The sequence below is a fragment of the Pinus tabuliformis genome, chromosome 5_2, assembly GCF_031772625.1.
Source record: "Pinus tabuliformis cultivar Carrire ecotype Pingquan chromosome 5_2, CPIR1, whole genome shotgun sequence".
Lineage (NCBI taxonomy): Eukaryota > Viridiplantae > Streptophyta > Pinopsida > Pinales > Pinaceae > Pinus > Pinus tabuliformis.
Window position 1 is genome coordinate 177,333,580 of NC_142306.1, and position 144,179 is coordinate 177,477,758.

Below are 144,179 nucleotides of genomic sequence, written 5' to 3' on the forward strand. Positions count from 1 at the left end.
GGGAGCGGGAGGGGAGGAAATTGATGGTCATCTACAAGCTTCAAAGATAAATCAAGTGAGAATGAGCCATAACCTGAACCTGCTTTCTGAGCCTACAGCGAGAGACAGACATATCCAGATTCAGAGTTGTAGCCAAATCTAGAGAAGCCCATCAGCATACCTTTGGTTGGTGGCCTTCCTTAAACCACTGCAAGTTGAGACCTCGCTTTTCAGGTTGAGGTTCTCCCTTTTTCTACAGGTTGACACCTCCATTTTTCCAGGTTGAAAGTATCCATTTTCATAGCATTAGGGACACTTCCTCTAGCATAAGACTAACAACTTCTTGCCATATTTGGAATTGTTCTGGGAACTGCACTAAGCATTCCAAGTTGAGACCCCAATGGTCTCCCTTTTCAGAATAATAAGAAGCACTTCTTCTAGCAAAAGACTTTAGCTTCTTGCCAGATTTGGAAGAGTTCCAAGAACTACACAAAGTGTTCCAGTGTTAGTGGTCATCCTTAAACCACCGTCGATTGAAATATCGAGTTCTCCCACCTTATGACATCAGCTCAAAGAGCACATTCAAACAATTGCTGTCATGCATTGTTGTATTTTTTGTATTAGAGCTCTCTTCTTGGACTCGTAGATACCTCTTCGGATTAAGGGGGAATGTTGGACACCTAATCGCTAAGGGTTATGGTGTGGAAGTTGAAGAATCACTAGAGTTCAAGAGACCTTGGAATATGAAACCAATGGTCATAAGGATCGTATAAATGTATATCATTGTGAATAGTAATGCATTCAAGGCGTATCTTAGTCTAGTGTTTGTTATTTGTGTGTATTTAACAATGGTGTATCTAAGCAATAACTTACATGAGAAGTTAATCATGGTTATTGTGTTGTTGATGATGCGCTCTCGATTCACGTAAAGACCATGGTAAGATGGATCACCCAAGGGATTGCTAACCAATGAAGGGGGTGCTTGAGACTGGAAGGCGAGTATGAAGAGAAGAGGAGAAAAGAAACAATTTAATTGAATTTTTGATGTGTTGGAACACATTAATCCACCCTAGAGGTGTTGGCATGAGACCCGACGAACTGCTTGATGCAGTGAAGGGGTGTACCACTTGGGTGTAAGCAGGCGGGTATTGAGTATGTACCCAGTTATGGGCAAGTAGATGCCCCATGAAGATAACCCATATACTCTTACATATAAGTATTGGTTTAATTAGCATATCTTATGGTTCTGTGTTTTGAATGCAAGAATTACAAATTGAAATTTTTAAGAATAGAAGACTTGTGAATTGACTATCGATTTTATGGGCATGCTTAGAAAATCATCATTAGTTGTTACAATTCAGGATTTGATTTTTGTAAGTATATCGTTGATAATGTTATTTGGTGCTCCAAGGTGAAAGGTAAGGACCTTGGAAATGAATGTAGTCGTGTAATGACACAAGGTTGATATTGGAAAAGCAACATGCTTAGCTACAAAACAGGCTCATGTGCAGGATTATGAAAAGATATGACAACTTAATAACATAAGTTGTATGCAGAAACAACAACTAGCAAGGCTATAGTGGATTGAACGCAGAAATTTTATGTAGAGTTTGTAGACAGACTTTGTTGCAGTGATAAAGGTGGTATAACCAGGTATAGGTTGTATAACAGATTTTCTACAAGGATTAACAGGTTATACCAGATTAGTCACAGGTAGGTGACAATTGTATTAAAGAGTATAACATATTTCCACAGGTAGGTCATAGTATTATAGCAGGTATGACAGGTTCCTTACAAAATTATGACAAAGTTGTCATAGGTTCATAATAGGTTATACCAGGTAATCACATGTTTACAACAGATTCATGATAAGTATATGACAGGTTACCATACTTAGGTTTGTCATCGGTGGGTGGCCCAAGTTATAATGGGTTATGAGAGGTTATACCAGGTAATCACATGTTTATAACAGATTCATGATAAGTATATGACAGGTTACCATACTTAGGTTTGTCATCGGTGGGTGGCCCAAGTTATAATGGGTTATGAGAGGTCATACCTGACCTATTACAAGTTGTCACAAGATTGTGATAAGTTATGACAACTTTGTAACAGATTTAAACCAGGGATACAAGATGGTAACAGGTTGTATTGGATTTGGTCATAGGTAGGTGACAAATTCCTTACAGGTTGTGGCAGATTTGTCATAGGTAGGTGACAAGAACATTACAGGATACAATAGGTGGATTGGCCACCGGTTTTATAGTAGGTTTTAGAACAGGTTGAGTGATCAGTTTATCACAGGGTGACAAGAAGTTGTAGCAAGTCTACAACAGGCCTATGATAGGATTATGACAGAAATGTAACAAATTTTCAACAAGTCTTGTATACAGGTTGTGATAAGTCTTCTAACAGCTCTAAACATTTATACAACATATATTCATATGGCCATACTAGGTGGTATGGAAGGACTAATGACAAGCTATGACAGGAAACATTTATACAACATATATTCATATGGCCATACTAGGTGGTATGGAAGGACTAATGACAAGCTATGACAGGTCATAGCATGTGTAGATAACAAGGGTAACAGGCGTTATAACATATTATAACAACTTGTAACAAGTTTCACAGAGTTTTTCCAGGATGGTCTATTATATAAATTCAGACGAAGCAGCGTGAATCAAGGAAACTAGAAATGTGAAGAAATATGTTTGCATACAGGGATTGTATGTAGGAATTGTATGCAGGAATTGTGCTTATGGTGGAGGCACTGGACAAGCAACTATGGATTTTGCATTACATGAAATTTGACTTTTTGTATCTTGTCTTTATATGCAGTTTTTGTATCTTGTCTTTATATGCAGTTGATTGTTGATTGTTGTTGCTCTTTTTGAAATAAATAAAATGTATATATGTATAAAATTAATTGTTGTAGATATTAATGCAAGTTGTTTGTTGTCCTCTAAGTGTGATGATGATGGTGTTGAGATTGCACGCTCGCCAGTGGTATGAGGACCTCCAGATCCTGTTGATGTGCATAAGGCCCTGGAAGCGTGAGGAATGCCCTAGGATGAAGCCATGGACTTGTAGTTATGGATAGTGAGCTCAAGTCACGTTGCAGGGGCAGATTCAGATTATGGACATTTGATGCACTTTGGACAATGCATAAAATAAGGGAATGAGGGGGGAGATGTAATACCCATGCATGTTTACAATGTTGTAAATATATGTACATTGATATGTAGGTTTGTGAGTCGAGTTATATGATGTGGTCTGCATGCCCATATAAGGATGTTAAATATATTTTGGGGCTAGCGTGCCCGGATATATATAAGCCTGTAAAGGTTACGAGGCTAGAGATCCCGAATTTGTAATTAATTTAATTAAATATATTTTATTAATAAAATAGGTTAGCTGCAGAGCCCACTCCACAAAAAAGAGTGTGGGGGTGCAACTCCAGAGACAAAGGCAACAATTGAGCATTTTGGTGAAAAGTACACCCCAGTGCCCATGTGGCTTAAGAGGGTGCCATGTGACGAAGTTAAGACATGCACATAATGTAGTTTGATACTAGGGATTATTCAGTTTTTTAATTACTAAGTCCTGGTGACTGTCTAGTCAAGGGAGTCCAAAGTGTTGAACTCTGGAACTGGCTAAGGTGCAATTATTTAGTTAACTATATCGAATGGATGCATCCTAATTTTTGTGAGCCCTGGTGACTCTGAGAGCTTGGTGGCCATGGAGTTCTGGTGTGAACTCAATTCAGTTTTAGTCGATGAGTCCTAGTCTGGACTCAAGTACTGACTGTGGGATTATTTGGTTTTGTCTCAAGGCACTTGGACACCAATGAGCAATAGAGCTCCTAGAGCTATAAGCTAAGACCATTTTGGCCAACTGTAAGACACCCTGTAAGGTGGGTACCGCCGAGGGACTCGGGCTATGCCACTTTTTGTCAATCAGGGGAAAACCTCTGTATAGAGACTATAGTCACTGAGGTTGGTGCCTTCGACAAGATTTTATTGTTCGGTTACAATTGTTTCCTGGAGTTGTAGTCCCAACGCGCGGTGACTTGTGGTTGAGATTGTGACCCACACAGCGTATGGCTATCTATAACGTGGAGAGCCCGCAGCCAGTCAGACAATTTATGTAACAAGCATTCCATCAACAATGATATTTTATGTGTATATTTTTATGTAATTATATGTGCCGCTGGTAAAACCCAAAATGGGTATTTCCATGCGTTGTTTATATGAGCTATTTGGTTGTAGACACTAGCCAAGATTTTTAGCTTACAAATATTCCATTGTACATTAATGTTATTCTGTTATGCTTAGATATTGATAATTATCAACAATTCCATTGTGTATTTTAATTGTATGTTGTTTAAAAATTGCATGTTGTTAATGGATTCGATGCTAACGCTAATACCACCCATATGACAGCGTTATAGTAGTAATTCCATCAGAGTTTCAAGTGGGTTATGGTTGTGAGCTAGGGTTAAATAATGATAACTATGAATTTTGGGCTTCCGTGGAAAGATTGGTGAAATTGTTGATGAATTTTGGTCTAGGGTACGTAGTGTTCCCTGGCCCCACTTCCGAAGAGAGTTAGAGTTGCTCAGGGAACAACACATGCTACTGACACTGACAAAGAATAGAGTGGTGATGAAAACTGGCATGACCAAACTAATAAATTCAAATGATTTTTCTCCTAAAAATTTTCAAGAGGTTCATCAATAAAAAGCATAGGTTTAATGGGAAAAAGGTTTATATCTCTTCAATCACGCATGTGAAATTGGTAAATAGGTCCCCCACTGAAACTTTTCAGTCCACATAGGACTCAAACAAGGTTGCCCATTATGTCCTCACCTCTCTATCATTATGGCACTCTTTATTTCAATCCACAGAAAACTAAGAAAGATGCCCATTTTGTCCTCACCTCCATCATTATGGAAAAAGTCTTTAGGAAGACATCTCGAGAATGCACATAGAAGAATGGAAGGTAGTATTATGATCTCCAACATATAATGGAGTTTTCGCAACCATGGAAATGGTGGCAAAGCTTAATCACAAGAAACAAATGCATTTTGCTAAACATAAACCAGTAATATAAATACCTGTAACAATCTAGGCTAAGGTCAAAGAGTAAAATTATAAAATCACTAGAATGGCTTATGGACCTTCATAAGATACACAGAGATGAGTTGAGCTCCCAGTTATACATGGCTTAAAGCCCAACAAAGCAACTAAAAGAGAAAGAAATTACAAGTGAAGGAACCATACACAATGCAAATGATTTAATAATTTTGGTCCATGTAATAGGACTAGGGAAAACTTCTAACAATTGTTAAAATTGGACAACTAGGTCCAAACTCCATGTTCTGATGCTCAGATTAAGAGGCTAATATTTTTGTTGGATTCCTCTTTCTGAGAGGTGTAAAATCCATATAAAAATAGTCTTAATCCGATGAGCAGAACTTATATTTTGAATTTATTATTCTTAATAAATTATATGTGCAAGGTCAGCCAGTTTTGTAATGTAGGCTCACATGCCCAACAGATGTGTCACACACCCTCATTGATGTATATATATACAGGAAAAGTTGGAGAGAATTTGATCACAACACAACTCACATCTTCCTCTCTCATCCTAAAAGTACGAGCTACCTGGAGGACGAATTTCAGCCACACGTAGGAAGGACGAAGAGGATCTTTCTGCTGCTAGGGTTTCGCAGAAGTTTGACTTGGGTTGACTCATCTACTGGTTGGAGGGTTGTTGTGACACATGCTGGGCTGGCTGACCAAAGGAGACTTTGCTAGTTGAAGCATCCTGTTGACCGCCGAAACGAACACATACATTTTTCTTGTTTCTGATTTGTCTTCTGTAAGATCTGCTTATATGTTCTATCTGCATTTTGCTTATCTACTTGTATGATTGCTGTGAGAAAAAGTGAAATTGCTCTTAGCATAGAACATCTACAAAACTTTACAATAATGAATATGAATAGGAGCACTTATGTTAAGACCTTTTTTTAAGAAAAGGTATAGATCAACGGGAAAATGAAGGGGATTCCAACCTGATCATTAACATGTGTAGGGCCAATCAGTATGTAATAAGTTGAAAAATCAACCAGTTGTTAGAACACTTCCCCTAACTTTGAGAACTCTACCCATATTGTACAGATCACACAAATTAAGATAGAATTGTTCCAACTTGCAGAGCAGAAAATATGGAAGCAACTTTGGAACCAAAGAATCGAAAAAAAATTCCAAACAAAAGATAGAATGACGGCAAGATTTGAATTTGTAGGTGTCATTTATTTATGTCTGTCTGCAATTGAGCAAAATGAAAATATAAGTTATGTTCTATTTTCGAATGTTGTCCATTAATCTCAGCTCTATCTTGGTATAGTCTCAGGAGTTGTAATATTTTAAGATCAGTAAATAAAACTAATTACCTTTAAAGTTGTAGATGAGTATGGACTAATGTAGGGTCTAAAAGCAAATAGTAACGAAGTTTGGCTAGCTCTAAAATTTTGTTCCAACTAAAAGAGTTTTATGGAAGTTACCACTACAAAATATTTATTCCAATCATATTCTGAAATAGCCTTGCCACTAAATGAAACTCCCTAAAGGGGCGGTGCAAGGGTTAAACTAAAAGATAATAGCGAGTTTCGGAAGAATTAAAGAAATAAATAATTATCTTTTATGACAATAGCGAATTTATCTATGCAATGGGAGGAGAGTTGAAGCAACGCAGAAGACTGGTTTAAACCATCCACTACGCATTTGTGCAAGATACCAGCTTTATTTGTTGATTAATTGGTACTGAATAGTGGGTGCAAAAGTCAATTCATATAAATTGTTGGTATATATATTACAGAAAGAAATAGATATTTGTACACCCTACACTGATCATACTAAGGCAAAAAGGCAATATGGGGTTGAAACACACCAGCAAAATTGTATTTCCATAACTGAGGACTATCACAATGTAGAAAAGTTACGAGGGTGTTATGCACAATTTTTTTTACTTCCTTTTGTGAAACAGAATTAGAACAGCATTTAATTCTCAGAAGCACTGCCACAAAAAGAGCTTCATGAAGAAAAGCAATCAGAAACTCTTAACAACTCACAAGAAATATTGAAGACGAGGAAATACAGAGCAATTTGAATTGGACAATAATAAGAACTACAGATAGTAAAACAAAATAGATTACCTGACTGACAATGTTCAAGTCCACTAAACAAGGTCCTATTACAGAATACTAATGTGCAACAGCCCAAAGATTCTGCACTGGAATTGGAGCTTCAAAATTCAAATTATAGTTTTGGAACACCAAAATTGCAAAGGTCTGGTTTGACTGCATCGTATTTCTCCAAACATTAGATTCTTGAAATAGTAAGGATTGATTCAAACAATCCCCGCTTCTCTATGGGAACATTGACACATTACAAAAGCCTCTATGAATGTACACACTTCCGCATCTTGCCCCATATAATAAGTGCAAATGAAATCCGAGGGACACTTGTGATAGCTTAGCACTGAGACAAGCTGACTTGGTAGAGTGAGGGAAATTCCATGGCTAGATTCCATGCCAAATGATCGGTGTGAAGCAGACTGCTCTCAGAAGGCCATTATCATGACTGTAGCAGAATAATGCACCATCCAAACTTGCCCACTATTTTGTCCGTATTCCTGGAACATTCTTCAGGCCCATTTTGGACAGGGTTGATTTTGCAATTGCTGGTGGTTTGTCCAATCCCATAGAACGACTAAATTCATTTGCAAGTTCAACAAGCCTACTCTTATCTCGTCCAATCTGTTTCACAGAATTGTAATATCCAAGCCATGCTTGATATGCAGATTCTTTGTCGTTCAAGTCAATATGGGATAGTGCTCGCTGCACCTGTAAACCCCAGTCAAGAGATGATTATAGGCTCAAATGTCTACAAAATCCTTTACATTAAACCATTCCTCCTACTAATGTAATAAAATGTTGGCATAATTACTATGATGATTTAGAGAACGTAACTAACCGGCAACTTGATATTCCTGTGTTGGTCTAACAACAGCATATTTTTTACAAAATAACAAAAACAAACATAGTTACAGAATGAAATTCAACAAAAAGAGAAACTTGAACAATACTATATGCATATGTACTTTGTTGCTCCTCGAAATGTCCAATTTTGTCGATGCCTGATCAACTCAAGTTAAAATACTAATAACATGGATATCTTATGTTCAGTAAGAATGACGTGATAATAGAATCAAGGGTTTAGTATTCAGCCCTAGATGGTTATGGAACTCAGCCAGCAGTTAGTAGATTACTTGGAGGATACTCTTATCTAAGCACCAAATTTTGTTACATTTCCTCATGTCACCTCCCTGGTAAAGAAATTGACTCATCATTACAGGGGTGTTTTGGTGGGACTCCCTTCCCACTTCAGATCCTTAGACAAAGCTTCACATGCAGGTATAGTCATGAGCCATCAGACAGTGAGTATTGAGGTGTCAGATCTCTCATTCCTGGTCAAGTGGTAGATCAAAACAAGGGCAGGGGAGTTGAGATTAAGAGCACCGTAGTAAATGACCCTGAGCCGGGTGTTAATGTTGAAGATTGGCAACTTCAAGGCTTTGCATTAGATCAATCATCAGACCAAGGTAGGGTTTGTTAATGGTTCCTCAAAAGTTTCCGTCAGTGCTAAGAAGCAGCTACAATCGCCTTTTCAACCAGTCTTGGATTCTTCGTAGGAATGTCGTGCTGGTTTTATAGGTGTATGCCTCGATCTAGACTTGTTGAGCGGTTGTAAGGAGCATACAGAGAAAAATAGAGGAATTGAGTAGGCGTGAGAACTGTTAAAATGCAAGGAGACAAGGGCTAGGTTACTAGTCAAGGACGACGTGAAAGTAGAGAAGTTCTTCAATTTGCAGGCCAAACATTAATTGGAAAATTTATGGAGCTTTATTTTGCAATAGATGCTTTGAACTCATGGATACAGGCACATCAGGCCCCTTTTATTGGTTATGAGCCAATACTCCATACATTAACTCATGGATGACTAGGGTTTATCTTTTGTTGTGATAAGAATGTATTGGGTGGCAAATGGTTTGAATGTCAATATTTTCTATCATTGAAGCTCTAAGATCTCTATTCCAACCACTGTGTTGAGGTGTATCGAGCATCCCCATCTTGATCAAGCTCTCAGGCTTCCTGCTCAAGCTCTAGAATGAAAAACATTCTCAAGGCCATTCGTAAGATTTTGGGTGAAGCAATTATGGCTGATGAGCCATGTAAGTCAAGCATATATCAAATTTTCGCCCATATATTAGGTTAGATTGACATTTGAGGGGATAATTTGACTCTATAGAAATTATTGGGATATCATCGACATTCAAATACTGGGCTATGTGAATGTACCCTTTCACTTTGTGCATTAGCACTCCCATGGCCATGTTGTCGAACACTATAGAGGCCTTTTGTGAAATGTATTCGGAGTTACAAGGCAGATTTTGGACCTACAAACTCTACACGAAATGGTGGCTCTAATAAAGGGAAGGTTGTGGAAGTTGTCGATGGGTGTGGCAAAGGAGGCGACAAGGCTTATTCAACTCTATGCCCAAAGGCTACGGCGAAAATTATAAAGCATCCAAGTGAAGAGGTGGTGGTGGGAGACATTCAGGTCCCTTTTCACAAGGCTACGAGTTTGGGTCTAGAATCTTTGAGTTACAATGATAAAGCTCCAGAGGATGCAAACATAGTGGAACTCTAAAAACAATCACTCGGTTCATGGAGTTTCTTGTCCTTGTTAATGCTACTTCAAAGGGTATGCCCCTTGATCCCCTTATTTTGAATTTTCTAAATACACAACTTGGTTCTTGTCCTTGTTAATGCTACTTCAAAGGGTATGCCTCTTGATCCCCTTATTTTGAATTTGCTAAATACACAACTTGGTTCCCAAAGGACTAGGCTGACCCCTATTATATCATATATGTCTAGGGAGAAAAAGAGTAGGGGTGGGAGAAATTTGAAAAACCCTACTATTGTTAATTTGTCTACTTTGGAAGTGGAGGGTAGAGTTGAGTCATTATCAAATAAAAATGAAAACATTCCCATACAAGGAGGTGATCATGGGGTTTCCCTACCAAAGACCACTTCTCATGAAGCCATTATCAATTAAGATCAATGTTCCACCGAGTTTCTAGGACAGGGAAACGCGGGAGCGGGGATACGCACAAGGGAGACATATATAATTATCAAATGAAAATGAAAACATTCCCATACAAGGAAGTGATCATGGGGTTTCCCTACCAAAGACCACTTCTCATGAAGCCATTATCAATTAAGATCAATGTTCCACCGAGTCTCTGGGATGGGGAAACGTGGGAGCGGGGATACGCACAAGGGAGACATATATAAGCAACCCCAAAATTTAGGGAAATTTTAGGGAAACGAGGGGACATTAGAGTCGTAAAATTTATTAAATTATTAAAAATTTATTAAATTATTAAAAATTTATTATATAAAAATAAAAAAATAAAATCCCAACAATATGTCAATAACTAAGTTAGTAAATAGTAATTCTTAATAATTATGAAATGTACATCTAAATATGATCATCATTTCATATTACGCTATTACGAATCATAATTATCATTTGACATTTCTACAATCATCAATGTAAAATTGTAAATCTAAAAGTAAATTACTAATTTGAATAAATCATCTGACATATGCAATGTTCCATCTAAATTCATCATTTGGCAATGGGCATTAATATTATGAAAGGTGCATCTAAATTAAATTAATCATTTGACAGTTGAAATTACAATACACATCAAAAGTAAATTCATCATATGACAGTGACATTATGTTTAAGTCTAAAATAGCATAGAATACTAAACTAAAAGTAAACATAGAAAGAAGTGAAATACTAGTAAATTTCTCAAAAAGTAGTAAATAATAAAATCACAGCTCCAATTCGGTGGCTCAAAGTCACAAAATGAAAATCGCAACTTCAATCTGGCAGCTCCAAGTCACAAAATGAAACTTGCAGCTCCAAATGTCTCAGGCCCCCGGTCGATGGTAAATCCGAATCACAAGAAATTGCAGATGGAAAATGTCAAGCGCAGTAGCAAGAAAATCTCGGGCGGAAAGGTAAAATGTCGAGCAACAGTAGAAGGAAAATGTTGAGCGACAAGGTAAAATCATAGGGTTAATGAGAAACGAATGAGAAATGTGAATGATTATGTTTTAAAGTTTTAATTTATCCTTTAGTTTTTATTTCATTTTGTTAATTATATTAAAATTTGTAATTTTTGATGTTTTTAATTGTTATTAGCAAAAAAAATTGGGAGGACGCAAGGGGATGCTTTTCATCACCAAAAAAAAGTCCCCCAGAGTTTCCTCGAGTTTCCCAAAAAAGGGGAAGTGGGGAAACTTTTCCCCAGGAGTTTCCCCATCCCGCGAGCATGGGGAAGCGAGGAAGCGCGTCCCCCACCCTGGGGGACGTGTCCCTGTGGAACACTAATTAAGATCAAAGAAACTCAGAGACAAATTGCAGGACAGCACGTTTGGGGGTCTAGGTCTAGATACTAAGGGAGATATGGGTCCTCATACTATTCAGAGAAAATCTTCCCTACATAATGCACAAGAAAAGGCTATCAAGGAAATTGAACAGGATATCAACAACCAATAATTGGGGTTGTTAGCGCAAATATGAGCATTTGAGGTCTAGGAAGCCAAAACATTAAATTTTCCATTGGAAGACTAGTAGCAGTGGAGAAGCCTCAAATTATTCTTTAACAAGAGACAATGGGAAAGGGTCACTTATTAGTAGTAGATCTAAAAAATTCTTTTGTGGAATGGGACTTTGTAGCATTACTCTAGTGGACTTTCTAGGGGAATAATTACAAGTTGTTCATAGAATTTGGTCCTCACTAACACATATGTCATTTTGTTCAGTCTATACATGGAATTTTTCAATAAAAGTTTGGGAATTCCTTGTATGGACTCTGTAAACAAACAGCCATTATGAAAAAAATCCTTTGTTTTATAATGTATACAAGCAGGTAATGTGGTTCTAGGAGGTGATTTAAACTTTACTTTAAATAAAAGAGAGGTTTGGGTAGATAGACTTGTTAGATTAGCAGATGTTGAACCCATAGCTATGGACACCACCTGGATGAATAATCGAGTTGGCCTAGAAGGTGTTTCAAAACGACTAGACATATCATTGGTGCCCATATCTATGAGAATTCCTTTAACTATGTTGAATGTGTATGGACTCTATAAACAAACAGTCATTATGGAAAAGATCCTTTGTTTTATAATGTATACAAGCAGGTAATGTGGTTCTAGGAGGTGATTTAAACTTTACTTTAAATAAAAGAGAGGTTTGGGTAGATAGACTTGTTAGATTAGTAGATGTTGAACCCATAGCTATGGACACCACCTGGATGAATAATCGAGTTGGCCTAGAAGGTGTTTCAAAAAGACTAGACATATTATTGTCAATAACAATATCGTCAGCGTAGTCTGAAACCAATATGAATTATTGGTAATCTCATATTATAGTATTAGTTAACAATTAAATCTATAAATAAGAATAATTTAATTATGATAATAATTATTATCATTTAAATTTAAGGATTATTTTATTTATATTTATAATGGTAGTAATAATAATATTAACAAATCAATTATAATAATAATCATTTTTAACTAGCTACTTATGTTATTTTATTATATTATAAAAAATAAAATAATTACTATTCTTAATAAATTAATAATTATTATTATGAATTATTTTCATAATTGAAAAAACTAAATAAAAATTTTAAACTAGTATTATTTAAACAATTAAATCTATAAACAAGAATAATTTAATTATAAATAATAATAATAATAATTTATTTTTTATTTAGAATATTAATTATTACTATTAATAATAAAAATGATAAATTAAAATTAAAATATAGTTATTAGCCGACCTTCAATCAAAATAATATTTCTTTAACTATTATTTCACAAAGCTCTTCTTCTATCATCATTCAGATCGGTCCTGATGATGAATGCCTGTTGGGATTTGAAACGTTGACAGAAATATGGTTTCTACTATGGATACTCCAAGACTTAGCTCAAAAGAAGAACATAATAAATAAATAAATAAATAAAAACCTAAGTTACCAGAATACGGATCCGGATCCGGATTCGGATACGGATCCGCCAGTTTTTTGAAAAGCCAGGATCCGGAAACGGCAAGTACAAGCAAATATAAAATATTTTATAATTTTTAAAATGAAAATTTATATAAATATAAAATTAAAAACATAATTTTTTAATATGTAATTTTTATATACAATAAATAATTATTATATAAGTAATTCCTAAGGTATCATTTATAAATATTAGTTAAATTTATATAAAAATAAAAAACATATGGAAATTTTTAAATATATAAATTCAATATAATACTTTAAAAATAATTATTAAGTTAATCATAATATAATTAATGCATCATTTATAAATATTTAAACATTAATTATTAGTTATAACTATTTATATTAAAGATATTATTAAACTTATTTTAGAAAATTATTTTTAAACTTGAAAATTTATTAAAATATAAACTTACTTTTTAAACTTTAAATAAAATATCTTCTAAAAATTTATTAAAATATAAATTTACTTTTAAAACTTTAAATAAAATATCTTCTAAATAAATAGAAGTAGGTTATAATCTTGACGTCACATGTATTAAAGTTTATAATATATTAAAATTTATAATATGTATTTGTTTTAAATAATATAAAGTTTATAATATATCTTTGTATTAAAGTTTATAATATATATCTATATTAAATAATATAAAGTTTATAATATGTATTTGTATTAAATAATATAAAGTTTATAATATATCTTTGTATTAAAGTTTATAATACAGTCAACATAGAAATCCCTCTTGGACTTCATATCCGCTCGTTTTTATCATTAGCGTCATTCACTTGAATTAAAGTTTATAATATATTGTATTAAAAATAATACATTTCAATGTAAAAATAATAAACTTTATGACGTCCAACAACTCAGTTTATTTTCGCGGAGGGATTTTTAATCCATTTCTTAACATTCGAAATTCACTTGCGTTGATAATATTTCTGTTTATAATTTTGTGCTGAATTACAGTTTTCTACCCACCGAGAGAAAATTTTTCCGACATACAATATGTGTGAAATTTTCCGACATACAATATATTTACACACGGAGAGAAGACGGACGGATCTCTACGGATCCGGATCCGAATCCGTTTTTGATCCGGGGATCCGCGGATCCAGCCATCAGGCTTGACGGATCCGGTAACATAGATAAAAACCCTTCTAGCTTGTCGATGTAAATGCCAAATAGGGTGGGGGAGAGGGGGCAACCTTGTTTGACTCTGATATTACACTTAATATCTTTCGACCACCCCTCATTGCTCTTTAACTTGGCAATTACATTCTCGTATAACCTTATAGCGGCAGCTCTCAACTCAAAAGGAACCTTTAGCTCTTCTAATCTGTTCCAAAGGTTGTTTCTAGGAACTGCATCGAAAGCCTTTCTAAGGTCCACAAAGCAACAAAAGAGATTGGATTTATCATTGCAGCATTCCTCCACAATGATCCTAAGCGTAACGAGGTGGTCTGTTGTTGACCGTTGCTTTCTAAAACCCACTTGGCCTTTAACCCGCTTACCTTCACTTTCAAGCCATATGCTCAACTTCCTTTCCAAAATAATACCATATAACTTGGCTAGGAGAGGGCTGATCATAATTGTCTGATAATGAGAGGGGTTATTTGTATCCCCACTTTTAAAAATATGGATAATGAGACTTTGAGTCCATGGTTTAGGGAACCCTTGCTTGACCGCTTGATTGAAAAGCTTGCAAATGTGGGGGATGAGGACATGACCTCCAATTTTTAAGATTTTCGCCTGGTAACCTTCAATGTCCTTAGCTTTCCCATTAGCCAAGCGATTAACCCCAAAATCAATGTCTTCTAATGAGAAAACTTCTTTCGTTGTGAGCAGGGTTTCAAAGTTTTCCTAGTTAGAATCTGCCTCCAGAATTTCTTAGGAGCTACCTTAGAGAGGTGTAAGAGATTCTCTTGTCTTTTACGAATATACTGCCTTTTTTTCCTTTTAGTTAGGGCTTTGTATATTTTTATCTTGCCAATTTTAAGAGATTCATCAACAACTTCCTTAATTGCTCTCCTCACACTTTTACAATCTTTGTCATACCATGGGTTGGTTTGCTATTTCTTTTATTACTTGAAACTTCAATTAAGAACTTGTTAATAGAGTATGAGAGGGTTGTAGTAAAATTATGATAGAGATCTTCTATGTTGTCTATACTAGATAAAGGAAGCAAATTAGTTTTTAATTCATTTAGAAAAAGATCTTTTTTATTTCTATCAAAGATTAACTTCTTTTGGCTATAAGGATTATCTTCTATGTGATCTCTATGCATGACAAAATTGAGAGTTATAAGTAAAGGCCTATGATCAGAGTCAAGCTCATGGTCGTTTAAGATGTCAAAATTTGTTATTTCGTTGTATAGAGGGAGATCGGAGATAACATAGTCTACCACACTGCTACCAAGCCCATGGATGCAGGTCATTTGGCTAGAATTGGGCCACTTCTTTAGACCGTTGCAAATTATGAGATCCTGAGCACTACAGAGCTTGACTAGCTCCGACCCAAACAAATTCTCCCCGAGGTCTTCAGAGCTCCTTTTGTACCGGCTAACCAGAGGAAGGTCTTCGTCTAACCAAAGAGGCTTAGGGTTGGAATGATTGCTTAGAAAAATAGCTTGGTTGCTTGAAGTTCGAGCATTAAAGTCACCCATTAAAAGGATATTACCTTCGTTCCTTAGGCGAGAAATATCATTCTCTAAACCATTGTAAGGACTATTTTTATCTAGACTCTTTTTCTTATAGAAGTTAGAATTGAGGGGGGGGATAACAGATTGCTATGTAGGTCTTTTTATCATAAATGTCAGTAATATCTATCCAACTATATTGGTTGTAAGGGTCTTTTTTTATAAATCCTAGCATGGGGAGAGATGTTCTTCTTAATGTAGCAAGTTATACCCCCAATGCCTCTATGGGAGGATCGCTTATTCCAGGGAGACCATAATGTAAAGCCATCTATGTTAGGGACCTTAGATTCTTCGTGCTCCCAAGTTGCAACAAGCAAAATAATATCAACATCACTCGAGATCCAACTTAGCTTGGGGCCTTTGTTCCATGGAAAGCCCCGACAGTTCCAAGAAAGAATCAGGAGCATGTTGAATTGTTATTTATTATTATCTTTTTAGTTTCTATCTCAAATAACGACTTTTCTATTTCTGATTATTGCCCATTTTCCTTCCTAGCTTCCTTTACCTTTTGAACCTCCTTTCTCAATTCTGCTTGATTTTCTGGAATGAGATCTTCATTTATAAATATTCTCGTTCCTTTTAGACTTGAGGTTTTACTAAGTATGCCATACTTATGGTCAGTAGAGCTCACCTTTATTCGGATCAGCCTTTCTTTATTCTCAGTTAGTTTCCCCAACCTTGTTGCTTCTATGAGACACATTGTTTCAATTTCTAATCTGTTATGTAATTCTATCTGGGCTATGACAGAATTGCCTCCTCTTCTTCATTGATTGTTCCTTTCTAGAGAATGACACGAAAGCATCTTTCTCATCCTTCTTAATTAGCCTACCTCTATTTCTGTATCATCCCCTTGCCTCACTTGCCACTTGTTTCATTACTTCCCTTAATGATGTAACAAATTGTTCACATGAGGAACCATTAACAAACCCTACCTTGGTCCACATGTCCTTTATAAGTGTATTAAATGTGGCCTCCTTGAGCTAGCCAAGGTTAAATTTAAAGGTAGGCCTTGGCTTAGGATTATTGAATCCAAGCTCTAAAAAGATTGGATTATGGTAAGAGCCAATGTTGTACGACTTGGAAGCGGGGACGCAGAAGCATCATTTACCAAAAATCTAGGAAGCGAAGCATCTTGGAAGCATCTACTATATATATATTTTATATTTTTTTTGCCTTTATATTAAAAGAAACATCCAAAATACCAAATTAGTTGTAGAAGATATGGAAGCATGCATATTTGTACATAAATTAAGATAGATATGGCATCCATTGTACATATATGATTAATTATTCAAGCATCAACCATCTAGAATCTAGATTCTTCTCCTATTGTCTAGCCTTTGCCTCTACCTCGATTGTCTAGGGATGTTAGTCAACATTGCCCATTTTTTATCAATCTACCTAATCCAAGCCTTAAAATATGGTAGTAAAATCTTAACATGCTTGATTGATGATTTTGACTTGATTTAAGGGTAATTTTTTGCTAAGGGCGTGACAAAGGAGTTCAACAATTAACACCACCAACACTAGGGTACATATAGGGCTTGGTGCTCTTGATTAAATGCTAATCACATACCCTCATACATGATATAATCTAATGAAATGCCACAATCACATTGATCCTGAATTCTTGAAAACTATTAAGTTTGCTAAATTTTGAATAGGATATGAAATTCTATTTTCTCTATATGAAGTCTAATGAGGCTGGAACCACTCTCAAACATCTTGAGTCATTTAATGGTAATGTTAAGTAAAAGGATGAAAATGAAAAATAAATGAGAATGTCACTTTTACTTTAAGAATTTAACATTAACATGAGGGAGCATCTAGGAAGCATCTAAGGAGCATCAAGGGAGCACCTTGGCAATGCCCGAGAAGCCCCAACCCAACTTAAGTCAAAGAAAAAATAAAAATAAAAAATATTTAGAACCTTGTGGAACCGCACGTCTCCCTTCAGATCCATGCCCGGATTCACCACGGATCTGGGGAGGATCCGTCGTCGGATCCGCAGTTTGGAAATTGGAACCATGGATTGGGTCGACACAGTTCTGAATTTCCAAGAACCATCTTCACCGACCCGATCTGTGGTTTTGAAATTCCAAACTGCGGATCCGACGACTTCGTACTGGACGCGATTCCCGGTTTGGATCCTTGGGTGGGGGGGTGCGTTTCATGCAACACTGGTCAAAATATCAATTAGAATCAATCAAAGACCTATATTTGTCTATTTCTTGCAAATTGAGTCTGACACCAATAATATGTCTAGTCTTTTTGAAACACCTTCTAGGCCAACTCGATTATTCATCCAAGTGGTGTATAGCTATGGGTTCAACATCTACTAATCTAACAAGTCTATCTACCCAAACCTCTCTTTTATTTAAACTAAAGTTTAAATCACCTCCTAGAACCACATTACCAAGGAAATTGAACAAGATATCAGCAACCAATAATTGGGGTTGTTAGCGCAAATATGAACATTTGAGGTCTAGGAAGCCAAAACAAGAAATTGTCCATTGGAAGACTAGTAGCAGTGGAGAAGCCTCAAATTATTCTTTAACAAGAGACAATGGGAAAGGGTCACTTATTAGTAGTAGATCTGAAAAATTCTTTTGTGGAATGGGACTTTGTAGCATTACTCTAGTGGACTTTCTAGGGGAATAATTACAAGTTATTCATAGAATTTGGTCCTCACTAACACATATGTCATTTTGTTCGGTCTATACATGGAATTTTTCAATAAAAGTTTGGTAATTCCTTGTATGGACTCTATAAACAAACAGCGATTATGGAAAAGATCCTTTGTTTTATAATGTATACAAGCAGGTAATGTGGTTCTAGGAGGTGATTTAAACTTTACTTTAAATAAAAGAGAGGTTTGGGTAGATAGACTTGTTAGATTAGTAGATGTTGAACCCATAGCTATGGACACCACCTGGATGAATAATCGAGTTGGCCTAGAAGGTGTTTCAAAAAGACTAGACATATTATTGATGTCCATAGCTATGGGTTCCATTGGAGTAATCTCTATATGAGATTACTCCTAGTTCATATTGGTTTTAGACTACCCAATGTAAATTGGATCATCCGGTTTGTTATCTATGCAAATTATGTTGTTTTCATTAATGGCTCAATTGTAATGTTCCCTATGGATTAACTGTACGAGGATGGAATAGCCTATCCAACCCCATAGGCTATAGCTTTTGATAAAGGGGGAACCCATTATCCAATGTTTTGGAGCAACATTGGCTAAATTTTGGGTAGATGGGGCAAAAAGCCCAAATTGGGGGTTGCACATGAACCCCTTGCATTAGATTAAGGAAGATAAAGCCCCCATGAAATAAAGGATAGGTTGAATCATTTTCTCATCATCAATTTGGATTAAATTGTCTCTGTTGTCTTTGATACTGAGGCTCTGAGGATTTTAAGCCCCTTCTTCTTGATTAGTTTTGATGGAGGTCATCCCACCCTAGGTAATCCCCTGTCTAGTTTTGATGGAGGTGATCACACCTTAGCTAGATTTGTTCCTCTATCTTGTTACAGCACTATCTCTTGGAACAGCTCAAAATTGTCCGGCTAGCAAGAAAGGAAGTCTATATGATTAATCAATAAGCATTGTTTGGGCAGCAAAATTCTTCCCTGATAGTTTGGTTGGATAATTGTTTGAGGCAACGAAGGTATTTCTGTGGATATTTGGTCATTCCAGCATTCTCGGCAGCAAGTTTCAATGGATAGTTTTGTCAAGAGACTGCAGGGTCGCAGCCGCAAGGCCACAGAAGCAAGACCATAGGGCAAAACCCTAACTGTGGACAGCAGGGTTTGAAAGTTGTTATGTGGGTCAATTGTGAGACATTGGAGGAAGCACCGCATAATCTTGAGTTCCAATTGGTCACACGGGAACCTGAATCCCCACAACGCAAATCAAGGCAACTTGAAGAGCGATAAAACCACAGTGAAAGGCAACATTAGATAAGCAAGCTTAGTGGAGTATCACCGAGGTAGTCGAGGTCGTAGAATCTGTTTGAACTATTTATGAGGACAATTAGTAAGTTGGTACTATAAACAGTTGGGTTTATTAGGGTTTAATTGTTGTTGCAAATAGATTACAGTACTTGTATTGAAGAGGTTGACACTTTATCGTGTAACAACCCTGCTATATGGTTGTAATATTGGAACTAATACTGCCTAGTTATAGTTGAACTACCCTATTGATGTTACTTACTTGTTCTTTGTTGTAACGTAACTATTAGTTGGCAAAATTGTAAATGATGTGTTATTAGCGCAATACGTTTATGTGTTTATGAAATGCTAAGGGCGGAAAATTCCTTTGGGACATTACATCAGCCTCCAGATATTTTTGGGCTTCAAGAGGATTAAGAGTTTAGGACAAGAGTGCCCACTGTCTCCTTACCTATTTTTAATAGTGGTTGAAGGGTTGGTTGGTCTATCCTTGAGGCCAAAAGAATAAAAGCAAATCAGGAGATTGAGGTTCGAGGCAGTGAATCACTTAGACACTCGTTATTTGTGGACAATGTACCTCTATTTTGTTATGGGACAGTGGAGGAGGGATGTCAAGGAGATTAACCAGTTATACAATAATGCTACCGGAATGGAATTCAATATGCATAAGTCTACTTTGGGATTCAATGATCTAGAAGAAGAGAGGATACTACCCTAAAAGGATTATTTCCATATATAGGCTTATTGATTTTCATTAAGGAATAAAGTACCCAGGTCTTCATCTTATACCTAATGGACATGGCAAGTGGGATTGGAACTGGTTACTCTCAAAGGTGGAGAAGAGAATCCCATTTGCATGCAACAGATGGCTCTCCAAGGGAGGTAGACTAGTCTTAGTCAAGTTTGTTCTAGGGGCAACAACAGTGTGCTGGTATTCATTCGCTGACATACCCAAAGGCATTTTAGAGAAACGTAGAAGGCTTTGTTTTAATTTTATCTGGAAAGGAAATAGAGATAAGATGGGTACATATCTTAATCTGACCAAATGGCAGTCTATAGATAGGCCTAAATACCAGCGTAGATCCATCTTAATTGTGGATCTGCCAACCGCTGAGAGGGATCAAATTTCTTGAGATGCAAACCTCTTTTAAAGTGAAAATAGATTTGATCCCTCTCAACTCTTGGTATATATAGAGTTAAGATGGATCTAGGTTGGTGTATCTAAATATAACATCAAACTCAAATGGATCTAGGCTAGTTTAATTTCCCCCTTCAATAGGTTATATTCCACATGAATACCATGAGTAAACACCATGGGTTCTTAATACCATGAGTCAATACCATGGCCCATTTATATTTCTTTTATTATTTAATTTTTATAAGGTTATTTTTATTTTGTTATTTTTATCTTATTTTCAGCGAGTTAAAATGTTTAGATACATTAGGTTACATTAAGTTACACATCTCTACCATATTTGAATGTTAATGTTAATTTTAGCTTCATTTTGACCGAGTCAAAATGTTTACATTACATTATGTTATGTTACACATCTCTAGCACACTGGGCTAACGAGCACCTCTTAGCCCAATAAAAAACGAGTAATTTTATTAAAAAATAAAAAATATTATATTATATTTTAAAATATTATATTCAAAATCTTGAGTTCAAAAACTGCCAACACTAAATTAATTATTTTTAATTATTTTTATGTTGATGTAATTTGACCGAGTCAAAATGTTAAACAAGACAGGACAGGACATTACAACATCTCTACCATACTGGGTTGGAAAGCACCTCTCGGGATAACAAGGGAGGTTGGGGAATAAAGAACATACACGTTTTTGTCTCTCTTTTGCAGCAAAATCGCTATGGAATTTGATCTCCAAGAGCCTATGGAATAGAGTCAATATACAAAAATATATTGCCCCAAGGACTTTGTTGGATTGGATTGGATCAGATCTCAAAGGAATAAAGAAATTTCAACCACCACTCTGGTTATTAGTTTTCCTTATCACTCCATGCATTTAGTTTTAAATCCAAGCATGATAAAAATTCTATTAGAATATTCCTATTTAGTATTTAATACTCAGCCTTTTAGATGTTGCTATTTTTTCTTTTAAGCAGTTTCTTAGATGAAACTGAGTGTTTCCATATTCTACATAGAAACCTGATGTTTCTATTATTGTAAATATCTCTGTATTATCATTGAGTTGTTTGCTCATTCTGAATTAATTCATTCAACATTCTTTTATGGTATCAGAGCGAGGTTAAGAGATTTCTTGAACAGTTATTCTCTCTGCATCTTAATCTCTTGAGTCCTTTCTAAGGTCGAGCCCTCTGTAAGCCAGGTAGCCTTCACTGAGTCTTAGCCTCGGCTTTGCTCGCTGTGATAAAAGCTTACAGTCGTCCATCTCGATACAGAAATGGATTCTTCTCCTGCATGATCATTTTTCTGAGGAATTAACTTTGTGGCGGTGACCGTTTCGTGGGAGCGGGATTTTTTTTGGCTGGCCAGTTGCTCGGAATCGTGAAAGTCATTTTGGCTTTCCGGCTTGGAATCGTGAATCGAATTCGGCTATTTTCTTCGGCAAAGGTGACCCAGGTGTTTCTTCTCATTCAAATCGCATTTGTTTTGAAAATCGGAGTCGTGTAATTATTCTGGATTGGTGATCGAGCTGGTCTGAAAATACGCTCTGCGTGTTATGGGCAGCAGTCTATTTGTTTTTTAACCCCTGTCACCTCATCGTGGCTCTCGTATTTTCTATTGGTCTCATCGTGATACGTCATTTTGCCATTGAAGACCGATAATTAAGCAGCAGCGTTAGAGGCTCGAACTTGTGGTTTGAAGTTGTGGAAGGGTTATATTTCGAACCTGTGGATACACCTCGGACCTGTGGAACTATACCGCGGAACTGTGGAAACAGAAAATAAAAAAAAATAAATAAATAAAAATAAAAAAAATAAATAAATAAAATCGTAGCTGAGACGTGAACCGGAAAAAATCGTAGCTGAGACGTGAAGCCTTGACAGCATTCGACAGCTCACGTAGGGTCCCCTTTGTAAATCTTTTATGGTATCTACGTATTTGTTAAATCTACGTATTTGTTTTATCATCAACGGTCTTGTTTGCCGGCATTTTTTCCCAATCAGCGGATTTTTTCCATCGTGATCATGACAGCCTCCATTACAACTCAGACTTGAAGGAAAATCACCTGTTGTAGCTCGGATTGTGGTGCAGCTCCACGGACCTGAGCATACCTGTGACACCTGTTTATAGCTCGGACATTGCAGCAGTATACACTTGTGGTAGACTTGCATTCTCAGACCTGTGGGAGACTGTATTCTCAGACCTGTGCTTACCTTAGGACAAAACTCAGATCTGGACAGAGAAAGGAACCTCAATCTTTACCTTATGATTTGGACCTGTCACATTTATTAAAAGCTCTGTCCTGTGTTATTTGCCTAACTAAAAGAAGGGTACAGCTACAGCAGTATTGTTTTTTTTAGACTGAGGAGATATATTTTTGCTGGGTAAATATTTTTTCTAGCAAAACAAAGTCTGTTTTGATTTACACCAGGATAAACAGGCAGCTACATTTTTTTTTGTGTCAGACTTCTGTATTGTCTTTGGGAAAATGGCCACGCTCACCAATCTGATGTTAGAAGGAAATCAACGCTTTAATGGCAGCAACTATAATATTTGGAAACAAAGAATGTTGACCATTTTTGAATACAGGCGTCTTGATCGGCTCATTTTGGGCAAAGAGCTTCGTCTCGGTACAGCTGGGACTGATCAAGATAAATTTGATGATCGAAATCGAGAGGCTGTTATGCTTCTCAAGCTCTCTGTCGTTGATGATCAGTTACCACAGATTCCTTCTGGCAAGACAGCTGCCGAAATCTGGCAACAGTTGAAAGAACTGCACGAGACATCTGACAAAAGCAGAGCTTTTTTTCTCAAAAATCAGTTGTTCTCCTAAAATTCTAAAATCTGGAAATGACAATAAATTTCTGAAAAACACAAATTTAGAGATTTCACAACTGCTAAAATTGCAGAAATAAAACACAGCAACATTATGACAGCCACACACAAAAAATAACACAGTGATTTTTTGTTAATGTGACCCTAGAAAAACTCCCTACAACTCTTGGTGAAAACCAGTTTGGGAGCTCTTCTTTATTTTTGAAAATGCTTTTACAAAGAAACTGAAATACACAGTAAAAATTCTAGCAACCACAAATTACAACTTATCTCGATTTCCATGCTTGAACTCCAACTAGAAAATCGTGCCAATCAGCAAACAGCCAAAACAGAAATTTTTATAGCAATAAAACAACATTAAATGGTGTACAGCTTGCCTCGAAAAATGTGCCCAAAATTTCTTGTATTGACCATACGGATTTCAGCAATACGTCTGCCTCGAAATTCATTCCCAAATCTGCTTTGAAATTTGTGCCCTTGCTGCTATCCCTCTTCCTCGATTTCGGTGCCTTTCTCCTACTATACGGTTTTGCCTTGGGATGCGTGCCAATAAATGTTGCTGCCCGGATTTGCTTAAATGCCTTCTTGCTTCACTTCCTCACTGCTCAAAAATTTTCTCCTTCCTCTCTCTTCTCTTTCTCTCAAATGCTCATGAAAGAATGAATTGATCTTTTCCTCTTCTCTTCTTTTATTCTCTAAATGACCTTTTGGGTTACCCTAAGATCTAATGGTTGAGATTCATTTAGATCTAGGGATGAGAATAAATGTGCATTTAATTCTCACTTTCTATTTTTTAAATCACCCACTTAACTAAAGACCCATTTAGCCTTTTATATCCATAGTCACTTTTTCACTTTCTAATTCTTCATTGACTTTAATAAAGTCACCTTTAAATTAGAATGTAACTTTACCACTTATAAAGTCACTTTTAAATTAGAATGTAACTTTACCACTTATAAAGTCACTTTTAAATTAAATTGACTTTACCACTTATAAAGTCACTTCAGGAGAAAAGTAAAAAATAAATTTGGACACTTTTCCCTAGGCCAAAGATCAAAGCCTTAGGGAACCACTTGTCCTCTGATACCCAAATTTTAACACTCCCTCTTACCGATGAAAGTGTTTCTCATCACTCCCATCTTGTCTCTGAAGTAGACATGCTTGCCCCATGGTAAGGCTTTGGTGAAAATGTTTGTTACCTGCTCATTTGTGGAAATGTACTCAAGCTTGACAACGCCCTTTTGGACATAGTCTCTAATGAAGTGATACTTGATCTCAATATGCTTTGCCCTGTCATAAAAAATTGGATTCTTTGTGAGTTTTATGCAACTCTGATTATCACAGTAAATTATTGAAGGTCTCAATCCCTGAACAAATAGACCAAACAACATCTTGCGAAGCCATATGGCCTGACAACTAGCCAAACTAGCAGCCATATACTCTGCCTCCGCTGAGCTCAATGCAACTGACTGTTGTTTCCCCCTGATCCACGACACAACTGTCGAACCCAACCCAAAACAACACTAGGAAGTACTCTTCCTATCTGAAGCACAACCTGCCCAATTTGAATCTGTGTACCTTGCCAGTCTCACTCCATCACCCTATTTAAAATCCAAACCAAAATCCACATTGCCCTGCAAGTAACGAAGAATGTGTTTTGCAGCCACCCAATGCACTCTCCTGGGCCCACACATGCACTGACTCATAGTGTTAACTGCAAAACATATATCTGGTCGAGTGTTGACCAAATACATCAAACAACCAATCAGTGGTCTATATAGAGTAGGATCCACCACCTTGGAATCAGAAGCATGAAGCTTCTTCCAGTTAATGATCATAGGTGTAAACATGGGTTTGTAGTCCTCCATGTGAAATCTGCTAAGAATATCCACAATGTACTTCCCTTGTCCCAAGAAGAAATGCCCCTCCTCCTGCCATACCTCCAATCCCAAAAAATAATGCATGAATCTGATATCCTTCATCTCAAACTCTAAAGAAAGATCTCTCTTGCAGCCCTCAATGAGTCTCTCTGCACCATTGATGATCAAGCATCAACATATAACACCAGAATGAGAGGCTCCTCACCCACCATAATGAAGTATAGGTTCGGATCAGCGTCACTCTTTGTGAAACCCAACTGCTGCAAGTATGTATCAATCCTCAAGTACCAAGCTCTAGGAGCTTGCTTCAAGCCATAGAGTGTCTTTTTCAATCTGCATACATGGGACTCCTTCCCATGCACCTCAAAGCCCTACGGTTGCTCAATATAAACCTCCTCAATGAAGCCATTGAGAAATGCGGTCTTCACATCCATCTAGTGAATCTTCCAACCCATCTCTGCTGCAATCGATATAATGGAGCAAATAGATGTATACCGAGCTACGTGAGCGAAGGTCTCCTCATAGTCAACTCCCCCTACCTGTGAGAACCCTCTCGCCACAAATCGAGCTTTGAACTTCTCAATGTTGCCATCTGCAACATGCTTTATCTTGTAGAGCCATCCGGAAGTAACAATTGATTTACCTTCAGGCCTTGGCGCTACCTCCCAAACATCGTTCTTCATAATAGAAGAATACTCCTCCATCGTGGCCTCTCTCCAGACCTGCTAGCTAGCTACCTCTCCTCATAACTAGAAGGCTCGGAGTCAACAATGCTTGTTACCAATGCCATGTAATCACAGAACCGCTCAGGTGGTTTACTCTCTCTAACATGTATGTTTGGCCCAGCAACTGATGTGGCCTCGCGCAAGGTATATTTAAGCCACTTGGGCTTCCTCTTCCCTGAGCATACTTCTACCACCGGAGTGAAAGAATCCTCATCATGATCAGAAGCCTGAACTCCTGAAGGACTGCCAACTGACCTCATGCCTGAATCTGTGCCTCTAGATGTTGAAGTACCGTGCGAACTGTCCATTAGTGGACTACCCTGCATGCTACCTGAAGAACCACCCACCTGACTCTGAAAGCTACTGCTCACTGATGGACCTGACATTGTAATCGATGTTCCCCAGACCACTAGATCCCTGTGACTGACTCAGTTGCTCCTGAGGGTCTAGTAACTCTAGATACTCTAACTCTCATGACCTCCTAAAAGCTCTCTCCTCCTCGAACTTCACAGCCAACTTGACAACCACTTTCCTCTGCGCAGGAATATAAATCTGATAAGCTTTCGACCACAAAGATGCCCTTGTCTGCAGTGGGCTCTAGCTTGGTCTTGTTCTCCTTGGGAACATAGGAATATGTAAGGCACCCAAAGATACGAAAGTGCCCAACATAAGGCATCTTCCTAGAAAAAGCCTCCTCAAGAGTCACATTCCCCAAGGCACGATGTGGACTCCTGTTCTACAGTACACAGCAGTGTTGCAAGCCTCTGCCCACAAAAATAAAGATAGCCCTTGATCATGAAGCATGGCTTTGGCAGCCCCTGCAATGGATTTATTCTTCCTCTCTACAACCCCATTCTGCTAGGGGTTGTAAGGAACTGTGAACTCCCTCCTAATGCCTACCTCAGCACAAAAATCAACACACTCACCAAGGGTATACTCCCCTCTATTGTCTGACCTGAGGACCTTGATCTTCCTACCTGTTTGGGTCTCCACAAGAGCTTTGAACTCTTGAAACCACTTGAAGACCTCACTCTTGGTCTTCAAGAAATAAATCCAGGTCTTCCTGGAGTGGTCATCAATGAATAAAACATAGTACTCATAGCCACTCAAGGATACATGAGACATCCGACCACTCACATCGATATGAATCAAGTCAAGGATCTCGATGGCTCTATTGTCACTGCGGGGGAAAAGGGGATCTTGCAAACTTCCCCATGGCACATCCTCTGCATACATCAAGGTGATCATAACTGAAATTTGGCACACCAGTGGTGATCTCCTACAATGTACTCAAGGCACCATGATACATGTGCCCCATCCTGCAGTGCCAAATCTCACACAACTCTGAACTGTTAGATCTGTTGTCGGTCCTATCTCGGGTGCTGCTACTCAATGCCATTAGGGGCTAGAATGAGAACATGTACACCTTGGCATGTCGCACACCAATCTCTCTAGCTGAAGAAGCTGGAGTTCCCCTAGGATATATAAGCACCTGCTCTCTCCTGAACAACACATCATACCATTTGTCCTCAAGTGCTGAGACGGATATCAGGTTCTTCTTCATTCCAGGCACATATAGAACATCAGACATTTTCAAGGGAGGTTTGGGTCCCCACACCGACTGCTCTAACAATGTTGTCATCACCAAGTACTACCTCCATATCAGTATCACCCTCTGAAAGCTCTGAGAAGTACTCTTTGACTCTTGTCATGTGGCAAGAAGGGCCACTGTCAACATACCAAATGCTAGAAGATGCTCTGCTAATAGCAGGGAATACACACTCCCTCTGAACCTATATGGCAAGTGATCCTGCACTAGTGGCCTCACAACCTGTGAACCCAAACTCCCGATCAAAGCCCTCTCAGAAGCTCTCTATCTCTGCAAAAGCTACCATGGGTTTGTCTTTCCCTTTCTTGTTCTTCTTCTCCGGACACATAACAACATAATGTCCAAACTTTTGACAATTCCAACATTTGACTTTGGAATAGTCCTTCTCCTTGTTCTATTGATTGCCTTTACCTTTGCCTTTGTCTCCACTACTGGAAGTTTGCTTCTTTGCTTTGCCCTTCTTGCCTCTTGCTAACAATGCCACATTGTCATCCTCCTCCACCTGTTTGGCTGCCCCAAGATGGTTCTTTCTGATCTCATTTTGAATCCAATCATCCCACAACCTCTCCCAATCAGGAAGGTTTTCCCATGCAACAATGCCATCCACAAAATTCTCCCAAGTCTTGGGAAGACCATTCAAAGCAATCCTCACCAACTCAGTGGGTGCAATGATCTCACCTACGGCTGCCAACTCATCTCTCACTAAAGTGATCTTTGTGAGGTATGTTGTAGCACGGTCAGTCTAGGTCATTTTAATGGCCTTCAGTTTCTCCTTTAGGACCATTTTTTTGTTTTCATTTGAGCTTTGGTAAACACTGGTCAAGGTTGTCCATATCTCATGTGCATAAGTATTTCCTCTCACATAAGGAATGACATGATCTTTGATTCCTTCCAAAATCAATATTTTTGCCTTAGCATTCTTTTTGTTAAACTCGGCCCATTGTACAAGGTCAACAGGTACTACTACTGGGTTCTGTGTGGCATTTACCATAATGCCCCAGACTTTTGCTTCCTCAAAGATGCTCTGAATTCTCTCCTTCCATGCATTGTAGTTGTTCTACCCATCCAACCTGTCTTCCACACTCAAACCCAAAGACATGTTTCACTGTCCTACCAAACTGAAATTTTCAAATTTGTGATAAAGGTTTATGTCTACTGTGTAAAAATCAGTTGCTTGTAATTTTCACTTTGTTGTCCCAAACTGCGCTTTTTAGCCAACCAAGCTCTGATACCCTGAAGAAATTTCAACCCCCACTCCGATTATTAGTTTTCCTTATCACTCCATGCATTTAGTTTTAAATCCAAACATGATAAAAATTCTAAAATCTGGAAATGACAATAATTTTCTAAAAATACAAATTTAGAGATTTCACAACTGCTGAAATTGCAAAAATAACACAGCAAGATTATGACAGCCACACAGAAAATAACACAGTGATTTTTGGTCAATGTGACCTTGGAAAAACCCCCTACAACTCTTGGATAAAACCAGTTTGAGAGCTCTTCTTTATTTCTGAAAATGCTTTTACAGAGAAACTGAAATACACAGTAAAAATTCCAGCAACCACAAACTACAACTTATCTCGATTTTCGTGCTTGAACTCCACCTAGAAAATCGTGTCAATCAGCAAACAGCGAAAACAGAAATTTTTACAGCAATAAAACAACATTAAATATTGTACAACCTGCCCTAAAAAATGTGCCCAAAACTTGTTGTATGGACTGTCTGGATTTCGGCAGTACAACTACCTCAAAATTTGTGCCCAAATATGCCTCGAAATTCGTGCCCTTGTTTTTGTCCCTCTTCCTCGATTTTTGTGTTGTCCCTCTTCCTCATTTTTTGTGTCTTTCTCCTGCTATACGGTTTTGCCTTGGGATGCATGCCAATAAATGTTGCTGCCCAGATTTGCTGAAATGTCTTCTTGCTGCTCTCCTTCACTTCCTCACTGCTCAGAAATTCTCCTTGCTTTCTCTTCTCTTTCTCTCAAATGCTCATGAAAGAATGAATTGATCTTTTCCTCTTCTCTTCTCTTCTCCTTTTATTCTCTAAATGACCTTTTGGGTTACCCTAAGATCTAATGGCTGAGATTCATTTAGATCTAGAGATGAGAATAAATGTACATTTAATTCTCACTTTCTATTTTTTAACTCACCCACTTAAATAAAGACCCACTTAGCCTTTTATTTCCATAGTCACTTTTTCACTTTCTAATTCTTCATTGACTTTAATAAAGTCACCTTTAAATTAGAATGTAAGATCTAATGGTTGAGATTCATTTAGATCTAGAGATGAGAATAAATGTACATTTAATTCTCACTTTCTATTTTTTAACTCACCCACTTAAATAAAGACCCACTTAGCCTTTTATTTCCATTGTCACTTTTTCACTTTCTAATTCTTCATTGACTTTAATAAAATCACCTTTAAATTAGAATGTAACTTTACCACTTATGGAAATAGTCACTTTTTCACTTTCTAATTCTTCATTGACTTTAATAAAGTCACCTTTAAATTAGAATGTAACTTTACCACTTATAAAATCACTTTTAAATTAAATTGACTTTACCACTTATAAAATCACTTTAGGAGAAAGGTAAAAAATAAATTTGGACACTTTTCCCTAGGCCAAAGATCAAAGCCTTAGGGAACCACTTGTCCTCTGATACCCAAATTTTAACAAAGAAGATCATACACAATGTGTTGAATCAATAGAAAGCTTTGACACTTGCATTTCCTGTTATTGGTCCTTACCTAGCATGGAAAGTTGGAAATGGCTTGCAGGGTAGGGTTGGGGCTAATGCAATAATGGGCTATGTGAATGGCATTTTTCTTCCAATTGAATTAATAAGGTACTTATAAAAATTAGGTAGGTGTGCATTGCGCTTGATAGGCTTGACATTTGCTATCAAGGTTGGTTGCCAGCGAGAGACTTAGGAATGGCTCGTGATCATATTCACTATTGGGAAAATTTACAAGTTGAGTTGAGAAGAGCACATATCCAGTTAAAGGATAAACTTGATGAGTTGTTATGGTCAAAAAACTCGGCAGGAGGGCATTATATTGTAAAAATTGGGTAATAGAACTTCTCAATGCTTTCAATGTCAGGAGATCAAGTGGTGGTGGGCCAAAACCTGGAAGAACAAAGCTCCACTGAAGACAAAACTACTTATGGCTGTAGTATAAAACTTTTATGTTTTTGCCCTTTGTCGGGCATGTTTTGTCTGAAATCCGACCAAAATTTGTTGGAATGCCAAATTTGAGTTATTAAACCTATACAAACTAAATGCCCAAGGATTTTTCCAGGGCTGTGAATACATTTATGCATTCAAAAATGTATTTCAAACAACAAAAAATAGCAATCTCACCAAGACTTGTATCAACAAATTTCCGCAAAAAAATGGTTCTTACTTGGGAAATGTTTTAGAAGAGGAACAAAGCAGGACTCATTATCTGTTTACTCTATAGGAAGGATGTAGAAAATACTAACTTATTTGTTGATTTCCAATCTATGTCACAAAGTTCACCGAACTTGAACCTTGAGGTTTGAAATTCAGCGAATCTCACTAAAAAAATTCAAGTTCGTTGAGGTTCAGCAATGAAATTCGCCAGCTAATCATATCGCCCATGTTTGGAAGAACAAACAACCTTTTCTTCAACTCATCTGTTGAAAAAACGAAGTGAAAATATTTCCAAATTCATTAATCTACAATATAGCTAGGATAAAACATGTAAAGGAGGGTTGTCTAAAGTAGACGGGAGAAGAAATTGCGCCCAACAAATATGAGGTTCAGTTGATTGATCTTGCTCTATCTGGACACTGATTGCTCACACCCAACATTGAAAAGATGGGTTAAATGATTACATACAAACAACATTCGAAAGCAGAAAACTAACTAATCTTTCAAATAGAACTGATATGCAACGAAGAGATGCCCCAAATCATGGGCGGCACATGATTGCAATTGTGACCAGTGTTCCTTAATTGTGCAACTATTGTTGATTTTTCAAGGAGAAATCTATTGAAAATTGACAGCTATGGGATGAATTTCCTTTAATAGAATTTCATTTCCAACCTTTTTAAAGTGACTTTCTAAAATTTGAAAGTCGTGTCTATCTTTGCAACCATGACTTTCCAGAAATAGTAAATCACCTTCCATCAATTTGTAATCATATATACATGATGGAAAATCACTTAACTTGTCCTTAATCAATCTCAATTGTTTAATGTTTAACTTAATCATCAATATTATTATTATTATTATTATTATTACTATTATTCTCTTCATGATATTATTATTAAAAAGAAATTCAAGTCTCTCAATCATGAGACCCAATCATGTCATATGTAACTCCTCTCAATTAATGTATATGTTACTCTCTCTCTCTTAATGGATTCATTCCTCTCTCTCTTTAATGTTTTTACGCACCTCTTACACTCTCTTACACACTTTAATGACTTATCATAAAAAGATTCTTCTTACACCTCTTTAATGCATAAGTTACACTTCCCTCCTAAATGCATAAGTTACACTCCTCTCCTTTATGGCACAAGTTACACTCCTATTTTGGCATATGTAACTCCTCCTCAAGGCATGGGAGTTACTCCTTCATAAATTCGACCTCTTTGCTCTTCCTATATATTTGTACCTCTCGTCCTCACTTGACACACTTATGCTTGTGAAAGGAGAATTCGAACTTGAGAAAGAGAGAGTTGGAGAGTCTTAGAGTCTTGAAGAGCGAGAGCAAATCTTGGAGAGCCAAAGTGATTCAGTGTTTGCATCAGCTACTGCTATCAGAAATCTTCAGATTTGGGTGAACTTCTTCATTCTCTCATTGTAGTTTGTATCCCTATTGAACAATTGATTTCTAATGGAAGAAAAATCTGGTTGGGTTTTCCCCTTGTGGGTTTTTCCCTGGTCATTGACCTAACTTCTCTGTGTCTCATTAAGTTCTTAGTTGTCTTCCATTGTGCATATGGTTTATATGGTTTATGCTCTATCTACAATTACTTAACTTATTTTGCATCATAAAGAAGTTATGGATTTAAGTGATTGTAACATCATAGAACATTAGAATTTCAACAAAATCTAATCTGATAATTACTTTCAATGATTTCTTAATCAAGTTAGCTTATGTCACATGTATCATTAAGCAATTATTGTTAACATTGGCAACTAGGGCCAAATTCCACCTTGGGACAACTCATATGATGGAGATGATTATTTCATTGGATTCCTCTTTTCGAGAGGTCCAAATTTCTGGGTCAGATTGCAGGTCGAATTTCAGAGTTTCAACACAGCGTTGACCAAGGCTTCATTGACCAAGTTTGACTGCTTTTTTTGGGGCATAATTTATATCTCCTTAGGCCACATTTCTAGGCACAGAAATCGAGGTGTTTGGGACTGTTTAACCAACATTGGATTCAGGTGGGTTTGACCAAGCTGTTTTGGGTTGCATTTGACCTCCTCTTCAGGCCGAGTTTGACCAAGACCGAGCTGCATTGGTGAAGTGTTGTTGTTTTGACCAGCGTTGACTTTCTGGTTAGTGCCGGAATTGACTACAATTGACTGCAAAATTTTACAGGGTTGATTTGACCGTATATTGGGCAAGTGAATTTGGTTATTGTATTCTCTCTCTCTATTGAACTATTGAATAATAAGGAGATTTGATCAAAGGGTTTTCCCCATATTGGGGTTTTTCCTGACATCCACCAAATTTGGTGTCCTCTTGTCTTGGCTTGTTTTCTGCATATGCTTTTATGTTCTATCTGCAATTACTACCAATGTGATTAAGTTAATGTGATTGCTACTGGAAATAATTGGAAATTGTCATTGGGTTGCTAAAGGAACATTGAAGTAAATTGTGCTAAACATAAAACATACCATTGTTATCTAAAATTAACATGGTATCAGAGCTTAGGTGAAGACAAATCCCAAGCAAGAGAGAGGAAAAGCAATCACTAAGGGAAGTTGTTGAACAAGAACTTGAAACTAGTCCCAATGACGACTAAATCTTACTTCAAATCGAAGAACAAGCTTAAGGACAAATCCAACTATCATGCATGGAAGATGCCTCTAGATTTGAGTTTGGAAGAAAATGATGTTACGAACTATGTCAAAGGAAGAGTAATGGAGCCTCCTTCAAATGCATCTGTTGCTACACAAACAAAGTACAAGAAAGGTGAGGTTAAAGCTAAGAAAATTATTGTTGATTCTATTCACAAGCCTTTGGTTGCCTATATTTCTGATTTGGAAACATCTACGGAGATGTATGACAAGTTGGTTGGGATGCTCAAAGTAAATAATGTGAATCAAGTTATTTTTCTCAAGAACAAGTTGCAACTTGAAAGACATCAAGATGGATAGAGGAGAATCCATCCAATCCTCCTTCATGAGGATTACTGAAATCAAAAATGACCTCCTATCTATTGGGGAAGTTATTGGTGACAGAGAGCTCACTCTTATTGCACTTGGAGGCCTTACAAGAGAATGGGATGTGTTTAACACTACCATCCTCGACAATGACAGGATTCCTGGATTTGATGAGCTATGGGATAACTCTAGATGCACTCAAGAAGAAATAAGGATGATGGAAAGAGACAAGCCCTCAAATGGAAACAATCATATTGCCTTCTCCGCTCATGCTAAAAGGAAGAACAATGTTGGTCCAAGAAGACAAGGTCAAGGGTTCAAGTTGGGATTCAAAGAAGGAAGAAAAGGAATATGCTTCAATTCCAACAAGTTTGGCCACTTTGCTAGAGAGTGTCCTCACAAGAAGGATACTCCAAGAGATGATGACAACAATAACAACAACTACAAAGGCAATGGCAATCGAAGGAACAACAGGTTCAACAACAAAGGAAAGAGGAATGCTCCTATTACTCAATATGGAAATGGTCATCCTCCCAAGTCGAGAAACTCTAGGCACTTCACTAGGTATAAGGAGGCCCTTTCAAAATTGGTTGAAAAGAAGACTAATATGGATATTATACTTGGGGATAATGCTACTTATCCCGTGAAAGGAATTGCGACCATTACACTTCACTTAAATCAAGGTCAAACCCTTCACTTACAAGAAGTGGTGTATGTACCTGATCTGAGAAAGAATTTGGTCTCTATTTCTGCAATGGAAGATAAAGGTTTCAAGGTGACAGTTGTTGATGGGAAGGTTCGTGTTTGGCAAAGGAACCCGAAAGATGCATTCACTCTTGGATTTAGGGTTGAAGGTCTCTATCAGGTTGGAGGAAGTCCATTGGGAGAAATATCTTGCGATACTTCTCTATAATCTGAATCATGGCACCGAAGATTTGCTCACCTTCATTACAAAGCCTTACCTGAAGTAAGAAAGATAATCACAGGTATGCCTGAATTCAACTTAGATCGCGAAGGAGTTTGTCAAGGTTGTGTAGTTGGAAAACATACAAGGAGACCATTCCCCTCAAGTGGAAGTCAAACTACTGACATTCTTCAATTGGTCCATTCTGATCTATCAGTGATGTTGCCCGTATCATCTTTGGGAGGATATTTGTACTATGCAATTTTGGTGGATGACTTCTATCGCAAAACATGGATTTATTTTTTAAAGAAGGATGAAGCGTTCAAATGGTTCTGCTCTTTCAAACCCTTGGTCGAGAATCAAACAGGGAAGAAGATCAAAAATTGAGGACCGATAATGGAACCAAATATGAGTCAAATGAATTCAATGGCTATTGTAGAGAAGTTGGCATTAAGAGGGAGACCACTACTAGATATACTCCTAAACAAAATGGTGTTGTCGAAAGGAAGAATCAAACTATCATAGAAGCCACCCGTGCATGCTTCATGACCAAGGTCTACCAAAGTTCTTATGGGGAGAAGCCCCCAACACCGATGTGTATGTTCAAAATAGATGTCTGCATCAAGCATTGGTCTTCAAGACACCCGAAGAAATTTTCACCAGTAAAAAACCTGATGTTTCTCATTTTAGAATTTTTGGTTGTCCAGTATATTTTCATGTGCCAAAAGTGAAAAGAAACAAGCTAGAGGCATCTGGGAAGAAAGCAATGCTTGTGGGCTACAATGAAACTTTGAAGACATATAGAATCTATGTGCCTGGTCGAAGAGAAGTAAAAATAAGTCATGATGTCACTTTCGATGAAGATTTTGCCCTTAAGAAAGTCTGAGATCTTCCTATCCCTAGGAAAGACAATGATGATAATGCGGGAAAGCAAAATGAATCTCCAACGGATGATCCAATGTCCGATAGATCCCATTGATCCACCTCCTAGTGAGCCCTCTACTTCAAGAAAAGAACCTTTGTGGCTCAAAGATACTCTTGAAAATGCCGAGAGACATGTTGTACCAAGGGGAACATTTCATGAAAGCAAGAAGTCGAACAGGTACCAAGGGTACTTAGCACGAGGAATATGAATCGATCATGGCTGAAACATGCAAAATGAAGTTCGCTCTTACGTCTAGAAAACCTTGGTGTCCAATTTGGCTCTTACCACTGGGCTGGTCTTCTTTTACCGTTGGTCAGTTCACTTTGGAGGAGATTTTTATGATCTGGTTTCTAAAATTAGGCAAAGATCTTCTGCTGTAATAAGTTGCAATTTCATGAGCTGTTGTTACTGAAGTTTTAATTGTGGAAGACTGTAAAATGTCAGTTTCTCAAGATTAAAACTTTGATATTTCGTAAAAGTTAAGCTAGTTGATATAACCTGGTTCGCTGGTATACATATGTGATGACTATCTGAGCGTTAATTTTTGTTCTATACTGGAATAAAATATGGGTATTTTTTCCTCGGAAGAAAAAGGTATTGTGTTGCTCCTTTCTTTTTAAGTCTTTAACCACCCAGAAACAGCTATTTAGTATAAATGAATCACAGTGATCCCCAGATGTTCTAAGCGAGCAAATGTGCATCTCAGATGCCCCGCGAAAAAGAAAGAGGACAAAACATGAACAACTTATTAAATCTCATCCAAGTTAAAGCAGTTTTCAATTTATCCAGAATCGTAAGATTGTCATCAATAAGGCTCTATTTGAGTACTTACCTTCAAATTCGTTTCTGAATCTAGAAGAGGTACTGGATCCTTTGTGATGGGTAAATCTTTCACACTATTTAAGAAGTACTCCTCCCATGGCGCAAGTAACAAAATACCCTGTCCCTCCTTACCCTTGCGTCCAGTTCTGCCAAGTCGGTGTATGTACTGTTGTCGGTCAGAAGGTATTCCCATCTGCAGGAATATGAGCAAATTGTAATTCCAATGGTTCAGTGAATCAGATTTATACTAATATCTAGATTCTTACAAGGATGTTTAAACTCAGTAAAGAGCTCAAGTAGTTAACAATTTTTAATCACATAAACCAAAAGCAGGCATTTAATTGTCTTCGAGTCATCCATGAAATTAAATGAAATTGTTAAGCTCACATGGAACATTTGAGGACTAAAATCGAGACAACAAACAACTAAGCAAGCATATACAAAAAATCTCACATTCTCTAAAGTCATCCATGTCAATGGAAATAGAAAACCATTGCATGAACCCATAAACTTTTTATCCAAAGTACAATCATTTCATATATCATAAATTGGAAAAATTACGCATAACCATAGCTGCACAGACTTTTCCATAGAGCAAATTGTTAAACAGAATGAAATACCCAAGGACGAAGGTTACTAAAGAACTACTAAACGTATATTAAAAGTTTTGGGGACAGGAAATGGAGGACATGGGGATGGCTGGAAGGTTGGACGGTATGCCAAATTTCAAAGAGGACATAAAGAATATTTAAAATTTTGAATATTAAATTATTAAAAAATTGAAAACAGAGATTCCAGTGCAGAGGACAATGATACAACTCAATAAAAGTAGCAATTGTTAATCAATAAGTCCGAAGGACTTTGTTGGCATAAATATTAAACCTCTCAATAAGTCAAAAATTGTAGCAATTGTTTAAGAGAAGTTCAGTAGCAATTGTTAAACAGAAAGTCCAAAAGAACATGTTCACATAGCTACTAAAAACCCCCAGTAAGTCCAAGATTCAAGAGACCTTGTATGTGTAGATATTAACCCCTCGGCCCCCTCCCCCCCAATTACAAAAGATGTTACATAGTATACCAGCACACACTACATAGATAATATGTCATGATATGAATCTTGAATCAGTGAATGAATATTATTCTCAGAGACCAGTGCCGCATATTGTTTGGAAAGGGAGCTTCAAGAAATGTCTAGACGACGTTGCAGAAGTCTCCCACATCTTCAGGGACATCCTTAGCAAGGATGTGGAGGGAAGTATTATTCTCTCACGCACACACAAGCATGCTACACAGAGGAGGGAGAGACAAATACATTTGTGGCTTAATGCTACCATTTCTTACCACCAATATGAGAAAGGAGGGAAGAAGATTTTATAGTCACAGAAACATGAGGGAAGGAAAGGCTGGGAAAATGAAAATGATCTCTCTGCAACAAATCAACCATTATGTTAGTTTGGGAGGCCACTACTTCCATGGACACTCCAATTAGCAGAAGGATCATGATATATTGGATTAGCAGGCCAGTTCTCACAAACAATGCGGGATAAGGGGAAGGATATTTTATAGTTGCAGTAACCAATGTTGCGAACATCGGCATCAGGAAAAAAGCGGCGAAGATCCGGGGAAAGGAAAAAAAAACGTAAAAAAAAGGGAAAAAATCAGTCAAATTTGGCAAAACATCAGCAAAATTTTAAAAATACAAAAATATTCATTTTTTTCAACTTTTTTAGCATCTAAAGCATCCACAACATAAAATAAGATGCATTGACACATAAATATGGAAAGAAACTAATATATAAGATGTGTAATATGTCTAATGTTACATCACAAACAACAGTGAATAATGTCTTGAATATTCCTGACTCAGCCTCAAAATATCAACAAAAAATATAATAAATGTATCTCATATCACAAGCCATATACAATGAAATGAACCACTAAGTAAGTTCTAACTTCTAACTAATGATTTTATCTGCCCCTTTGGGGGAGAACATGTAATAGCTTTTCCTCTAGATGACAAAGGCCCTTGGGCTAGCATTGGACTCTGATGTCCTCTAGAAGAAGTAGGAGGAGGTCATTGAGCACCATGGGTAATTCCTCTCCATAAAGGATTGTAATTAATTTATCCAAGCTTTTGCAGCTTGAAAAAGTTGTTCATAATGTTTTTAGATTGTATGATGTGTGAAACACTGAAATATTTGTGTGTTTGATGTTTTGGGTAATAGAAACCATGTAAGAAAAATCATTACGAGGCAATGCTAGTGGAGGAATGAACAATATTTCACAGAAAATCCAAAAGAATTATGAACAATATTAATACACAATTAGATCTCATACAAACATCCTAAGAATATTAATCAGATTTTCTATTCTCTCTATTATTCTCCCTACAAGTCCAGTGTAGGTGCATAGTTAGATGTATACCCTCCAACTTCTCCTCTCACTTTCACATGTCATTTTCTACAAAGATACTTAAAACTAAAGTACCGTGGAAACAATAAAGGTGAAGAAAAGCCAGAAGTTCATAAACTAATTATATCTCAGATATAATGCCAGATAGATCTAGAATACATTAAATAGCAATATGTACTCCAAAACATAATTCTATTTATCAATGGGTATACATGTTCGGAAGAACCCTTTGGGGTTTTTGTGAATGTGTCCTTGAATTTTAAAATCCTTTTATAAGCTAAGAAGGAACATTACTATGTTGTTAACATACCAAAGAAATTTACCATATAATGCTCTAGGGGTCCCAACCGAGGAATAATTGCACTCTTTACCTTGATGCAACAACCTAAAGGAACCTAGGAGCTATCAAAGTTCAAGAGATAGGATTGCCAATGTTAAAATATTTCTTTGAGAAAAAAATCCAAGAATATAGCTGTACTCTCAACTCTAAATATGAAATCAAAATTAACTCTACCACTTGTGAAAAAATAGAACTATTAGTGAAAGTGGGATCAATTTTAATTGTTAGCATGAAAAAGGCGAACATGGAAAGTTAAAATATTAGATGATGATGGATATATTAACCAAAAAAAAACTTGTAGGTAATTGGATTTGTCTAGCTAGCTTCAAGCATATTCCACATCCTAAAACTAGTTTGCAGATTGTTGGACAATGAAGTACACTTGAAGATTCCATGCCCCAAGATATGTCAGAGCATTCTCGCACTTACAAAGTTCTAGATTTCATCAGGGCTTCTAAGCCCCTTTCCTTCTCTCTTTCTTCATATAGTCCTCAGATTTCGCAACCCTACAGGGATATTGTATAAATGTCACTAGCATTATGAATAAAGCTATGTAACAGACCTAAGATGTTGAGACTCGATCAGCAAGCGAGTACACCTTGGGAGTGTTTTTTTACTTGGTTGATTATTCCCACTTCTTCACAGCGAATAATTTTCTAGGTTTCTTCACTCGCTGCATACCCCAAAGTCGGGTTGACGATTTGAAGATCATGCCTTAAGTCCATCCTAGTGTCTACGGTCAATGTATATTACCATGCTAAGTCATCTCTAAAATTTCGTAGAATTTGACTTGGTCTAAGTAGGAATTTTTAATAATTAAAAATTCCCGCAAAACGGGATTTTTTAATTAATTTTTGTGTAATGATGTAAATAAATGGTCTTGGAAAATGTCTGGGGCGTGTGACTACTTGAAATTCATCTTCAGAGGCCCAACATTATCCTAAGATCCGCTTTGGGGGTCAAAAAACGACTTATGGTCCCTCAAAAGCCGATTTTCCTAATGTTAATAGCAAAAATGAGAAAATATTCAATAAATTCAGTGATTGGAAAATTTTATAAAATTTTCCAAAGTCAAACAAGTGACAAGGTAAATTTGGTGAAAGTCAAAGACGATGTGGCAGCCACGTAGGGCCCACCACATGAGGCCCAACTCAAGTCAACTTCAAAATGCCAAGTAAATCAAGTCAAAGAGGGACTACGTTGAAGTTTGGAGACACCACGAATTGGTGAAAAGTGGATTTGATTCAATATAATTTAAAGTTAAAAGGTAATATGAGTGGGGGATGGACCCCACTCAATCTCCATCGTATATGCATGGCCAGCCACAAAGTTAATATGCATGCAAGTCATGAATGGTCAATGCAGCAATAAGGAAATACGTCGCCAGCAGAAATCAGCACATGGTTTAAAGTTGTTTGATAGGATTTGAGGAAATCTTGGAATGTGTCTCCACCAATCCTCACACAAATCCACACCTGTACGCAGCACATGTCTGGCAGTCACCACAGTAGTTACACACAGCCAGTTTTGATGCCTACGCACAACAGTTGATAGTAGAAGATCATATGTGGATTTTGAATGATTTTTAGCTCAGATTTTGTGGGATTTTTATCCCCTCCAACCTCACTTATTTCACACTTGGAAGTACAGCTACTAGAGTGAAGTAATATGCTGCCACTAGAGAAGAATCAGCGTTGATTCTCAAGGAAGAATACACAGGCCAGCAAGTGAACTTGTGATCTTTGGGATCTCATTCATCTACAACTATCTATTGACGCTTGGAAGAGCTTGGCCAGCTTTGGGATTATCATTTTTTGCCGCTTGTTGATGCATTTTTAATTGGGATTTCCTCCCAAATCTATATAAAGAGACCCATTGGGATCTCATTCTATGATTAAAAAACAAGCTCTTGTGCTTGGGGAGATTATCTTGCCTTGTATACTTACATTTTGGTGCAATAACAATACTTTGGGGTTCATATGTGATGTTTTCTTCCATGGACATGGTATGATTTCTGGTTATGTACTTATGTTCTATTTGCTATAATTTCTATTGTCATTTCCATTCACTTCATAGATTTACTAGTGTCTAGTTACCTTACACTAGTATTTGGATTGGAGAATTATTCTAGAAATCTACGTTTATTTAATTTTGGTTAAATTGCTATAATTTCCTTTTCAATATATTATGTTATCCCAAATGGATCTAACAATTCATCTTGAGCTTGTGTAGAACTTCTGTGAATCAGATCTCAAGTGTAAGGGGACATTCTCGGTTGGATTGTCCCACTCTTGAGCATAGAAATGGAAGAACTCGCATATTGTTTTTCCCCAAGTCTTATCATTTGAATTATCCTTGACTTGTGGCAAAAGATCTACTTCAAAACTATTTTACTAAAATTTGTTTTGTGCTTCTATTGATATACATCTGCTTAGATAGAGCATTTTCATGGCCAACCAAAGAGAGGAGTTATACTCCTATACTTTGATTTGGTTCTTGTAGATTAGTTGTATATAATTCTGCATTTTCCTTGCTATCACTAAGTTTGGGACTCGTTTTGCAGAAGTAGAACAGCATATACGAGTGGCTTTCCTCTCACAAATTTGACAGAGAATTGGGAGCTTAAGGCTGGAATTTATTTACATTTCTTTTGTAGACTGCCAACACTTCATTAGAGGATGAAAATTCAACTTGACCGTGACCTCTTGAAGGCTGTCCTACTTCCCTAACAGTGAGCGCAAAGGGCCTGCATCACATCTCATTAAAACAGTGAACAAACAGTCCCTTCCTCTCTCTCTTTTGGGCAGACTTTGTCAAACTAAAGGCTGGGGCTGTTAGGAGGAATTTTCCTTTGAAAATTTCATATTTGTCTTGAAAAGGTTCCTTTGTGCCTCATTGTTGCAAATTTGTAAAATTTCGCTCAGTGTTTTCCAAAGGGAAGGTTCATTCTATTTCAAAAAGATTTAAAATCATTTGTGAAGTTTTCCATAAAGATTTGAATTCTTTTTGTGGTCAAAGGCTCCCCTTTGTAAAATCATAATAATAAAATACCACTTTTCTTTTGGAGCTTGGGGAACCATCCCCTTGGCATCCATCCCCTTCTCCCTCTTGGGAGAAGACTCTCTTCTTGTCTAGTGTTTCATTAGCTTTTCATTTCTCTTTTTTTGAAGTTAGTTTTAGTGTTGCTAATGCTCTCTTTATCTCATTTGGCAAGCTAATATTTCATGGTCACTTGCTAACTGTTCGTTTTTCATTTTAATCATTTAGTTTCAATTTCATTCACTTACTTCATAGTTTCATGCTCAATTTGGTCTAGTTTACTTGCAACTTGTTTCAATTTGCAATCTCACTTTGAGGACATCTTAAATTTTTGGAGCAATTTTCATTTATTTGCAATGTAGCTTTAACAATCTAATTGTGCATTTTTTGTTCATTAGCTCAACCTATATTCCATTTACATATTGGAGCAATTCATTAGCCTATGCTCTTTTGCTTTATGATGCAACTTTCACTTGGATAATTATCATAATATGTTGCAGTGAAGATACATTGAGTTGGTATTTTAAACATTGAGCTAATTTTCGTTCATTGTTTCCATTGAGTTATTGGTACATGTTTCATTGAGCATCATTACAAGCTTATGTCATATTGTGCTTAATGTAATCTTGATCACAAATTTCATTTGTTATCTCTTTATTTGAAGCACATTGTTATCAATATATCTCTTTGAAGGCATTTCATTAACATTTAGGCATCTCACTTGAATATTAAACTTTGACTTGCATTTCTAAAATCCACCTCCAAACATAAGCTTGGTTGAATAGAAACTTTTAGGATATATCTTTTTTGTTTTTCTTTCACTTGTGTACGGAGTAAGGTTAAAACAAGTGACCTCGCAGTTCTCTTGGTGGCTTAGTCCCCTTGTAGGAACGAAGGCACGTGGATTGCAAGAAGCTTAGGAAGGGTATCGTTAATGACGGACTTGTGCCTCTTCATTCCATTCTTCTTGCAACTCACCCCAATATTTACCTTGTAAGAAATTGAAGGAAGATTTCTCACCATAGATTAGGCATTTAATTAAAATCAACCAAGATAACTTGCATCTCACGTAGTTTAAATTGGCATCATCTCATTTTGCATCAATTTGATTTGTGCGCATTATATCTTACTTGCAATATTATATTGCATCTCTCTTGTACTTGTATCTAAATTATTTGTTCATTTGCCATTTGACATTGTCTTATTTTATTTGAGCATTTCCTTTAAAAGTACAAGCTTCATTTATTTTTTGCAACTTGTAACTTACTGCTCATATTTTAGTATCTCTTGTACTAACACTTGTCTTGCAGCATTGCCTATCATTGTAACTTCAAGTGCTATTGCCATTTAATTTGATTTGTGAGCACTATATCTTACTTGCAATATTATATTGTCTCCCTCTTGTACCTATATCTAAATTATTTGCCATTTGACATTGTCTTCTTTTATTTGAGGATTTCCTTTAAAAGTACAAGCTTCATTTATTTTTTGCAAGTTGTATCTTACTGCTCATATTTCAATATCTCTTGTATTAACACTTGTCTTGCAGCATTGCCTATCATTGTAGCTTGAAGTGCTATTGCCATTTTGCAAGTATATAATTTTTACTTGAGCATTGTTTATAAGGCACTGGTTTCACATTTCTTACTTTTGTGGCATGCCATACTGATTGTAATCGAATTTATCTTTCACTTTGCTCATTAACTCTTGTACTTGCTAATTTTAAATCAAGTTGCATCGAGAAATGATTGGCTTGCCCTTAGTCTCCTAGAACTTCTTTTTTTCATCAAGTCTTTCCTTTAAAAACCTTCCTTAGGGTCCACCCCCCTTGGCTTTAGCTAGGAGGGAACCTAGATGGAGAGAGTTGGGGTTAGGAGACAGCCCATTCTCAGAGCTTTGCCACCAAGGCCACACCTAGTGGGCTCGAGGATTTTTCCCACATTAACTTAGGTGTGTAAGCGAGGCAACAACATTTTTGGGTGTCGTTGTCAGGTTCAAGTTCTCTTGTACCTGAAATACGACTAACTTTCGGTTCTTGCATTTTGGATTTTTAGAGTTAGATTCTGTTAATTTATGGTATGTTCTATGCTTAAGAGCAATTTATTTCAAATCTTCTTATTAGCACAATGTCAATTTCTAGTATAGCAATCACATTAACATGATAGTAAAATGCAGATAGAACATAAATGTAAACAACAAAAGACAAGCCAAGACAAGAGACACAAGATGTGGCACCAGCCAAGGACAAACCCCAATGCGGGGAAACACTTTGATCAATTCTTCTATATTCTTCAATAATTCAGCAGAGAGAGAGAGATAGGACAATATCATAAATCTGTGATTTTACAACAGCACCAATAAAACCCTAACCAACAATGACAAGGTTGGTCAAACAACTCTAGAATGTCCTCAAGTCAAACTAGGAGAACTCAATCTCCAACAACAATGATGGGCAGCCCAAAACAGTCCACAAAATATGGTCAAACAGAAGTCAACATATCACCAAACTTGCAGTTAGCCCTAACCAGTCAACATTTGTCAAATCCATGGTCAAACAGGCCAACGTTTGGATGCCTAGCAATGCGGCTAGCCTAGGAGGGGTTGCCCATCCCGAGAATGCAGTGAAACCTCATCTTCACTGGTCAACGCATGCATAATACAACCCTGCTGCTCCACAGTCAACCCTAGGTCAACGCTGCCCTAAAACAGACATATGTCCTTCCTTCTCCCACGTGTGAGTGCCTTCCTCCTCCTACGCATACCCAAGAGACTAGGAGAGAGAGGAATGAGATGGTGAGATGAGTGCGATAATGCCTCAAGGTCTCCTCTTCTTATATGCCACATTGAGGATAAGCTAGGGGTGATAAACACAATTTTAACTGCTAGTCGACCTTGACAAATTGTCAAGAAATACAAATAAATTCATATCTCCATGAATACATGTCGGAATCGGATGATCGTTAGATCAATCCTACACCTCTCGATGAGAGAAATCCAAGAAAAATATTAGTTGCCATAAATAAGGTGACCCACATGGAGTTTGGCCCTCGTTGCCAATTTTAACAAATTCCTATTCAAGTGGCGAATCCACTTGTTTCATTTTCTGCAAAAAGCTTTTTTTCTCGTAGACTTCTCGCTAATCTTGGACAAGAACCTCTCTCTGGTATCCATTTGCCCTCTCAGGGTCATGTGAGGATGACATCATGTCTGACTTGTTCGCCCCTTGTGATTTTACTAAAATTAATGGTTATCTGGATGATATTCTGAAAGAATCCATTAAAGAGTTGCCTAGATTTCTAGGTAACAATGCCATTAGTACCGAAACTCACCTTGAGAATTACAACCTTTGTGTGAGCAAATGGTGCCATGATATTAACCATGAGGACGTTAAAATCAGACTTTTGATCTTTTCATTAGATGGTGATGCTTTGGATTGGTTCATAGACTTACCTTCTAACAATTTCGATTCTCTAGAATCAATCATTAATGTCTTTGAAGAAAAATATGGAGATAAAAGAAAGATCAAAGCGAAGGCTCAAGCAAATGAAAATGATAAGGATCTCATCAACAAGTTAACTAAAATGATTAAGGATATGCAACTCAATCATTCTAACCAGCTGACCTCTATTCAAAATCATTTGATTACAATCGAAGCAAACCACACTCAAGTAATTAAGAACATGCAACTCAATCAAACAAGATTAATAGCAGATCATGCAAAGGAAATGAGTACCACGGAGGTTAATCATTCTAGTCAAATGGTCGCTCTTCAAAACAGGTTGCTCGCCATGAAAGAAAAACAAGTACAATTAATCAACACCATGGAAACAAATCATGCCAAGGAAATAAGTGTTATGAAGGCTAATCACATCACTTTTCTAGATAGGCTAGAGGAAATGGAAAGGTTACAGGTACAGAAATTCCAGCTTGGGTCAGATGACGAATGGGAAAAGAACAAAGAAACAGATCATAAGCATCCCAATCCACTGAAGCAAGATTCATCTTATTATGGGGAGGTCATTTATTCCATTGAAAAATGGTAATTGAAGTCAACCAGGATAGAAAGGAAACTAAGGGGAAATCAGGTTAATACTTATGAAACTGATCCATCACCCGTGTCAAAGCAGATGCAAAATGGAGAAAGGCAAGTCACAGAAATCTTGGATACTTCAAATTTTCCATCTAAGCATTTTCAAGATTGGGCAGAAAGGTCTACTTTGATCACATCATCAACGACATCATGGTCTATTAAGAAGAAAAGAAAAAAGGGGTGAGAATTTGGTAGATCTAATGGGAAGCATATGGCAGCATGGGACTTTTGCCAAAATTGGCAAAAAAATTCTCTCACAGGTTGTAAATACTTCTTCTACACAGAGGAGTTGGAGCACCTACAGCTTCATACATAATGTGAGAAGACACAAACTCAATGAAAACCGGGAAGAAAGCTTGGTTTATGTGCACTACAACTTGAGGTTGTTGAGTCATTATTGTGATCGGGCTTATGAGGATCCAACATATAAAATTTGGGACAACCACAAATAAAAATGACAAACCAACAACAACCATGCCACCCCCACCATCTTGTAGCAGTGTCAATGGTTGAGTTCCAAGTATTGTTCCTTTGTTGTCGTCGCCTCCATCTACATCCTCACGTTGAGAGCATGTGCCTTTTGGTTCTGGTCGTGCGACTGTGCGGGAGGAGACTCCTAGAAGACCACCACGACCTGCTCAGAAATTAGACAAGAGGAAGTTGTAGATAATAGATTTACTTATCTTTTCTAGTTTCTAGTAGTTTTAATAACTATTGACTATTTCATATTTATTATGATATTTTTTGTAAACAATATATGACAGTTTAAGTTTGAAGTTGTCAACTATAACTCATTGGTAATGAATTATGAATATCATTCTTGGTGAAAGTTGAAAGTTGTTTCATTTCAAGTTAGATATTCTTTGTTGTAATGGTTACACTTAGCTTACAAGTACAACTTTGGTGATCAATTATGATAAATGTTATATATTGAATTTTGAAAGATTGATGAATCATGAGACTCAATATGCTGTATGTTACTAACTTGTGGACATGGTTAATGAAGATTATAACTTCTAGATGATTTTTATATGGTTCAATCTATGTTTTTTATGCTTTTCATATCTAATTCATCATTCTACATGATTTTGTTGACATATATGCATCCCAAACTGGGAGCTTCTGAAAATATCGCTCCCGCTCCCAAGTAACCTTGGTCTTGACATTATGTTGGTGTATTTAATCATTACAGGTGGCTGAAAATAATATTGGATGGAGCATTTATTTTTGTTTTTAATATTCAAAATCTGAAAAGGTGTGAAACAAATTGGTGGAATGCAAAGAGGCAAGACTGTTCACTTCATATTCTTGTGTGGAATACTAAAAGCCAGCAAACTATCTTTATAAAAATATGTACTTTTGAAAGGCTGAAATGTTAGAGAATGAGAGAATGTGAGAGTTGATTGTAGAACTGTTCATTAATTACCTGGTACACATAGAAAGCGGATGTGAAGCAAATTTGAGAGGAAGAAACTAAGGCAGAAATGGAGGTATGTAGAGTTATAGACTAGGTAAACCAGCATGTTATTTTCTGTATGTATCAGGGGATTGCAGTCTCCTTTCAAGTTGTAGCTGCTTGACAAAGGACAGGTTGTAGCATTTTGAGGTAGGAGCCTCCTGTGGGTTGAAAACTGCAGAAAATATAAGGGAGTTGGAACTTCCCTGTAGGTTGTAAGTAGCAGAAAAATCGAGGTAGCAGCCTCCTGTAGGTTGGAGCCTACAGAAAATCAGACGCAATAAAGGAGTTGCAGCTTGCCTTTGCATAACAACAATAACAAAGTCATGGTTTTCTCCCTTTATGGGTTTCCACTTATTTTTGGTCTTCATATGTGATGATCTTAGATGCTGATGTGATGTTTTGGTTCAAATATTTCTTCTTGTTCATATTTGTATTAAATTGTTCATTTAATCAGTTAAAAGAAAAGAAAATTAAGGCCCATGAATGCACTAAACTGATTCAAACCCCCCCCCCCTCCCTCAGTTTAGTCAATTTTTCATCAGAGGGTTCAGAAATGCAGCCTCCCCTGTTTTCTCGGTGGGCTCTCTAGGAGGATTAAATAGCAGTCATCGAGGAAGATACTGTTCAGCAAGACACAGAAAAAAAACAAACAATCCTCAGATAACCTCTCGCCAAAGGCCAGCTCTCCTGCAAGAAACAAAGAAAAAATCCTCCAAATTTGTAATTTTTTTAGACTAAGCTTTTAAGTCGGACAGTTTTCAAGGCTGTATATAAGCTGAGTAGTTAGTGCAGATCATAGAACTTTAGGAATAGTGCAGGCAAAAGGCAATTTTTTTGAAATTTTGAGCAACTTTGAAGTCATTAAGACAGTCCTTTTCTATTAACCCGCACGACCATTCAACTGCAGCCCTATTTTAATAGAAAAATACCTATTTCTGTTTTAAAAAAATTGGATGCAGCACAGTGTAGAGACCATTTAAACAAATCCCAAAGGCAGAGGTAGTAAATCTAATAATTATGGAGAAAGTCTAGAGTAAAGTCAAAACATGAGAAAATAAACATCTCCACTTTTTAACCATTAAAATTCTCTAACAACACAAAAAACAATTTAACAAACAAGACTGAAAAAGACAAAGATACTGAATAAAAAATGAAAATTATAAATTCAATGCTAGAACTTGTGGAATCACCTGAACAACAAGAGTGACATCAGGATAATCAACTCCACGAGCTGAGACATCTGAAGTAACAAGTATAAGACCTTTTGAAATCCTAAACTCATTAGAGATACGTGTCCGATAACCCTGAGACTTTCTTGAGTGAATCTCACGGACATTAAATTTCAACTCTGCCAGAAGTTCAGCCACAAGACTAGTAACCCTTGCAGTTGTACAAAAAATAAGGACCTGCATGGTGTAAGTTCTCAAATGAATATTAGAAGAAAAAAGAACATTATATAGCAGCAATGCAAAGAAATTACTCGGACCTTGTAGTCAGGATCCTGTGAGATGTGCCCTTTCAGAACAGCATAAACAATGTTGAAATGCCTCTCATGTGAAGCAATAATTGATGACTGACAAACCTGCATTCACTCAGCTTTGATCAATATGCCCTCAGATTCCGGCCATCTAATTCACAAATAGCATTATTGAGGTTTAACAGATGATAGAGGTTCTTCAAGAAACACCTTTGAGTGTGTTTCCTCACTGCCCTCTTCAACTGTATTAATAAACTCATGATCCCGTTTTAAAGCAATCTGGGATACTTTGTGAACCTGCAGATATCATGAAGATCAGTGATTTGTTGGACACTTAAAGTTGTGCATTTAATAGTTGTTGTAAATTCAAATCAAAATGAAACCAACCTCTTCTGGAACTGTAGCTGAAAATAGGAGTGTCTGCCTCTCTTTAGGCACAGCAGCAATTATCTTATCAAGATCCTTACGGAACCCCATATCTAGCAAATGGTCAGCTTCATCAAGTACAAGCACTTTCACACCCATCAAACGCCTTGAGAAACCTGGGGTATTCTCAATATGGTCCCGAAGCCTTCCAGGAGTGGCCACTAATATCTGTGCAGTGTATAATATGTTGAAGATATCAAACCAAGCTACATAATAAAAAAAACTTTAACGCTGGATAAATCACATGCACAGAAATAGGATACGTCTTTTCTGATCACATTTTTTATGAAGAGGCAAATTGGCAGATCATTTTCTTACATTAAAGACAGATTAGAGAGAGGATTTGAAAAGCACATGCATAACAGTTTCATAATCATTTAGGAATTCTTCGAATTGAAAATTTGAAATTCATAATAATAATATAATTCAATTACTCCGGCATCCATTAACAGTATGAACTATGAAAACTTAAGCGTAAAAGAAGACGGCATTCTCTATTATCATGTTCCATTGCAGATACCCTGCATTTGCAGGTGGAAAACCATATTAGTGTTATCGAATGAGTCTTATGCGTGTATGGAGAGTAAGAGAATTGTTGAAGTATTATTATTTATGCTTTTATACTTCCATAACTTCTTTTTTGGTGAAATACAACTTTTATTACTTCCATTATGAAACAGGGTTACAAGAGTTACAACAGATATATGTAAGAGTCGCATGAAGATTCTCTGTCCATGAAAGTCGAGACGAACAAATGAACTGTACCCACCAAGGGGGCAAGGAATCTACATGCTTCCAAAACACATTAACTATACCTTTGACATGAATCCATCATTATTTTTTAATTCACTCAATTCTCCCAGTTGTAGGGTTATTTGTCCAAAAGAAAAGCAATATCAGACAGTTGTATCGTATGCCATGGTCTATAACCCTCTACAACAATCCCTGCTCATCCAAAGGTCACCTAGAAGGAGACCTCACCAAGTTAAGGGGTCATTAAACAGGTCCTATTGGACACCTCTACAAGACATGCCACACTAATTTTTTTGACATCAAACACAATGGATTGGAAATGTTTGCTTTCTGGAGTCTTGTTTTAACTATTGGACCTTGACCGAGCACCAGCCAAAAAAAAATTGGTATTTAAACGAGCTTCCTGCCCTCCAGAGAGTCCAACATCTCTTTTAATTCATTTCTTAAATGTCATAAGTCCCCCACTTCCTACTTAAGCATGGAGCAATAGAGATCTTAAGTCGTGATCTATTTTACAAGCCCTTGTTATCATAGTTGAAGAAAGCCTTCACATTGCTTCACTTCGAGTCCACCTTTGTTCCCTCTAATCAGATCTCAATCCTGAATACAAATTTTAAAGCAACAGCATTCAGGGAACAGTTGACCAGAGACAATTAGGGATTAATACTACCATTAGCATAATGTTCCTAATTTTTTTCCAAAAAGGATTCACCAATTCAGCATGAATATTTGGCCAAATTCCAATAATATGAAATTATTTTCTCTGAAAACTTAGCCAAAAAATATATATAAATTCCTTGAAAATCTACATAAATTTATAAATTTTCACCAATCTTTATGGTCAAGTTTTTTAGGATTATAAAGATTCACCAAATTTCTACATCTAAAACAAAAATATGGTGCCTTGAAAATTTCTCTGTAATTTCCTCTCCCAATTGATTGGCTGAGGGAGGACAAAATAGTCTATCCAAACCCACATAGGCTATAGTCTTGATAAAGAGGTAAAACCCAATTTTTTCAATGTTGGGGCAACATTGTACAAATATTGTGTTGGCTGGGGCACAACAGCCCAAAATTGGGGGTTGCATATACAACACTTCACATGTGGAAGCAGATGGAGAAAACTAGAAGAAAAAAAAAGGGAAGAGTTTGAATCAAATTAGCATCATCAAATTGGATCAATTACATTTCGTTTTTCGAGTTGTAGCTCTGAGGGTTTTAAAACCCCTTTCCTCTACTAATTTAGGTGGTGAAAGATTTCACCCTAGTTAGTAAACATTTTTTATCTTTTGTTCTGCTCTGGAAAGCAGGGAATCTATCTATCTGGAAGACATCAAAATTTGGTGGAAAATCAAGGGTAAAAAACTCAAATTCCATTGAAGCTGTTCAAGACTATTCTAAGGAGGTTTCAGTGCACTCTTCTCTGTGACAGATGGTTTTCTGTGGCAAATTTGTTGGGATTATTCTGGCATTTTCATTGGTCATTTCTGAGATACTTCGGCCTCTCTGAGGCAGGCTCGGTGGACTCTTCTGAGGCAGTTCGGCCACTCTCTGAGGCAGCTCGGCCTCTTCTGAGGCAACTCGACCATTCTCTAAGGCAAGTTCGTGGATTCTTTTGAGGTAGTTCGGCCACCCTTTGAGGCAGATCAGCCTCTTCTGAGGCAACTCAGCCATTCCCTGCGGCAGCTAGACCACTTCTGAGGCAGCTCAGCCACATATGAAACAGAGCTCAGTAGGTTCTTTCTGAGGTATTTCAGTTCTAAGACAGAGTTGTGAAGCCTCTTTCTGAAATGTTTTGGAGCATCCTGAAGCAAGAACCAACTGCGGACTTCATCAGGAAAGCAAGTGAATTTATTACACTTGCTCTTCTAGTCTGCGGATCAATACAGAATAATTCAAGAGGCTAGGGTAATTTGTAGCTGATATTACTCAGTTAAAATTCGTTTTAGCATTGGAACTGTTTGAATCACTGTTGGTTGAATACAGTACTGTACTTGGCGAAAGATTATATTTCTGGTTGATGGATAATCAATTCAATTTATTGTGGGTTTAAGGACCATATTGCTTATTCATGTATTAGTATTGTTATTGTTTGTTTCACTATTGAATAAGGGAAGAAATTATGTTGAAACCTAGTTTTCTAGGAAAAGCTAAGGGCAAAATTACCCTAGGACATGACATTCCCTGCATTCAACCTAATTCCAAAAAGTGAGGTTAGTTGACTCCACTCAGCCTTTGAGCATGGTTTAAATCTCTCCACGTGCGCCACATTTGTTGCGCCCAATTCCAAAGATCTCCTAAGTTACCAGGATTCGAATACGGATCTAGATCCTCTAGTTTTTTAAAATCCAGGAAAATATAATAATATTTTTAAAATTTTTAAAAACACTTTAGAGTTCAAAAATCAAATAAGCACTTTTAGAACTAAAACCATTAGATATATTATAAATATGAAGACTGAAACATTGAAATGATGCATCCTCCCTCATACAAAGTAACAAAAAGGATCATAATATCATAAATAATAATAGTAAATACATTTACATATCCAATGGATCTACATTATCTTCTGCATATTGCAAAATGGGGTCCTAGAATGTAGGAAGTTGCATCAGTGGGCTGGACTGGTGGTGGAACAATATCCTTGACGTGAGTCATAGCATTCACTGTCAAGTTCAAGTCAGAGATCTCAGGCTCCACATCCCACATCCTGCTCCGACCCTTTTTATACTCTGGTTCAACATGTGATAGAAGACGGAGGTTGGAATGAACATACACAAGATCCCCAACCTTTGTCGCTCCTAGCCTGTTTCGCTTCACTGAATGGATGAAGCCATATGTACGCCAATTCCTCTCAGCTGATGAGGAACTAGCAACCTGTGATAACAACCTAGTGACTAAAGTGGAGAGATGAATGTTATCCCCACCATGGAAGCCCCACCAAGTAATAGGATCAAGATGCCCTCAATCATCCATAATTATTGGATCTAAAAAGCTACCAGTAGATTTTACAAATCCTCCAAATTCTTGGCGTACTTCCATTGCAACTCCCATATCTCTATAAATTTTCCTCAAAGCTATCTTGTATCCTTGTACCACTTCAAAATCCTTGTTTGGCGTTGTTCTACCAGGTAAAGACAAAATTTTGGAATGATAATATTTAGGGTGCAATGCATAGGCAAAAAGGTGTAATTGTGTGGTCATTTTGTTCCACCTTTCTGTAACTATGTCCTTCACTTCATAATAGAATGTTTCAAAAGGGTCATTTTCACTTGCCCTGATAATTTCCCTTATCCTCTCCAACATACTATCAATGTTTTCATAAACTTCCCCCAAGCAAGGTATATCTGTGTCAAATGCCCTAATCAAGGTCAAGATTGGTTCAGTAAACCGCAAAAAGTATTAGACCTTGTCCCACCATGCATCATCAAAAATGATGGACTTGATTTTTTCCATCTATCGGAAGTGGAAGTCCTCCATGATTCCCAAAGAAGATCAATGACCATTGTTTGTAATGCTTGTCTCACCTCCACAAGCCTCTTTATGACAAGAGTGTGGGACGCAAAACGAGTTTCAAAAAGTCAAATCTCAAATGAGAAATCATAAATAAATTTATAAAAAAAAAATTAAGAATTTTCCAATACAAAATTAAAATAATATTGATTAAAAAAAGTACCTTCAGTATCTCCAACTTTGCAAAACCTCGATATATGGTCTGGGACATTGAATGATTGGTTATGAACATTTGGATTTCTTTTGTTGTTACATATATTTCATTAATCCATTTAATCTCACCAATCTTGGCAAGCATAAGGTTCAATGAATGTACTGCACATGGAGTCCAAAAGATGTGATCATATCGACCCTCCGCAATCAAGCCTGCAGCTTTACAAACCTGTGCATTATCCGTAATGACTTGGACAACATTATGTGGCCCCACACTTTCTGTTGCATCAATAAGAATTGTGGATATGAAAGATGCATCTTTCTCTATTCCACTACACTCAACAGCCTTCAAAAACATTGCCCCTTGGGGTCATACTGCAACAACATTAATTAATGGACAGTTTCTTTGGTCTCTCCATCCATCAAAAATGATGGACACCCATGTTTCTGCCCATGTATCCCGGATTGCTTGTAGTTGTCTATCCACATATTCTCTCTAATGCCTACAAAGTAGTGCGGACCTTTTCATATCCAAGGCTTTTGTACCCTTTTGGTGCTTCATTAACTACCTTAATCATTTGTGCCAATAAGGGGAACGCACCAAATTGAATGCTAGCCCATTTGCATAGATGCAATGAGCTGCATGTTCATCGGCTATGTCTCTACCTTGATTATTGAAACATGTTTCAAAAGGGCCTAGAGTGGGCCTTTTATTGGTTGTGGCAGCAGGCCTAGATGGCAATGGAGACCTAGTTGTAGATCTTTGCACAAGATGTTTTCCCTTAGCAAGCTTCCTATCGGCAGCTTCTTGCAAAGATGCATAGAATTTCATTTTTCTAGGACTCAAACCTTGGCCAAGTTTGCCATTTGCATCTTTTGGTCTAGTGCATACTTGCACCCTTGTGTTAGTTTGACCAGTGAAATGGGCCTTCATTCTAGTATATGAGCCAATTTTTATATCTTGGCATTCATTGCACTTCCATTTAAATGAACCACCTCCGGGATTTTTTCAATAATCTCCACATACTGCCATAGAGGAGATTTTGGTTTGTTTTGATGACTTCCCCTTCACTATGCTCATGTTATGATGGTTACATAATGATAATGGTTTATAGGTTACTGCATATAAAATTCAAATTATAATATATTACCAATAAACAATTAAAAATTAAAATACGCAATTAAATACATCAAAATTTGAGAAGAAATACATCTAAAATAGTAAATACTTTATATCAAGACTGGGAATTACCCTTTCTCCATGGACATGGGAAAAGAAATCACTTGTATAAAGTTTAAACGTTTATGCTAGTGAGTTTTGTAAAGAACTAAATGCTAAATACCACATTCTCACACCCAATACAAAAAATAGAAAACAAGGCAAGGATTGAGGCTTGAGTTCTCTAGATTTTACAGACTGACAATCTTGAGTTTGTCCCCACCTTGACAACCTAAAATCCACTATCCCTGAACAAACACACAAACCCTCACATGCAACTTGAATAAAAATATTTTCCACTTAAAATTAAAATCACTCAGCCTAGTTTAACAAATTGACAGTAAATACTAAACAGAAGCATAATAAAGTTTTGGAGAAACAACCACTAACAAACTAGCAGCACTTATAAATACAAAAGTTCTAAATATCATCACAGGAAGCAGACAAGGTTAATGAAAGCATGGCACTATTACAACCCCCACCAGGGTTAAATCCTCAAAAAATAAGCCATCAGGCTTCTCCCATAGCGGGGATGTTCTATTGGTTGAGCCATCGTGGGTGGATAGTGATAATAAACTTATAAGTGAATCTGGAACACAAAAAATTTAAAAAGAAAGAAAAGAAAACGCTAACACCGATATCGATGGCCCCAGTAAAACATACAAATGACATATTAACCATTACAGTTTACCTTTGTCACTTGTTGAGTTTTCCTTTCAAGTTCCTGCCAACGACAACCTTAACTTTTGTGTGTGCCTTTCAAGTTCTAACCGGCGACAACCTTCTGCGTGTTCCAAGGGCAAACTTCCTTTCAAGTTTCAACTGACGATGGGTTCCTCGCGAAAAATAGTTGCTCTATCACTATGCAGTGTGTTCTAGTCGCTACGACAGAAGTGTTGTTCCTCACGAGTCACGTGTTCCAACTTCCAACGAAAGAGTTGTTGTGTTGTTGTGTGAAGCAAGGGGGGACGAGGGTGAATATTTAACACTGTCTGGACGTGAGTGCCGACAAAGGGAAGGGGACCACACTTTAATAAAGAAAAAAACCTAAAACGAAAATCACCTAAAACAAAAATCGTGTTGTTAACTTTTTGTAATTTACTTCAACCCATTTCGGCGGTTCCAACAACCTGAGCAACCTGGCTCAGGATCCGTTTCCTCAGAGCATGAGTCGTTTCCTAAAAATATAGATCCGCAGGCAGTCATATTTCACCCGTATTTATGCCGGATCTGGCAACATAGAAGATCTCCCCTGCAAAAAAAAGAAAAGACTTTTCTCACAAGCCTCTTCCTAATATAGCATGGTGATAAGCAAAGTTGACCCCAAGAAGAGGGAAAGTCTTGCCAAGCAACCCAAAGCCTCTTTAGAACTGTCAATCATGCAATTTTGAAGGCCTTCGCATTTCCAAGTATATCACAAAGATTGAACCAGCCCATGATGACTTGCATATGTTGGGCTGACAACATACAATCCCTTACAAGAATTTCCCATGGAGTTTCTCAAACCACTATCCTAATCATTTGCCCCCTTGAAAGAATTGTGCACTAAGCTCTAACATTAACAATGCCTAAGCCAGAATTTTCTTTTAGAAAAGTGCAAACACCCTGAACCACCAAGGGTGCCACTTTAAACACCTTTGCTTGCTCCAAAGAAAACTCTGAAGTCTCTTTAGCACTGTAGTTCCTAGCATTTTAAAGGCCTTTGCATTCCCAATTACATCTCGCCCACCGCCACTCACCTTTTCTTTTGGAAAAGTACAAGCTTCCCAAGCCACCAAGGGAAACCCGTTAGCCCCCTTTGCTTGCCCCAAAGAAAACTTCACAACACCATTGAAGTGCTCTGTATCTTTCTTGCGAGCGGAAAAAGACAAGCCATATAATAAATGTCTTGGTAGTAAATGTAATAAATGCAAGCTTTAATTGTTGACTATATAAAGTGCATTTTGGGAGCATACAAGAAGCCCAACCATTTGTAGTCAACTACCTTACTAATATTTTCATAACGAGGAATCTAATTTGGAGTGTGTTTTTTCTAAGATAAGTATACCATCATTACAAGTTGACATAAAAGGATGAGATAAAAGCCTTTGACATAGACAATTATTTTAGGGACCAAAATAAAATAAAGGGCGTGCTATAGAAGGTAATAACTATTGCTGCAAAATCTTGCACCTCGGTGCAAAGCCTCTCCAAGCAATGAAAATGTGCAACAAAACAGAGGTGTCACCATTGTCACCTCATCAACAGCCCCTCTCCTATTTTAATCAGTGAAACATGAATCTTCGATCACTTGCGATTAATCACGAGTCAAACTCGTGTTGACCGTGTTTGACTCATGGTCAACACGAGTTTCACTTGCGACTCACTGATTAATTGTGATTTAGGCGACTGAGGTGATTTTCAGCACTCAACTTGACGGGGGCGGGTTTTAACTTTTAGGGTTCCCACATTTTTCGTTGTGTAGTTTAGTTACGTTAAAAATTAAAAGTCGGTCTGTAATTGACTTTTCTCACTTGCTCAGGCCTACAACTCATACGTCGAGAAGGTAATAGAGGCATGGTTTCAGTTTCAATTTACTCCACGTAATAGAGTCGTAGTGTAATAGAGGCGTAGTGTGCAGTGTGCTCCATTGTAGCTTCAACATGTGCTTGGTCAAAGATTTCAGTAGCAAACCATTATCATATCATTTTAGCAGCAATCAAGAGATTTCAGTCACTGCTTTTTTACTGATTAGTATGCAGTATTTTATAAACTTTTAGAAGCAGATGCTTCTGGTTCGATGTAGTCACAGGTTAGGAGTCAAGACCCAGTACTTTGGATCATGTTTGGACTCATAACATATATGAGATAGTTATTCATTCATGATATTTTGGACATCTATTGATATTATGCATTGTTTGGACATGGCTTTATTGAATATCAATGAAAAATGTTTTTTTTTAATTCAATATATGTGTATATCTTAAATTATTGAATTCACCGATTTTTTCCCGATTTTTCCCCGATCCGATTAAAACTCTTCGCTCTTTTGCCTCGCCAATTTATTGTCGATTCCGAGTCTGGTAACATTGATATTAATGGTGACTTCCAACCACCACAAGAGAGGTTTCTTGGTAACTTTGGGATCATATAACCCTCAAGGAACTAAAGCGAAGTGCCCCCCAAGCATCCTACATACTAACCCACCAATTCTCATGCTTATAAAGGCTAGAGTTAAGTGGAAATGGAGTGTAATGCAAGTAATAGGGTTCAAAGGGTCTATGGGTCAATCCTAAGGATTCCCAGACCTTGGAATCTCAAATAGAGTCCCGGAACACACACATTGCACAAAAACACAAGGCTGCTGCAAGTAGAGTACATATCTGCAGTTTTGGACAGCAGATATCAAAGATGGTTTAGAGGCAGACAAATATGGAGGTTAACCATTCGAAATGCATGAAAAGTAAATGTAATGAAAGGTTAGAAAATTAGCAACTTATGAAATAAAATTCAGCATACTTCCGTGGTTAGATTAGCCAGTAATTGCAATAAAAACAATGACGTCAGCCATTAATAATTGCATAAAAATGCATGCAAATCCAATATAATGCCTCTAAAATGCACCTTAAACCAATTCCAATAATTAAGACATTCATCAACGAACAATATTAGACTAGTTAAACATTTCTGAGCTGAATTTTATCCCCAATATCAATGAATGAAATTGAAAAGATTAATAAATCAAACTAGGGTTTTACAATTTAAAATACAAATTAAATTCTAGCCACAAGATGGATAAATGCTAGTGCCTTCACCACCTAGGGCAATGGAGTCTAGGATACAAACCAAGCATATAGTCTTCTAAAGGGGAAAATCTAATCACAACAGTGCAGGGCAGATTAACCTAATTGTCCTAAGTTTTAGACTAGGGTTGAAATTGTAGCGATGGTCGGTCTTCATAAAATTATTTATTTTCACTGTACTTGAAAAAAAAAACAAAAATTATTGTTGTTTCTAGCATCATCTTCGTGCTTTTGATTTGGTCAAAGATGTATTTTTGAAAACAAGGAAATTATTATTTTCAAGTGGCTCCACAAGTGCTAGGCTGGCTCTTCTAGATGGTCAATTCAACTTACCTAGAAACTCACATGATGGCTAGTTGGCTTGCCTTGAAACTCTCTCATTCGGATCACATGATGACTAGTTGGCTTGCTTTGAAACTCTCATTTGGATCACATGATGGCTATATAGAGTTGTTAATTCGCTCTCCTTGTGATGCAACTCGAACACACACCTTACTCCTCTGCTCTCCTATGTGAAGTGGTCCAAGATCTGTAGATTTGCCTATTACATTTATGATCTGAAATCAGTGATTAAATATCTGCTAGTTGTACTTATGATCGGAAGTCAGAGTTTCAAGATTTGCTCATTATACTTATAATCTGAAGTCAGAGATTCGAAATCTGCTCATTATTTTTGCGATCTGAAGTCACAGGTTCGTGATCTGCTCATCATACTTGTGATCTGAAGATATAGGTCAAGATCTAGAGGATCTGTCCGGGCCTCAGAGTGAAGAGATCGAGCTTTGTTTTTGTGATATCGTGAAAGGAACGGCATCTCATTGGTGATCTTGTTGGACATTATGTAGCAGACATTGTGGAGATCTTAGCAATTGTAGAAGCCATCTTGTGGTCAGTATTATCCATGTATTCAAGTATTGTTGAAGGATCTCTCTAAGGAAAGGTTTGATTGGGCTTTCCCCTTGTGGGGTTTTGCCCTGGTCTCCAATCTAAGCATTGGTGTCTCTTGTTTTTGTGCACTGTGATCTCTACTTTATTATCACTGCTATTGGTTGAATTTCTGATGTATAATTGCTTGATGAAATTTGACTAAGCTAAACTAATGGTAAATACTATCACAAGTAATTATCTATAGATCAGAAATGGTTTTTAAACATGGTATTAGAGCGTTGAGATCGGACAATGGAGTGTGTCTTGGTGGAATGATCTTGCATCGAACAAATCTGTGTATTTGTTCTCGAACTTGTTTATCTACAGATCTGAGTATTCAAGTGTGCATTTTTGGAAGAATTGTGTTTGCTGTGTCTTGGAACAGGTATATGCCACAATGGGCAAAGGCTAAGCGACCCCAAGGCTTATAATCTAATGATAGGGTGAGAATAGCTCAATATAATTTGGCTTGAATTTATATTAATAACAGTGATTTGTCTCTATCTCACCAGTACGCATGCCTTGATCAGTGTTGCACTGATCGGGAAAAAATCGCGATATTATCGTTTAATCACGATTTTTTCAAAACCACAATTAAATCAGGCGATAAAATCGGGAAAAAAAATTTAGCTGATTTTTTCGGTAAAAATCGTGGGCCCGTCGGGCAGCACGTGTTTAAAGGGAAAAACGCGATTTTTTTTGGTCATTTGGACAGCAAAAGGCACACTGGGGTTTGGAGACTTGGAGATTTTGGAGCTGAATCAACTAACTGGAGGAGAAAATCGAAGAGTGAGCTAAGGAGGAGACACATTATCTCCATAAAACCGGTATGGGCACCAACGTTTTGTGTTTTCATTGTTTTGTAACTTTGTTTTTGTTTTTTTCTATGTTTTTGGTTGGGTTTGGAATGGGGTTTTTGACATTTGTCCAATGTAATTTTATTTTTTGTTTTTTTGGTTGGGTTTGGAATGGGGTTTTTGACATTTGTCCAATGTATTTTTTTTTTTAGTTTTTTTGGTTGGGTTTGGAATGGGGTTTCTTAAATTGTATGTAATTTTTTTTTAGTTTTTGTACAATGTAAATAGTAAAATACTAAATTGTAAGTTTGTAACTTGTAAATACTAAATTGTAATCCTTATTTTCCCATAGGTTCACCGAAACACCATTCAAGTTTTCAACTTCAAAGTTCAAAATCAAACATGCCAAGGAAATTGGACCCGTTTTGGGAATTTGGTGAACCTGATGCTTCGAATGATAGAATAAACTTGTCTTGCAAGTTGTGTGGGCACCATATGTCTGGGGGGGTGTACAGATTGAAGTATCACCCTACACAAATCCCTGGATTTGATGTAGGTCCTTGCACAGAGACACATCCTGAACTCATCCGAAGAGCCATGAAAGCATTGGAAACTTTAGACCACACTAGAGAGGCCAAAGCAGAAATGAAAAGGCAACTAAAAAAGTCAGTTGAACAAGTGGCAGTGGTTCTACTGCAGCATCAACGAACACGGTAGCTACCTCATCATTTTTTGCTCCTCGAACCACACCTGGTTAACAGCCATCTATCAGTTCAATGCTAAAAAAAAACTGAGAAAGAACAAGCTAACAAGTTGCTGGCAAAATTTCTCCTTTGGAGTGATATTCCTTTCAACCTTATAAGGAATAATATATTTTTTTAGCCTGTTGTTGATGTTATTGCAACTGTTGGCCCAAGGTACAAAATCCCTTCTTATCATAACATGAAAGGCCGGATTCTTCAAAATGAAAAGCTTGACTGCACCAAAATATTAGAGGATTTTAGGGAATCATGGGCACAAACAGGATGCACTGTGATGTCAGATGGTTGGACTGACCAAAAGGGGAGAACCCTTATAAACTTCTTGATTACTTGTCCGAAGGGGACTATGTTTATCAAATCTGTTGATGCATCTGCACAAATCAAATATGCAAGAACTTTATGTGATTTGTTGGATGTGTTTATTTTGGAGGTGGGTGCAAAAAATGTTGTCCAAGTCATAATGGACAATGCTGCAAATTATGTTGTTAATGGCAGGATGCTTATGGACAAGCATCCTACTTTATTTTGGACACCTTGTGCTGCACACTATATTGATTTGATGTTGGAGGACATAGGGAAAATTTCTTTTGTCAATGATATTGTTGAGTCATCCAAAAGCATTACAAAATTTATATATAATCATACATATGTGCTTAGCTTGATGAGAAGATTCACCAACAACAAAGAGTTGGTGCGCCCCCACTAGTTTCATATCTCTTCAATCCCTCTTGAATTCTATGTGGGATGTGAAGAGAATGTTTCTTTCAGAGGAGTGGTGTGCTTTGCCAATGAGCCGCAAACCAGAGGGAGAGGCCATATGCAAACTAGTTTCATACCAGGAAGACTTCTGGGCGGGAGTGCAGGAGGTGTGCGCCGTTACTGAACCTTTGGTAAAAGTTCTTCGGTTAGTTGATAGTGAAAAGCCCGCAATGGGCTATTTGTACAAGGACATGGACAAGGCCAAAGAAGCCATTCGGGCCTACTATGATGATAAGTGAGATGAGGGGTTTCAGAGACAACTCCTCCTATGGGGAGTGATTAATGAACGATGGAACAACACACTCCATCATCCCATTCATGCTGCTGGGATTTTCCTGAACCCCGCATTTCCTTACGCATGTGGGTTCGCATTTGATGCTGAGATCATGGATGGATTCTTAACCTGTGTCCAAAGGATGGTGCGATCTCCAGCAGAACGTACAGAAATCTCTAAAGAAATTGAGACATATAGGATGGCAGGTGGCACATTTGGCTTTGACATGGCTGTGACTGATAGGACGATTAAAATGCTAGGTATTCTTTAGTTCGTTTCAAATTTCATTCTCTTAAAATTCCATTTTTTTCTTATGTTTATTTAAAATTTTATTTGTAATTTTGTTGTAGATGCATGGTGGAGAATGTATGGTGCCAAGGTACCCCTTCTGCAAAAGCTTGCCATTCAAATCCTTAGCCAAACATGTAGCTCCTCGGGATGTGAGCACAACTAGAGTGTATTTGAAAAAATACACAACAAGAAGCACAACAGGTTAACACTTAAAAATTTAAAATATTGCAAATTTCCAAATAAATTTTTGAATTCATTAAACAATATTTTTTTTATAATTATTATTTCATGATCTTTGTACAAGTTGGAGTCCCAGCGACTTAATGACATGGTCTACATCTTCTACAATCTTCGATTGTGGGTGAGGCAACTTGAGAGGACACTTGATATGGAGGCCATCTCATTGGATGGGATTGACACCACTGTTGCATGGAGGGTTGAGGCCGAGAGGCCTCTCATGGAGTCTGTTGATGATTGGTTAGTATAGGATGTAGTGGAGGGGGAGGAGGAAGAGGAGTTGGAGCAACAGGAGAGGTGACACCACCTGCCCGGGCTACCTCTACCACCAGTAGAGGACATGGTCTACCTCCTATAGCTCCTACTCCTAGTTCTTCAGCTTCTAGAGCACAGCAGACTCCACTGCCAACTCCACCAGCACCAGCATCTACATCTAGAGGGAAAGGGAAAGCTATGGCATTTTCTCGCAAGAGGGGTAGAGGAAATCAATAGTATTAGACTTTAGTTATTTGGTTCATTTCATTGTATATGACATTATGGCTCATGAGATACATTATTATATTTTTTGTTGATATTTTGAAGCTGAGTTGGGACTCAGGAGTCGGGACTTACTATTCAGGACATGATTCACTGTTATATGTGATTTTAGCACTAGAAATGATATTAAACATCTTATATATTAGTTCTTTTATCATATTTATGTGTCAATGTATTTATTTTATGTTGTAGATGGTTTAGATATTAAAAAAATTGAAAAAAAAAAAAGAATATTTTTGTACCAAACGATTTTTTCCCGATTATTACCGATTTTTTCCCGATTATTATGATTTTTTCCGATTTTTTCCCTGCACCAAAATTATCCCAATAACAATTAGTGCAACATTGGCCTTGATCGACCTGAAAGTGCCTAGATCCAATGGTTTGAGAAGTCTGATGGTTATCCTTTTCATAGGTTTTAATTATCTTTGGCCTAGTCTTCTAATTGTTGGAGTGTCATATTTGAAAGGATTTGTTTATCGCATATGCATCATATAAGATTTGTTGAAGGTTCTTGTGCTTAAGCAAATAGGTTTTCTCTGAAGATCTCTTTAATGTATACACACCCTCTCTAATTATGTGACTAACAAGTATGGAAGAGTCTTCCATTAACTAATGAATTAGTACTTAATGTTTTTGCTGGAGAAGAGCTTTATGCTCGCAGGGATCAACATGCAGATCAAGACATTGAATGAGCACACTGGCATTCTGAATTTTTTTTCTGGTTTAGATCTCACAGTAAATGAAGTCTGAAGATCATAGATTATTCACACCTTTGTCTAGATCAACAAAAACCAATAGATGCTCATTCTTGCTAAATACTGGAGGTTCATAGTTCTGTTCTACGCACTCTATACACTCATTGATGTCTTCTCTGTGTGCTGAGGACACATTCTTGCCTTCTTATACATGCAATTTATGCAACATTTGTAGTTTAGCAATGTCGAGGCCAGAGATAAACTATTGTTGAATTTTCAGATCGGAGTAACAGGACCTTGTGCCTTAGAAACTGATATAAGGGTTTTTGGAGAGATAAATGGGTGGATTATCTTCATCACTAAATCATGTATGCTTGATCTATTGCTGACATGTTTGATTGCATGTTAATAAGCTTGCTACAGGAGTCATAATCTATCGTACAGATTGCAGGGCAGAGGAGCATATTCAATTTTATTTGTTGCGTATTGTAAAGGTTGAAAGTTGATTTGTTTTCAGCACCCTGCTCACTGCACTAACAGACGTATATTTCTCCTTGGTTCTTCAAGGTTATCATTGTATACTTATCATTACTGAATTATTACAGAAGTTGAATGCACAGGGTAGAGACCTAAATGCAGAGATCAGTGTATAAATCACCAAGGACAGACATCTATATGTTTGGACAAGTTGTTGCAGGGTTTAGGAACTAAGCATTGTCATGATAATCGTGTAACTCAATTTGTTGAGGGTATGCATTAATAGGGTTTCTCATTATATGATTAATAGGTTGATCTACTATAGGTAGAATTAACTTGCAGCAGAGAACAGAGTTTTATTGCTAGGTTCACAATTGAATGGATCCAACTGCTTATCCTCCAGAGAAGCTAAGTGTTGACTTGGTCAATATCCATTAACCCTCTTGTATACCTAAAGGATGTAATGGCAGATACATTTTTGTGGGATGTTGATTGATCTATACTTGTTAACTTTGGATGACTATCTATTGTTGTTGTAGAAGGGTTATATGCACAGGGCAGAAGTTTATTTTAGACAAAAAATTACAAATTTGATGAGTATGTTGCATTGATGAATCTTTTGCTTGCTCTTTGTATGGTAGCTTGTTGCAGAGATTGAGAGTGGTCTTTATTTACCACAATGAACAGAGTTCAACATTGATGACATCTTGTGCTTATAAATACCTAGTATAAGGCTGATATTTGTCTCGCAAAGCAATTGTCATAATAGAATGCAGGGATCACTTCGGTGGTAATTAATTATTTATGCAGAGAATATCTTTATGGTGTTGATGGTGCTTGTCCCAAACCTGCAATTAGTGTTAAAGAATTTGAAGATTCTATGGCATTTGAATATTCTAGGGTTTGGTAGATTGGACCAAATTCTAGAGTTTTGAACATTGAATTGTTTAGTGTTTGTAAACCCTAGGTACGGTTTGAAGAAGAAAGCCTAGGACTCATGGACCCTAAGATTTTTTGCTAAACTGTAAGAAGAAACCCTAGCTCCATGATGATGATATGGACTACTTGTTGAGAAATCAATGCATGTAGGTATTAGGGTTTGATTCATCTTTTCTTAATAATTACTTGTGCTTTATTTTGGCTTCCTTTACTTCTTTAATATTTTGTCCTGCATCAAGCAATTACCAAATTAAATGTATATGAAGATCACAAGAACAAGAGACACAATATGTACACACTCAGCCAGGGCAAAACCCCTATCTAGGGGAAAACCCAATCCAACTGCTCCACTAGTATATTCAAATCAAGATGAGACAACCCAAGACCTTTTAGACCTAGACAAAGACCTCTTCCAATCACCAAGTCAACCCTTCCTTCAAGTAGATAATCCCTACCAAAGTCTCCAAGTGTCAACTCCTCAAATGCAGCTTCAATCCAGAATTTTGGCTACCAGATTTAGAGTTTCGGACCTGCAATTAATTCAAAATTTCGGCCCCAAATTCAGTCCAGAAACTTCACACGTGTGAGATACATATGCCCAAAAAGTTGATTTTTGTCTTTCCCATCTTCTTCCTTCCTTCCCCTCAACTTCGCTCTTATTTTCTGCCTCTCTCTTGCAAATCAAACTTGTTGAATGTATGCTCTAAATGAGACGAGTTGCCTCTCTATATATACTCCTTCTGTTGGGTCAAATAATTCAATCTAGGTCGACTTCATGAGGACAATGCCGACTTGGTGTGGAGGTGACAAATGATAATTTTTACTCAAAAATAATTCTTTTTACATTTTTCAAAAGCCCAAGAAGGGTCTAATAAATGTGGCAATGACTCTTTTGACCCTTGACAAAACCTAGAAGCCTTCAATGAAGGCTAGGGCCTAGAAAATAAATGAAAGACTTCAATAATATTTTTCTTTAACAATAAATTTTATTTTGACAAATACAATTATGAAGACCAACACTAGTTACATTCGTCAACACTACTTGATGATATGGACAAGGTTGACTAAATCAAGTGGCAGTTGACACAATGTCAAGAAATAAGTACTTTTTGATTGTTTCTATTGATGTTTCATTATTAGTCTCTTGTCTCTATATATTTTGCTTGGTTGTATTCCTAGCTTAGTTGTTCTTCCATGGTCTCCTAGAGAGGTTTGCAGGTACACAATGAAGGTTGCCAAGGTTCTGGCAACAAAAAGAAGTAATGGAAGAACAAGGCTTGTGACAAGAGGACTTGTGTTCAGAGATATTGGATCAGTTGGAATTTGAACTCAGAAGGAGCTCACATATCAGCCGGATTGAAGTATACCCTGATGACTTTCAAAAAAAATGAATGGATGGCAATCTCAAAGAAGTACAAAGCTAAGGATTACCTCAGTAATAGGGAGAAGAAACATATTGTCAAATACCCCTGCAGTAGCATTCAAATAATGTCCGCACAAAAGACAAAACGATCTCTCCAGCACATGAATGGTTGGGAATTTGCGTTCTCATCATCCTTGGTAAAATCGAGTCCACCACAGAGACATTCGTAAACTGCTCTACCATAGTTTTTGGCCAACGGACCCAATTTTGGTTTGATAGTACATCCCAATAATGGATGGCTATATTTGTTCAATTTATCTCTTTCAACTTAGATACCATGAGGTGGACCCTGAAAAGTTTTGGAATGAGCAAGGGGAATCCGCAAATCTTCCATACGTAGAACCCATAGGGCCTTGAATCCAAATACATTACCTACAATGGAAGTGAACAAGTTAGTAACAGAACCTTCTTCGAAAAGGTCTAAGGGGTAAGCTACATAGGTAATAAATTACCCTTTATATCTGAGAGGAACACTTCAAGAAAATATATGATGACTTGGGTAATTATGCTAATTACCCTTTATATGTGTGATGCATACAGTTATTGACAGACAAATAAATCAAGGTATGCATTTCATTGCGCATGTCCTGTGGAGATCATATTCACGCCAGTGTTGTAGTAGGTAAACTTGAAGGGGAATGAGACATAACTTTAGGATTTGTTGATCTACTGCGTGATGATTTTATCGAAAAAGATCTAAGTCATGGTATTTACTTCACTCAAGATAAATCTGATGACTTGGGTAATTATGCTATCTCGGCTAATTATCTTGGCTAATTACCCTTTATATGTGAGAGGAAGACTTCAAGATTTAGGACCTTTTTTCCAAATAAAATTTGACTTCTAGTCACTAGGATCCTTCTTTTGGGAAATGGGAACAAAATTTTACAAAAGGAAGATGGCTACACGATGTGTTAAAATTGGCAACTAGGGCCAAATTCCACCTTGGGACAGCTCATTTGATGGAGATGATGATTGCATTAAATTCCTCTTTTCAAGAGGACCAAAATTGATATAAAGATCATCTCATTTGGACAAGCAAAAGTGTGATTTTGAATTTATGCCCACTCATGTACAATTTGTTCAGGTCGGCCACATCATCATGTAGGCTCATGAAGCCCAATAGACATGACTCTTCACCCTCATCGACTTGTATAAATACAAGAGTCCTTCCACCTCATTTGGCATCTTCATCACTCACACATTCTTTCTCCTCCTCTCATTGGTTCGTACTACATTGGGCATTCTTCCCTCTCACACATGTGGATCAAGAAGGACGAATTTCAGAAGATGAATTACAAGGCCGAAATTACAGAATTGACTACAGTTTGACCAGCGTTGACTTTGACCTTCCAAGGGGAATTTGGCTTTGATCGTTTGGGTGATTATCTATTTGGGTAAGCCGCATTTCTAGGCACAGAAATTGAGGGAACCTAAGCAATTTGACTAGCGATGACTTCAAGGTTCACTGTAGTTTGACCACAAAAAACTACAACAATTTTTCTCTCCTTTGGCCGAGTTTGACTAAACTGTTTTGGGTTGACTTTGACCTATTGACTAGGCGAGTTTGACACCGAGTTGTGTTGAAGCCAAGCTATTGCTGCTTTGACCAACATTGACTTTCTGGTTAGGGTTGTTGATTGTTGTAGAAAATCACAGATTTTGACAGGGTTGTTTTGACTTGAATTTGTTAAGTCAATATTGACTATTGTACTCTCTCTCTTTGCTGAACATTTTGATAATATAATAAGAAGAATTGATCAAATGGTTTTCCCCACATTGGGGTTTTTCACTGGCATTCGCCAAATCTGGTGTCCTCTTGTCTTGGCTTGTCTTCTGCATTTTGTTTCATGTTCTATCTGCTTTTACTGTCAATGTGATTATTGTGATTGCTATTGGAAATTGTAAATTGTTATTGGGCTGCTAAGGAAATTGAAGTACTTGTGCTAAGCATAGAACATACCATTGTTAACTAAAATTAACAAGATGCCAATGATCCTCTCTGATAAATTGGAAACTAATTTCTGAATTCTATTCCAAATATTTCAGCCTTCAACACAACATACAAAACAAACAAACAAACAAGGAAATAATTAAAAAAAAAATGCAAGGAAGAGAGGGTGAGCTTCCCTCAAGCCCACAATTTCCTTGGGATAATTGGCAGCCTTTAGGACCTTTGGAACAGCAACAAATAAAACTGCAATCAACCACAAATAGAGCTTCAAATAGTAACAAAGAGGGCTGCAAATGCTATGCCAATAGGAACTGCAAAAAGTGTGTTAGGTGTCTCAAACAAGTCCTCCTTCAAGCTGCCACAAAAATGAGTTCATGGGCTGCAAAACAAATCAAAAGCTAGCTGCAAAATTAATCAAATAAATGAAATATATATACAATATAATCTACAAGGGCTAAGCTAAAGAGCATGAATAAACTCTCCTCTTTGCTTAGCCATCATTAAAGCTCTTAAATAGCAAATAAACAATTATGAGCACAAGAATTTGAAGTAATGTATTAAATGAAGTATGCTTGAAATATGAGCCAAGGCCAAAAGTCCCTGCAAGACAAATCGAAAGATGAGGCCTTGAGAATTAACAAATGTGGGTTCTACTTTGAGTGTTTTCAAGAATGGGTTGGTTCCTCCAAGAACTTCCCCTCACGTTTGAAGCTTGATCCAAAACAAGGTCTTCTACACAACTTCACATAAACAAATTAGATCCATATGGGTTTAACGATATGCAATGATGGGAAAATTTTAGAGATATATTGGATAATCAACTAAAGTGTTCTCTATCTAGAGCAAATCGATAAACCTCATGCCAATGTAAGATCACTCTACATCAACACAACTCTAAAAGCATAATGGAAATAATAGCATAATGACATGAGTAGAAGAGTAAAAGCAAATGATCAAGATATCACCATACTCAAGGAGAACAACACCTCAAATGTAACCCCAAAGTCTTTATTGATATTGAAATTGTACAAAACAGAAGAGCTTCTGCAAGCAGAAGAGTCCGTTTCAATGTTACCATATGAGAGCTCAAAGCTCCTTTAAATAGAGATATGAGAGCAAATCCTAATGAAGAACCATGTGACAAGTGGAATGATGACAATCCCAAGGCAACCTCCATGCAAATCGAACTCCCCAACTAGCAAGTCGAATTCCCCAAGAGGCCCACGCATTCCTTAATTTGGTGACTTTGTTGAGGTGGAATGGACATGTGGATAATGGAGTGGAGTGGTAGGAGACCACTCTCCACTTATCTCTGATGAAACACGAGTGAAATCCCACCAAACTAGTGACTCATCTCAATAAACTTGACTTCCCTCCTCAAAAAATGTGATTTGCTTGAGGAACTCGTGGTCCCCTCCAAGAGAATTTGATTTCCTTGTTTGGTGGATTAAGTGGGCATCCACATCACTTGGTAACTCAACTTTAACTATTTGATGAGTTTCCACCTCATTTCCACGTGTGGATATTTATTTTCTCCAATTATTTAATTGTTGGCTCAATTTATTGTCACATTTTCCCATAGATTTAGGAAAAGTGGGTCTCAAGGATCCATAACTTATTTTTCACCCCTCAAAGTGTGTCTTAGTAGAAAGTTGAAGAGCTGCGAAAATTTTCTACTCGAAGAAATCCAACTAGCCTAGTTAGCCCCACTCTTGAGCCTGAAAGGGATTTTGGAGTGAGGCTAAATAGACTCTCTTCTAGTAGACTTCTTGCTAACCTTGGGCAAGAGGCTATTTTTGATATCCATTTGCTTTTTCAAGGACAAGTAGAACAAGACATCATGAATGATCTTTTTGGTCCTTGTAACTTTACTAACATTAATGGCTATCCACACAATATCCCTGACAAGGCTATTGAGAAGTTGTCTGCTTTTCAAGGTAACAATGCCATTAGTGTTGCATCACACAAAGAATTTCAATGTTTGCATCACTAAGTGGTGTAATGGTGCTAACTATGAGGATGTGAAGATGAGACTCTTTGTCCTCTCCTTAGAAGAGGATGCTCTTGATTGGTTCATTGAGCATCCTGCTAACTCATATGACTCATGACAAGCTATCATTAGTGCCTTTTGGGATGAGTATGGGGAATAAAGAAGATAGGCGCTTGATCAACGCCGTTAGCCATATCAAGAAGAATGGGAATGAAATTGTGGAGGAATTCAAGAAGAGATTCAATGGCCTGGTAAAGAGTATGACCCAAGATGTTAAGCCTCTAGAAAAAAATTTATTGTGCTCTTATTTGGATGCTTTTGATGTTGACACATCTTATGAGCTAAGAAGAAAGAAGCCTGCAAATCTAAATGCAGCTCAAACTGAAGCCTTTGACATGGAAAAGGCTAGAAATGAATTAGGAAAGTCAAAAATTCTTGGTTATAGTAGAGGGCCATCGAAGTCTCATGACTCGAAAGGGAAGGTTGAGGCAAAGGAAAGTGCCCATGATCTTATTAAGGAATTGACTCAACTCATCAAAACCATGGAGATTAATCACACTAATCAAATGAAATTCATCCAAAACAGTGTGGTGGCCATGGAAAGGAATCAAGCTGGAAGGTTTCAAAATAGAGGAAATGAGAAATGGAAAAAAGAGGACCTCCCAATGAGCATAGGCCACCAAATCCACCTGAGTCTACCAATTTAGTTAATGATTCTATTCCTTATTGTAGACCTTGTGAAGAAATGCATGGTGAAGCCACTTGTCCATATGTGACAAGGATTATAGAAGGAGGAATGGTTGGGACAAGTGAGCAAATAAAATTGGTTGGCAAGGAGCATCATTTGTCCATGGAAAATTAGATGGAGGTTATGGAGACTAGTCAAATGTTTAATAAGGGGTCTCCATCCTCAAATAGTGTGAATAACTTTGGTGAGTTAGATAGCTTCTTGCTAACCTTGGGCAAGAGGCTATTTTTGATATCCATTTGCTTTTTCAAGGACAAGTAGAACAAGACATCATGAATGATCTTTTTGGTCCTTGTAACTTTACTAACCTTAATGGCTATCCACACAATATCCCTGACAAGGCTATTGAGAAGTTGTCTGCTTTTCAAGGTAACAATGCCATTAGTGTTGCATCACACATAAAGAATTTCAATATTTGCATCACTAAGTGGTGTAGTGGTGCTAACTATGATGATGTGAGGATGAGACTCTTTGTCCTCTCCTTAAAAGAGGGGATGCTCTTGATTGGTTCACAGAGCATCCTGCTAAATCATATGACTCATGACAAGCTATCATTAGTGCCTTTTGGGATGAGTATGGGGAATAAAGAAGATAGGCGCTTGATCAACGCCGTTAGCCATATCAAGAAGAATGGGAATGAAATTGTGGAGGAATTCAAGAAGAGATTCAATGGCCTGGTAAAGAGTATGACCCAAGATGTTAAGCCTCTAGAAAAAAAAATATTGTGCTCTTATTTGGATGCTTTTGATGTTGACACATCTTATGAGCTAAGAAGAAAGAAGCCTGCAAATCTAAATGCAGCTCAAACTGAAGCCTTTGACATGGAAAAGGCTAGAAATGAATTAGGAAAGTCAAAAATTCTTGGTTATAGTAGAGGGCCATCGAAGTCTCATGACTCGAAAGGGAAGGTTGAGGCAAAGGAAAGTGCCCATGATCCTATTAAGGAATTGACTCAACTCATCAAAACCATGGAGATTAATCACACTAATCAAATGAATGCCATCCAAAACAGGTTGGTGGCCATGGAAAGGAATCAAGCTGGGAGATTTCAAAATAGAGGAAATGAGAAATGGAAAAAAAGAGGACCTCCCAATGAGCATAGGCCACCAAATCCACTTGAGTCTACTAACTTAGTTGATGATTCTATTCCTTATTGTAGACCTTGTGAAGAAATGCATGATGAAGCCACTTGTCCATATGTGAGAAGGATTATAGAAGGAGGAATGGTTGGGACAAGTGAGCAAATAAATTTGGTTGGCAAGGAGCATCATTTGTCCATGGAGAATTGGATGGAGGTTATGGAGAATAGTCAAATGTTTAATAAGGGGTCTCCATCCTCAAATAGTGTGAATAACTTTGGTGAGTTGGATAGGATCACGAAGTTATATGGAGAAAAATCTTCATCAAATCAGATCTTAGAGATAGCCAAAGATATAGGTTTGACTTACCAAAGAAAGGGCAAGGAACAAGAGAAAAATCAAAATGCCAATACGACTTTCACTCCACTTACATTTGGCTTAAATATTGACTTGGGAGGTTGGATAAATAATGCAAAGATTTTAGTACCTATGACTGAAATCCTAAAGATTCCCTCCCAAAAGTCTAAGTTGTTGAAAGCCCTTGATGCACCTCATGGAAAGGAAATGTCAAATTTTTCTAAGGATGGATTTGAGGATGCCCCTATTATTTTGCAAAGTAGTGATGTGTAGAGGTAACAAGGACCATCAACCTTTCTTTATTACTTTATTGGTCAATGGATTACTTTTGCATAATTGTATATTTGATTCTAGGGCATCATCTTGTGTCATGACCAAGAAGGTCATGAATCAGTTAAAATTGAGAATTTCTAGACCTTACCACAATATGTGTGCTATGGATTCCAAGATTATTGAAGTTTGTGGTTTTGATGAAGGATCCTCAAGTCCACTTGGCAGTGCACCTTGATATTATGATCACCATGGATATTGTGGTGATTAATGTTCCTGTATTGTTGTCTAGAAAGTGGGGAGCTGATATAGGGGGTAGTTTACAAATGGATTTAAGTTATGCGACCATCCCTAATAGTGAGGGCATCATGGTTAGATTGGATAGGGAGTTGGAAAGAAAGTATCATGTGGAAAATCCCAATAAGCCATATAATGAAATTGTGTATGAATCTGATGACTTGGGTAATTATGCTATCTTCGCTAACTCTATTGCTCCTTTGGAGGAAAAAGTGGAAAGTAAGAAGGATTGGATTTGGCATACGAACTTTGATGGGGCTCATTCAAAATTTGGTAAGGGAGCAGGAATTGTCTTTACCTCACCCCTTGGTCATGTTTTCAAGTTTGCCTATACACTAGAATTTGATGCAATAAACAATGTAGTGGAGTATGAAGCTTTATTGTTGGGTCTAAGTTGGCAAAAGACTTGAAGACTTGAGGACTAAATTGCTTAACTATCAAGGGGGATTCTAATTTGATTCTTCTTCAAGTAAAAAATCAATTTGCTTGTAAGAATGATAGATTAAAGAAGTATCGCAATGTTGTTTGGGACAATATGGAATATTTTGATGCATTGGATCTTCAAACAATTCCTAGAGAAGAAAATAAGCAAGTTGATGAGCTGGCAGTGTCTGCATCTACCTTGCAGCTTGCGGAGAATTTGATGGATGATAAGGTGAAGGAGGAAGTAATTTTTTGACCATCAATTCTTGATAATATTAAGCATTGGCAAATTTTTAATGATGAAAGTCAAGTGATTTGATTTTTGAATAATATGGAGGAATTCTCGGATTTTAAAGTTGGCTACAAGGAAGAAGGTTGTAACTATATGGAGTGTAAAGAAGTGTCAAATCCCACTCTAGGGATCGCGTAGCCATGGAGCAAATGTTTGATAGACATGATGTTGTAAAGAGAAAAGAGGAAAAGAAGATTGACCCAGGAGAATTCATTGAAGTAAACATTAGTACCACTCAAGACCCAAAGATTATCAAGATAGGAAAGGGTACCACTGAGCAAGAAAGGAAAAAATTGGATGACATACTTCAAGAATATAGGGACATTTTGGCTTTCTCTTATGATGAGTTGAAAGGATATCGGGAATATGTTATCGAGCATGTTATCCCTCTTAAGGATGAGAATGCCAAGCCCTTTAGGCAAATTAATCTTAAGTTGGCCCCCTTGGTGCAAAAAGAGTTCCAAAGATGTTACAAGTTGAAGCTATAGCTCATACTAGGCATTCGTGTTCTAAATTGGTTATAGTGAGAAAGAAGAATGGGTCAATCAAGTTGTGTGTAGACCTTAGAAATCTTAGCTTAACTTGTAAAAAAGATAATTATCATTTATCTAACATGGAAACTTTATTGCAAAGGGTAATAAGGTTGGAAATGATGTCTTTATTGGATGAATTTTCGAGATATAACCAAGTTATGGTGAAAAAGGAAGATAAACATAAGACTAGATCATTAGATTAGAGTGAAAAAAGATGGAAATGATTTTAATTCTACTTGCATGAAAAGGAAAATGAAGAAATAGAAAAGTGACAAACACACAAGATCTCCTTCTCTCAAAGAAATAAGGATGGGAGCCCAACGGAAAATCCCAAGATCCCAAAGAAAAATTAGCTCATTTTTATTATAAGTTAGTGATGTGATGGCCCTCTTATAGAAATGAGTGATTAGCTTTAGAAGATCTCACAATATGAGCTTGAAGACCAAAACTACTCTATCTGCAAAGGTACAATAAATGATATAAGAACTACATGAGAAAGGTTATAAAAGAAAAGGCTTGAAAGCCTTGAGTGAATAATGAGATACAAGAGTTACAATTCCTCAAGCATGTGAGGTTCTAGAAGAAGAAATGACGAATGGTGAGGAGAGAATGTTAAACTTGAAAGTTCAAAGATGGGAAGGGCTCCAAGGCATGCGCTTTGATTCTCCTTCTCAAACTTGAATTTGTCTCCAAGCCTTCTCCTAATTCAAAATCACCTCCAATACCTATGCAAAATCGAATAGGACAAGTTAGCATGCAAGGGAGATAAAGAGCTTAAATATACAAGAGGAGATCGAATGCATGAGATGGAAGAAGTTATGAATCCAACACTAAAGCAAATACACATATTACAACAATCTCCTCACCAAAATCAACTCCCATGAGCTGATCTAATGCGAGAAAGATGGGCCTAAGCCCAATGATCTAGCCTTCTACGCTTGATATGAAATGAAGCACAATTCCAAAGTAACCAATACAAATTAAATTTCAAATTTGACGGAAGGAAGAATGAGAGGCCTATAGAAACCCCCTTTATCGATTGTTAAACGATGTCATTGAAAATGCTAGCTTGAGTGACTTGTGAGCTCCTTGAGGTCTTTGGAGAAGGGTGATCCAACTGAATATGTTCCCAATCTTCAAAGGGACTTGGTAACCTATCTTGAAAACAATAAACACTTACAAAACCAAATGTAAGTGCAAAAGGAGTCTTTTCATATGAAGGCCAAGTTGAATTTGTTGTTCACCCAAGAAAAAAAAATTACAGAAAGAGCTCAGGACATGGCAAGCTCAAAGAACAAAATCAATGACACATTTTACCTCATCTTCAAGCAATAGCATCACAAGACAAAGAAGTATCCCCCAAAGACTTTCCTTTTATTGCAATAGAAATTCACGTATAGTAACAAGCATCAAGCTTCCAACCATGGGCAAATTAGAACTTTCATGGTGGATTTATACAAAAATGGGAGAAGTTCCCAATGAAGAAGTCCAATGACAAGTGGAGAAGATGACAATCCCAATGAAGGAAATTGAATGACAAGTGCAGAATTGCCAAGACAAGAGTGGGATCAAATTGCTGGTATGTGGCATCAATTGACATTGTATTCCCTTCTCCAATAAATGTGAGTTCCTTGAGGCTTCCATGTAGGGTTTCGAATGGGGAGAAGGTGAGACCAACTCCCACCAAATCCTCAACAAGAGGCCATGAGTTAACACCTCTTCAAAGTGCCAAACCATGTGCATGTATACTGTTGTTGGAGTTGTGTGTGGCTACCTTCATGTGTTGCGTAGAAGTTGAACTGAAGTGTTATGCCAAGTGTGGATGGTGTAAGTGTGAGTGGAGACCAAACTCCACATTTTTCTCAAATCAAATCTTTGCTGACTCTTCCTTATCCATGCATTGACCTTCCAAGGAAAATCGAGCTACCATGTTGGTAAATCAATCCCTCAAATTTGGCTCACAAACTCGACTTGCTCAAGTGCATTATCTTGTTGACGAGTGATGCCATATCACCATTTGACTTGTCCTTTGACTAACTTTTAACTTGATTTTATTTTCCATGTCATTTCCACTTCATTTTTCAAGTGGAAATATTTATTATTTTCTCCACTTATTAATTTTCTAGCAATTTACTTCCAATTTTCCCACTAGACTTAGGAAAATTGAGTTTTGAGGGGCTAGAAGTGACTTTTTGGCCCCCAAGGAGTGGCCTAGAAGAATGTTTAGGTGGAGAGGATGAATTTCAAGTACTCACACACCCTCAATGTCTTCTGGCATCACTTTATTATATTTTACATAAAAATTAATTAAAAAATTGGTCCTGCAGGAAATTTATAATTATGAACAATTCCTATCTAAACTTAGTCAAATTCCACGAAACTTTATAGATGACCTAACATGGTAATATACATCGACTATATACACTAAGATGGACCTAAGGCTTGATCTTCAAGCCATCACCCCAGCTTTGGGGGTACGCATGAGTGAAAAAACTCAGTTAATTATTCGTCGCTAAAAAGCGAGAATAATTAGCTAAGTGAAAAAAAAAACACTCTAAGGTGTACTCTCTTGTCGATCAAGTCCCAAGTCTCCTAGGCCTTGTTAACCACTCAAGTTGCACTTGAAGATTTTTCAAAGACTCCATGATCAAAGTACCATTGAAACATTCTAACATCATCAGAGCATGACAGAATTTCATAATTTCAAAATTTCATCTACTTCTCTTCAGTCTATTGTACAGATTTTGCAGCGCTACAGGGATATTGTATAAATGATTCTAATATGATAAAAAAAGAGTCATGTACAACGCCTAGGTATCTTAGGACCATACAAGCAAGTGGGTTTACTCTAGGGAGTTTTTTTTCTTCCTTCGCCCATTATTTGTGTTTTTTCAACACTTATAATCAATTGAGTTTTTCTCCCAGATATACCCCAAAGCTAGAGTGTAGCTTGATTGTAGAGTCTTAGGTGAGTCCTAGTGTCTAAAGTCAATTTATATGGCCATACTAGATCATCTCTAAAGTTTCGCAAAATTTGGTTGAGTCTAACTGTAAATTTTTAGTTGTTAAAAATTTCCCGCTACACGGAAATTTTATATGTAAATTTGATATAAGATGTAATAAGTGTTGTCTATAGAAGTTGTACGGGTATGAGTAATCAAAATAAGACCTCTACACCTCAATTCTCTATTTAGAAACACTTTGAGGGTCAAAAAATATGTATTTACCCCTCAAAACCCATTTTTTCCAATTTCTAGCAAAAACTGGCAAATAAATTGGCCAGAAAATAAAATGAGAGATAAATAAAAATTTTGCCAGTGGAAAATGATTAAAAAACGAAGTGGACTTTCCCAAGAAGAGAGTCAAGTCAAAAAATGATGGAATCTCTAATGATCAAGGAAATTAAGCTCCATAAAAAAATTTGTTGGTCCATAACCACAACGAATGGTCAAGGAAGTTCGATTTGTTGGAGAGATGGTCGAGGTTTGTTGAGTTGAATTTTCATTTTTTGAGGAAAAAGGACGAAAATATTTTTAAGTGGCCCAAACCACTCCAACAATCCATTGCTATTTCACCCAACCACTCCTTCAGTGCAAACATCTCCTCCTCCTCAAGATTTGTGCAAGCTCATCAAAGGTTACGATTTTGTAGACATGGATCTAGTTGTTTCCCTCTTGGATCTAGTCGTTTTCACTTTGGACCAAGACGTTTTCCACTTGGAGGGGATCTCCTCTCATTTTTTCTATAATTTGAGCTCTAAGCTCCTCATTTTATTATTGTAGTATCGAGCTCTTAGTTAAGCAAAGCTCTACTGGAATTTTGTATTGGGTTACCTCTGAGCTAATAAAGGAAAGACTTTGGGGGCACATGCTTTGTGGTGGTATTCTGCTACATCTATTGTAAAAAAAAAAAAAAATTGATTTATTTGCTATTAATACTCTAATACGATTGGGTATATAATTTGTTAGTATTCATATGCCATTTCTTGGATTAATTTATGCAAGTTACCTTGTGTAATTTTTGGATTAGAGAAACACTCTAGATCTAGAAGCACTAGTGGGCCATTGATTGAACCCCTAGTCTTCTTTTTCATTGTGCTTTCTAATCCCTTTTGGATCTAACAATATCTTTTAAAATTGTGTAGAGATCTATTTTCTAAATCAGATCTTGAGCATTCAGTAAGTTTTCGATTGAACGAACCAACTCTCAAGGGATAGCAGTGGTAGAACCAGTGTTATTTGGGAGCGGGAGCGAAAACGGGAGCGGGAGCGACATTTTCAGAAGCTCCAGGTTTAGGAGTGAATCCCGGAGCGATTTTTTAAAAATATATATATTTTTTATATTTTGATACATATATGTCAACAAAAACATGTAGAATGATGAATTAGATATAAAAAACATAGATTAATCATTAAACCATATCACATCAATCATCTAGAAGTTATAATCTTCAATGTTCATCAACCACGTCCACAAGTTAGTAACATACATATTACAACTGCAACATATTGAGACTCATGAATCATGATTCATCAAATTCAATCTTAAAGTTTCAACTTCAAGCTTTCAAAATTGAAAATTCAATATATAACATTTATCATCATTGATCACCAAAGTTGTACTTGTAAGCTAAGTTTAACCATTACAAGAAATAATATCTAAGTTTCTAACTGTTAACATGAAATATGTTATAAAATGAATTATGAAATGAAATGAAACAACTTTAGTCTTTCACGAAGCATCATATTCATAATTCACAATCATTACCAATGAATTATAAATTCATCAAATTCAATCTTAAAGTTTCAACTTCAAGCTTTCAAAATTGAAAATTCAATATATAACATTTATCATCATTGATCACCAAAGTTGTACTTGTAAGCTAAGTTTATAACCATTACAAGAAATAATATCTAAGTTTCTAACTATTAACATGAAATGAAATGTTATAAAATGAATTATGAAATGAAATGAAACAACTTTAGTTTTTCACGAAGCATCATATTCATAATTCACAATCATTACCAATGAGTTATAATTGCCAACTTCAAACTTCAAACTTTCATTGTCACAGTCATATATTGTTTACAAAAAATATCATTATGATATGAAAGAGTCAAGAGTCGAGTCAAGGACTTAAGACTCAATAGTTATGAAAACTGATAGAAACTAGAAAAGACAAGTAAACTGTAAATCTATTATCTACTACTGCATGTGGCCCTTGCCACGAGAGTCTACTGTATGAGCAAGTCGTGGTGGTCTTCTAGGAGTCTCCCGCACAGACCGACGACCAGAACTAGAAGGCACATGCCCTCCACGTGAGGGTGTAGATGGAGGTGGCGACAGCAAAGGAACAAGACTCGGAACTCGAGCACTGCTACTGGATGGTGGAGGTGGCATGGCTGTTGCAGCTGCTTCATCTTCATCCCTTATAAGTTCCTCTTCCAGTTCTTCAAGATGTATAGTGCCATCCTCCAAATTGTCATCCTCTGGGTGGTTGTCCCAAATTTTATATGTTGGATCCTCATAAGCCCGATCACAGTAATGACTCAACAACCTCAAGTTGTAGTGCACATAAACCAAGCTTTCTGCCCGGTTTTCATTGAGTCTGTTTCTTTTCACATTATGTATGAAGCTGTAGGTGCTCCAACACCTCTCTGCAGAAGAAGTATTTACAACCTGTGATAGAACTTTTTTTGCCAATTTTGGCAAAAGTCCCTGGCCGCCATATGATTCCCACCATGTGAGAGCATCAAATCTGTCTTTGTCTTCCATTGCATGGAAGGTACCAAACAAACCAGTGCCACTGAAGTATCTGCCTATTTCAAGGCGCACACTAGCACATTCCTCCCTGTCAGGTATCAACTTTTCTAATGCATCCAAATATCCTCTAGTTACCTCTTCATCTAAATGGGGTTTGGTCCTAACCCCACCCCCTGGTGCAGGTTGGCCCAACCAAGATGTAGAGTAGTATTTTGGCGTAAGGATATACGCCAAGCAATGTAGTGGAAGATTAAGTTTATTCCACCGTACACACACACAATCGTGAATCAATTTGTACAAGTCGGGATCATTGTTATGAACAATATCTTTTATTTGCCCCAACATGGTATCCATCTGCTCATACACCTCGCCAATCACTGGTTTATCTGTATCTGCAAACCGAATCATGTGATAAATGGGCTTGGTGAAATCCAATACTTGCCTCACACTTGCCCAAAACATACCATCAAGAGCGGCCTCCTCCACCAGTTCAAAACCTCGCCTGTCAACTGCATTTGTAGCCCTTTCCTTTAATACCTGCCAGTGTGGACTTGATACCATGCTAGCCAATGACTCTCTTACCTTCAAAAGGCGCCTGAAGGTGAGGTAATAGCTACCAAATCTAGTCCTCGCAATCTTCAACAACTCCAATCTTGAGTGACTGCGGAAAAGGCCATGGGTATTGCTATGATTTGTAATAAATTTTATCATTTGTTTTCCTTTCTTGTACAAATCACCAATCCATTTGTATTGTTCATTTTTGTTCTTAACAACATCATGCATCAAAAGGTTCAATGTGTGAACCAAACACCCAGACCAAAATATGTTGGGGTATTTATCCTCAATAATTGCTCCCGTTGACTTACAATTAGAAGCATTATCAGTGATGACTTGGATGACATTATATGGCCCAATACGATCAATTGTTTCAAGTAATGCTTCTGCAATGTTGATGTCGGTCTTGAACTTCTCTGAATAATCATATGCATTTAGAAAGATGGCACCACTAACAGACACAGCAAGAACACTTATCAATGGCTTGCCTTCTACATTTGTCCATCCATCAGATACAATGGACACCCCATGGTCAGTCCAAGAACTTGTCATTCTATTCAAAGAATGTGATATTTTTGCTTTTTCATGATCAAGTCCAATGGTTCTTGCCTTGTCATACCCAAGGCTCTTGTATCCTTTAGGGGCATCATTTATGGCAGAAACCATTTCGTGCCAATAAGGTGAGCGAAGAACATTGAATGGTATCCCACATGCATATAGAAACCTGTAAACTTTTGAATCCACATCATTCCTACACCCTTCATCAAGGAAATCTGATATGGTTCTACGCCTTAAAGCTGGTGACCCTATGCCTCCATATCCACTGCCTTGGGAGGATGCTGACGGAGTTCTTTGTGCATGTGATTGTGAGCTTGGTTCAAAGAAACCGCTTGATTTTTTAGATTTGTATTGGGCTTCCTCCTCTTCCCTTGTGTATTTGGCTCTATCTGTTGCTGACACAGCTCCACAAGTTTTGATTCCTATTTGTTTATCTCCATCCCATGGCCTTTTACCGCAGAGGTGTTTTCCGGCACGGGTGTATGAACCTGTGTAATTATTATTGCAATGGGGGCAATGAAATTTAGTGGTTCCACCCCCTTTCCCTGCTTCAGCCCTATTAACATATTTCCACAATGGGGTTTGGTCTTGTTTAGTTTTTTTAGTTGTTGAATCATGTTCACCCTCCTCCAGCTCCTCCTCACCGGGGTTTTCATCAAATCCACTTTGTCCCCCTTCTTCATCCCCCTCTTCATTTTGACCCCTCCTTTTCCTACTCTCCAGCACCATAATAACCAGAAAATAAAGAAACACAAAAAAAAGCCAAGAAAAAGAAAATGCCAAGAAATATAACTAGGTCCATGATGTTTGAAATTTGTAGTTTTGAATCTGCAAAATTTAATGGGAATGGGAATGAGAAAATTAAAAATGTATTTACTATTTATTAATTTTATTTATTTAGATTCATCATTCTAGAAATAAGTTACTAAGTTACTAACCTACTAAATTACTAAGTTACTAACCTACCTCAAATCCAAGACTCCTTGCAGGCTTGCTCCTTGCTCCTCGGCGCTCGCTCCTCGCTCCTCCTCGCTCCTTGGCACAAGCTCCTTGGCTCTCCTCCAACTCTCTCAAGTCACAATGACTTACAAAAGCCCTCCAAGCCTTTATATAACAAAAACATTTCTTAAAACAAATTTTTTTTACGCGCAGATTTTTTTTCCCACCAGTTTCACTCCCGGTGGCAGCGCGCTTGCTCCGAGAGCAAAAAAAAAAAGCCCGGGACCGATCGCTCCCGAGCTTTATTTTTCGCTCCCGGAGCAACAAGAGTGACGCTCCCGAAGTCGCTCCCTGTTTTGGCAGGGAGCGCAAATTTTTTTCTGGGAGCGCACTCCCGAGTCGCTCCCCCCGGAGCGCGGATTGGGAGCTGGTTCGGGGGAGGGGGGGCGCTCCCCCACAACACTGGGTAGAACCCACATTGATTTCTCTCAAAGGATTATCAAACAATTTTTTTTAAATGGGGAATTTCCTTGTCATAGCATGAGAACATCATTAATCTAAAGATCTATCTCTCTATTAATACGCTCCTACTGAATAATCTAGTTATTTTAGAGCTTGTTTTGTGCTTACCCAAGATCGGAGGTGTCCTCATACGTTCTGGGTTAGCACTTGTATTTTTATTGTATATATTCTAACCAGTTTGTATATAAATCACATATTCCTCTTGTAGATATTTGGATCTCCTTTTATCCTTGCGCAAATATGAAGGAAGGAAGAGGGTTTGGAGATGAATTTTGAAGGGATTTCGATTTGAGGCTTGGGGAAATCAAGAATTTTATTTTTGGACACCCTTTTTCCCTTGGCAGTGGAGAAGAAGAGGGTCATTCCCTCTTTCGTTGCGCATCTTCTCTCTTGAAGCTTGGACATCTATCTTTTAAGGTATCCCCTAGTCTTATTTGTGTTTTTTCAACTCTTATAATCAATTGAGTTTTTCTCCCAAATATACCCAGTCTCAAAGGAGGAAATCTAGAAAACGATTTCCTCTTTTGAACCTAACAAGGCTCCTAGGCCGAATGGATTTTTCAACCCATTTCTTTCAAAAGTGTTGGCACATAATTAAATTTGACTTGTGCTAGATGGTGGACTTTGTGGAGCACTTTTTCAAAATTGATGGTGTAATCAACTTTTCCTTTTTGCTACTAGTGCCTAAGGAGGTAAATCCTTCTTCCTTTGCAAGACTCCACCCTATTTATTTATGCAATGTTTACTACAAGATCATTTCAAAAATTATTGCTACTCACCTAAAAAAAATTCTTCGAAAGTTGATTTCTTAAAAATCAAGGAGGTCTTATTGGAAAAACACAAGTAGTGGATAATATAATATTCATCCAAGAAGCAATACACTCCAGCAAAAGCCGAGAGCAGAAAGGAAAGATAATCAAATTGGATATGGCAAATGCATTCAGTAGGGTATGATGTTCCTTCTTATTTGTCGTTCTTAAACAATTTCGATTCTCTAAAGGAATAGTAAAGTGCATTGTTGCTTTTATCGGGGGAACTTGGATTTCCCCTCCTAGAAAATGGAAGATCGTCGAGTTTCTTTAAAGCCTCACAAAATCTCCCACCCTCCCACATTTTGTATATCATTATGGCAAATCCTTTGAGTAGGATTGGATTATGAAAGATAAATGGGGTTATCCCAAAGGCATCCATTACTTGGGAGGAATAAAAAATATAAACCGCTCAAAATTTGTTGAAGATTCCCTGGGTTTAGAAGGAGCCTTGACCCTAATAGCCTCTATATTTACATCTAAATTGGGTAATTTTGTTGTAGCTTCAAGGGATCTTATTAAATTAGAAAATAATAAAAATTAAAAATTAAAAAACAATTATATACCTAGAACACTAGCAAGACCCTCTTCTTAGAACTCTTAGCTTTCCACTCATTGAAGTTTGGACGAAATTTAAATATTTGGGTAGGCCTGTTAGTCTTAAATTGTTTCCTCATACCTCTTGGCTCCCTATCCTCTCCAAATTCAAAGTTAAATTTTCAAAATGGGTGGAGCACTAGTTGAATCTAGCAAGACATCTGTCTTGATTAACTCGATATTTTATACTCTTCCCCTCTTCCATTTCTCTGCACTTATAGTATCGACAAGGATTCATTTGATGATGGTACAAGAAATTAGAAAACTTTCATGGTAGGGAGGTAGATCAAATTCCAAATAATTCCATTTAGTTGATTGGGTCGTGGTAAGGACTCCTAGGTGTCATTGTGGATTGGGAATTTGACACCCTTCCCTTATGAATTAGCTCTATGAGAAAAAGAATTGTGGAGACTTGCATCATAACAAAATGATTGGTGGATGCAATAATTCATCATAAGCGTTTCAAAGGGAAACGAAAATCTTACTTGGATTGCCTTGTCCTCAACCCTAAGACCTCTTCATCAAGGATATTTTTAGCCACATATCCTAGTCACTACCATTCCCCACCTTGGGATGAGCAAGACTATCACCTAATACTTTCATGTGGATGCATCAAATCAAAACCACAAACAACAGGCAAGAGTTCAGGGTGGACCAAACAATAGAAGGGAAAGACCTCAAGTCTCTTCTTAGCATCCCCCTCCAAGGGATTGGCAAATACCACCAAGAACAATTTGGCAATGCCAAACTATTCATCAATCCACATGTCCTTAGTGCACAAGAGGGACCAACTCAAGACAATTCCAGAGCAAGGCACCCTTGACTCGTCTAATTACCTCCCAATTCCATAGGAGTAGCCAAAGATCTATTCAGAGTTTCTTTCTTTCAACGTTAAATGCAAGGAGTGTCTCTTATTCCTACATCCCCCAAGGATCACACAATCAAACCCATCATTGATTCCAGAGGAGTTTGACAGCTAGCCAATGCCCAATTCACCTCCCTCGCCATCAGTCACCAGACTCAGGAGCCCTTGACATCTTTAGCTCCATCATCTGATCTTCCTATCTCACTCATTTTTTCTTGGCAGGCTATTGATTATTTTGTATTGTGCCATGGTCTTGTATATGTGTGTCACAGTAACACAACCACTTGTTTCTTTCTTTCCTTACGTTATTTTCAACATTTTCTAGGACTTGCACTTGCACTTCCACATTATAATCACACTATTTGTACTCTTATCCAATTCCATTGACCTATTTTTGTGGTCATTTATTGATAAATTATCTTATCTATCTTGGGATGCCATGGTTTGTGCCATGCATGTAAATCCTAGAAAAGAAAATGGCATTTGGTATGATGATGGTTATTATAGCTATTGTTGTAGCATTAGAGTTTCTACAATATTAAAAGGTATGGAGAGTGCTACTAACGCCTTGAATGATTTTGGAGCCTTGTTTTTGTTGAATGTGAGTCTAGGAAGAGATCATGGAGACACTAGCTTGATGTCTTGAGCTTCATTTGATGCCTTACTTGGAAGAAGACTTGCTTATGTATCCTTGGTGTTCCATGGATGTCTTGGCGCTTGTATCAATTCAGGAGTTAAAGACATAGGATTTGAGACCTATAATATTATGATGGACATGTGGATTTGAAGGCTAGCACTGGAATTGTCTTGTCATGCAGTTATGTTCTACAACATGACTAGGATTTTGTGAAACCTATTGCCCCCTGATTCCACACCTAAGGTTAACATGGAGGAAATCCCTAACTCCACTTGGTGTGGCCTTGGGAGCAAGCTATGCATTGGGGCTATCAACCAATTCCCAACTTCTTCGTCTAGGCTCTCTCTCCTAGATGAAGCCAAGGCAGGTAGACCCTAAACAAATCTAAGACTTGGTTAGTGATACTAAACAAGCTCTAGGAGATGTAAGATTAGTTAATCAAGAGATACAATCAACCATCAAATTAAAACATGTGAGTACTTCAACAAGTAAATGATATGACCATGAGCATGTAAATATGTAAAGTAAATAGATAAGCAATGATATCAAGAAGAGAGATCCTTTGCAAGAATTGAATTAACAAGACCAGTGCCAAGTAAGTAAATTTGCAAGAAGATAAATGCTCAAGTAAAAATTACTTGTAAAGCAAGAACATGTAAATGAAAGATAGCAAGTAAAAATACAATTTGCACTTGAAAGTAAAATAGTTCACATGAAATATACTTTAAGGAAAAGTTGCACCAACGAAAGATATTCCAAGATAAGTGAGGAAGTTCCAAATACTCTCAAGGTAAACAAGTGACTTTCAAATGAAATGCTCCAAATATAAGAATGTAAATACTTGTGAAAGTTAACCCAGAATACTTGCAAAAATGTGAAATGCTTCTTGAAAAGTAAACAATGAAACTTGATCAATAATATGACATTCAAGATAGCATGAACATGAAATGATATTGTAATGATGTGATGTAGAGATGCTCCTGGTTTATTTTATTAGGCCTATTCTAAGGTGAGACTTCTTCTTTAAACTTTCACCGTTGTAAGTATAGGGATGGTTGCAATGGGCCTCAAGTTGAGAAACTTAGCTTCATTAATGAGTATTTGCCTAGTCCCTCAAGGCAACCCACATGTCAGCACTACAACATTGGACAAGTCAAACCTGAACTACTTGATCGCATGTTTACCTTTCTCACAAATTTGGGAAAAGAGTATTGAGGAAGGGATTCTAGTAAGTTACGTACACAAATCTAAATCATGCAAATTGGAAATTAGATTGTAACAAGTGAATGAAAACTAAACTAACCAATTAGATATCACTTGCATGTAAATGAAATCAAAATATTCAGAGCATGCACAAGTGAATGATTAGCAAGTAGTGATAGCTAAAAGAAATGAACCACAAGATAACCACTTAGCTTAAAATTTAGTGAATGAAATAAGAATGAAACTAGATCCATTACATTAGCATCAAATTAGAAATTGCATGAAACTAAACTAAATTGTAGAAGGACATTAGCATGGAAATGAAATTGAATTTGTTTGAGGAAATTAACATGCAAAAATGAACAACTAGCGAAAAGATGATAGCTAAGTGAAATGGAAATGTAAATGACCACTTAAACTCAATTTCAAAAATGTATCAGTAAATGGGGAAAGTTGCACACAATTAGATCATTAGTATTACAGTGAAAAAAGATGGAAATAAAATTAATTGTACTTGCATGAAAAGGAATAGGTAGAAATAAAAAAATGACAAACAAACATGATCTCCTTCTCTCAAAGAAAGAAGGATGGGATGCCAAGGGAAAATCCCAAGCTCCCAAAGAAAAATTAGCTCCTTTTTATTATTAGTTAGTGATGTGATGGCCCTCTTATAGAAATGAGGAATTAGCTTTAGAAGATCTTACAATATGAGCTTTAAGACCAAAACTACTCTATCCCCAAAGGTACAATATGTGATTAAGAACTAGTTGAGAAAGGTTACAAAAGAAAAGGCCTAAAAGCATTGAGTGAATAATGAGATACGAGAGTTACAATTCCTCAAGCATGTGAGGTTCTAGAAGAAGAAATGATGAATGGTGAGGAGAGAATGTTAAACTTGAAAGTTCAAAGATGAAAGTGCTCCAAGGCATGCGGTTTGATTCTCCCTCTCAAACTTGAAATCTCTCAAAGCCTTCTCCTAATTCGAATCACCTCCAATAGCTATGCAAAATCGAATAGGACACGTTAGCATGCAAAGGAGAAGAAGAGCTTAAATATACAAGAGGAAATCGAATACATGAGATGGAAGAAGTTATGAATCCAACACTAAAGCAAATACACTTATATTACAACAATCTCATCACTAAAATCAACTCGCATGAGTTGATCTAATGCAAGAAAGATGGATCTAAGCCCAATGATCTAGCCTTATATGCTTGACATGAAATGAAGCACAATTTCAAAGTAACCAATACAAATTAAATTTCAAATTTGATGGAAGGAAGAATGTGAGGCCTACAAAAACCCCCTTTATTGATTGTTAAACGATGTCCTTGGAAAATGCTAGCTAGAGTGACTTGTGAGCTCCTTGAGGTCTTTGGAGATGAATAGTCCAATCGAAGACGTCCCCAATCTTTAAAGGGACTTAGTAACTTGTCTTGAAAACGATAAACACTTACAAAACCAATTGTAAGTGCAAAAGGAGTCTTGTCATATGAAAGCCAAGTTGAATTTGTTGTTCAACTGAGAACAACAAATTACAACAAGAGCTCAGGACATGGCAAGCTCAAAGGAGATTGCAAATAGTTACAAATCTCCGCTCCCTACACAATAATGCCCTTAGGCAATGCACAAAATCAAGTAGTTATGCAATATAAACTCAATAGAAAAATAATCATAGCATGAAGAACAAAACAATGACACATTTTACCTCATCCTCAAGCAATAGCATCACAAGACAAAGAAGTATACCCCCAAAGACTTTCCTTTTATTGCAATAAAAATTCGAGTATAGTTACAACCAGCCTCAAGCTTCCAACCGTGGGCAAATGGGAACTTTCATGGTGGATTTATACAAAAATGGGAGAAGATCGCAATGAAGAAGTCCAATGACAAGTGCAGAAGATGACAATCTCAATGAAGGAAATCAAATCACAAGTGTAGAACTGCCAAGACAAGTGTGGGATCGAACTGCTGGTATGTGGCATCAATGGACAACGTATTCCCTTCTCGAATAAACGTGAGTTCCTTGAGGCTTCCATGTGTGGTTTCGAATGGGGGGAAGGTGAGATCAACTCCCACCAAATCCTCAACAAGAGGCCATGAGTTAACACCTCTTCAAAGTGCCAAACCATGTGCATGTAGACTGCTGTTGTAGGAGTTGTATGCGGTTGCCTTCATGTGCTATGTAGAAGTTGAACTGAAGTGTTGTGCCAAGTGTGGATGGTGTAGGTGTGAGTGGAGACCAAACTCTAACACTTTTCTCAAATCAAATCTTTGCTAACTCTTCCTCATCCATGCATTGACCACCTTAGCAAAATCGAGTTGCCATGTCAGCAAATCGATCCCTCAAATTTGGCTCACAAACTGAACTTACTCAAGTGCATTAACTTATTGATGAGGAGTGATGCCATATCACCATTTGACTTTTCCTTTGACTAACTTTTGACTTGATTTTATTGTCAATGTCATTTCCACTTCATTTGTCATGTGAAAACATTTATTATTTTCTCCACTTATTAATTTTCTGGCAATTTACTTCCAAATTTCCCACTAGTCTTAGGAAAAGTGAGTTTTGAGGGGCTATAAGTGACTTTTTGGCCCCCAAGGAGTGTCGTAGAAGAATGTTTAGGTGGAGAGGATGAATTTTGAGTACTCACACACCTTCAACATCTCCTAGCATCACTTTATTATAATTTACATAAAAATAAATTTCAAAATTGAGACATGTGGGAAATTTATAATTATTAACAATTCCTATCTAGACTTACTAACTTAGTCAAATTCCGCTAAACTTTACAAATGACCTAGCATGGTAATATACATCGACCATAGACACTAAGAAGGACCTAAGGCTCAATCTTCAAGCCATCGCCCCAGCTTTGGGGGTATGCATGAGTGAAAAAACTTAGTTGTCACTAAAAAGTGAGAATAATTAGCTAAGTGAAAGAAAAAAAAACAACAAGGTATACTCACTAGTCGATCAAGTCACAAGTCTCCTAGGCCTTGTTAACCACTCAAGTTTCACTTGAAGATTTGTCAAAGACTCCATGATCAAAGTCCAATTGAAGCATTCTAACATCATCAGAGCATGACAGAATTTCAAAATTCAGGAATTTCATCTACTTCTTCTCTTCAGTCTATTGTACAAATTTATCAACCCTACGGGGATATTGTAAACATGATTATAATATGATAAAAAAAGAGTCATGTAAAAGGCCTAGGTACCTTAAGACTATACTAGCAAGTGAGTTCACTCTAGGGAGTTTTTTTTTTCCTCAACCCATTATTTGTGTTTTTTCAACACTTATAATCGGTTGAGTTTTTCTCCCAAATATACCCCAAAGCCAGAGTGTAGCTTGATTGTAGAACTTTAGGTGAGTCATAGTGTATAAAGTCAATTTATATGGCCATACTGGATCATCTCTAAAGTTTCGCAGAATTTGGTTGAGCCTAAGAGTAAATTTTTAATTGTTAAAAATTTCCCGCTAGACAAAAATTTTATGTGTAAATTTGATATAAGATGTAATAATTGTTGTCTATAGAAGTTGTAGGGCGTATGACTAATCAAAATTAGACCTATACACCTCAATTCTTTATTTAGAAACACTTTGAGAGTCAAAAAATATGTATTTACCCCTCAAAACCCATTTTTCCAATATATGATTAAACCATCTCATGCACATTGGATTGTTGCAGAGCATGTCCGGAGATACCTGCATGTGACCATCAATATGGGATTGAAATTGTTAATTTTAGGTATGTTCTATGCTTAGAGCAATTTATTTCAATTTTCACAGTTAGCTCAATATCTTTTCCAGATTAGCAATCACATCAGCATTAAAGTAAACTACAAATAGAACATAAACATAAATCACAGAAGACAAGCCAAGACAAGAGGACACAAGATGTGGCGCTAGCCAGGGACAAACCCCAATGTGGGGAAACCCTTGATCAATTCTTCTTATATGTTTTTCAACAGTTCAGAAGAGAGAGAGAGATGGTACATTTACAACAAAAGTCAACACTTTGACTTATCTAGATAAGAGCATAGATCATCTCTAAGAAGATGATACATGAGATCAGTTGAAGACATGTTGCTTCAACTGATTCTCCAAGGTGACTCCTTTACCTATCATTGTGTTGCATCTCGTCATCATGTTTCACCTCACCGTGCTGCACCATGCAGCCCATGCTTGTTGTCCCATTGTGCCACTGCTGCACAATGACATGGCAGTCCCATCATTGTTCTGTCTCATCATGTTGTTGTCCCATTGAATGTTGTGGCACAATATCATTGTTGCTAGCACTATTGTCCCATCACAGCTTGTTATCTCAGTATACTTACAGCAACCCAGCATTTTTGTTGTCCCTACAGCAACATAACATACTTATGCTTCTCCAAATATGTATGTACCATTGCCTAGCTGTCCTAGTTGTACTGCTGCACTGTTGTACCTAACAGCAATGCCCAAAACACTGCTATTTTGGGCATATGGCAGCCTTGCTGTCTTGTTGTCCATTCATCATGGTTCCACCATGCTCCATTGCCTCGCTGTCCACACCACTGTTGTATTGCTGCTTATGTGGTGACTCGTTAGGGCATCTAGCAGCCCTTACACACCCAACCGAACAGCCCCTAAAATCTGCCCAATTTGCCCTTAATTAATGCGGTTGTCCCCTTCGCTACAATTCTGGGCAACCTTCTAGCCCTTAATAATGGCTCTGCCCTCCTCTCATTATAGTGGCATCCTACAGCCCTTAGAACAGGCATGCATCAACCTTTCTATAGGACTGTTCCACCCTCTACAAGCCCTCAAATAGCTCCCTTTCTCCTCGACCTTCTAGCAAGATACTTGGCCTCCTTTCATCCCTTCAGTCTTCCTGAAATGGCTTCAAAACAACCCTATTTCACCCACGTTGAATTGCCTCTTCTTGTTGCGGCCCTAAGCTTCAAACTTCGGCCTTTCTCCCTACAAGAGCACCCAAACAGCCTCTCTTTCCCATGTTGTCTAGGGCAGCCTCTTTCTTGGTTGTGTAGAGGCCAACGTATAGGCTAGGGCTTCTTCTTGATAGCGTAGATACTAGGGTTGTCCTCCTTGTAGCGTTAGGGCTTCTCACTTGACTACGTCCTCTAGATTAGGGCAGTGTTCTTCTTCTTGATTGCAGCTACAGCAGCCTCAATCCTCCAACATTTAGGGCTTCCACTCCTAGATTTCTCTTCCACTAAAACCCAAGACAAGTGGAGAGAAATCAAGATAGAAGTGTGTATAGAAATGACTATCAAGTCAGCTCCTTTTATACTAAAACGTTGAGCACATGTGGGGTATATTTGGTTGTTGGCCGACCTTGACGAATTGTCTTATAACACAAATAAATTCATAACTCCATGAATACTTATTGGAATTGGATGATCTTTAGATCAATCCTACACCTCTCAATGAGAGGGATCCAAGAAAAATATCAGATGCCATAAATAAGATGACCCACATGGAGTTTGGACCTAGTTGCAAATTTAACAGAAATCGATTGTTGGTGATATAAGACTACATGGATACTCAAATGTTGATTGGGCTAGTAACTCTACTTATAGAAAAAGCACATCTAGGTGTTGCTTTCGCTTATAGGATCTTCCATGGCATCTTGGATGAGAAAAAAGAAAAAATTTGTAGCCCTCAGCATGGTTGAAATTGAGTACATTGTTGCTAGCATGGCTAATTGTGAGGCAGTATCGCTGAGGAAGCTCTTTGGAGAGTTGTTTGAGCATCTTTTGGACACAAAAGTAATTTACTGCAATAATAAGAGTGGGATTCGACTTGCTGAAAATCTCGTGTTCCATGACAAGTCAAAGCATATTGAGATCAAATATCACTATTTTCGGGATATGGTGCACAGACGAGCCGTAAGACTCCATATAGCGACTAATGACCATATTGCCGACATTGTTACCAAGCGTTTGTCGAAAGGAAAGTTCATGTTTTTTAGAGAACATCTTGGACTGACAAACATGACCCTTCCTAGAGAGGGTGGTCATGGATGATGAGGCTTGGATGTGTGAGATCCTTGTCATGTGTTGACAAGTGGATCCCCCTAAGCAGTGATGAGCCTTGGATGTGTGAGATCCTTGTCATATGTTGACAAGTGGATCCCCCAAGCAGTGATGAGCCTTGGATGTGTGAGATCCTTGTCATGTGTTGACGATTGGATCCCCCCAAGTAGAGATAAGACTTGGTTGTGCGAGATCCTTGTTGGTAATCCCTCCAAGTGAATATAGGATGATGGATGAATCTCCCCAATGATGATTCTTCTTCATTAGATTGTAACATCATTGTTCCAAAGCAGGAATCCATGTGTAAAATAGAAATTCCTCCCTAGCTGAGAGGGAGCATTGAAAATTAGCAACTAAGGGATGAATTTCCTTGAATAAAATTTCATTTCTGACTATTCTAGAGAGACTTTCTAAAAATAGTAAGTCACCTTGTTTCAATTGGTAATCATATATATATGATGGAAAATTAATTAACTTATCCTTAATCAATCTCAATTGTTTAATTTTTAATTTAATCATCAATATATATATTTAATATTATTATTATCCTTATGATATTAAATATTATTATTATCCTTATGATATTAAATATTATTATTAAAATGAAAATCCATGTCACTCTCTCCTACTTGGCACTCAATCATGCCACTTCACATCTCTCTCTCTCTCCTTGATGGCAAATCGAACTCTCTCTCATTCAATGATATGTTACTCTCTTCCTCTCGCCTTAATGCTCTTACGCGCTTCTTACACTCTCTTACACACTTTAATGACTCATCGTAAAAAAATTCGTCCTACACCTCTTTAATGCATATGTTACACTTCTCCTTAATGGCATGAGTTACTAAGTAATGTGTACTCCCTCTTGATGGCACAAGTTACTAATTCAAACATACCTCATTTATGGCATAAGTTACACTCTTATTTTTGCATATGTAACTCCTTAAGGCATGGGAGTTACTCCTTCGTGAATTCGACCTCCTTGCTCTTCCTATATATTTGTGCCTCTCATCCTCTCTATCACTCACTTGTGCATTGTGAATGGAGTGTACAAAATTGAGAAAGGGAGAGCTAGAGAGGCTAGAGAAGAATTGTGTGTATGTGAGAGAGAGAGAGTCTTGAAGAATAAGAGCAGATCTTAATGAGCCAAACTAATTCAATGTTTGCATCAGCTACAGCTATCAAAGATCTTCTTCACATTTGGGTGAACTTCTTTCTCTTATTGTATTTTGTATCTTTGTTGAACATTTGATTTCTAATAGAAGAAGAATTTGGTTGTGTTTTCCCCTTGTGGGTTTTGCCCTGGTCATTGGACCTAAATTCTCTGTCTCCTTGTGTTCTTGGTTGTCTTCTATTTTGCATATGGTTTATATGGTGCATGTTCTATCTACAATTGCTTAACTAATATTGCAGAAGAAAAAAGTTTTGGAATAAGTAATTGTTGCATCATAGAACTTCAGAATTTCAAGATTTGCAAGTATTGTGATTTCATTTGAGCATCTATTTCTTGCAAAAATATTATTGGCACTGGTCTACTAATGTATATTTTCCTTGCAGGATCTATCCTGTTCAATCTACTTGATTTATCTTCATTGTTATATGCCCCTAATTATTTGAAATTGCTAAATTAATCTAAATTCAAGATACAATTCAAGTTGTTAATTTGGTGAGGGCTTAACTAAGCTAATTAATATCATAATCTCCTAGAACTTATTATCTTTAGCAAGATTTCCTTTTAAAATCATCCTTAGGGACCACCACCCTTGGTTTAGCTAGTAGAGAACATAAAAGGAGAGAGTTGGGAATAGGTGGCAGTGCCTTCTCTGAGCATTGCCATAGAGAACACACCATGTGGGGTTGAGGATTTTTCCCACATTTCGAGGTGTGAAATTTCATGAACAACCAAATTGTTACAAATAGATGTATTCATCATGCTAGAGACATTTCTACAACTCCCCGCAGAGTTGCGGAATTTGAGGACAAAAGAAGAAAGAGGAGAGAGAATGGGGTTAAAATTTGATGTACACTCTAAATCATGGGCTATGGAGACTTCATATCTACGAAGTTCAACTCAACAGTCAACAAAACCTAAAAAAGACAATATTGCTAGTGTGGATAGCTTATGTGATACAAGCTTATTGTATGTGTTGAGGGCTTCTCGATGTTGATGCTAGCTTCCAACAAGTGATAAGCTTTGATTGGGAGTGATTCCTAGCTAGGAGGAGTTGGTGGTTAAGTTTTTCCTATGATTTCCATAGCTAGGGTTTGAGGAGTTTGACTCGTACCAGCTTCGTAATAGAGTTATGGTATGTACTTGTTATTCATATATATATATATGAAGTTTCCAACAGTCCAAATATTGTGTACTTGCAAACTTGATCAGTTTATGTTATCTTCTTAATTGAGTAAATTTCACCCTTTGTTGTTAATGTTGATTTGACATAACATATTGTTGAAATGCTTAATCTGCATGACAGAGAAGCAGGCATGTTGTTGTGATAATCCATTGTAATAAAACATTTCAGATTTGTTATATGCCTTGCAAAGTATGCCCTAAGGATTGTAGCATTGTAGTATTGAAATACATTTATATTGTATTCATTCTCTTGGTATGCCGCGTGGAATTAGGGGCTGAAGGGAAGTGATATATTACTATTAGAATTTCAGTTAATCCCTAAGGCTGAAAGTTCAAAGGGATTAAATCCAGGAAACCTCGAAATTGCATTAATTGTCTAATTCTTGAAATTTCACCACATGTCACCGGGATGTTGGAATTATTGGTGTAACATGGACATGCATGTCCCATTCGATGTATCATTATGTACTTGTAATTATGGCTAAGGCTATATTTTAGTTATTTATTGCATATTAGTTTAGTGGGTAAAGACAACCTAGCCAAACTTGATATCTAGGCTCAATAACCCCTCTTGAGTGTGTGCCCTTGCTATGTTGGCCCATAAGTCCTCTTGGGAGGAGCCTCAATTGAGTTATCTATAAATATTCAACTGAAGCTTTCATTTGTATCATCTAATCTTGTGATCTTGATCTACAATGCAAAGTGTGATGAGCCTAAGAGCATTTATCCTTGGCATTTAATTGGCATTTTTCTTTTGGGCACACTTCTGCATTTATGTTTTCAGCACCCCTGTGCTAGGTTTCTACACTCTCTCTAGAGCATTAGATCTAGCTCTCTCTAGCACACTCATGAGGAGGTTATTGCAAAGTTTGGTTGAGATTTGTTTCCATCAAATCTCTTGTTGACCCTTGTAAATTTCAGCACTTTTGAATTATTTCCCTCCATTCTGAGGTTCAATCCTTTTATTATGTAGAAGATGGACTCTACTACTCAACCTACAAGACACTCATCTTCTATTCTACCCTTGAAGAGGATGGGGCCTTCTACATCCTTCTTCTCAAAGGGGGTGTTTGGCCTAGACCATGGTGGGGTGCTAACCAATTCAAAATGTGCAATGTTTTGTTGTCGAATGCTACTCAATCTTATGGTCCCTCTACTTCACTCCATAAAAGGCCAAACCCCTTTCTTAAGATACCTTGTTGAGCACCATCAATCCCTACTAATTCAAGGTCAACTTTACATGGAAAAGGCCTCAAATGATCCAACCAATAAGCCCAACCTTCATGTCATAAATGCCAATGAGCTTTATCTACTTCATCTCTCATGAGTTGACTTGTCTCTCCAATAGCTTTTAACCAACTATGGTATATTTATGTTCTTGGATATCAAAATCTTGCAAGCCCTTTCTACAAGGGGATGCTATTATTCACCCTCGTACTGAGGGATTTTTCATTGTGAATTTTTTTGTAGCTAATGACAAAGACAAGGTGTTGACAATGGTTACCAAGTTTGGGATTGTGTTGGGTTGTTCATGCATCCTTGGCACCAGTTATTTGATCCCTTCACAAAGGTCTTTATCTTTTATTCCAATTTTGATGAGGATTTTGAATCTCCCTCTCCATTTTTTATAATGAGGATCCCTTCCAAGAAATTGGGGATTTTCTAAAAAAAACATTTTGGTCTTCCTCAAGTTCATTTCAATCATACTTCAACCTTCACAAAGATTTGCATTAAGATGGATCTCGATCCCCTCCTTCAAAAGGAAATCCTATTTATGTTAATGAGGATCATTTGGAATTAGAAACCAGATAACGAACAAGTTTCCTTCGAATGTAGATAACATTTTGAGACTAGCTGCATGTCCATCACTTGCCCCAAGTGATTTTCAAAGGTTGCCCATCCAAAGGCAACAATAAAAAAACTAAGAAAGATTACAAGACCTCCTAATAAAATGGGGCAAAGTTGCAACACCATGTCAAAATGAATGGCCCCGCAAGAGGAGGGGGTCTACCCTTCAAGGTCACCAACAAAATATCCCTGACTAGTAAAGAGGATGTCATTGGAAAACATTACTTCTTTTTAAAAGTTCTTCGAGGGGACACATTGATCCACTTTCTTTTCCTCCTTCTGGGAATAGCAAAAGCTAAAAAGAAAGGAACATAAGGCAACATCATACAAATGTTGTTGAAGAAAAAAGCCACCAAAAAGTTAACCATTGAACAAAGCCAAGAAGCATTATTCTTTATGAGGCATACTAAGGTTGAGCTTGGTTTTGCCTTCATATAAGATAAATTTGCCCATCATGTATCGTCAAAGTGATGTACTCGTAACCCTTATATATTAATAGAAAAGGTGGATTTGTTCATGTTAAAAACATAGGGATATGTTTACCACTACCAAGCATACAACCATGTGTCCCCTTTGCAATGGATTAATACTAAATTTTATTATTTGCATATGAAGTGTATTGTAGGCTTCATTCAATGACAAAATATATGTGAAAGAGGTGCTCCTATGTGGGTGACATCTACAATTTGTTGAATTGCCAATAACAATATAGACATAAAAACACCCCGGATGCGGGTGGTCGCTAGACACTTGGCGTATAAGGCTTGTCCAAAGGGCAGGTGTCCGCTCGGACGAGCCACGCATGACGGGAGGACACACCATCAATTCACCAACCTGCAGCATTTAAGGAAGGGAGTAAAGGGAGTTGACAGAGGCGTCCTGTCGACATTCAAGGCGAGTCTTGAGAAGCGCAACATGGCGCTTCATAACCGCATTCTCTCGGACATTCTTCCGCCATTCCTTTCTGCAACTGTTATGTTCTTGCCGGAGGTGACGGAGGTTCTGAACTTCGACTGTCATTCTTGCCCAGAATGTGAATGTGGGTGTGTTGCTGCTGAAGAGTGGGGCAATTGGCAAGCTCACAAGCAAGCCAATTGCGCCTCTGAGAATTTGGCAGCGCCTATCTATCCGCGTCTATCGTTAGCTCTTGTTCTGGCTTCGTTAGAAGGTGTGGAGGCACAGAGTCTCAGCTCTTATCCGCGTCTATCGTTAGCTCCTGTTCTGGCTTCGTTAGAAGGTGTGGAGGCACAGAGTCTCAGCTCTCATTCAAGCTTTGAGAAAGAGGGTCAAGGCTCTGCGGCCACAGCTTTTGGCAATTGGGAAACAAAGACCTGGTCTGGCAGTATTTCTGTGCCAACAACGTTGTTACATTGTGGAATTGTGCGCTCTGTTCAGAAGACCAGCATGCATCGCAATCGCGGAAGGGGCAACAGTGGTAGGGGAGGTTATAGTGGCAGAGCCCCCTCGACTTCTTCCTCAATTGAGGAAACCTCTGAGTGCAGAAGGCCGAGGGGAAGGCCCCCGGGCAGAGGCAGACTGGGGGAACCTCCTGCGCGCATGGATTGTGGGCATACGGAACACCCAATGGTGAGATACCGCCTCCCCTGCACCTTAGCCAATTCTACTTTCTTTGTGACTGTCTCTGTGGAGCATTGCAGCAATCCCTGGGAAGATGAGGATGGCAACCCACGGGCCAACCCTCCGCATGTTCCTGGGATTGTTCCTACGGTGGATATGGAATTCCCTGCTGTTGAGATGATGCGGCCCTTACATGACCCGGGAGCGAGCCTGAGAGAACCTGTTTGTGACTCAGGCGCTGGCCCAAGCGACCGTAGAACGCACAACCTTGGTAAAGCTATCCTACAGCCTCCATGCTGCAAGGCAGAAGATGAACCGCAGACCACTGATGAAGATTGACATGCCCAGCTCGCGCTCCAGGTTTTACAGCAAGAATTTTTCTCAGTCAGCTTCCAATGCAGTTATATATGAGTCTGTCACTCTGTCTCTATGTAATTGTGTCGGTTTTATGTTATCTCTGTTCTGTGTCGATGTTCTTCAAGTGTTTTTGTCCATGTGTCAGCTACATGAGTGTGGCTCTAAGTCTTTGTCCATGTGTCCTATGTAATTCTGGCATGAATTCTCAGGTGTCTACTGTCTGTCCTTGGACAAATTTTACAGGGCCGCGGCCCCGTTGTAATTTTCACAATGTAACTCTGCTCTTGCTGTAATATAATAGTTTAGCTTTACTTAGAAAAAAAAAAAATATAGACATAAAAACACAAAATAAATAGGTGTGTAATAGAAACATGTACCTTTAGCAAAACACCCTTTGAATAACATCATTAAAAACAAATTTCAAACATCAGAAGTGCCAAAAGTTATGAGGAATATTCATATTATCATACATTAATATGATCCATGAAATGTTTAATTTTAAAATATCATCATGTGTTGAAGTTTTAACATTTGAATGATGAAATCTTCCATTTTGGCTTTTTATGCAAATCTAAAATTATGTTTTATGGCTTTATGGTTATAGCTTCCATATAAATGTTTAAAATGTAGATGCTAATTCAATTGTTCTTAAAATTCCTGTTTTTTTAGAATTTTGCCTGTATATTAAATTATAAGTACATATATTTTTGTAAAATTGTATATTGTTAGACCCACGAACCCTAGATTCAGGACTGCTGCCACACCTACACCCAATATTTCCAACAGTTCTAATACTCACCCACAAATCATATAACCTTGGGGTCAAGTGCTAGAATAATATTTTGCAAACACCTTTTGTATTAGTTGGATCATGTTTACCTGAGTTATGTAGTATATGTTATCAACATTGTTATAATGATTAACTTATCATGCACTTATAGATAATGAATCACATAGGCTCATATATATTTGCAGATTAACATCTATTGTGCTATTTGCTCAAGCAATGGAGGTTTCAAAATATTCTACCTAAGAAAGAAATGAACAAATGAGCAGATGCTTTCATCTTTAAGCTGCCAAGAATAATCTATTGCTGACATTTTATCTTTCAGTCATGATTATAGAAAATCAAGCACCAAGGGTCATTACATCATTCTGATTAATCATCAGATGGTAATAGTGGCATGCCATTCAAAAACAATTGAACTTTACTGATTCTTTTCATCATTCCTGTTTTAAAAATTTTATCTCATGAAAGCTGTAAATTATCAAGGTAGGGATCAAGCTAACTTATTCCTTGTACACAGCCATGGCAATGTTAATTATGTTTATTTTCAATACAATAAGAGTTGAAATCTTGAGCTTGTAAAGTTTGTTTGAAACTTTGATAAAGATAGGTATAAAGAATAAAGGGTAAACCTGGCAAGGATTTGTTTGTAGTCGTTTCTGTTCTTTTGGTAAGTTAGTGCCCCCAGTAACTACTTGTACACCAATATTTGCATGGAACTTCAACAAAACATTGGCCTCGGCAGCAGCTTGACTTGCAAGTTCCCGAGTGGGACAAATGACAAGAACAAGAATAGGCGGACTTTTCTCATCTCGGAGGACCGGTGGTGACTTCACTATCACCTCAATAGCAGGAAGCTGCAAATTATAGAAATAGAAATATAAACTCTTCTTGCAACATTCTAAACACACAGATTTGTGTGTCACTGATTACAGTAAATTAGAGAATATGCATTATTCACATATAAGTTGATGTATTCCGTGCCCAAAAAGATGGCTACCAGAAATGCTACTGTCTTGCCGGTGCCAGTTTTAGCCTTGGCCAACACATCCTTGCCTGCACCCATATAATGATCAATAATCAAATTCATATCAACAATTATAAGCCTTGTGATCACAAACACCATAACTAAATACCACATTTGCCATCCATCTGTCATTAGGCAATGAGGTGCCCGGAGACTTAATATAAGATGGAAGGAACCACAAAAATGCAGATCAATAATTGAATTACTATCAACACGCACAAGTCTGATGATCACAAACAGCATTAGTTAAACACCACCTTTGTCATTCATTCTTCGTTGGGCAATGAGGTGCATAGAGACTTACTATAAGATAGAATGAATCACAAAAATTAATTGCTCAAAAGGATTTTGTTTCAAGGGAAAAATGTAAAATATGTTTGTTGCATATTATCATATTAGGCTTTCAAATCTCAACCACTAAAGCATAATATTGACGATATGCCTTAACATTGAGGGAATTTAAATAAAGACCAGCTCTGTAAAATATTTCAAGCTCAAATTCAACACATTTACACCCTCAGAAATTGTCTTTGTTAATTACCATAGTCCCACATTATGTTACATCTACAATGTTGCAAAAAAGGCCAAAATAACTACATTACATGCAAGACAAGAAACATTTTTTTTATAAAAACAGATGCCCATCTGCACAAACCTACCATGAAAAGTATAGACAAGAACATTATGCATATGCATATGCCAGATTACGTTTTCTGCAGAAGTCAGGTTTACTGTGTTTTAAAATTAATAATGGATTAGAAAATTTTCATGTGAGATCATATAATCTGGTAGTTCATAAAACTTTGAACTAGTTGAAACACTTGCAGATGGATCCAAAGGTCTAAAGAAAACAAAACAATTACACCAAAGGATTCCGATGTTTCTCAAGAACATATAAATGAAAAGAGAAAACTTTATATTAATATGAACAGAATCTCAAGGAAATTGTCAAATTAACCGTGTGTAGATTTTCAAGGAAAGACCTACTGGCTCTTCAAGCCAAGTGCGTGCATGGTGGCAGGGAGAAGAGGATATAATTTCATCTACCTGAAATTGCATGGAAGTTGGATAGAACTTAGAAGCTTCGAGTTAGGAATCGAGCTGAAGTAACAATCACTTCAAAGTTCATGAAAGCTACAGAAAGAACATTGATTCTGGATAGTAGATTTATAGCTTCAATGTCCTCTTGTTGTTCTTTGTTTGAGGATATTCTTTGTCAATAAATTCAGATTCTATGTTCTCTTGTTACTAGTGTTCCCTGTTTGATTTTGTTGTTACGGTTCTCTATTCCTAGACTTAAACCCAATGTCTGCATTGTTGAGATGGCAACTCGGTGTTCTCTTGCTTTCCAAGTTCTCTAAAATTAAACTTTTCCTAAGTGCTGCCTACGAAGTACCATGCAATCCCGATACCCAGTAGTTCATTTCCAATCCTTAACCACAGCTGATCTACATATATTTCTATAAAGGTGGCATATTCAGGTGACAGGCAAATCATCTACAAATGGAAAAGCAGCAGAAAGTATTGTCAAGAGAATATATTAGTGTCCGCTGCAACTGTTTCCCATGTTAAGATATGGCTAGTAGCCAGAAGTTAGAACTGCTTAAGATTATGCCTTTCAACACTATTAAACTATTTCCGTCTTTGAATGTGTTATGCAGCCTAGTAATGATAGTTCAAATACATTTTAACCTTGTTGTGTGAATAAGGAAATAAAAACATGCTTAACAAAAGAACCTAACGAAAATTTCATGTGCATGCCTTGCCTAGTTCCAGTTTTAAGCACACATTATACTGATAAGACACAAATTTTTCTATTTTCCTTTTTGTATAAGACATCAAAATTTTATATTTATAATTGTTAATATCAGGTACCAGCAATAGTCTATTGATGCATGGGAACTTTCTTTTGTTAGCTTCGTGTTAGAATTCCTGCAAGCCTAGCACCTAGCACTTAATTCCTAGCAGATTACGGATCTACTGATTAATTGCATGGCTAGGTTCATTAAACAATAAATTCAGCGGAAACAAAATATACCAATCTCAATTACAATGACACAACAGATTCTAACCAATCAAATCAGTTCATCATTAACTTGTCTCAGAACCTACTAGGGCTCCCGTACTAGGATAATGGCCCAACTGAGCAAATACATGTATAACACGGGATCTGATCCAGCTGATCAAGCCCTCCTTGGCTGATATGGATCTCCTTACTGCCCCTTTCCTCAGACCCAGCACATAAAGTATCATATTCCTCACTAAGATGCCTCTCTCAATCTTGTGTAGTTGTTTGGTGTGTATTTCTCCTCTCCTTAACTTGCTTTCATAACTTTTTTGTTAACCTAAATCCCTAACCCTAATCTCCAGAGTGATTGACTGTTGAGATTAGATCTCACCTCACTTGAGATCAAGGGCTAAGATTAAAACATAATGACTAAAGTAATTTACCTTACTTTTTCTAATGTTTCTCCAACATAATAATTATGTGTTTTTCCTAAGTTAGACTTAGGCTATGTTACAAATGCAACTTGCTCACACTAGAGCAAGTGTATAAGGAGACTTTGGACGACTTCTACACACCTAGATATTTAGGCCTATGCAGAGGTACCTACCCAAGCTAAAAACATCAACACTCTCTCTTAGCAAGGAAGGTACTTCTTCCCCTTGGAACTGACTTCGATCCACGCCCTCTTAACGAGGGAGGTACTTCTTCCCCCTGGAACTGACTTCGATCTTGGAACTGCCTCCACTGCCTTAGCTACCCACTATGAACTAAAAGCCTTCCTTGCCATTTGGTCTGGAAACATCCTCAAAGTTCTGTTCTCCTTGGCCTAGTTCCTACAAGCCTCCTACTCCTAAACATTTTGTAAGGTGATCTCATACCAGAAGACCTTCTTGAAAGATTTGGAAGAATCAGCGAACAACTCCTTCCCACCTGAATCTGAAGGTTGACTCTTAAGTTGCTCAACCTTCAGAACTTCCCAATCCGTGTCCTTTGTCACTACTATGCCATAGGTTGGCCCTTCAACCTATACAGGTTGCTCTTTCTAACTCCTACGACATGTCCCTCATCAAAGTTAGATCCCCTGGATCTGATCAGTACCTTTCCATCTTGCAATGTTACATAGAACACCTTCTTCTCCATCATATAGACTTACAAAAGGCTCCACCTGAGTTTGGACAGCCACGGCACATCCTTCACTTCTAGTGTGCCTCCTGAATCAAGTTGGAATACTACCATTGTTCCAAACCCCTTCATTGCATATCTAGAATCAACTACAAACTCTACATGCAATTATGAATCCCTCTGGGTCAAGTTGTAAAGCAGCTCACGTGCCCCTATCATATGCCTTGTGGCTCCATTATCTAGCAACCATGGACCCGCTGGTAACGTGCCTGAGGTAAGGTAGGAAATAAGTCTGAACTTGGTTTCAAACTTCCTGGTAAACTCTACCTAAGCTACTATCGACGCAGCGACAGCTAGTTGAGTGCCCTTTCCACCCCTCTTCTTCTTCGAACACTGTGAAGCATAATGTCCCATCTTATAACAAGCAAAACACTTGACCTTGGTAAATTCCTTCTTCTTCTTGGGCTATGAGTTTGACTCCTCGCCACTACTACTTGAACCATTGCTCGTTGTTGCGCGTCTAGCAAGAGCAAGACTCTTGTCATACCCACTCTTCTACAGTCCTCCAAACAATGATTTCTCCAAGATCTCCTTCTAAGGGGAGTCATGCCACAATTTGTTCCAATCTGGTAGCTTTTCTCATGCTACAACACATGTCACGAAGGTAGCCCAAGCTTTTGAGAACCCGCTCAGGGTTGTCCTTGCAAACTCATCATCTACAAAGGCTACCCCAAGCTCATTTTGAACCCTCTAAATCCTAGTGAGGTATGATGCCATGATGTCTGATTCAGTCATCTTGGTGATCCTGAGATTTTCCCTCCACACCGATTTCGAATTCTTATTGTCACTCTAATATAGGTTCATTAGAGTGGTCCATATCTCATGGGTACTATTCTTCCTCGACATATGAGGGATCGCGTGATCCTCCACCTCATCCATGATGATATGTCTGACCTTCGCATCTTTCAAGTCGTGAGCCTCTAGAGCTGTAGCATCTAAAGGAACTATAACCTGCGTGTTTACAAACACCCGTAGTCTGTTCTCCTTCAAAACTAGCGCAATCCTCTCCTTCCATGGACCAAAGTTGCAAGAGCCATCCTAAAATCAGAAAATCGATTGAAAAATTTTGGTTGCTACGCCCTGATTGGTATGGTCTCCTTCTCTCCCTCCAGGGTTAAATTTCCCCTAATTCCTTTTTTGGTTGTGTTATTCCAAGCTACCTCAATTGACTAGTCGACCAACCCACATTCCACCGCTTACTAGCTAATATTTGCTTACTTAAATGTTGTCTGTTGTTGTCCTAGTGGACTCATTCTATCCGCCCTAAGTGCGGCGTTTTCTCGCTCCTACATTTGTGGTTGGTCCATAACTAGCCCAATATGCACTGCAGCCTATTCACTTTGACAACTACCTCCTCATGTGATGTCCTTATGTGCGTTGTTGATCGGCCAAGCTTCCTCCATCGGCTCTGCAATTCCGCTTGATTGTCATGCGGCCTTAGCGTCGTTGTCAACCAAAATTGTCGTTGAATTCTTGTATCACTACCTATCAACACCTTCTCACGATGGTTTGTCCATGCTCGATCCCACAATGGCTATTCTCTAATTTGTTCCTCGACAACCATGACAGTTGTCATACCTCACTAGACGTGGCTCCCGTGCCACCCTTGTTCCACCCCTACATCCCAGAAGACTCTAGTTGTTGTCTTGAGCCTGGCTCTCTTGCGGTAAGTTGATCGGCAGTGTTGGCGCTTGTTGACCACCAGTCGTCACTCTTCTTTCTCTCCACATATATATATATATATATATATATATATATATATATATATAGCCTGCAACCCTGCTTATTAAATAAAGAAAACCTTTTCAAAACTCACTTTAAAACTAGGTTTTTGAATTCTCTTCAATAGTCACACAGCCATATCGTCCGACCAATTTCCTTCAACCCCTTTAAAAAAAACATATGTCCCATATAATTGTGGCTAACTATGGCACCTTTGATTCGAATATTGGTACGTCAGAGTTTCAACTCTGATAACATGTTAGAATTCCTCCAAAACTAGCAATCGACATTTAATTCCTATCAAATTACATATCTATTGATTAATTGCACAACTAGGTTCATTAACACAATAAATTCAACATAAGCAAAATATACTAATGGCTGCTAGTTGATCACTGACCTCCTAAATCCTGGTGAGGAAGGAATCTATGCCTTCTCCCTTCTGCGTCCTTATGCTTATCGACTTTTCCTGTAGGAACATCTTCTGCTGCTGAGAAGTACTATGAAATAGCTGAGCGAGAGCATCCCACATTTCCTTGGTCATTCCTTTGTCTGCCACATGTGAAACTATATGGTCTTAGACTCCATCCAAGATCATCCATTTCGCCTTTGCCATTTCTTTATTGTATTCCTTTAGTTGATATGCATCTTGGATAACTGCCACCAATGTTTTAAAAATCCGACTCGACCGAGGGTCGACTCCGACTCTGACTCGGTATCGACTCAGCCAGCTCGATTTCAATGACTCAGTGGTTGTAAAAAATACATTAAATATTTATTTAAAAACAAGAAATAAATAATAATAATAATAATATAGGTAAACAAAAACAAAAAACACATAATTTTAAAGATTTTCGTTCATGTTTCCAACACACAGCATTAGAATATAGATAGAAGACAACATATGATCAAAGTAGGCTCATGAATATATCCATTATGTCAAAATGGCACCCAGTGCACTGTCCAATACATACATGATGATGATATAGAGATCAAAACAAAAACACATAACCAAGGAGGCTAGACTCTACAACAAAATAAAATGTGACCAATACTATTGGCTACTGCTAAAGGAGCCAAGATCATCTGGCTCAACCTCTGGATCAGAGTCAGACAGGCCAGCGCATAGCTCCTCCCCATCATCATCTCCAATTGCAATTGTAGAAGTGGTAGCACTAGCAGGTTATGCAGCAGCTGCAAGATGAGATAGATGAGATATGTGCTTCTGTCGTGGTTGAGCAAAGGAAGCGCCTATAACTGGAGGACTTGGGGCTAGCCCTGAGGTTGGTACAAGTGGATCAAGATTTGCATTCAACTGAGCATTATGTTCGAGTGATGCCTCCACCTGTAAATCCAAATCAAGATCCTCATCAGAATCAAACTCTGTTGGATGACTTTCCACTACCCAATCTGATGTTGGATCAATGTCTTCCGACATAATGGGATCTGAATCAGGTCTTTTGTTCAGCAATTGGTTGCGTCTGAGCCGGAGGTTGTATTAGACATAGACTAGATCATTTAACCGTTTTTATCCAAACGGTTTCTCTTCTTCATGTGAATCCTCTCAAAGACAAACCAATTGCACTCACACCCAATAGCACTGCAAGTTTGACTCAAAATACGAATTGCAAACTTCTGCAATTCAGGACAATGGCCACCAAAAGCCTCCCACCATTGTGCTGCAAAAAACATAGGAGTGTAATGAGTTAGCTCAACAAAATTACAAATTATATCCAACTTTCAAATTATAAAAGATTTAACAAAATAAGTATTAAGAATTTGAAAATTGAAATTTTTGTTTACCTGGCTCATCTGCTTCCCTCGCAATCTTTGCTAGGTTCTTCCCAAAAGGTACCTGTGGCTTTGCTGAAGATTATGACCTGTCGGTGTATCTCCAGCTAATCACACTCCAATGGGATCATGCGATCAATGCAGTCAATCAATCCATCTCTAACCTCCCCCCTTCAAAGCTCCTACCGCCAGAGCTTTATAATGATGTTGTGGGTTCAAAAAATACCCAACTGCATGTATAGGGTGATGGAGTTGATTGTTCCATATATCATCAATGATTGCCCAAATGGGTCCATACTTAGCCACTTTATCCTTGTATGCCCTCTTTATTTGCTCCTTTGCTTGATCCATAGCCTCATAAATGAAGCCCATAGCCAATCTTTCCCCATCCACCAACCGCAACACCTTAACCAGTGGCTCAGCAACCTTCACAATCTTTGCTGCCTTTCTCCAAAATATTTCTTCATTAACTTTCTTTTTCAATTCTCTACCATCCTCTTTTGTGAGACCACTGGCTTTGATTCTATTCTTCACTAGAAAATATATTTTCCAAGTTTCTATGTTGTGAAACCATAGATTGCAATGTCAAAAAATGAGTAGCAAATCTAGTGATGGCAGGCCTGATAATATCCCTACCCCCTGTGTGTCTCCTTATAAGGCTCAAAATCCATGAATGGTTGTAGATAAATTTTGTTCGCTTTTGGCATGATCTAGAATGTTTTTGACCCAATCTAATTTGCCAATATCCTCAAGCATGAGGTCTATGCAATGTGTAGCACATGGGGTTCAAAAGATGGTTCTGTGTTTTTCCTCTAACAATTTACCAGCAAGAACATAGTTAGAGGCATTATCTGTGATGACTTGAACAACATTAGCCACCCCCACCTCCTCAACAACCTCATCCAATAGCTGAAACAACAATTGTCCATCTTTTACCTTATCAGATGCATCAACTGATTTTAGAAACATGGTTCCCTATGAGCAGAAGATAAGAAAGTTTATGATGGTACAGTTCCTTTGATCAGTCCATCCATCTGACATGATGATACATCCTGTTCTTGCCCATGAGTCCTTGAAATCTTTCAAATACTCATTAATGGAGGCAATTTCTTTCTGCAAACGATAACCCCTTATGTCATGCATAGTAGGGCCTTTGAAGACTTAATATGGTGAACGGGAAGCATTGAAGGGGATATCAGCATCATACCACCATCTACATATGTAATCACAAGCAGTCTCCCTCAATTCTTTCTTCCAATGGTCATCTAAAGTGGGTTGCAAAGTTCTACTAGCTTGAGGACCATGTGCATTTGAGGGAGAGGAGGGTATGACAGTGAAATAACTTTTGATATTCATATCACCCTTCTTTTTCATTTTACCCTTACCCTTTCCTTGAATAGACTCCAAAGAGGGAGGAACATATTGGAAAGGGTTGGATGCATCAGTACAAGGGATAGAGGAAGAACCCTCAAAATCAAAATGGGGCTGGTAGCCAGCATTTTTTGTATACTCCTCTTCCTCCCAATTTCAACCTCTAATTCTTTTTGCCTAGCCTTTTCTTCTTTAAACTTCTCAAAGTTCGCTCGACGCTAACAAATCCTTCTTAATCTCCCAATTTTTGGTGATTCACATGGAGTAATTTGGCCTCTAATCCCTGCCAAGTGTTGTATCAACCTATTAATGCCCCCACGACCTTCCTTAATTTTTCTATGGCAAAATTTGCAATGCATTTGACTATCAACCATTTCAACATATGCCCAAGCAGCATCTTTCACTCTAGGTGCCATTTTGTCACTTGGAAATCAAAGCACTGAAAATGAAAACAAAAAAAATAGCATTGCTTCAATGTTCATTTCTTTCACAAAAAACACTCTTTTCAATTTCCAAATTTGCACAAAAAAATAAATAAGCAAAGACAGATTTTTACAAGTGAAAAAAAAATACCTATAGGCACAAATTGCCTCCTCAAGGTTGCTCCAACAAACCAACTCCTCAACGCTGCTACAATGGTTGCCCAAGAAGCTCCTCACTCCTGCTACAATGCTTGCCCAAGACTCCTCACTGCTTCTCCAAAAACAAACTCCACAACTCCTCACAAACTCTCACTCAAATTCTCACTCAAATGCAATGAGATGGTTGTGAGGAAATGAGAGGGGTAGGGTGGGTTTTATAGGGTTTAGGAGAGGGGAATGGACCACAAAGAACCCAAAGGCAGATTACAAATGGCTTTGGGGTCCCCAAAAAACAAATTCCCAAAAAAAAGTGTTGAACTGACTTTTTCAGGTCGTTGTCACTGAGCCGGCCGAGTCATTAGCCAACTCGGTCAACTCGGTAACAACCCGGCTAGTCGTTCCGATTCAAAGGCTAAGTCGACCCAGTGGGGGTATGACTCGGACCAACTCAGCCGAGTCGATTTCAAACCCACTGTTTTTCAAAACAAAGGTCTTAACTAGTCTAAACCTTAGCTCCTCCTAGATGAAGTCACTCCATAGGCGTTCCTAAATCCGGCAACCTATGTCGTCCAGTAATGCTTTGGCCAAAAGTATGCCAATCTTTGGTAAACCCATTCATAGCCACACACACTAACTCTGTGTCCATGGGATTCTCTCCAACAGTTGTTATCTCATCATAGACTTCCTGAATTCTAGTGAGATATGCAATTACACTCTCACCCTTCTACAGCTTCTCCTTGAGGACCATCTTCCAAACTTGGAAGAGTTCTAGTAGAGCTTGACTAAGGCATCCCACATGTCCTTAACTGTATCTTTACCTGCAACATGAGGGACTACATGATCCCGAAGTCCATCCAAGATCATCCTTTTGGCCTTGGCTATCTGCCTTTGGAAGAGACTCAACTCGTCTGGGTCTTAAGGTTCTGCAACACCTTGCTTAGCAAATTCTTTCAACCCAAACTCGTCCAACAAAAATAATATGCAGGCCTTCCAAACACCAAAATTGGAGGAACCATCCAATCTATCCTACTTTCTCAATCCTAGTCCTATGTGAGTTGTCATCTTTGAAGACTATGTGTTGATTGATCTTTGTTCACAACTCTGATACCACGTAGAAAATCCACGAAATTCTTATTTGCTAATATGAACAATCTGAAAACAAATTTTCTTTTCACATAGGCACGAAATTTCTCTACCAAATAGCAATGGAATAGAACAAAAATAAGATGCACATTTTCACACAAAAAACAACACAATTTTCTAGGGAACCCAACTAGAAAACCCTCGCTTGCTTCATAATTTTATTGGAGAAGAATAAGCTACATATCTCTTACATATACCCATGCTTCAATAGAGAATACAACTGATCTCTCAGCCTTGAACTAGGCTTGAAACAACCCTGCAAGAATGTTGATCTGCCTCCTTCAACCAACCCGCACTAAGGCCCAAAATCCGTGCACATTTCTTAAGAAATAGGCCCATGTTTCCTAGCACATTCAGCCTCCTAAAAAATAGGAATTTCCTCCTATTTTTGTGCGCACTTCCCAAGGGAAATTCTCCTCCTATAATTCGCACAAGAAAAATTTCTTGGCTCATTCCTCTCACAAGCTCACTTGCTCACAAACTCGTGCTCAAGAATATGAATACAAGGTGTGCCTTCGATCTCCTTATAAGCACTTCGATTTGGCTATTATTAGTGAGTTTCTAAATTAGGAAGTCGAACTGGAGCTTTTCTAGTTAACAAAAGTCAATACACTTAGTTAACTAGATCCTCCTAAAATTTAGGAGGCTGACTCCACTTAAGCAATCAGTTCCCAATTTAACTCACACTAGAGGATAGATAACTCGGTCCTCCACAAACTCGCGCTAATGAAACTGTTTCATAAACTCGTACTCATCACTGGAGCTCATGAATGATTAAGAAGATCACAAAATTTGATTCCATGAATTAAGGCACAAATCAAGGAATCCATTCCTTCACTACTTTTCAACAGTCTCTAGTCTGGAATATAACCTTCATCTCTTTAACATTATGGCAGTATCTGATTTTATCATGGGAGCGATGGAGAACAAGAGTCTTAATATATTTAATTCAAGGTTTCTTTTGCCATCCCCACAAACTGCAACGGATGTAGACTATGTCGTTATCTTGGGTGTTATTGGTCATAGGTATTTCCACAATTGGACTGGTAATAGGGTAACATGTCATGATTGGTTTCAATTAAGTTTATACGAAGGACTTCCAGTGTTCAAAGATCAGGAATTCTCGACTAACATGGGCAATCGTGCTATTAAGAGAATTGAAAATGTGGTGAAGCTTCGTAATTATCAATTTCCTCAAGGCAATGGTCCCATGGCTCACCCTATACGTCTCCATTCATATATTAAGATGGACAGTTTCTATACTGTAACGGTGTATGAGAAGGACATAGAAGTTGTCAAGATGGACAAGACCATGTTAGGGCAATCAAGATTTCATAAGGGAATGGATCTTTATTTTCAAAGACATGTTGGGAAAACAGTAACATGTGAAGATTTCTTTGCTACTATGTGTGATGCCAATAATGCAGATCTTTCAAATTTCTTGTTATGGTATTCACAAGCGGGAACCCCTGTTCTACAAGTGCAATCATCCTACAACCCTGAGGGAAATACTTATACACTTAAGTTCAGACAAAGAATTTCTCCTATTCAAGGTCAATCAGTTAAGGAACCAATGTTTATACCTGTGGCTCATGGGTTACAGGATTTCAATGGAATGGATCTACCTCTTTCATCAGTCCCAATGGAAAATCTCTGCAACCCTTTACTAGTGAAGCTCATTTTGTTTCAACAGTAATCCTCCATATTGAAAAGGAGGAAAAATAGTTTGTCTTTGTTGACATTCCTAAAAGAAAATTATAGTGCTCCTGTGCTTCTTATTTCAGATATCACCGATTATGATTTGCTCAATAGTGCGAGGAAGAGCAGGGGTCGTGGCATTAAAAATGGCAATTCTGATTTTGATGACTTCCCTGCACGTGGAGGTAGAAGTGGAAGAACATTTGACAAAAAGAAAGAACAGAATGAGAAGAAAACTTTCAGTCACATTGATCTGGGAGTGGATAAGAGGTTGCGATCTTCCAGTGCTAAAGCAAGTCACTTTCCAGATTTGGATTTAGATGATGATGATGTTTGAAACTTGGATTTAGATGACGATGATGTTTCAGACTTGGATTTAGATGACGATGATAATGATGATGATGATAATTGGAAAAAGGCAAGTGGTGGAAGCATATCTAAAAGATATGGTAGAGATTCTAACAGTGCCAGAGAAAAAGGGTGGGCACACAATTATGATGAAGATGGGTGGTTTGGAAGTGATCAGAGGAAGGAATATGGATCATTTGAGAGGTCCTCATTCTTGAAACCAATAAGAGAGAAGAACAGTTTCAAAAACTTTGGGGACTTGGATTTGGATGATGATGATGAGGATGATCTTTTTGAATCTGAGAACAAACAACCTCAGACATCTAGATATAAATTGAGAGGGGAGAAAGCTTTGATCATGCAAGGGAGAAGAAAAATGACATGCTATTGAATTTGTTACAGGGTGGGTACCATGTTAGGAAGTAGAGAAATGAAACATGCACTAGGTTGAAGTCTTCAGAGTTTGACAATGAAGCTAGGATAGTACAGCAAATGTATGTTGGAGCATTCTTCAGGCATACTTGGGATCATAGTATTGATGTGCCGACTCTGCAATTGCTTGAGGACAAGCAATGTTGGGAAGGGGGGCTGTAATGTCCTCTTCTAATTAAATTGCCCAAGGGAGGACAAAGTAGCCCATCTAACCCCATAGGTTATAGTCATTTGTAAAGGGAGAAACCTGTTATTTGATGTTAATGCGGTAACATTAGATAACTTGGGGTAATTGGAGTAAAACTTGTAATAAAAGCCAAATTTGGGGCAAAATGGAGGGAAATGTTAGGCGGGGAGACCCCAAAGGGAATCTATAAAAAGGAGAGTGGAGAATCATTTTAATTATCATGGATTGTCGATCTTTCTGATTTGTGAGCTGAGGCTCTTGAGGATTTTAAGACCCCTTTCCTCTGGTTGGTTTCAGTGGTGAAAGATTCCACCCTAGCCAATCTCTCTCTCTTTACTCTACTTAGCATAATTTCTGAGGCGTCATTCATCTATCTGTGGCATCAAGGGTTCTTGGCACAATTTGTGGCACACAAGGGTTTCTATGACTAAATCTTTGGCAACAAGGCTTTCTAAGGCAATTCTGGGCAGTGAATTATCATCTAGCCATTATCTGAGGCAACGGCCATCTTCAAGTGCTTATCTGTGGCAGCGCAGGGATTTTTAAGTATCTTTTGTAACAGCGGAGAATCCCTAGAAGACCCCTCTGTGACAATGAGGGTTTCTGAGACTCAACTGTGGCTGCAGACTAGGTCTATGGCATTGGCTATTGTAGCCGACCGTCTTCTGAGGCCCTGTTTGGACAGATGATACTTTCCTGAGGTTTGAACAACTAATTTCAGGATAACATAGGTCTGTTCAAGGCCATATTCTGTGGCAACAAATTTTTGTGGCCTCACCTGGGCAGCAAACGGGTAGCATCTGTTGCAAGGCCTTCTGGAGCAGTGAGGGCTTGAAAGCATTCTGTTCTGAGGTAGTGAGGCTTTGAGTAAACCCTGCTATGGCTGCAGATTAATCCTGAAGCACCCCTATGGCAGTGGCTCATCCTCAAGATCATATCTAGGGCAGCAAAACCATTTTGGATGTATCAATTGGACAGCGGATCTTCTGAGGTAACAATTATGGCAGCAAAACCCTGTAGAGGTCTGGTATCAACAGCAAAGTGGAGCCTGGGCAGCGAGGAATTGTTTGGGCATTACTGAGGCAACAAAGTTTGTAAGGTGCAATCTGAGCAGTGAAGGTCATTGTTAAGATATTTCCTGAGGCAACAAGGACTAATCATTTTGTAAGTTGGTTATTGGTGTGTTGGATCAGCCAAATGCACTGTATGCTGATATGATCGACTGATTCTCGTGAAAATTGTTGGTGCTTTCATTAAAAGATTGCCACTGTTTATGAGTTGATGAGTACTGTACAGCCAGGTCTGTAACAGCCCTGGAAGTAAGATTGTGAACTCATAGTCTGCTATAAACTATTAAAAACAACTACTGTTTACACTGTTGTGCATTCAATATCATTTCTGTTTGAAATTAGAAGAAAATCTGTGATACTGGAACAATTTTGTCGTGTGCTCTTTTCAACCGTAACTTTAATCCCCCTAAGGGATATTACAGCATAGGTAAAGCAAAGGCCATTAAAGACAACACAAAATAGTTATTGTAGAACAATGGGATCCATTTAACCTACACAAATCACTTTGTGTACTAATCTTTATCGAATTTAATATCTATAGCCATTATAGAAGAATGGGATGCATTCAACATACATAAATCACTCATGTGCTAAGCTTCATCAACTTTTATATGTATATAGCTATTAAAGAAGAATAGGATCCATTTAATATACATGAATCACTTTATGTGCTAAGCTTCTCAAATTTTATATATTGGTATAAATGAAATTCATAAGCCATTGATACCTTTGAGAATAGATGGAAGAGTTGCTTCTTGCACAATGGTCATGCGCTCATACCCCACTGCTTTGGTTGCCTTGAGTGTCAATGGTGAGATATTGTGCTGGTCAAATCTGCAAATAGATGCTCAATCGATTAGTAAATGTCTATAACTTTACAACAAAATATGAATGAACATTTGAATTTTTGATAAGCTTAAATACACCCATGAACACCTTCAGATAAACAAAAATAGAATAAAGAATCAAAATTAGAATACAGAATCAAAAATAGAATACGGAATCAAAAGGCCCAGTTGTCATAAACAAACTTTAAAGGAAAAAAATTGTAGGATGGAAAAGAACAACTTACTCCAATAAATTTTATATGTTCTTTTTCCATGAATTGTGTACCCATGTCAAGAACATTGGTTTTCTACATTATAAATTATTCCATCGACAATAACAATGATTTGAATAATAAATGTCTATTAATGCCTTTTGTCCATGACTAGTCATGATTTCCTATCCCATGGGATATTTAAGCCGCATGCACAACATAAAACTATGCCATTAGGCAATGAACCAAACACCACAAACATTGGGAGATCTTAACAAGTACATGAATTCAAGCTCATCAACACAAAATTTCAACGGAGGTGGAATTACAAACCCACACCCCCCAACTTCAAATATATTCAAGTTTAAATAGCAAATGTTATAACTTATAGGGTGGAGATTACAAGCATTGGTTCAAAAATTTGACTTCAAAATTGGAAATCATCCATAGATAAAGAATACAGTTACGAACACAATGGCCAAATTTGCCAAACAACAAAGGACTCAAACCATTCAATCCTTGATAAGCTCAACCTCACATGTAGAGGATGTTGATAGACAATTGTGACCCACCTTGTTTATATCACTTCCCCTAAAGTCATGATAGTATCCCTTTGATATAACATTATTTGTCACCCCATGAGTAGACCTGAGAAACAGATTCACTCATCATGTTGAGACACATTCATCTCTCCCTCGAGAACAAAGATCAGGAAGTTCATTGCTCCCTGTACACTGAAAAGGAATGATGCATCGCTCCTTACACTCCTGTAGGTAGCAATGATCACTTGTTACCCTTCAGCAGCAAGCAATGACCTGGTCAAGCTTCTAGACTTGCTCATTTCTAAGAAGATCAGTTCAAGAAGCTTTGAATTACTTCATCTAAAGGCTCAGGAATTTGTACTAGACTTTGAATTCAACAAGACCTAAGGGTCTAAATCCATCCTCTCCTCTCCTCACGAAGTCTATATAATGAAGTTATTCCTATAGAAAATCATATATAGAGAGAGAGATGTAACTATGTGCTGCCAAAACTCAGAATGACCCTTCTTGTTGTGAGTTTACATTCAAGAGTTTGCCGTGATTGTGAGTGTAGGCCAAGCAGGAGCTTGGAGCCAAGGAGCAACAAAGGATCATAATGTCACTTCGTGTATATGCATTGTAATCTTGCATTTCTAATATAGATTTCACGTTTCCCCCTCTAATTCATGTTGTTTTATACATGTTATATTTGGTATTGGCTTATCTTGAGTAATCTAGTGTAGATATGATAGATCTCTAACATAATATTTGTAAGGAAAGTAGATCTGGGGGTATTCAGTGTTTCGTGTGTGCAATATACAGATGTTGGGGTTGCAAGCAAGACAATCAAGAGTGGGAGCAAGATCTTCCACAGCTACACCAATCAAGATCACATATGGGCTTCAGGGAAAACATATGCAATTTCTTCTCCATCTCTCCTTTCCTTATATGTCAAAGAACTGTGGAGATTAGATCGAGGAGAAAATAGAAGAGGATCTATCCTGGAACAGATCAAGAGTAGATATGTGGGAATATTCACCTGGCAAAAAAAAAGGAATTTCCTTACAACGCTCTCAAAGCTAAAGATGTCACTTTGATGACAATGGACATACATTAAGATAAGTGGGTTCCCAAACCAAACTATTGATCACAGGTTTAAAACTATAATGAATCATATCACTATCCTGTAGTGTATACCCTACGACCATCTAAAAATGCCTCCAACAAAAAATAATCTCAACTTCCATTTTTCTCATATCTTCTCTTCTAAATTTATTATGAGAAAAATTATGGCAGCCAGAAAAATTATTCGCATTCAATGAAAGAGATGAAATGACATTATAATGGGCAAAGCATGGTATTTCATGTTTGTGAACGGCTTTAGTAATTATATTCTGGAAAAAAGTTAACTTACAAACTTACTCCTATCAAGCTGGTTTACTCTGCATGCTTTACAATGACAAACATCACATAGTTCTTGTTGTGTTTAATGACTGAAATTTTATCTAGAGCATTTACTAACTGACCATTTTTTTCAAAAAATAAACATAAATACATAATTAAAAGCCTCACCTTGACTGGCTCAAATAATTAGCATCCCCAGTAACCTTCACACTGCTTGTCTTTGGATCCGCTTTTTGAACAGCACTCAACATTGGCTGCTTGTGCCCCACAGGCTTCGCTGAATCAAATTCATCATCATCTTCGCTACTCGATGTAACATCCGTAACAGCATCAAATTCATCATCTTTATCTTCATCTTCATCTTCAGACTCGTCTTCGTCTTCGTCATCACTGATCTTCAGTACTTGCCTACCAGAGGATTTAGAGCCTCTTCTGTTCAACAAATCACCTTCTCCTCGTCCGCCTCTTGCAGAGACCCCATTACCTCTAGAAGTCCTTGATAATCCATCATTATCATTATTTCTGCCGCGCTTCGGCCGACCAGACATAGATATACCCCGCTTATCAAACCAGTTATCCATATCCAGTTCCTCTTCAGCGGGACGTTTGGATTGGGTCTGCCGTCTATTACTATTTATTTTGTCAAAATCATTTGTTTTGTGGTATCTTCGAGGAGACGAAGAAGTTTCGTTCTCCCAGACATCTTCAGATTCATCTTCATCCTCGTCATCACTACTTTCCAGTGCTTGCCTACCAGATGGATTAGAGCCCCTTCTGTCCAACAAGACACCCCCACCTCGTCTGCCCCTTGCAGAGACCCCATTAAACGAGCTATTCCCTCCTCGCCTGCCCCTTGCAGAGACCCCATTAAAAGAGCCATTCCCTCCTTGTCTGCCCTTGCAGAGACCTCATTGCCTCTATAATTCCTCGACGATCCATCATTATAATCATTTCTACCAGGATTCGACCGACCAGACATAGATGCACCCCGTTTTCCAAACAAGTTATCCATATCCAATTCCTCTTCAACCAGACTTTTGGATTCTGGTCTATTTGTACTTTTTGCGTTAAAAGTCGTTGTTTTAGGGGTTCTTCGCCAAGCTGGGATGGGTTCGTCGTCCCGGCGCCGTTCAGAACGAAACGAGCGGCTTGAGTGATTTCTGGTACCCAAAACAACTGAATTATTCTTTCTGGAACTTGGATTGAAATGCCTCAGGGTAAATTTCGCGTTCCTTACAATACTAAACATATGGAAATTTAAAGAAAAAGCACTCGGAGAAAGCGTGAATGCTTGAGAGGCAAAGCAAGGATTGAGATTTTTACACGAAATGTTGTTGATGGTTGAAACTGTAGGGTACAGCAGAAGCGCTCCTCCAAAACGTCCCGCCATTGTGGATTGGTAGCTAACTTCAAACTCACTCTCCAACCCAACAGTGCAGGGCTTCCCCAAGCTGTCGATCTGCGGACAACGTGGAGACTTGAGGGGGAGGAAGAGTTCGAAGGTATTTTCCTTCGTCGGGATATGTAGGGTTTTGGTTGAGGGGGAGGAAGAGTTCGAAGATATTTTCCTTCGTGGGGATATGTAGGGTTTTGGTAGGGTTTAAAGGGGAAGATTGGGTTGTTGGGGGCAAATGAGTGGATGGTGCTCAAAGCAAATATTTGTATCAATTACACCCACTCTTTGGGGAATGTGGAAAGTAGAGGAACGTGGAATCAAATAAAATATATAAACAATAAAATAGTTTTGTTGAGAGATTTTAAATTGGTGATGAGGAATTTTTTTATTTGTACATATATTTTTAGAAAACAATACTTCAAATGTGATGAAGTTAGTTAATTGAATGTTTTATGTTAATTATGAAATGATAATGTAAACATATGAATGAGCATTGTTATTAAATTTTTATTTTTATTCCAACTTTATAGTTGTTTTAGTTATATTTTAAAAATACAAATTTTTAGTATATATTCTTATTTTTCTTTTTTTTTTTATTTTATATATGGTTACTTTTTCAATCTCTTTTTTTTCCATTATTAACGTATTAAATTTTTTAAATATAAATATTAAAAATAAATAAAAAGAGGCTGTAATTTTATTTTGAAAGGAGTTAAAAATAGAATGAATTAATTAATAAAAAACCAAAAAAAAAAAAAATGAAAATGATTTTTGGGCTTGAGAGAAACGATGGCGAGGGTTTCTGGAGGTCTGAGCGACGCAGCCACGGTGAAGGAAGAGGTTGGGGGCGCGACAGCAGCAAGCTCCCAAAGGAAATCGAATGTAGGGCTGCCGAAAACAATTGCGCAGAGATGGAGTCGGCTTCGCGGCGGGCCAAAAAACAAAATCCCCATGGCGGATCAGCTCTTGACGGCAAATCGACCTTCATACAGGTCTCAGACGCATCCACTGTCCCAAGTTTTATTCTCCCAGGTGTCGCCAGAACCCATCAAACTTCGATATGGCGTAGGGGTTACAACTCGCCTCCGATCAGATCTGCAAACCTATCTTGTTTCGGTCATGCTTCAAGACAAAGAGGAAACGCCCAGGTTGGGAAAGGCCGCTCCAACAAACGCTGTACAGATCGACTCGCCTCCCAATCGGCCAGATCCTGTAAAGATAGGGTTCCATAAGAGCGATCCACTTTGCAGGGTTACAGATCTGGCTTAGCAAAGGCTCCACAGCACCAATCTAATCCATACAGATGTAGATCTGATTCAGATCTTCATCAAATTGATTGAGGGAAAACACTACTGCATGCGGCTCAGAAAGGCAATAAGCATCCATGAGTTAAAAAAGGAAATACAGGGTCGCCATGGAACCCCAGCACGACTACAAAACCTCATATACTCAGGGTTCAGTATGCAGGACAACAAAACCCTCCAGCACTATGGCATAGCCAATGATTCAACCATTAATCTAACTCTCCGACTGCGTGGCAGAAGCTCTGGAACCAGCTCTAAAAATGCAGGTTCCTTTCGGGATGCAGTAAAAGGCAAGGGGGAAAAAATGAAAAATAAAGCAGCACCACCATCAGAGTTGCCAGCACCCTACATCGTTGAACAAAAGCCAGAATCACCAACTCTACAAGTATCTATGCCAGAGGTAAATAGCATATACACTGATTTATCTAATACTGCAGTTATTTGTAGATTCAATGGCTTCTGGCCAAAATCAGATGCCCTGCATCAATGGATCTACTCAACATGGACACCTAACTGTGAAATTTATCTCTGCCCTAAAGGGTTTTTCATAGTTAGATTTGATACAGAACAGGAAAGAGACAGCATTATCAATCAGGGGCCTTGGTTCTGGGGCAGTGCCGGCCTCTTCACCACCCCCTGGTTCCCGGATTTCAATGCTACTAAAATGATAGTCTCAACAATGCCTGTATAGGTGAGGCTACATGGGCTCCCACTACACTTCTGGCATCAAAAAGTGTTAATCGTCATTGGGAATTCTCTAGGGAAATTCCTAAAAACGGATGAAGACAGAGCAATTAGGGGAATCTTTACATTCGCCAGAATATGTGTAGAAGTGGATTTGAGTCAGGGGCTACCTGACCACATCACGCTAAACTTCAATAATACTCAATGGATACAGCAGCTTGACTACGAAAACACAACATTCCGATGCAGGAACTGTATGCAGACAGGGCACCTTCAATATGATTGCCCTTCAGCTCGAAAGGACCCTAGGAAAACTAAGAAACAACAAAAAAAGCCCAAAGGTTGGCAGCACACAGAGCCATTGGAAGAAGAGGACATAAATGAGGAACCCACAGAGAACCAGATGGAACCAGACTCTCAAATGGGACAGAAACAAACTCAGGAAGCAATTACCCCTTCTACTCATACGGGGCCAATCATTACAGATCTGCATCAAGAGTTACAAATGGAAGTAAGTGGCATAAAGAGAACCCATGGCTCGGAGGGCTCATAATCATACAAAGAACAACAAATGATCACAATGGAAAACCAGCTAGCTATTATTACACCCACAGCTGACTCGGGAGGATGGCGTCGGGTGGAGAAGAAGAAGGGAAGAAAAGTATAGGCTTGCTGGAACATATTATTTTTTTTCTTTTTCTGTTACTCTGTTGGATCCTGTCCTTACAGGAATAGTTCATTTGCTATTTAGTGATTTTTTCTCTGTTTTGCTACCTGTTATTATAGGATCAGACATCTGCATATGCCTATGACATCTACAAAATGTAATTTTATCAATTATGAATAAAATTACGACTTTTTCCTAGGGGAAAAAAAAAAACCAAAAAAAAAAAAAAATATATATATATATATATATATATTTGTTTTTAGGACCATGTCTTACCAATAAAAATAAGACTAATTTATTTAATGAAAAGTAACGAAAAACATAATATGTTTTGAGGATCATTCCTTATCAGTAAGATAAATATTATGAGATAAGATACATATTAGTGACAAATACAACCCATTCAAAGGTCATTTTAAGCTTATAAATTTAATGACTCCCCATCAAAAAAGAATTCTGAAGATGGTTGGTACCTGTAGTTTCCTCTAACTCCAACAAAAATAGCATTGAGTAGAAAAGTAGAGGCATATAATAAACAACCAAAAGGAACTCCAACGAAAATAGCATTCAACATGTATGTAGAAGCATCCTGTCTAATACCTATTCTACAGAGCAGTTGTTATTCGTATCATAATTATGTCTAAAGGCATGGGCAAAGATGCACTGCAAGAACGAGAACATGCCATGTCTGGTATGATTCCCCTCTCGTTTATGTGAGAATGGACCAGTTCACCCTTTGATATCGCTCTCTTCTTATTTCACTCGTGCAACAGAGGTCAGGGGATGAGGGAGCACTTCGTCTGATCATGACGGCTCCCACATGGAAAGTTTCACAGAAGTGGAACCATGGACATCTTTTATGGCCAATTCATGTGCACTTGCATTAATGGAATGAAGTGTAACCCATCGGTAAAAGCGTTGAGTAATTTGGTGGTGTTTTGTAGATCATGGTGACAGGTTTAGCATATCCTTCAGTTGTGTTTCCCATGATCCCTCTTTTAAACCGCCTGGTAGGCTTTCACTTCAGAAAAAATGCAGGTTGCAGGACCCCCAGAAAAATTGTGGTTTGGTTCTTCTTTTTGCGAAAATTCTAAGTAAATTGGGGTTTTGCAGTGTCTGATCCATCGCATGGGCAGAGGAGGAGGAGGTGGTCGGGTTAGGGGATCAATCCTTGCTAAGGTTTGTGAGATTGGACTCCGACAGGAACTTGAGAGCATATGTGGCATTGTCGATAAGAGTAATTCTTAAAGGCAATCCTCTAGTTTGGACAGTGGATTGTGAGCTTGTTGGCTTAGTGGGTCCTGACCCAGGTTTAGAGTTAAGTTTGCCAAACAAAACTGTACACTACTGGCCCTTTCAACATCAATCCGTGTAGCGTGGACTGAAGTCTCACCTAAAGCAATATGGGGGGATGCTAGAACTTTTTTTTCCGCACCTAGAGATGAGTGTGATGTCGTTTTATGCCTTAAACCTGCCTTTGCGCAAGTCGATAAGCCTCAAGGGCTTATCGATATAACTTCCCTTTATCAACCTCTAGACCTTCACAAAGGCCTACGACTGTCTTTTACAGACCCTAAATAGGTGAATCAACCACTTACGCGCCTCTGTAATTATCCTTAGTTCTGTATTTACCCAAACCAGCTTAAGTCTTTGATAAATCTAACATGCATTAAGATATCCTTCACGTAAATAGATATTATTACTTGCGTTCTTATAACAATGTAAAACATGCAGAATCGTGCATCAATACAATATTAAATCATAACCCCATTATTCATCATAACATAAACGCATTCATTCATAATAGAAGTAAATGGACAAAACACAGATATTTCTGGAATAATCTCTTTATTGATACTTCAGTTCTGCTTACAGACTCAAGACTACCCTGCGCACTCAATTGTAGGGGTCCGCGCACTTAGTTGCGGACTCTACTCTAGGCCTCTATGCACACAGCTACAGAGCCTCTCTTCTACTCTAAGACTCTTCGCTCTTCACTTCTAATGACCCATTACATTCATTCTTTGTTTCTTCTATCTGCCTTAGACTCTCTAAGACTCTCATTTTTATACAATCCCATGGTCTGCGGACCATGGGTAGATCTACTAAAGCCGACACAACTTACATAAAAGAAGGGAAAAACCCTTTATGACACTTTACTATCTACGCGCTCTGCAACCACAATTTACAGAGATTTTACACTTTACATAACAAAAACTTGGCCTTTTGCCCCAAAATTGACCCTAGGGGACCCTGTCCCAACAGGCCCCCAACACAAATATTATGACTCGCCCCCGAGTCACTCTATTGGCACGGAGATCTTACTACGGAGACCTCCCAACTCGACTTGTGCCACTGCTACCTCAGTCGCACTCTCTCCACCAGCTGCTCTGTCACTGGTCCTGCACTGTCTTCCTTTACCTTCTGTTGTGTCCTTTGTAGGCCTGCCAACTTCTCTTCAATGGTGGCAGAGATAACATAGGCCTCGTCTAGCCAAGGCCCCAATCTGGCCTTGAGGACCGCCTCTTTCTTTTGCGCTGGCTCCACCTATTCGAGCAACTGCTTTGCCTCATGTAGCTTAGCTAGCCGTTGTGATATAGCAACAATGCATATCATCGCTCTTGCTTCGTCATACTGCTGCTGCAATTCACGGGCTTCTGTGTTCAACCTCTACAGGTTAGGATCCTCCTGTAGAGTCGTAACGACCTCCATAGACTGCTCAAAGAGCGCAGTGCAATCTGCCATCGCGACATCTACTATTGTGACTGCATCCTTTACAGTTGCCTCGTGTTATTCTCTGATCTCTGTAGGAGTTGAAGGTTGTGACTTAAACTCAAGATCTGTGATTTTAAGGTTCAATTCAAACTAAACCTTGGCCACCTTTGTCTCTGCATCGCGCACACTTGCAGCCAACTTCCTAATCTTGGCTTCCAATGGCACTTCTTCTGGGATATGTGGTTCTGGAACAGTTCTGCATGCTTCGGCTACCACTGTTGTAGTGTGCTCATTCTACTCGTGAACCTTCTTCCACGCTTCTAACGCGGTCGTCTTCTCAACGAAAATCTATTCATTGTTGACTTTCTGCTCGTTGATCAAGCTCAACGCGTGCTGCTCCCGAGGCCTGAGCTCTGCAATCACACCTGCTTGCAGTGTGTGAAGGAATTCACTAAGGAGCATGACCAAGTTGAGACCAACATTCCTCATAGCACTAACAGTAGCCTTGTCAGCATCTGCCTCCACACTCAGAGCTCCATCAAGCAGCGCGACTGCCCGAAGATCCAATGACCGGACCAACTCTGCTACTTGAGTGGTCCCAAGTGCCAAACTATTTGATGTCGCATTGTTGCCCTACACCTAACTGCAGTCTAGTTGTTTGGATCTGCAGCTCGCGCAGACCCGTCTGTATAGATCAGTGCTTGCTTCTGTTGTTGCTCAAGCTGCTGCAACAATTCTATTGTCGTGTCCCTTACCTTGTCACCAATATCGTCTAAGTCGCCCTCTATCAAGGTGATTGGGTCAAGTGACAACTTGGAAGATTCGGTCTTCTTTCAATGCCCCTCCTTTTCATGTTCCCTATGTTGCTTTCCGCAGAAAGGAGTGCTCTCTTGATCTCTATTGCCCTATTCTGGCTATTCTTCTTCCTTCGTTTGGGGCGAAGGAGATTTCTGACTTTTTTCAGAGTCGCGCTCTTCCTGCTCTACTTGTTCCTTGGTAGCGCGCTCCGCTTTTGCTCGTACCTTCTCCTCAGTCTCCTTCCTCTTTTCTGCCAACTGTTGCACCTTCAATCGGACTGCTTCCTTTTTCTGCTTTTCCGTGAACTTGCTAGTCCTGGCGGCCAAATCCGATGATGTGTGCCAATCTTTTGGCCATCAGTTGAGGAATTTTGCAATGGCATCATCCATAGCCAAGCAGGGAAGATCATACCACTTCTGATCCAAATCCTTCAACGCTCGGATGTACACATGGTGGAAGTTCGCTTTGAACTCTGCATACCCAGATAACTGCTCAAAGACGGTTGGTGACAACCGTGGCTTTCGGTTGATGGCTGCGCAGATGCTTACCTCCATCAATACCCAAAAGATTTTGCTTTTACGAACCCGCGCAGCGTCCTTTGTGGCCTAGAGAGAAGCAAACTTCACTGCTTCTGGTAAAACTGTCTCGGCTGGAGGACACTGACTATCCTCCAGTAACTCCCACGCGACCAGCATAATTGATAGCAATAGCCATGAGTAATGAAAGGTCTTACTTTGGTCTTGTTCCTCTTTGCAGTTCACAAGGAACTCGCTGCACAGGTAGCGCGCCTAGTTAAACTATACACCCTCTGCGCATTGAGCTGCTAACGAAACCACTAGTGTCGGCACCTCGTCCGCGCAGCACTTTCTCATCACTTTGTCTGCTAAGATTTGAGTGGCAACCTTCACCGCGGGATCAGTAATACTGGAAATAGAATACTCGTGCGATTTCTTGACAAGTTTGAACTTGTCCTTCATCTTCTCGGTGAGGTCGTGCTTGCCCGTCTTTCCGCCAAATGACTTTGCTGGATTCAGTCCAGAATGAGGTAACAATGTGATCCAATGGATTGGCATATCAGTGATTGGTATCGCCTCACTCAACCACAAGCCCCCTCATGCACAAGGCACAACAACTACTTAATGATTATCAAATTTATAGGAGCGCGATGGTAGTGAGGCACCCATAGCAGGTTCAACAACCCTGACTTGTTTACCTCACGAATCCATTCCACTGGCTCTAGCGCAGTGACACCAGACTCCTTGTAGAAAACTCGCTTCATGAAGGTATCAGTAGCCAGGTGGGGGAACTGCTCGATGTCCCCCAAATCCCAATCTTCAAGCTTCAGATGTGGGATGTGTGCCAAGCACGAACCTTCAAAAGTTATATTTTCTGGCAACAGGGGTGTGTTAAGGAGGAATTGTCCCTCATTTGGGTCCTTCGAGACCTTCACCTTGCCCTAGTGCGGAGGGATGTACTCCGGAAGCTTTGAAATAGGGTCTACCCCCTCAATATCTATGTCTTTTGTGCCCTGTTTAGCCTCCAAATCTACCACTTTGCCTTTCTCCTATGCGGTTGTCTTTGAATTTCTCTGAGCCTGTGTAGCTGGATGTTTCCTTGGTGACTCACGCACTGGTAGCTTCTTCTTATGTTTATCCTTCTTCGGCTTGGGAACCTCTCTCGTTGGCATATGCTTCGGCCTAGGTGACCTCGGTGCCTAAGGCACTGCTGTGGGAACCTCCATACTCACGACCTCAGGGGCAGATCCCTCAGAGGCGACAGCGACCCCCAGTACTATCGGTCTTAACTGGTGCAGACATTAAGTTGTTAATGAGGTTCTGATCATACTCAGACACGGGGCTTGCAAGCAAATTCTCAAATAGCTCACGCAACAGACATCACAACTCAAAAATTCTTAGAATGCAAAGTGTTTCTCGCTAGACGACCACCTGTAATTTATAGGCGAATTCGAATTCAAATTCGACCATTCCCCCCAAAATCCGTCCATAAATGTGAGATTGGTGGTAGATTTCCAAATATTTCACACTTGATTTCAACTTTAAATGTCGGTCGCCCACTCCTCTTAACCGTCTTTTGGCAGTCAAATCGTGAACAGTGACAGTAACAGTCACTTTCTGGCTGTGTTGTGTGGTCTACATTCCCAATAGCGCAGCTCCCTTTGCTCTTTTCCTGGTACTGTGACACCCTTATGTTCCGCACAAACCCCTCGTCGCGCAGCTCTACAACCGGTAAATGTAGTTTATAGTACTGCGCCTCCTTGCAGCTGCCTGGAGTGCTAAGACTGTGCTACCGTCATATAGTCATCTGGCCGGATCCCTGGTGTATGGCTTCAATCGGCTTCCATTTACCTTTCCCGGAAATGGATCTCCATTCAATTTCACAAGTTGAACTGCTCCACCATCGGTAATCTCCTTGATAACATACGGCCCCAGCCAATGCATCTGAAATTTTCCTGGAAACTTATCAAACTTGTTGTCATATAATAAAACTAAATCATTTACCTTGAAGGTGCGTAGTTTGATGTGTTGATCGTGCCATGCTTTTTCGCGCTCCTTCTGAACTTGCTGATGGAATCTAGCCAAAAATCTATCTTCCTCAAACTTTATCAGCTGTGTGAGCTGCTCTTCTAAGGCTCTGCAGTTTTCTATTCCTGTGAACACCACTATGTGTAGGCTAGGCGCAATGTATTCCATCGACATCATAGCTTCTACACCATAGACCAGCCTGAAAGGTGTCTGTCCAATCAGTCTCTTACAAGTAGTTCTATAAGCCCATAGCACCGCTGATACGCGCACGTCCTAGTCATTCCTCTGCGCATTGCAAACTTTTGTCAGCTCATTCTCCAATATCTTATTAAACACTTCCACCATCCCATTAGCATGAGGATGATATGGTGTGCTCTTTTGATGATAAACTGGAACTCTTCTGTCAACGCGCTGATCGTTTCATTAAGGAAGTGAGTACCATGATCACTCATCAAAACCTTCAAGAAACCCAACTTGGTCAACACATACTCAAATAGAAATTTCATTGTTGTTGCCCCTGTACAGTCCTTTACAAGCTGCGTCTCCGCCCATCTAGTTAAATACTCGGTCGCGGTGATGATGTACCGCGCACCTGTCTTCTTTCTTGGAGAATGAATCGGTCCTACAAAATCAATTGCCCATTTTTCAAATGGCTGCAATGACACTCGTGGATTCATAGGCAGCTCATCCCTTCACAATGGCATGCCCATCCTCTAACATGCATCACACGCCCTACAATATGCTTTGGAATCCTTATGCAATGTTGCCCACCACAACCCAGCATGTAAAATCTTATGCGTTGTTGCTTTCCCTACATAGTGACCTCCTGCAGCTGCTCTATAAGCTTCAACTAGGATATTGCTTCGTTCAAAATTAGGCACATAGCGTTGCAGTATCTCGTCTGATCCCATTTTATATAAGTGACCTGCAATAACAAAGAAGTCTGATGCGCACACCACTAATTCCTTCTTCTGTTGACTAGTATACCCCTCTGGAGCCATTCTCGTAGTCAAGAAGAGGATGATGTCTGCAAAATGATTGTCTGCCACGCGCATTGCAAAGAACTGTGCGTTAGGCAGCCCTTCCTCCAAATTGGTAAGCTCCTCCCTTGTTTCAATGCATGACAGATGATCTGGTCCTGAATTCAATCGCGTTGGCTTCATAATGACTTCGAAATCATACTCCTGAAACAACAACATGCATCTACATATTCCCCCCCCCCCACCAACATAGGCTTGTCCCCCCCCAACACGGGCTTGTTGACCAGGTACTTTAATGCATAATGGTTTGTGTACTTCTTAAAGTGTCTGCCTAGCAAGTAATGCCTGAACTTCTGGAGCGCGTAAACCATAGTAAACCCTTTGCGCTCCGTCATCAAATAGTTCTTTTCAGCCTTCGACAACTTCCTGCTTGCAAAAGCTATCAGGTGATCCAATTCTCCTTCACCAGCCTGCATCAGCATTGCTCCCAACGCAATCCATGACGCATCCACATGCACATGAAATTCCTTCTTCCAATCCGGGAAGATTAGGATCGGCATGGTGACCATTTTCTCTTTCGATACATCCAGGATTCGCTGACATTCTTCACTCCAACAAAATTTAGCATCCTTCTTCAATAGCTTTTCCATCAGCGTGGTAATCTAAGCATAACTCTTGATGAACTTTCTGTAATAACCAGTATGACCCATTAGATGTTTGGAGGAGTCTGATTGGGTAATGTTGGCGCAACATTGTGTCATAACCCAATAAGACTCCTCCACTGCTTCAATAATACCCACTGCCAACATCTTGTCCAACTCCAAGCGAACCTTTTCCTTGTACTTAGGATTAAAGTGATATTGCCTCTGCTTCACGGGCTTCGCGTCTGGTCTCAACGTTATTTTCATCACTCATAAATAGTTTATTATCCCCTTCAAGTTTGAAAACTTTGTAGGGAACAAATCTTGGTATTCGTGGAGCAACTCAACAACCTTATCCACCGTAGAATCATCCCAGTAGTCCCCTATATTTGCAAACTTCAGCTCCGCCTCTATTCCAATGTTCACTTGTCTAGTTTTTAGTGGCGCCGTGATATTTGGATTCTCTATATGTGGCCCCTCAACTTCGCAATGACTTTCTACCTTTGGGATATTAATGTTCCTTGGATCCTCCTCTTCTTCTTCAATAGTCACATTGTAGCACTCTAGCGCATGGCGCAGCTGGGTGGTCCAATCTAGTTGAATCAAATCCAAGGGATCCTACAGGATTCTGAAGATTGTTGCCTTGACCTCTTACAATGCTTTATCAATGCACTCGAATCCATCCTCAAAGCTTAATGTCATCAAGAATCCCTGTCTCAAAATATCCCATTCGTCTGTGCCGTGGCAGAGCTCTGTCTCTAAGTACCAATTCATTGGTATGACATCCAAAGTGTGATAGAACAAATGTACCCACTCTGGTTACAGTTCTGCTCCATAAGCATTAGTCCATTTTGCTAAGTGATTACGCGGATCACTCCTCCCATCGTATTTCTCTGTCAATCGCACCTTTGGGCGACCAAACCACACCCTCATCATTCTTCTGTATTCGTGCCATCCATCAAAATTGTCTTTATGCGTACCCCACCATCTCGTGGGTGTAATGCGCAACACCAAATCCAGTGCTTGGAAGCAACGCTTCTCAAGCACATCCCTTTCAAATGCATCCAAAAATTTATCTACGTCAGTTAGACCATCATAATAAGGCAAACTCCTTACCTCTGATGATACATATCGCAACAATTTGGTCATCATGTTATAATGTAGCGTAGATACTTCATGCAACCTATTCTGCCAGTGTTTGAACTCCTCATCCAAATCCAATGTACAGGAACTTTCGCGACCCCATGTAATGTGTCCATCTGCTATCGGATTCACCCAATCTTGGTCTCACATTGTTATTTTGTAGATTTGGTCTAAATCATCATCACTTTCATAATCACGGATCAGTTCAGTATAGCGCGGTCCTTCTGTAGGGTTCAGAGGTACTACTGCGCAGAACGTTTTCCTCTCAAATGACATCGTCTGCTTCTTCAAATTGATCACCCCATTCATGTCAATAGCCCAATCGATCCCAAGGAGCGTGGGGTAGGGATTGTTTTCATCGACAATCTCTATCACTTCGAAATCAACCAACGCACTCGCGCCTTCAATATCTGCTATCACTCCTTGCAATCTTCCCATGGGGATAATCTTTTGTTGATTCGCCATCCTCAATTGAATCAGAGACCACTGCAGCGCAGGTCTCCCCATTCTCTCCCATGTTTGCTTAGGAAAAACATTCACATCTGACCCAAGATCCAGAATAACTTGGTCCATTTCATATTCTCCTATTTGCACGGTGAGCCTCATCCCATGCCCTGTTCTTGCCTTATGCTTACCAATTTTCCTGACTACGTGGGGTCCTTTAAGAGCATTTTCTTTACCAGCACATTTATTGATCAACTCCTGTAATCCTTTCACAGCCTTGCTGTCGTGTAGTAGCTTCATACAGGTGTCTGAAAAGGTAGTAAGCATGGATGTGTCCATTTCTTCAGACTGCTTATCCAGACTTCCTGAGGTAGAAGCCTTAGCGAAGCTTTTTCTTCGCTTCCACGAAGGTTTCTTTCGCGTGCTCTAAATCAAAGCCAACCTCCTTCTCTAGAGCTTTGCAGACCCATTCACTTTCTTCATGCTACTTTCCCTTATCTTCGCCAGTCGTCATTCTGCTACGCAACACAATATTCATGTTAGGATCCTCTTCACGGGGTTCAGCCCTCATCATTTGCAGGTTTTGGGTAAGCTACTGAGGTTGCATCCCCTTTTCCCGCATCTTAGCTATTAATACAGGGCAGTCTTCTGTCATGTGGTCAAACTGAGTATAGTATCAGCATGACAGGCGCGTCGGATTCGTACATTCTCGTGCGTAGTGTCCTAGCCCTCTACAATTGTAGCAAATAATTTGTCCCCAACCTCTCGCAGGTCCTCCTCTCCCTCGGCCTCATCTGCGCCCCTGATGTCCTCCTCTACCTCGGCCTCGTCTACGCCCTTGATATCCTCCTCACGCTCCCCCAAGGCCTTGATCTGAAGGCCGGTTTATGTCTGCATCTGATATGTGGGTGTTCTCTCCATCATCAACTCATAGCTACGACAATTACGCTCATTGTGACCTACTAATTTGCAAAAGTTGCAAAAGAGTTGTTGCAGTGTCTGTACAAATTTCTGGAGCAAGTAACAATTATCCGTCACATGTTTTACAGCTACCTAACATATAGCACACCACAGTGCAGGCCCCATACTTGGAACTGCTTGAGCTTCCAGCCTCAAAGGCATCGGCCCTCCTCTTGTAACATAATTCGCGAAGACAAGGCAATGATCTTTATCATGCCCCTGACTCTTACATTTCAAGCACCAAACTTCTTCGCGCACCTCAGGCCAAGCCGCTCTATCCTTCTTCAAACTTTGGAACTCTAGGCAAAGATTCTGCAACTCCACGTGAATCTGTTGAACTCCTAAAGCAACATCTTGAATTGGTGTCTCATGCAGTCTCATCGCAATCTCCAGGGCTTCCGCCTGGGTCCCAATCTTTTGCTGTGATAAAGCAACCCTTAGATGAGGCAAGAGCGAAGCCACAAACCATTCGCGGTGCTGCCCATCTGTAAGATTCATGTTGGCTTCATGGATCTTGCATTTCAATCTCTGGCCCAGCTCCCAGGGTGTCTCACCAGGCTTCATCATTATTTCCTTGAATCCCACGATTGATTGCACTTCAGACTTGGGTCTACTGAATTCCTTATTCAGCACAGTCTGAATGTCTGCCAACGCAGCTATCAGGTTATTGGTGCAGTACTTAATGTACCACGTTAGCGCGCGATCTTGTAAAGTAGTAACCAACATTGCTTTCTTCATCTGATCATCTGTAATGTTCTGGGCTTGACAACAAACCAAAACTAGTTCAGGTCCTCATTTCCCAAGCCCTTAAAAACAGGAAACTTCACTGTATTTGCCATAGTGAATGGTGGTGGCACTGTGGGTGAAGGTGTATGTTATGGAGGTGAAGATGGGGGTGGTGTGGGCAGATGGCGTATTCACGGGAACCCTTGCCTTATTAACTGGACAACGCTCTGCGGTGAAGCTTGTGTTTCTCCTTCGTCATCACTCAGGGGAGGCTCAATCAATGGGTTATATTCAGGATCTGTTCTCCTTCTATCCTCGAATAACTTTCCACTTCGCGTAGCTCCAAACATCAAGGTAATTGCATAACCCGCTTTTCACACAAGATAATTTTAATCCAAGTATTCACAGATCTTAAATACTTACCTCGTAGTTCTTTGAAGAAGCATCATTCTACTTCGCTGTAGCTGACCAAGGTATCGATTGCAAAATCTATCACAAATCCTCCGATGACACAATCAAGCCAGTGATCAACAATGCACACGATCTTATCTTCAGAGGCTTCCAATCTCCGCACTAGCTCCGGGGTCCACACTATTGGATCGTCAAGCCTCCACCTTCCCTGTATGTCCGCTAATTTAGTGATCCACTCGTATAGCTTGATTGGGAAGGAACAGAATAAAATTTCGTGTATCTCAGTGTACAGATACCTATCCAACCACTATTCTTTCGTCAATCGCGGATTTATGTTTTCTTGCTCCGCGAATTCGTGGATCTTTATGTCCAACCAATCTTCAATTTCCTTCTTAGTTGGATTCTAGTGATGTGACATCACACATCTCTTTATGCAGATCCCGATCCCGGTAACGTAACCATTTGTTGGATTAGTGGATCCTGATCCAGGTTCAAAGTTAAGTTTGCCAAACAAATCCCTACACTACTGGCCCTTTTGGCATCAATCCACGGAGCGCGGACTGAAGTCTCACCCGAAGCAGTATGAGGGGATGCTGGAACCAAGTTTTCGCACCCAAAGATGAGCGTGATGTCGTTTTATGCCCTAAACTTGCATTTGCGCAGATCGATAAGCCCTTAAGGCTTATCGATATAACTTCCCTTTATCAACCTCTAGACCTTCGCGAAGGCCTATGATTGTCTTTCGCGGACCCTAAACCGATGAATCAATCACTTACGCGCCTTTGTAATTACCCTTAAGATGTCTGATAACTCTAACATGCATTAAGATATCCTTCACGTAAATAGATATTATTACTTGCGTTCTTATAAAAATGTAAAACATGTAGAATCGCGCATCAATACAATATTAAATCATAACCCCATTATTCATCATAACATAAACACATTCATTCATAACATAAGTAAATGGAAAAAACACTGATATTTCTGGAATAATCTCTTTATTGATACTTCAATTCTTCTTACAGACTCAAGATTACCTTGCGCACTCAGCTGCAGGGGTCCGCGCACTCAGTTGCGACTCTATTCCAGGCCTCTGCACACATAGCTACAGAGCCTCTCTTCTACTCTAAGACTCTTCGCTCTTCACTTATAATGACCCATTATATTCATTCTTCGTTTCCTATATCTGCCTTAGACTCTCTAAGACTCTACTTTTTATACAATCCCATAGTCAGTGTACCATTTGTAGATCTACTAAAGCCGACACAACTTACATAAAAGAAGGGAAAAACCCTTTATGACACTTTGCTATCTACGCGCTCCGCGACCATAACTTGCGGAGGCTTTACGCTTTACATAACAAAAACTTGGGCTTTTGCCCCAGAATTGACCCTAGGGTCCCTGTCCCAACAGAGCTTTTCATGTCATGTTTCAACTGCAACATGCCTTCCATTTATGGGGCTTATGGCGTTTACTCCAATGTTTATTGCAGTTTCCCTACGCTCGCCCTGTTTCAAATGGAGGAATAGTTTTAGCCTGACACGAGCTGCTCGCCTCAACTTCCCCTTAATTTGAATTGCAGAGGTTGTGAGCCCACGATTTTACATGTGGAGTAAACGATACTCGAAATTAAATCATGTACTATATGATGAAGTTTTACATGTGGAGTAAACAAGACTTGGAGTCGAACCCTGTATTGCATGAAGAACCCTGTACCAGACGAAGGGATTGACGACAAGGAAAAAATGGTTTCCACGTGTTAAATTTTGATAGGATGAAGGAGGACGAACATGGAGCAAGGAGATCGATTGAGGTGTTGAAAATAGCAACAAGAAATGCTAAAAATGGAAATGTTATAAATAGCATTGTTATAAATAGCATCTGAGGTACCAGTGTTGGAAATAGCAACAAGGAATGATAAATAGAAATGCTAAAAATAACATTGCTATAAATAGCACTTTGGGATACATTCCAATTTTAGTTAGTCCCTGAACTAAAATTGAGAATTAAAATTTGAATTTGATCTTAGCAGTTGTTTGTAACATAATTAATTAATTCATCTTGAGCTAATTAGTTGGAGAAAATCAAACATGAAGTCTAGGTGAAGACATGCAACAATTATCCCTTTGATTGAGGAAGTTATCCCATAATTAAGGAGATCAGGATGAGTTGTAATTAGTTAGCTCAGTTAACTGAGTTAAGTCTAGTTAGATTAGTTCCAACAGTTTGTGGAACTGATTGTGAGTTCAGTTAGTTAATGCATGCATGCATGTAACTAGTGTACTTCAAATAACTGAATATTCTCTCATAAATAACTCATGCATGTCAGTTCAGTCAGAGAACCAGTTGATATCAGAGGAAGGGACAATGTACTATCAGTTGGAGGAATTTTCCTATATAGAAAATTCATCCATGCAGAAGGAATTATCTCCTTCAGGATTGCGCTGTTATTTCAGAGGTCAGTGTTGTGTGTGAGGTGAGAATCACACAGGTTGCAACTGGAGGACCCAGGAGAAACTGCGCAAGGAAATAGGAGGCTTGGAGGACTGAAGGAAGGCATATGTGTTGTCTATTCTGTCTATGAGCAGCGGTGAGGGATTGTACTAAGAGTTGGATAGCTTGTGAGCTAAAGCTTTGTGTAATCCTGAGATATTTCCACTTGTATGATAATATAGATAGCAGGGTTTTTAGTTGAGGCTTTCCCCTGGGTATTCTTCTGTGTTTCATGTGTATGATTTCTTCTTCTCTGTTATATGTGTTCCGATTGATCTTCTCAAAATTGATTAAGCTTCTGCAAGTTTGATTGTAGAAGTAGAATAAGTATTTTGCTTTAGTACATTGCATAATCAGTTTAGTCTACGGTGAAATTTCTACATGGTATTAGAGCCAAGTTTATCAGAGCTGTGAACAGTATACGAAAAACAGAATTCGAAGTAAAAATAAAAATAATAAATTGGGCCTCGAGTTTGCAGAGCGGATCTGAAATTTTTTGTGCAAAATTTTCAGAAACAAATAGGAGATATGGATTCCTTGCGAAAAAATACCCAAATTCAAAAAAATAAAATCGGTTGAATCGGAGTTCGGATGAGGGAGATATTGCTAATTTAAAATCAGCTCTTTTCCCAAAAAATTTCGCGACGACGAGAAAGATGAAACAGATTAGTGTGCTAGCCAAGAACCTGTATGCACTTGAAGTACAAGATGCATGCAAAGCCTTGAGGAGCAAGACAAATGTTGGAGACTTGGTGGTTGAGAGGGAGAGTAAATTACCTCTCAACATGCAGCGCCAGAAGAAGTCACAGACAATTGTGGAGGAGCCATAATTGGTGAAGCAGCTTCAGGATGTTGTGGAGCAGCCACAACCAGAGAAGATGAGAGGAGACCGAGTGGAGGCATCCACTCATGCAGAGACCTCCAGTAGGGGGGAATTTCGAGCCAAGTGTGCAGAGGGATCACATGCAGCCATACCTCCAGGTGGGAGGTGGGGCGATGTGGAGTGATAGTCCCAAGAAGGCTGAAATAGGGGCAGGATCCTTGAGGCACCCAACCTCTTTGATTAAACCTTGCTAGGGGAGCCCCGACGTGGAGTAGTAGGACTGGTTGAGTGGGTAGAGACAAATGCGAATGGAGCAGAAGAGGAAGCTTCAACATCAGAGGATATGTCCAATCCAACAGGGAGGTCAGTTGGGAGATCAGTTACTTACTTCTTAGTAACTGAGTTGCAATGCAGCAGTGGGCAGCAAGATGCAACATGATGAGAGGAGGTGCAGTGCTAGGAGACAGGACCAGCAGCAGCACGGATGCAACTAGAGGAATCAGTGTGATTGATGCAGCTAGAGAACAAAGTGACAGAGGCTAGAGCAGTCAGATACTGAAGAGCACAAAGGTGCAGAGTTTTTCAGTCGATAGAGGTAATAGCAGTCAGAGACTTTGACGACAGAGGCATCATTCTGATTCAGGTTGGATATTTTTTTGTTTCTAGACCTGCTGGAGCAACAACACTAGGGAGCAGTGTTGCATGCAGAACATTCCAAAGGTTCAAGATCGGGTTCAAGTTGAATGCCTTTCTTGTTGAGAGGGAGTGTTGAAAATAACAACAAGAAATGTTAAAAATAGAATGCTATAAATAGCATTGTTATAAATAGCATCTGAGGTACCAATGTTGGAAATAGCAACAAGGAATGATAAAATAGAAATGCTAAAAATAGCATTGTTAGAAATAGCACTTCGGGATACATTCCAATTTTAGTTAATCCTTGAACAAAAATTGAGAATTAAAATTCGAATTTGATCTTAGCAGTTGTTTGTAAAATAATTAATTAATTCATCTTGAGTTAATTAGTTGGAGAAAATCAAACATGAAGTCTATGTGAAGACATGCAACAATTATCCCTTTGATTGAGGAAGTTATCCCTTAATTAAGGAGATCAGGATGAGTTGTACTTTGAGTTGTAATTAGTTAGCTCAGTTCACTGAGTTAAGTCCAGTTAGATTAGTTCCAATAGTTTATGGAACTGATTGTGAGTTCAGTTAGTTAATGCATGTATGCATGTAACTAGTGTACTTCGGATAATTGAATATTCTCTCATAAATAACTCATGCATGTCAGTTCAGTCAGAGACCTAGTTGAGATCAGAGGAAGGGACAATGTACTATCAGTTGGAGGAATTTTCCTATATAGGAAATTCATCCATGCAGAAGGAATTATCTCCTTCAAGATTGCGCTGTTATTTTAGAGGTCAGTGTTGCGTGTGAGGTGAGAATCACACAAGTTGCAACTGGAGGACCCAGAAGAAACTGCGCAAGGAAATAAGAGGCTTGGAGGACTAAAGGAAGGCATATGTGTTGTCTATTCTGTCTATGAGCAACAGTGAGGGATTGTACTGAGAGTTGGATAGCTCGTGAGTTAAAGCTTTGTGTAATCCTGAGATATTTCCACTTGTATGATAATACAGATAGTAGGGTTTTTAGCTGAGGTTTTCCCCTGAGTATTCTTTTGCGTTTCATGTGTATGATTTCTTCTTCTCTGTTATATGTGTTCTGATTGATCTTGCTCAAAATCAATTAAGCTTCCGCAAGTTTGATTGTAGAAGTAGATTAAGTATTTTGCTTTAGTACATTGCATAATCAGTTTAATCTACGGTGAAATTTCTACATGGGGTAAATAGTGTTTTCCCAACCAACTCCATAGAGGAAAATGTCTTTCGGCGTAAAAATAATAGTCATGAGATAGCATGTCAATGTTTATTTTCTTGTCATTACTTATTTGCATACATGAGTTGTGTGAATTTAGTTTATTGGGTTGAAATATACCAGCCTAGATTTATATTAACTCTGGATCTATCAAGCGTCAAGAGAGATCAAATCTCTTGAGGTACAAAATATTATATATATATATATATATATATATATATATATATATATATATATATATATATATATATATATATATATATATATATATATATATAGGCATAGTCTAACTTATAGACGAAATAGCCATTTTAAGTGGAATCCGACGATACAATTTCAAGCAATAACATGATTTTTTGTTGTTTAAAATTCATTTTTTGATGCATAAATGGATTCAGCACCGTGGATAACCTTTGAGGCACTCAAATTTACAAATTAAACAACTTAAACTCAAATTTTTAAAAATCTCTGGCGGATTTTGCTTAAAATTAATCAAAAAAATGATCGTGAGAAAGGTCATTTCGTCTATAAGTTAGACAACACCTTTTTATTACTTTTAACTTTTTACAAACACTACATCATCTACCCCATACTAGGCTCCATAATACTTTTAACCTTTTCTTATTATTTAATTAAGCAATGTTTACAAATCCTTTATGTCTTATAAATTCAACATATTGAGCCGAGATGTAAAAATGTTGACAAACTTTCTTACATTCCACCTACACATCTCCCCTATATTGGGTTGTAGAGCACCTCTCGGCACAATTATCATAGGTTTTAAATTACAAATTAAACTCTTATTTCTTTGGTAATCATTTAATATCACAAATACTTGTCAATATTATAATCATTTCATTTATAACATAAATACGTATGGATGCTGTAATAGTACAAAAAAAAAGTGATTTAAAGCCTATAAAAGATTGAAAATGGCAGAAAATCGGAATATTTACCATAGCTTTTAAACAAACTATGAAAAATATATAATAGACTATCATCAAATGCCATATCAGAAAAATCATGACAAGAATTATGTTCAAGTCATTGATTGAACAAAAATGTAGCACATTCTTAAAAATTGACCATGCCCACACTTAAGATGTTACATTCCTAAAAATTTACTATGCTCACACTTGGTGAGAGTTCCTCAATTAATTTTGCCAACAAAGGGACTAGAAATAAGCTGCCATTTAAAAATATGGGTAAATACTTCCAAGGATAGCCTAGCACTCCCTTGGGCTCAATGTGCATGTTGCTTTAAAAAGGAAAAGTAAAGAGTGAGAATGTGTTGTGGTTGTAATATATAATAACAATGTGAAACATAGCTGTATTTTTATCTAATCCGGAGAAACAAATTTCTCTTTGCAAATTGCTTGACTCATTTATGGATAACATAACAACTTGCTTGACTCATTTATGGATAATGTGATAGATGGTCTTTAGTGGAAACTAATAAGTCCACTCATTTTTCTAAAACCAATTAGTCTTCACCAGTTGATAAAATGGGCATCACCGTAGTTGAATTATGAATAAACTCATGTCAAAGATTAGGGTGGAAAATATAGTTTAAAAGATTACATAATGGGTTGGTTTAATAGAAGAATTGAAATAAAATTTAACAAACAACATCGAAAATTGAGCCTTTCTTGAACTTTCTGTAGAGAGTACCCAAGATTAAACCCCAGTCAAAGTTTGACAAACAATATTTAAAAAATAAAAATCTAAAACTCTTAAAATATTTAAGGGTGAAACCCCAAGGACATTAAAGCATCGAAGACTCTCAAAAAAGTTCCAAACCCTTACATAAATCTCAAATTTTTTCCAAACCCTTACATAAAACTACAATAAGAAGGAAAATAAAAGATGTGTGACATATCCATCTGAACCCTAACCCTACTCCCACTAAACATATTCACTAATATTTTATCTTTGAATACTTAAATTTGAAGGTAGCCAAAACTTAGAAGTCACATGTATTCATGAAAAAAAACCACTCCATCTCCATGCAGTTGTTCTTGTTATTTTTTGTTTGCCCGGCACACAAAATCAAACAAATTAACAAAATAGCATAATGCAAGGTTCAAAAACCACGAACAAAGAATAAATATATTTTCAACCCCATTGACCATCTCTACGATTTGTCATCCCATCTTTGCAACCTCATCCCACCTTTCAACCCCCAGTCAACCTCTAAACGCCCACGAAAACAAAACAGAGAGCCAAATGAAAAACAACATTCCTCTATGATATCAGGCCTCCATTCCTTTCAAAAGCAGATGCATAATATCACCTCCAATAAACCAGTTTGCCTCTTATAGTTGGACTACTTGTGGTTCACCCTTTGTGGGCAGATTCCCCACCTAAGTGAATATGAGGGTCATTCCTCCATCACGGCCTACATGAAGCATCAATTACATACACTAACAAATTACGAGAAAAACACACTCAGAGAACATGCAATAGATTATCAAGCTCGTCGGTGCTAAAAACCTCTAAAGGAACTCCCCAGGCACAATAAAAAGAGGTATTGAAAAGGTTGGTGAGGATTTAAATCTTACAAGATGGACATGCATGCCTTAACAGAACCCAATTTGCAAAATGCAAATCCAAATTATGTCATAAAAGGCCTACTCAATTAACATTGTTAGTTCTGGTTGTTTAAAGAAAAACAAAATTTGCATATATCACAACTGCGAAATGTAGAATTCTTACAAGCATTCCTTCCTCCCTCAAAATGTCTTTGGTGGCCTAGAAGATTCATGTGTACTTTGATACTCCATACATGCCTCCAAGGGACAAAAGTTGAAAAGTTGGTTCAAGTTGACCCTGTAAATTCATTCAAAACCCCAATCTCTTCAACGTTTCCAGAAGATGACAAAACAGATGAACATTCTACGCATTTAAACTCACTTCTAGCACTTCCATTAGAATATTTGCCTTCAGCACTCAAAATTGAAAGTATCCAACACTCATGCAATAATAAGATGCTTCAAACACCATAAGATAACGAGACTTGGGCCTCTATTCTTAACCTCTTCTTATATCTTCAAACTAGATATTTTCTTCGCAAAGACAAATAAAAATAGGGAAAAATTGATGGTTTGAATTTATCATTACCCTGAATCTATTAGTTTTAGCACCTATAGGTAAAAAATGTTTTTGTTCAGAACTCGAAATTGAAACAATAAAAACCTCAGACGCTAATACGAAGCTTGAAACTAGTGACACATGTCTCTATATTGAAGGTCAATCAATATACTTTCAAATTGTTTACAATGAAGACATTCAAACAATAAACTGCATATAAATGGAAAAACTCGATGGATGATGTGACCATGCATGAATTGTTGTCGGTTATGGCTCTGGACAGGGCGTCCACTAGCGCTCTCGATCACACGCCCTCCTTGGAACCGCAAGGGTGGAGTGGGGCTAGATACATCAACAAATGAAGCCTCGACGTCTGGAAATGAAGAAAATGTCATTGGTTGACTTTGTCCAATCACTCAATACTTACTTTCTTAGAAGCATGTAACCTATGAGGCAAATGAAAACACTGAATGGAAATGAGATTGCAGAGTTGATTAATACCAACATAAGCAAGTATATGTTTTTCAGAACAACGAACCCACAATTGATTTTATTCCAATGCATATTTGTGCACCCACTTCACCAAAATAAAAAAACATACATATCCCACATATATTCTACCACTCCCATTCAAATAAATACAAAACCTAAAACACATAATTCATTTTTCCTTTAAAAAGAATAACAGATCTACAAGAGTGACTCACCTCAGAGAGTAGACCTATTGTGATTATAGGAATTCTTGGATCTAAATGGATAATCTCACAGTATAAACTGGAAGTATGTTTATGATTCCCAGTTCAATGCCTCTCCCTTCTAGTCTCTAGCAAATTTTTTTCGACATTTGCTTCAGAAGGCATATGAAAACAGTGAACGAAAGCATGTAACCTATGAGGCAGATGAAAACGTTAAATCGAAATCATATTGCAAAGCTAAAACCCTTAGAAATTTATGGCTCCTGGAGTAATGACATTGCCAACTGCAACAATTTGGCCATTTAATTCATCTACAGGAGTGACTCACCTCAGAGAGTAGACCTATTGTGATTATAGGAATTCTTGGATCTAAATGGATAATCTCACAGTATAAACTGGAAGTATGTTTATGATTCCAATTTCAATGCCTCTCCCTTCTAGTCTCTAGCAACAATTTTTCAACATTTTCTTTAGAAGGCATATGAAAACAGTGAACGAAAGCATGTAATCTACGAGGCAGATGAAAACGTTAAATCGAAATCATATTGCAAAGCTAAAACCCTTAGAAATTTATGGCTCCTGGAGTAATGACATTGCCAACTACAACAATTTGGCCATTTAATTCATCTATTGAACCATTCAATCCACTTTTTCAACATTGTACATTTAAGCAAAGAATGCATTCCAAGCTAAATCTGAAACCGACATTCTAGCTAAAGTTCTCAATTCGCCATGCATTAAAGTTCTCAGACCGCCCTACATTAAAGATTAGACATGATCAAAGAGTAAATAGTAAACGCAGGTTGGCGATGTCAATACTGATAAAAAATGGCTGAAAGCATTAATATATTTCACACAAAGGTGTATGCGCTCAACACACACATATTACATTCAGAGATTACTCTAATATATAGAGTTTCTCAGATCTAACTTATTCCTAACTTAGAAGGAGAGGTTGAGAGAATTTCTCAACCATCTCAAACCAACATCTTAAATATAGGATGTAAGCATTAACTCCAACATCCCCTCTTAAT

At 38.2% G+C, this 144,179-nt stretch overlaps 1 protein-coding gene across 1 annotated transcript; it reads right to left on the bottom strand.

Annotated features, from left to right (window-relative positions):
* Nucleotides 1–7,393: 7,393 nt before the first annotated feature.
* On the bottom strand, nucleotides 7,394–120,142 carry LOC149158115 (DEAD-box ATP-dependent RNA helicase 31-like). Its single transcript, XM_089433884.1, has 11 exons — nucleotides 119,571–120,142; nucleotides 118,921–119,526; nucleotides 116,516–116,622; nucleotides 102,229–102,284; nucleotides 101,861–102,085; nucleotides 50,287–50,493; nucleotides 50,110–50,196; nucleotides 49,909–50,004; nucleotides 49,613–49,828; nucleotides 37,093–37,275; nucleotides 7,394–7,894 (listed from the first exon to the last, which is right to left on the bottom strand). Exons 1-11 carry the CDS (start codon nucleotides 120,140–120,142, stop codon nucleotides 7,667–7,669), a joined length of 2,583 nt encoding a protein of 860 aa, XP_089290010.1. The 3' UTR covers nucleotides 7,394–7,666.
* Nucleotides 120,143–144,179: the final 24,037 nt, after the last annotated feature.

Bases quoted from the DNA above. Each gene is read 5' to 3' on its own strand.
- LOC149158115 (XM_089433884.1), bottom strand. From the start codon at position 120,142: ATGGCGGGACGTTTTGGAGGAGCGCTTCTGCTGTACCCTACAGTTTCA. The intron at 49,829-49,908 runs GTCCGAGTAATT...TACACCATGCAG, and splicing joins CACAGGATCCTGACTACAAG to GTCCTTATTTTTTGTACAAC. The intron at 37,276-49,612 runs GTGATTCCACAA...ATATTCCTGCAG, and splicing joins ATGTCACTCTTGTTGTTCAG to ATGGGAATACCTTCTGACCG.